Source organism: Ictalurus punctatus, chromosome 10, assembly GCF_001660625.3.
Source record: "Ictalurus punctatus breed USDA103 chromosome 10, Coco_2.0, whole genome shotgun sequence".
In the NCBI taxonomy this organism is placed as follows: domain Eukaryota; kingdom Metazoa; phylum Chordata; class Actinopteri; order Siluriformes; family Ictaluridae; genus Ictalurus; species Ictalurus punctatus.
Genome location: NC_030425.2, coordinates 25,781,111 through 25,898,298, shown reverse-complemented (window position 1 = coordinate 25,898,298; position 117,188 = coordinate 25,781,111). Strand labels below are relative to the sequence as shown.

Here is a 117,188-nt window from a genome sequence, read left to right as displayed (position 1 = left end):
TATTAGTAGTAATAGTAGTAGTAATAGTAATAGTAGGCTATTATTATTATTATTATTATTAGTAGTAGTAGTAGTAGTAGGTTAGTATTAGTAGTAGTATTAGTAGGCTAGTATTTATTATTATTATTATTATTATTAGTAGTAGTAGTAGTAGTAATAGTAGTAGTAGTAGTAGTATTAAAAAGAACGTATTGAAAATTGCTGGATCAGGAAGCTGTCGCAAGGTTACAATGGACTTTAACAGGAAACATGGCGAGCACATCACATTAACAAATTCCGAAAGACTGGAAGTGTTGTGGAGCAACCAAGAAGAAGTGGATGTCCACGAGCATCCACTATGTATGGAGACTTTTGGGACATCCTGTAGTATTCTAGTATTCTTGCACCTGTTTTTATTTATTTATTTATTTATTTATTTATTTAAATATGTAATATTTAGAAAAAGCCAAAATTCCTTTGAAGTGCAATTGAAAAATAACAAAAAACTATAGATATGTTTCTAAGTAATTTATGTATAAATGAGTTAAAATGCAGCTCACAGTGTGAAGAGGTCTCTGTGTCCAGACCTGCTTTCATCCTGGACCTTCTCAGACGCAGTTACAAAGGCAAAGAGTACGCTTACAGAATATTTATTATTCATATTCATAAATGGGGGATCTAAACATTTGAACAGATGAGTATTTTTCTTCACTATTCCTATCATAAATGACATTTTTTGAGCAATTTTGTTTAAAAAAAAAAAAAGAAGAAAGAAACCTAACACTATAAACATCTTCTTGTACATTTCTTTGTATTGTCATAAGGATGTGCAAACTTTTGCATCCTGTAATTACTAACTAAGTATTTTATAAAATGATTGTTCTACATAAATGTATATATGGTTCTGTTTCCTGAATCTCATTATAAATAACATACTTTTACACCATGTGACAATTGTACTACTATAATAATGTGTGTGTGTGTGTGTGTGTGTGTGTGTGTGTGTGTGTGTGTGTGTGTGTGTTCTGCAGGTGATATTCTTTAGAGATAAGAAAAGGGCCTGTAGGGTCACGCTCTAACCTATAATCCCAGACATATGGAGCTTCCAGATGGTGTTCTTCCTCTAACAGAGAAAAACAGAACCTCATCAACTCCTCAGCGTGCCACGTGTGCGATTTTTACACCTCGTACAGCAATCAGGAACACGCTGTGTGTAAAACTGACTCAGACATGCTTGTCCTTCATGGCCTTTATACAGTGAATTTGATTTGATAACTTCACAATCAGTATCTGGTGTTTATGTAACATACACCATTAGTGCTGAGCTCTTTACATATGATTCGTTTAGAAAAATATCTCAAAAATCTTTTTATAGATTAATGTGCTGCATCTATAAATTGTCTTCTTGTGATGCCCTCATGTATGCTACATTTGACAGGAGGTCATAACTCGTGACCTCCAACCAGGAAAAACCAAAGAAAGCACCCTCCCCCGACTCAGGATTCCTACTCAGGACTTCGGGATGGTCTCTTTGACTCCGATTTCAAGCAAGTGACGTCAAATCTGCGTACAGTTTTATAAGTAAACAAAAAAGTGGCACTTTTTAAAAAATTTTCATGAGTTACACTGTATATACAAGTATTTGCTTTAGATCAATCAACATTCAGACATATTTGCTTGGTAAATCTGTAACAGACTATAGAGTTTGCCGTTTTGAGGAGGAAAGTATACACCGATCAGCCATAACATTAAAAACCACCTGCCTAATATTGTGTAAGTCCCCCTTGTGCCACCAAAATAGCTCTGATCCTTCGAGGCCACAAGACCTCTGAAGGTGTGCTGTGGTATCTGGCACCAATACGTTAGCAGCAGATCCTTTAAGTCCTGTAAGTTGTGAGGTGGGGCCTCCATGGATCGGACTTGTTTGTCAAGGACATCCAACAGACGCTCGCTCGGATTGAGATCTGGGGAATTTGGCGGCTGAGTCAACACCTTGAATGCTTTGTCATGTTCATCAAATGATTCCTGAACAAGGAACACATTATCCTGCTGAAAGAGACTGCTGACATTAGGGAATACTGTTGCCATAAAAAGGTGTACTTGGTCTGCAACAATGTTTAGGTAGGTGGTACGTAAAAGTAACATCCACATGAATGCCAGGACCTAAGGTTTCCCAGCAGAACATTACCCAGAGCATCACACTGCCACTACCGGCTTTCTTTCTTCCCATAGTGCATCCTGGTTCCATCTCTTCCCCAAGTAAGTGACGCACACACATGCACCCGGCTGTCCCCATGATGTAAAAGAAAACATGATTCATCAGACCAGGCCACCTTCTTCCATTGCTCCAAGGTTCAGTTCTGATGCTCATTTGCACATTGTAAGTGCTTTCCGTGGTGCACAGGAGTCAGCATGGGCGCTCTGACCGGTCTACAGCTACACAGCCCCATACACAGTAAGCTGTGATGCACTGTGTGTTCTGACACGTTTCTATCAGAACCAGCGTGAACTTTTTCTGCAATTTGCACAGACGGGCTAGCCTTCTCTACCCATGCACATCAACGAGCCTTAGGCGCCCATAACCCTGTTGCCGGTTCACCAGTTGTCCTTCCTTGGACCACTTTTGGTAGGTACTAACCACTGCATACAAAAGGTCCAGATGGCATCATTTTCGAACGCATGAAAGTCGAAAACGACGCCAATTTGATCTACAACTTCCCGCTTCTGAGGAACGGTGAATGCAGCAATACCAGTATTAAAGTGGTATTGCTATAGCTGCTGGAAATATATCAATATTGTGATACTTTACAATCATGATACACATTTCTTTGTAGTATTGTAGGACATTGTAGGACAGTGCCTTTACAACTCCATTATTACTCACTATAACAAATAAACTTTGAGGCTAAAATCAGTTTTTGTACTAATTGTACTGTCTAAGTCTCAAATTGAATTTTCTGAAACGTTAGCTCTGACAATAGTGCTGGCTGTAAGTTTTATATTAATGCACTTGTTCTAATACATTATTCCTTTCTATAGTAACAGGTCATTCATTGCGACTTGTATAATGGACGCTTCACATCACCTAAGATTAATAATAAACAGATTGAAAAAAAAAAATTGTGTTAGACATCTAAGCAGTGACATGGTGATGTTTTGTGTAAGGAGATGTTTCTTTAACGTTTATGGAAGGAGTCTCCAGTGTCAGTGCTTTGTAACACTAAGAGCTAAAGCTGTAAATTTAAATGTTACATTTTCTGACATGGGAGTCTGCAGGACAGAGAGTAATGTGGTTTCTCTGTAACATGCTACAATTTTTCCTGTTATCAGTTAAGTTGTAGTAGTGGCAGTCACTAACTTGTTTTGTTGATGTTCTTCAGCATTAAATGTAACTTTAAATGGACAAAAAAAATACAGCATGTTCTAGTATTTTTACTACTACTACTACTACTACTACAATTACTACTAATACCTACTATTACTACTACTAATACTAACACTGCTACTATTACAATTACTACTAATAATACTAATACTACTACTAATACTAATACTGCTACTACTACAATTACTACTACTACTACACTACTACAACAATTAATACTAATAATACTAATACTACAATTACTACTACTAATACTAACACTGCTACTACTACAATTACTACTACTACTACACTACTACAACAATTACTACTAATAATACTAATACTACTACTATTACTACTACAATTAATACTAATAATACTAATACTACAATTACTACTACTAATACTAACACTGCTACTATTACAATTACTACTAATAATACTAATACTACTACTAATACTAATACTGCTACTACTACAATTACTACTACTACACTACTACAATTAATACTAATAATACTAATACTACAATTACTAATAATACTAATACTACTACTAATAATACTAATACTGCTACTACTACAATTACTACTACTACTACTATTACTACTACTTCTACTAAAATTACTACTAATAATACTAATACTGCTACTACTACAATTACTACTACTAATACTAACACTGCTACTACTACAATTACTAATAATACTAATACTACTACTAATAATACTAATACTGCTACTACTACAATTACTATTACTACACTACTACAATTACTACTACTACTATTACTACTACTTCTACTAAAATTACTACTAATAATACTAATACTGCTACTACTACAATTACTACTAATAATACTAATACTACTACTATTACTATTACTACAACAATTAATACTAATAATACTAATACTACAATTACTACTACTACTATTACTACTACTACTACTACTACTACAATTACTACTAATAATAATAATAAATAAAACTATACTGTAGGTGAATAGGAAAATAAACAACTTCGCGTTGGGCCACATCACAGCACTCTGTCTTCGATTATTTTCCCTTAACAGCATACCCCTAAGTGTTCTATACATTTTAATCCTTACACATTACCATTCCCTAATTTCTTCATCTAGGGACTAATAAAGTATTATCTTATCTTTCAGATTTCCTTTCCACGGCACGCCATGATGTCAAAATGTCTCCATTTTTAAAACCGAGACATCGGACAAATCTTTAAACGGAGCAAAAACTGAGAAAATTACACTATAGATATAAATAGAAAAAACCCCAGTAAAAACATTGACACAGGACTCAGTAGAAGGCGGTAATGTTTAAAAGCATTTTAATGACATCGCACATATTTAACAGAGAGGGGTAAAAGGTCTACAGGTGCAGTTTCATACAGTCGGACTATAATGAGGTTACTATACGCCCTCACCAGCCCTGATGCTGCGAAAGGATTTCATTCCTATTAACGTTATTTCTGATTGTGCAGTAGATGATTTTCTTTTTTCTTTTTTTGTTTCTTCATTACATTACATACAGTGACAGAGAAATGCACACTATGTATCAAACAGCTGTATAATGTAGCCAAAAAAAAAGAGAAAGAAAATCATTATAATGAGTAGTGCTATAGCCAACAAGCAAGCGACCGTTTTATTTATTTTTTTGAGTAACTTTACCGTTATTTTATTCCAGTAAATGCTCGAGCTCCACTTTCCACTTAACATCGATGCTATAGTGTTTATAATACAGCTAGTTTTTCAATACTCTGTACTAGAATTATTTGAAACATATATTATGATGCAACTCAACAGAAGTGACCAAAAAAAAAAAAAAACCCTAAATAAGGAAAGGAAGGAAAATGTAAAAAATAAAAAATAAAAAGGAGTACTTTTCATATAGCATATAACATTCTTACATGTCAAAAAAAAAAGAAGTGGTTTTAATAAAGGACACATGACAAGGAAATGTTAATCGACCTTCATATTAGCGAGGAGTTCTACGGCTTTACAGCCTGGAATTGTTAAAAGGCAGGTTGGGCCATCATGGCGACTATAGAAGCGAATGGAATTTTCTTGAAGGTTCCTTCATATGGAAATGTCAGATTCAGGTTCAGAATCGCACAGTGGAATCGATTTCGTCAAAGCGTCACCGTCTTGCTCCCCGACAGCACAGAAAGAACGCAGCGCATCCCTCTGAGATAGCCTCACAAAATTGAGGAAAGCGGGGGGGTTTTGTTTTTTTGTTTTTTTAAATAACCAACCCATCCGAAACAACACAGTTACGTAAAAGAGTGATATTCATAATCAATAATTCAAATCATAGCTTTAAAATCGAAAGACAATAGAAATCGAACGGAGTAGAAAGACACATCTGGTCCTCGGAATTTCCAAACCTGACCCACGACACACCCTAGCTAAAAATCTTTCTTTTTACTTTTTTTTGAGAATTTTTTTTTTTATCATATTTTTTTTCTATGTAACTTTGGAACCCGATCAGAGGGACTTCAGGCACAGAGTGTGGCGTATTCGCTCTTCGGCTTGCATGCTGGAATATCACATGAGGTGAACAGATAGGAATGAGAGAGAGAGAGAGAGAGAGACAGAGGAAGAGATAAAAAGACAAATTTGATGAAAGCGAGGAAACGGGATGTCTCTGCTGCTAGGGGAACTGGTCTCTACTGCTTCTTCTTGCTGAAGAGACTGAAACGCTTCTCTTTGTCTTTCTCCTTGTCTTTCTCCCGCTTGCCCGGGCTCGACTCGGTCGTCAAGGTGACGGTTGCCGGGAGTGTGTGGGCACGGCTGGAGGCAGGAGTGCTCTGGTTGCTAGGCGTAACGTCAGACTTGTCCGAAGGGGAGGAGCCGCTGACTGCGTTCTGAATAGCCTGCATCCATGTGTTCATCTCCTCCTGAGAAAAGGTCACATGGGGAACAAGGGTGAGAGATCACACACACACACACACACACACACACACACACAGGGTATGTGCTGAACATTTCAAAGATGTCCAAATATCACAGTTTCCTCAAACCTGTGCTTTGCTTTCTTTCCTCGAATGGTTTCTCGAAGGGTTCTTTGGACAATTAATTGGTTTTACCTTCACAATTGGAACCCTCAAGAGTTCCCTTAGGATAAAAAAATGAAAGAATACTAGCTATGCTACATGGAACTTTTTTTTTTTTTAAGAAGTGTTTATCGAAAGCATTTTCTCAGTAGGAAAAAACAAAAACGGTTTGAATGTGAATGTGCGGTGAAAGTGGCTGATTAGTGTAAAAATGTTAAACAAATTTAGTGTGGAAATGTTAAACTACAAAAGTTGGAAACATGGCTCGGACATTAAGTAACCAAAATGGACAATACGGCTTTACGATGAGACGAAGAACTGGGAACCAGCAGGGAGCCAACAGACAAACTCATTAAGCACCAAAACACAATACAGGTGCCCACTATCAGGTAACACACCACTGATAGGACAGGGGAAGAGACAGAACTAGAACGGAAACAAAGCACATGACAATGTAAAAATGACATGAAAGCAACGCTTGTTGTGCTTAGAACCATGTCATGCGCTCAGGTGAGGAATTTGTGACAATTTGTTAGAGGGTTTTAACTTATTATACAAAAAAAAACTCTTTCTAAAAAAATTTTTTGTAGGATTTTACATAAAAACTTTAAGGTTTCTCCAGAGAAATAAATTGAGGAATGCCAAACAATTTCAGATTGAACTGTATAATACAATATACTACAAACAACAGATTTAATTGACTAATAATTCACACTGTAACCATAACAATGCTCTTACCAGTTCTAGCTAATATCAGCTAACTATATTAAAATTAAGTTTCCAAGCTTCCAACACTGCAGATCGTGGATATTTTGAGATGATGTGGGTTTTAATTTTTTTTTTTCACTGTCTGCCACAAGGAGGCACTGCTGAGCGATTTTTACATGTTTAACCTTTGATCTGAGAATTCAAAACGGTGCCTTACGTCATCTTTGGCTTGGAAGAGATACTCGTTTCCGTTTGTCACTCTGTAAAGAAGGAAAAAAAGAATCATGACAAGAAGTCACAACAAATTGCTCATTTTTTATTGTAATTTCTTTTTAATCACTTCAGATTAGCGCAGGTTTGGCTCACCTCAGTTTGAAGACGTGCTTCTTCTTCTTGTAGTCGATGGCGACCTCGCAGACGGCGTCTTTCAGGCTGACGGGGATCTCGTTGTGGTACGGGATGCCCTGCCCGGCGTTCTTGTTGTCTTTGTAGAAGCCCATCTCTTGGTTGTTGATAACGCAGTACACGTTATGCCAGGACCTGGGAGAGATTTTTCAAACGGCATTTTTGAAATCAGCAAAACGTTCGCCTCAGTTCTTGAGCGAACTCCTACAATCCTCGTTATACTGTACAACAGCTCTGTCGAATTCTCCAGTCTGATTGGTCAGAAGGTGTTCTAACAATAGTTCTAATAAAAGATGTTCTTTCTGTATTAACAACTTGCAGAGAAACTATTATAGCGGACGCACCACATAAACAGATTAAAATACGTGTGTACTTGTTGATATGGTGAAGATTTATATAAGGAGATAACTTTTATTAAAGGAGTCTCCAGTGTCAGAGATGGAGACTGTAAGATTGTAACAGTCGGTGAGTACGTTTACATGGACAACAATAATCCGATATGAACCCGATTAAGACGATACTCTGATTGAGAAACTAGCGTGTAAACAGTGATTTCTGATGACCTTAATCCGACTAAAGTCATACTCGAAGTAAACACAAATTGAATTAAGACGTGTGGAGTATTCCTGTTTTAGTCGCATTATGGAAGTGCGTTACAGACATGTACACACCTTCATCACACGATTAACGTCGTGTGGGAGTTTTCACCGCATTTAGCGACAGGACACGTACACACACGGCAGTGCTCAACCGTTTGACGGCAAACAAGAGAGCACGGCTGCGTCCGTAACCGCGTACTTACCTGCTATATAGTAGGAGAAATACATGTATCTCTATATACTATACAGTAGGTGAAATACACGCATCTCTATATACTATGTAGTAGGAGAAATACATGTATCTCTATATACTATGTAGTATGAGAAATACATGTATCTCTATATACTATGTAGTATGAGAAATACATGTATCTCTATATACTATACAGTAGGAGAAATACATGTATCTCTATATACTATACAGTAGGAGAAATACATGTATCTCTATATACTATATAGTAGGAGAAATACATGTATCTCTATATACTATGTAGTATGAGAAATACATGTATCTCTATATACTATACAGTAGCAGAAATACATGCATCGCTATATACTATATGGTAGGTGAGTACACGGTTTGGGACGCAGCCCATGGTTTCAAGCGGTCGTCTATTTGCACGTACAGCATGACAAATAATTAACTGCGCTTGAAGCTTTCGTAAAATTAGAAATGAAACACCCAAAACTGTACACGGTTCCATAACGAAGAGGAACTGTAAGTGGATACGTGAAATTCTGGAGGGAACGTCGGCCGGCGTGGCGCGGGGACTTAATGACGTGTGCCTTTAATCGATCTGTGTTCTATAACATGTAAAACGGGGACAAAGGAATATTCTAAAATCCACTCATGTAAACATGAGTGAATCAATCAGAATATTGTCTTGTTCAGAATAAGGTCAATAATTACATTACTGCTCTCCATGTAAACGTAGTCAGAGGTAAAGCAGCATAACATGACTTAAGAGAGGAGAGGCTAGGGAGAGGGAATGACAGTTTACAGCTGCTATAATGTAACCGATATCAGGAAGTAACTTATTTCATGGACGTTCCACAACATTAAATGTAACTATAAATGGATAAAAAAGGTCTTCTTTTTTTTTATTAATAAAAAAAATAAATGTTAGGGCTGGCAAATTGCTGTGGTATAAGAGCAATAAAATACTTCATGCTGTCATTAAATATATCAGTAATTAACATTGGGGTGCTTCATCACAACATACCATCGTTGATTGTTTTCCAATATAACAATATGCACATGATTTTTTCCCTTGCAGAAGACATGATGCAAATTTCAGGAGCTGTAACTAACTACACAACCATTACTATGAGTTTCATTACTAGTTACTGAATAGTTAATACTACAGGTTTAAGTGGCTAAATTTCCATCCGTGAAGAAGGTGGAGTTACCTGTTGGATGCCTTCTTGTTGTGGCCCTCAAACTCATGCTTGCGGTGTAGGAAGCCCTCCAATTGGGCGGAGGGAGACTCTTGACTTTTGGCCGGCAGGGTGGACGATTGGCTGCCCTTACCGCGTCTGCCTGAGCTCGGGGATGGGATGGGACTCGGCTCCTTAGAGCTCCGCTCGGGCACGCCGTTCACGATTTCTCCGTCCACTCCGTCCTGAGATAAGACAGAGACGCAGAGAGAGAAGAGCAGAGAAAAGTTTACACACTGCTGAGGGGGGCGTGTCTGAAGTCACACAGCTCTGACATGACTGCTACTTAATGCTAAGAAGCTTCTCCGTTTTTATGGACCACACAGACCTCAAGAGTCCCAGCTACTTGTTCTCCTCTGGCTCACAAAACCAAGCCTCATGAATTCACAGCTCAGTTCTTGAGTAAGAGCTGAACTTAACCCCACCCCATGTGAGTGACCACACCCTAAACTTTGCAGATGTCTTAAGAATCTTGTCCAAAACATGCATAATTTCGTGTGAATCCCTGCAACCAATCATGAGTTAAAGCTGTTTGAGTACTTGAGCCAAGATTGCTAGGCTGAGTGTGTGTGTGTGTGTGTGTGTGTGTGTGTGTGTGTGTGTGTGTGTGTGTGTGTGTGTGTGCGTGTTTAGGATGTAAGATAATTCACCCGTGGGGATTCCTGGTCTGACGGCAGTCCGTTCTGAGCAATCTGCTCTCCTTCTCTGTGGAAAGACGAGGAACTTTTATGCAGAATTAAAAACAAACAGAACTACTGAACGTCTCACAAGGTAAAAAAATAAATAAAATAAATTCTTCTACAGTGAGTTTGTGAGCATGATTACCTCTGCTGTGCCTCGATCTCCTGCTCCGGCTCTGGCGTCGGGGGTTTTCTTCTTCTCTCCTCTTCTTCTTGCCTTCTTCTCACTTCCAGTAACTCCAGCTGAGAGAGGAAGAAGAACAGGTCAAACCGATTTGACAAGCAAACACACTTTGCTCATTTCCCCATCTCCTTTGTACGAAGAGGAAATTCACTTCCCCTTATGAAAGAAATCGTTTCTTTCTGAAATTGTAGCTGATGATACATATGATGTACATATTGAAAAGGAAGGCTAGAAGGAGAAACGCTGTGACCGTAACTCTACAATCGTGCAAGTAAATCTGATTATTATAGAAGAGGAAGTACTGGCTATGAGGAAGAGCGTGTATTGCACTCATTTCAGTCACAGGTCACGTTACTTCTGCTTTCGAGAAAACATTCCTCACAAGAGCGTTCCTTTCCGATAACGGCGGCTCCGACAATACGACGCAAGTCAAATTCTAACACGCTATCGTTTCTACAGTAACGGATCCTTCACTGGGACTTGTACGCCCGATTCTCCATATAAACTACGCTTAATAAGCGTAAAACGTGTCGTTATTTAACAAAGACAAATGTATTATTTTTAATAATACTAAATATGGTGAAGTTTTTCATGAGGAGATGTTTATTTAACATTTATGGAAGGAGTCTCCAGTGTCAGCACTTTGTAACAGGCTTTAGGACGTCTTCGGTTTTCCAGTTTCTCAGCAACATTCTAAGTAACTACAGTATAAACTGATCAAAAGTATCATGTATCGTTCTTTAATTAAAAGATGTGAATATTTGGCGAATTGCAGTGGTATAAGAGGGGAAAAAACACTTCAGGAGATGCTGTTATAGAAAAATAATCAACTTCAGGCATCACACAAGACCGTTTTTGAGTATTCTCCTATTAAAGCACAGTACTAAATAAATAATAATAATAATACCAAAGATGAAAATGATTTTTCTTTTAAATATAAAAGAATATAAAAACTAATTAAAAAATACAACTGATTCTACTCCTTATTATTATTATTAATTATTAGGATATTAGATATTATTATTAAGAAAGTGTTGTACATGGAAAAAATGGCACAAGAAATAAAACAGCATAAGACTTGTACAAAAATAAAACAATAAAGCAGCATAAAAATAAAACATCCAGACAAACAAATTGTGACACAAAATTAAAAGTACAGGAAATACCCCAGACTGTCACCTTTCAACTCTGCTCAAATGCCAGCATGTACAAGTAGGTTATAATTCGTCATAATTAATAATGAAATCAATATTATTATTATTAATAATAACAATAATAATAACAATAATAATAATTAGGATGATTTTCAATGAAAAATAATAGAAAAAATAACCTAGTTCGAGCAAACGAATCTCTATTCTGACTGAAAGCTAAGCGGGTAACGTAATAATGAATGATCTCCTATGGCTTTAATCCCTTCATGAACACAGTCTGGTATCTCTGGTAAAGATGTGAAAATGTATAAGATGCATACATGATACACCATTTCACGCACACACACACATTTACGATTGCTGTGGGAAAAAAAGTGCGCTAAAGTGACTAAAAGTAATGGAGTGTGTATCTCACCGTAGTCAGCCTCTCCAGCGCAGAGAAGCGTTCCTCCCAGGTAGCAGCTGACTTCTCGAATGCCTCGTGCCTCTTGATCAACTTCTCCACCTCGTCCACACTCTGACCCACCTCCTTACTGGACAGGTACGGCTCCTGACCCAGCAACCACGCCTCGGCTACCCCCGCGTCCCTTGAAAACTGGTGCACTTCCAAAACTACACACACACACACACACACAGAATAAAGGGAAGTGAGTGCCAGGATGAGTAAAAGAGAACATACCTACACACACACACACACACACACACACACACACACACTTCTGCAAACTTCTGCGTTTCATATCATATTGGAGTGAGGAACATGACACTGAGCTAATAATAATAAAAGTGAAAGAGAATGCGAAACTTGATTTTTTTTTAAAAATGGTTTGTTCCACAATATGATTTCTGACTTAAACAGCACATCTGGATGGGTGGGTGGGACGACGGTTCTATCAATTTAATCAGGTCAATAGGAACACGCCCACTTTTCCAGCAGCCACGGTTCTGGAAGTGAATTTTCCCTTTCGTGATGTCACAGTGTTATTTTCGATGATTATTACTATATCAGAGTTATTACGTTTCACGAAGCGATCTGTTTTTAATCCCACGATGCAAGAGGGTCTGGTGTCAATTCACACGTCACATATCTCCATGGAAACCACGGGTGGGTTTACCTTCGGGATTCTGGGTAATGTAGTACTGAAGTGTTATGCTAATTCTGAATTAAACGCTATTTTGAAAAAAGTTACAATCAGACTTGTGGGTTCTATGAGAGTGTATACTACTATTTATATCATAATGTCATAGCTCATGGTCTAATCAGGTATTTTAAAAAAAAGAAAGCGCTAAAAATCAAATGATTTATGGAAAAAATAATGGCATATCTACTTCCTGAACCTCACTTTTGAGTTTGATTGGATTATAAAATATGGGCGTGTCTTTGCTGACTGGTTATTATTATTTTTTTGTGAAAGTCACTGCACTTTAGTGGAAGATTACAGGAAAAAAATAATTTTCTTAATTATGAATTATGAATCTAAGCACTTTGGTGGTTCTGATTTCAGGTTATCATTAAAAACAATGAGGCTTAAAATGACAGATATATCTATCTATCTATATATATATATATAAACTTATGCATATGTAATATTTTATACATAAACCTATGATTCAATGAAATGTTTAATCAGTCGAATTTTCCAGATATTATGAAGATATTATGTTTTCATGTCAAGTTTCTTGGAGCTCTTACAAAATTGCTCGGAAGGTTGTGTGAGCAACGTTCTATTAACATTAGTGAATTCTTCGAATCTGCTGAACATTCTCTGTTAGCTATAGGTAAGGGTTAATCCACAGACAACTGGGTGTGCGTTACGTGATTTTAATGCACGACACGGAGCCACAGAACCGCCCGATGCCAAGCGGAGTGCATTAAAATAGCGTAATGCACAACCAGCCGTGGATTATTAATTTTTGTTAGTTATTTTATATACGGGTCGTCAGATCTGTAAGTCATACTTAGAGATAAAGTAGTGCGATAAGCTTACATTTATGCGAATGAATTATAATAAATAGTTATTAGAGAGAGAGAGAGAGAGAGAGAGAGAGAGACTATGTTACTATGGTTACAATTGTTTATACGCAGCACGTTAATTTACCACCTGTGCACCTGTGTTTGAACACACACCTTCCAGCCAATCAGAATCGAGTATTCTGACATACCATGGTATATACTGAAAATATCTAATGCTTAACACAAGTTGTGCTTTTTTCCAATGACAAATGAGCACGTCATGTTGGAGGAAACGAGTACGTGGGACTTACTCAGTCTTAGCCACTCCCATCTGTCCTCCCATTTGTCAATCATTTCTTTCCTCTTGTCCGTCAACTGTAGCAACTTTTCTTTAATCTGTGCACAAGATGCAAGTGAAAAACGATTATTAAGTGTACTTGCAATCGCAAGTGTAAGAACGGAAACACCACAGTGGACTGTACAGTACAGTGCTCCATTTTATTTCCATATTTAGAGTGCGCAGGCTTGTCCCTCACCTCATCTGATGCGTAGTGTTTGCGTGCCAGTAGAGACTTGCCCAGCTCGATGCAGGCGGTGAAACTGTCGTTGCGCGCATCGATCTCGGCCTTGATGCCCTGGTGGTTGTTCATAAGTAGCTCCACAGAGGAGACGTCCCTGCAGCAACCCAGTGAGCAGACACACGGTCAAGCGAAATTTAATTTGACCCATGAACCCAAACAACACACGTTGTATATGTCGTGACATTTCAGGACGTACATCCAAGGATTATCAGGATTATACATACAAGTAATGTATACACTGTAGGTAGATTTACCAAGAATTTTCTACACCTAATAATAAAATAAAAGAAGCACACAGCTTTTCCTACAACCCCAATTCCAAAAAAAAGTTACTTATAAAAAGGTACACTTTTTTTTTTACACCCAAGCATCTTACTGACCTGTTGCCAATGAACCTCAATTAGTTACAAAATGTTCCACCAGCTGTTTCTCTTCAGTGACACTTTACTTTTCCAGCCTTTTGCTGTCCCCGTCCCAACTTTTTTGAGACGTGCTGTGGCCATCGAATTCGAAACGACCTTATTTGTTTCTTAAAATGCTACATTTTCCTCAGTTTAAACGTTTGATATGTTTTCTATGTTCTACTGTGAATAACACATGGGTTTATGAGATTCGCAAACCGTTGCATTCTGTTTTTATGTACATTTCACGTGGCATCCCAACTTTTTTGTGCAGAGTCAGCACAATTCAGTCCTCACACTCACCTGGGATTCTCCTGAGCCTCGATGAGACGGATGACGTCCTCCATCCAGAGCATGAGGTCACGCACCATATTGAAGAAGCGGAACTTGTCTCCGGTGTCGAGGAGACGCGCCCTCCGTCCTTCACAGGCTTCCAGAAGGTTCCGCCACGCGTCCAGGACTTCGCTCTCCCTCCGTTGGATATCGTCAGCCTTATCGCCGGCATACGCCGACTGCAAACGTGTCGCGTCGTCCTGCAGCTGCCTGACCTACACACACACACACACACAGAGAGAGAAAGAGAGAGAGGAAATGTGACATCTGAATAAGTAGTGTCATAATCACAGCAGTAGGTTCAAGCTAATTCATTCTATTAAAGCCTTATGAACCTGCGTCCCCAGTGCTTGAATGTCGTGTTCAAAGGTGGTGTGCATCCTCTGGAGCGCCTCCACCGTGTTCTGGTCTCGTCCGAGCTCTTCCGGAAGCTTCTTGTGCTTGTCCAGGATGCGGCTCAGGATCTCCTTGACGTCGTGGTAGAACTTATGCAGCTCGTAGGAAGCCGCCAGGATCTGCGTGCGAGTGTCGATCAGCTCCAGAAGATCCGCCCAGGCCTCGTTAAGCCCGTCCTTCCACTCGGCGACGGTCGCAGCGTCAGCGTGGCCGGCGTTGATGAGCTCGTCGGCCATCCGGTTTACACCGTCCACACGTTCCTGACCGATGTTCCCGGTGTCGCGGGCGAACTCACGGAAACGTTCCTGCAGCATCTGAGAGAAAGAGAACAGATCAACTCCGGCATTACAAAAAATGTGTTGTTATTTAACAAAGGATAAAAAAACGTAAAATAATCGTCGATAGGGTGAAGCTTTCGTTCGGTGCAATTATTTTAAGTAAGCATAATAAAAATGAAACACGGCCGTCCTGGACATCCAGACAGACAGATGGAAAGGGGAAAAAAAGTTAAAGGTGGAGCGCAAATCATTGATTCTCCTGCAGGCTTACAGTGACATGCTCGTAGTCCTGGCCCAGCTCGTGAGATCCTGCCACCACTTCTCTCTCAGCGATCCACTGCTCCAGATCGTCCACCTCGCGGTTCAGCTGGAAAAGACGGAACCTCTCGTCCAGTTTTCCTCTCCTCTCCTCCGACAGGTCCTTCAGTCCTGCGTACAGCTTATCCACCTGCGACTGCCGCATGCCTATTCTCTCACTGCAGAGCCAACAGACACACACAGGAAGCATCAGATACATTCAAACGAATCCAAATCAATCAGGTAAAAATGACTCATCTTTGAACGGGTGAGAATCAGAGTATCTGTGTCAGATCCCAATTCCGATTCGACTCCTTCGAGTCCTTCGTTAGGGTGCAATACTGGAGTATTGGCAATAAAATGAAATAAAGTTGTAAATCTTATACTCACTCACTAACCTTTGATGCCCATGTTCATGAATCATGATTACGTTTTTGTAATATAATATTTTTGTCATTATTTTTTTACCGACACTCAGCTGCGACCTGATTGGCTGGAACATAAAAACGCGCTTGACATCACTCTACACTTTAAAAAAACCTAAATATACTCTATATCCTTTGTAGCTTGGAAGCCGGCGGCTGCTACTCATAGTATCGACGTTAAACGTGCACGCTTCTGAAAAACGAATTCTGAATATGGAAATGAGTGCCTTTAAATTCCAAACTTTTCCAAACCTGTTCAGGAAACCTGCGTTAAAACTCTAGGGATTGTTAAAAAAAAAACCTCAGTCCTCCATCCAAGTCCAAGATCAGTAAAATATGAATTATTAGGCTTTGTAAAATGACCGATTGCTATAATAAATCAGGATGTGGGGATTGAGATGAGGGAGGCTGGTGTACCTTTCGGGGTGATTGTCAGCCACCAGACCACGGCTGGTCTTGGAGAGCTGATGAACGGTGTCGGCGTAGTCCTCCATCGCCTGCTCTAGGATCTGGTGTTTCTTCAGCATGGCTACGGAGCTCTGTTCATCCTGACAGAGAAACAAAACACGAGCGATCAAACAGCAGCTTAACCAGCTAATAGCTTTAGGATCATTTCGTCTGGATGGGATTATAATAAATTACAGAAAAACCTGCTTGATGTTTAACCACACGGTCACACCAGGAGATGTTTCCCACAAATTTGCTCTGCATCATACGCTCATCGTGTGCATTTCTATCATGAGCTTACTGGTTGCCGTGGTTTCATTGGTAGTACTTACTTCTGCGATATGCAGCTAGTTACACAATGCTTGGAAAACCATCCAATTCAGCCACCAATCATGTCGTTCCATGTGAAATGATATTCCTTGCTTTTATTTTTTTTTTTAGGGAGGAAAATCACTTGTGTACTAATTCCATAGCATGCATTGTGCTCTAGATGCCAGTACCAAATCTCCCTGCAATTCTCACCTGGTGTCCCACTGAAGCTAAGCAGGGTTGAGCCTGGCCAGTACCTGGATGGAAGACCTCCTGGGGAAAACTAAGGTTGATGCTGGAAGTGCTGGAAGTATTAGTGAGGCCAGCAGGGGGCACTCACCTTATGGTCTATGTGGATCCTAATGGGTCCCAGTATAGGGACAGGGACACTATACTGTAAAAACAATACGGTCTTTCGGATGAGGCGTTAAACCGATGTCCTGACTGTCTGTGGTCATTAAACATCCCAGGACACTTCTCATAAAGAGTAGGGATATAACCCGGTGTCGTTCTCTATCATGGCCTCTGAATAATCCCCATCTCTGACTTGGCTACATCATTCTCTCCTCTCCACTAATAGCTGGTGCGTGGTGGACGTTCTGGCGCAATATGGCTGCCGTCGCATCATCCAGGTGGACTCTACACACTAGTCGTGGTTGAGGAGACCCACCGTCATACTTTGAGTGTCTAGAAAAGCGCTATATATAAATGTAAGGAATTATTATTATAATTATTATTATTATTATTATTATTAGATGTGGATTTGAGTATTTTAGCAAACCGGACTGGAAAAAATACTGTGACTGAGCAGTTTAATACAAATTTATATATAAAAGTATATTTCAGTTTTCTATACATGCCATAACCAGCACACTTGTCACTTTCCCCGCCTACTTTACACTTCCAGCAGTTGCTTCAAACTGTACACACCTTAGCTTTCTCCTCTGACATCATGTAAAGCTCCTGTTCGCTCATCCAGGCCTCCGCCTCGGCCGCGTCGAAGTAGTACTGCTGCGCCTGATGGGCCTCCTCCAGCCGCTCGTGCCGCTTCGCTGTCTCCTGGATGAGGAGGTTCCAGAGGTCCTGTAGCTCAGCGAGACGTGCTCTGATAGCCTCCACGCTCGGGGTGTCCTCCGTCACGATGCTCTCGCTGCGCTCGAAGATGTCATCGCAGCGTGGCTGGTGTCCCTGGATCTCCTTCTGCAGGGTCTGAATGAAAAAAAAAAGCACGATGTGGTGGAAGTGTGTGTCACACAGGAAGAGTAGCAGTGATGGTGGGTCTGGAAGGAAGGTCTGAGCGATATCACGAGGAAAACCGAACGCAAAGGTTTGATTGTTCAGCAGATTCTAACGTGTGTGTTTCGGTACAGCTTAACGGCTCACCTGGTTCTTCTTGATGAGCATCTGAACGGTCTGTAAGTTGTGCCCATGGTCTGTTGAAGTAGCCAGAGGCATCCTCTCCTCAACCCAGAGCTGTGAAATGAAGGAAATGATGTCATTAATGTCTCACACACTTACTCAAACACTCGGTCGTTAGACCGTCAACCGACGAAGGTTTGACTCACAATTTCGTCCTCGACGTCACGGTTGAACTGGTGAATCTCCCTGGAAGCCATGAGAAAGTTCTTCCTCTTCTGAAGAGGATCGAGCAGCTCTTGGAGCTTCTTCTCCACCACCTCGCGCCGCCCGTCCACCTCGTCCGTGTCCTTGCCCTCCTGCTGCAGCACGTGAGCCTGCGACTGAAGTTCCTCCACCTCCCTCTTACGCACCTCCACCTGCTTCTCCAGCATCTGTGCAAGACAACAAGCTTGCTTTACATTTCCGAAAGCAGTCACCGAATTCCGTAAATCTGGTGAGATGATTTGGATTATTGATACTCTCATGTCTTATATTGCCAGTTAAAAGTTTGTACACCTTGACTCAATATGGACTTTTCATTATCTAACTGAACATAGGGAAATATATCTATAATTTTGCTTATATTAAGAAATACCTTATTCTTAAAAGAAGTAAAAAGATCCACAAGTGCAGTAAATCAGAGTACTGTAAATTAAAAAAATACATCTGGATATATTTTGTATAATCATAGATAATTGATACTAGATCGATTTTTCCGTTTCTATTTTTCACTGTTTTTATTTTCGTTTTATTGAATTTCAATACTTTCCCCAGGACTGGAAATAAGGACGTATCATTAAATTCCATGATTTTGTACTTCTAAAGTAGATTTAAAAGAAAAAAAATTGTTTGATTAATTACAAATATAGTTGGATTAATTTGAATCCTTTAAATGCCTGGAATCTACTTTCTGTAAATTGTAAACATTTTTTAAAAAACTGATTCATGCACAAACGATTCAAATGATTCAAGTCTTGTTTCAACTTTGATTCAAATGATTCAAGTCTTGTTTCAAAAATATCATCTCCGCGTCCTGCTGCTCTGCACCGTGCGATGTTTTCTCTAATGACGGCAAATCCGAGCCAACTCACGAAGCTGATCAGTAGGTAAAAACTCAAACTGTGCAGCGCAGTGGGTTTCCAAGACCGGCGATAATAAGAAGCTTGAGGAAGTAGAAATCTTACACAAAAACATTTCAAATGCATTTCAAGCACTTTATATTTCTTTTATAACAATTATTGTACAGGGATGCAGAGACTTATTTGCGTTTAAACTTATTTCACCTCATGTTTATCCATATCTATATATTTGATATATTGCTACAGTATATGCTCATATGCTGTCACTTCATGCGTTATGGTCACATGACCTTTTCACAGGCGGTATACTCTCTGTGCACCCTTAGCAACCCATGGCGTTCTACATACAGTAGCTATCAATTTTAAATTAGCTCGAACTGCAGACTTGAAACAATGTCCCCTCTGCTCGTACCTGTTGTTTCTTCAACAGGATGTTGACACTGGTTAGATCTTTGCCGTAGTCGTCTGATTGGATCTGACCCTCCAGACCCGCCAGCCATTTGTCGAGATCGGCGCAGCTCTGCGTGAACAGCTCGGCCTTGTTGGCGTCGAACAGGCACTGCGCTTTGGTCTGCGTGGTGGACTCCAGCTCCTGCCACTGCGTCTGCAGTACCGTCAGCTTCTCCTTGACCACGGCCTCTGTCTCAGGCTTCTCTGAGACCAGCTGCATCCCTTCCTACAGAGGCGGAGAGATGGAGGGAAAGGGGTTTAGGCAAGATGCTACATTTTTATTATGTATTACGTAACAAGTCGATTTTTTTTTGTAAATACTAAAGTAAATGAACTACCTCAGCTAACTAAATCCAACTGATTTGATTATTTTGTCCTCAGCAGTTTAAAAAAAAAAAAAAGAAAAAAAAAAAGGTTCTGGATGGATTCTGCAGGTTGGTCCTGGATTTCAATTATAATAAAAATAATAAACTTACGATCCAAAACATTTAACGATAATAACTGTTAGAAAATATAAATAAATGAATTAGAAACATAAATAAATGAGACAAAAAAAACTAAAATAAACCAAAAAAAATTTTTTTTTAATTCCAAAAACAAACAAATAATTAATTTAATAATGTTCGTGCATGTATTGTTTTGTCATGGTACTTAGATCACAAGACATAATCTGTTACTATACATCGTTGTTACACGTCTTTATTATACACGATCATGTACCTGTATTAATAAAAGTATTACTCAATAATAATAATATTATAATAAAAGTATTAAGAACTGAAATGTAGATAATGTGCCGTTGAAATTAGTCAGCACGTCCATTAACACACTCGACCACTAGGGGGCACTTGCTTTCCTCCAGCTACCCTGGAATGAACGCATAAAGGCCAAAAAAATGAATAAAATAAAGATGAAGGATGAAGGGAGAGATAACTGTGGAGCGGTACTTGGCTATCTCAAACCTCAAACCATTAAAGATTCATCTTAATTTCTGTAAATCTCTAAAAGAGGACATCGCTGCTGTTCCACTGATGTTTGTGTTTGAAGTCTGTGTTCCTTAGCGTTACTCATCCACTTTGGCTTTGTCTACCACTGACCTCACACACTCATCTGAGGCATGTCAGCTAGCCAAAAAAGTAAAGCAATTAAACCAATTAGACTAACCTTCTCAATCTTTTCCAGCCACTCTTTGTTGGACTGGAGCTCGGCCATGAAGGCTTGGTGCTTGAGCCACTTGCTGTGCAGGTTTCTGGCCTCGTCGTACGACATGTCCTGAGCCGTCAGCATCTTCTCGTTTATCCACAGAGACAGCTGCGGACACACACAACAGAAAGGAGAAAGCTTAAGCAACAGGAGGCGCATCGATGCTCGCAGATGTTCATCAAAAGCGTGTGAAAGACTTTTAAAGATACAGCAGCTGGTATACAAACACATGAAAAGTCCAAACTGTGTTCCCATAGCGTCTGCGTATCAATATGTGCTGGAGTCCTCCTTAACCTCGAAATTTAGCCGATTAGCCAAGACATGTCTGGCTAACTGTTTAGCATTGTACAAACTACATGTCTAAATCATTAGACGTGCATGAACAAACACGAAGCGCTATTTCTAAAGTAGCACTATTTCTACATAAATGTATTTGGATGATATTATAGTTCCAATTTAATTAATTTCTTTACTATTTTATAGAAACTGTTTAACGTATAATTCCGACGTCAAACTTTGGGCCACGCCTCCTACCCGACTCTAATAAAAACGATTTGGCTTCAAGATGGACCTATAAGTGTTCTTAGCTCTGTGACATCCTTTTGTTCAGTTTTATATAGACAAGTTTGTCAAAAACCACATCAGAAAACACTAAAATATTGAACAACTTAAAAGCACTTGAAGCATAAAGAAAAAATAACGTAAAGTAAAGTTCATACATCAAACATGTCTTGGCTGAATGATTTGGCTGATGTCACGTAAATGGGAAGAATTGTTGAAATTTCAATATGCAATATGCAGTATGTGGATCTGTACCTCCTGGCAGTCCTGCAGGAACTTCTGTAGGTCTCGGTTATCTTTAAGTCTCATCAGGAGCTCCACAGCCGCCTCACGGTTCTTCTTATGTCTGCAGGGTAAAGGTTTCAAAGTCACGAATTCGTTCAGTCACAACCGAGTCATCGTTAGAGTACGCCGTAATTTATCATTGGGAATTTAACGGTGCATTAGGTAATATTAGCCTTTTTTTTTTTCAAGACTAGGTCTCTAACGGTTAGGTGGGTTCAAAATTTAAATGATTCCCGCCCATGTTAATGAAGCTCCGCCCCCGGGATCTAGAGTAGAGTGACTGACTAAAAAATAAAATGACTGACAGCAGGCGCATCCAAACAAGTTTCCGCAGCGACTTTATACACTTATCCATTCGACTACACCTTTAAATCCAAAAGTTACTTGAAAATGTATGCAGGGAAAGTTAGGCATATTCAGAAACGGGTTACGCACATGCTGAAGTTGAATTTCTGGGCTCCCTTTTAAGAATATGCAAATCACCTGTGTGTTGTTGACGCATAAAAATATGGACTGAAGGAATGTAATAAAAAAAGAATCACTTCATCTATAAACAAACCAGTCGTTTATTTATAGACATTGGACATTACAGGGACTGTTAATTAATCATGTCATATTCATATGTTTAATATTGGCCTCAAATGGCAGTCTATATTTTCTGAGTGTATTTACAGCATAAAACATACATTTCAGTGTGACGTAATCGTGTCAGACAGTGGTACTGTGTCTCACTCGAGCAATTCTGCATTCGAAAAAAAAATCCAGTGTTAACTCTCGCATAATTTCTGAGTTTCTTTCACTGAGCTCTGAATACAGCCCAAACTGTGTAAAGCTCAGGTGAATGAAGAGACAAATTCAAATACATTTTAGTTACTCGTCAAAAGCCATTACACGAATTCTAAGAGAAAATGAATATGTGTGTATTTCTATAACCTGTCATCAATGGAAGTTGCTCTCTCCTGAATCTTCTCAGCGTTGATGTTTCCGTCACTGGCCAGTCTGCGTCCGGCCTCCACCACGCCGTTGATCTTCTCCTCATTGGCGTCCATAGTGGTCATGAAGTCCTCTTGCTTCTTAATAGCAGCTTCTGCTCCTTCTAGAGTGGTGGGCATCTCAGTGTGGGCCAACACATACTCCTGCAGAAAGAAAACATGAGATTAGGAATAAAAATGTTTTTCTTAGCATTTTAAGAAACGTGAATAATATTTTATATGAAAGGTGTCTATGGAACACACATAACGTCTTAGAGAACTGTACATAAGGTATTTATAAAGCTTTTCATATTTTACTCAAATGTGCAAACATCAAAACATTACCTGATTGTTGAGGAAGGTCTCGGCCTGCTTAGTGTCCCTGAGGAACAGTTGGTAGGCGTGAGACTGGGACAGGAGGTTCTGACGGTTCTCCCACATCTTATGCAGCTCGTTCCAACCGGTGTCCAGCGCCTGCAGCCGCTGCCTCAGGAACATGTGCTGGGCGTCCGTCTGGCCTTGGGTCACCATCTCGCCCATGTCCCGCATCTTCTGGTAGTCCTCTTCGTAATTGTCGATCTCGTGCTTGATGCCTTCGTGTTGGGCGAGAAGCTTCTCAGCCTCGGCTAGGGTGTTGGGCATGTCCTCAGAGGCGATGGCCGTTTGCGTGCGAGACAGCCATGACTGGAAGTCATCCAGCTGGCGGAGGAACTGTTGCAGCTTGCTTGCTTCACCCAGAGAGGCCTCGCGGTTTTGCAGAGTGTCCTTCAGCTCTTCCCAGACACCGCCGATGTCCGCCAGCCTGCCCGTGATAGCCTTGGCTTGTTCAGGATGCTCAGCTGCCAGACGCTCTGCCTCTCCACGCAGGTCACCCAGTTTGGCCTCGATGGCGGCCAGGTCCCGCTCCATCCCCGTCAGCTTGCGCTGCAGTGCCATGACTCCTGTCAGGTCATTACCCAGGTCCTGAGTGGACTCGATCACTTTGGTCTTCTCACGGATCCACGACTTGGTCTCGTTGCAGTCCAGGTGATAGTTCTGGACACCCAACGCTGAGTGCAGCGACTCCTTCTTCTGGTCCACCAAGTCTCTGAACTGGCTCCACCTACAGAGGAGTATTTGTGGATATTTACATACTCAGTAAATGAACTGTGAACTGTTATGTTATGATACCAATAGTTTGTTGGTTCTGCCTTTTACACAGAAAAGGCATTAATAATATAGGCATTTTTTTTTAACAATATATACCTTTTTTTGTCAACTCATCTTCATTTAAATCTTTCAACCGTGTACTGCCGCTTTAATTCAGCGCAAGTAGCATGGCAAATTTTTTTTTAATTTGACTCAATGCCGAAACTCCCGCTTCACTGCTGCGGCGTCCGGTGTAAAAGCACTCGTTCATTAACATGCGGTACGGAGATTACAAACTGCAGTTTTGTCATCATTGTCACCCAATTCAAAGTAATTCAACACAAGAGACATCTTCTTTACACACAGCACGAATTCGATGTGTTTTCCCGCCCTCTTTTGATCGACAGGATACAATCGGCCCTGATCGTCGGATGTTTTTAAACTATCGGTAGCCGATAGCGTGAAAAATTGCCTTTATCGGGCGATACCGATTATCGGCCAATACATGGGTGCATCTCTAGAAACTACCAACTTCGGTGTGCTAACATTAACTCTGCCTCGGTTGGTTATTTTTTCTATAACAGCACACCACCAAGTTTTATTCCTTACATCTTGACACCGCACACAGGGGTCGAAGAGGACAAAGCTGTCATTAAAAAAAAACAAAAAACTTCAATGAAATATATTTCAAAACACATTTAGTCAAATCTCGTTTTAGAAATGCCGATTTCAGGCACATGGATATATAAGAAATCATTAGAGGATCATCTAAAATGGACCGGTTTGTACGATTTAGATTTACCACAGAAGACAGACTGAGCTGTGGGAATTTTTTTCATTCTAAGTATTTTGATGTGTTCAGCCTATTTTGACTCGTAGCACGTTGACATTTTTTTACATTCCCGAGCAATTCCTTTTACTACGATTACTATTCTGAAGCACTACCTTCAGCAGAATTGATTTAATTTAAATATGCTGTTGGCTGTAGATTGTGTGTCTTCTCTACATTTCTATATCTCTGCTTTGTGATGATGTCACTCATTAAAGCATATTGAATCGCACTGAACTGAACTGAAGGTGTATATTTGATCACACTGTTTAAGTTTAATGTGCACGTATGTTCGTGTGCAGTACGGACCTTCGGTTTGGCCAATGTGTTTTAAAAAAAAACAACAACATTCTTTTGAATTCTGAATCCTCGAGATAAATGTTGAAACCTGCCTGGTGTTCAGTTTGTCCTGCTGAGCCTTGATGTCCTTCTCGCTGGGGTGTCCACTGTGTATCAGCTGCCGGGCGATCTGATTGACCACAGCGACACGGGACGCCTGGTTATTCATCTCAGGCTCCAGACTCTCGAACCTGGAACACATCATTCATTTACTTGGCACCGAAGATAAAACTGAGAATGGAGCTTGACAAGTGCATATTGGATTCATTGTTGAACTGAAATGAAACTGTCTTAGTTGCGGAGCCGCAAAGGAGCCGAAGAGCCTCGGTTCTGGCTTTCTCGTGACTCTGTGTGACTCAGCAGGGACATCTGGTGCAATAAATGCTCCTAATGTGTGATTTCTGTTGCACACTGTATAGACATGTGAGGCTTTTCCACAGTATGCTACCATGACTTCATTGTTGTTTCATATAACCTTCGCTGGAGATGAAGGAACACTTCATAGTGCCTGTTCGCTACATTCCGGTACAAAGCTATAGAATCAAACACCAGACACCAAACCAGGCATGGGTCAGGCATTAAAAATCAAATACAAACAATTTTACATCAGTCTGTACTTTTGCTTTTTTAAACAATATAATAAAATTATATCCACAATATCTCAGGCAAGTATACGGTGACATTATTGATCACAATATCCATCTTAAATCATCAAATCCTCAAGCGCAGGCCTGATGAATAGCTATTCTACCAAGTAAATCATGTTCAGTTTCAACCTCCAACCTTTAACTCCTCACCTGTGCTGAATAACTTCCAGGTCCTCCAGCTTCTCTGGAATCTCCATGCTGTTGAGCCACTGCTCCTTCTCGTCGATCCAGACCTCGCAGGCATCAGCCTCACTGAACATCTTATAGAGAGCCAGTGCATCCTGCAGAGCCTGCTTCCTCAGCCGGGTGATCTCTGCCAGCTCCTTATAGCGCTCCTCGATTCCCGCCAGGCGTTCGCTGATGTCGGTTGACTGGGCCAGCTCATCGGGCAGTGCCTGAGCCTGCTCGTGGAGTGAATCGATCACGGGCCTGTAGCTGGCCACGTCGGCTACAGCGTCCTTGTGCTTCTTAACCAGCGCCTGCGTGGAGAACTCATCGTGGCCGACGTCGTCACTCGAGACGATGCGCAGCGCGTCCAGCATCCAGGCGTCCACATCGTCAGCATCAGCTTGGAACTGGTGCAAGCTGCACGCCTGCTCTAGACGTGCCTTCCGGACTGCAGCGAGTCGCTCCAGCGCCGTCCACTGAGCCTGCACATCGGCCACACGCTCGCGGATCTTGGCCTCGCCAAAGTGTCCGGCGTCAGCCATCGCCTGACCCTCACGCACCGTGTGCTGCAGGTGCCCGGCTCGGCCACTCATCTCGTCCTCAAGCGCCCGGTGCTTACTCAGCAAACGCACGGCACCCGTCAGGTCCTTGCCGACGTCGTCTGATGACAGGATCTGCTCCTTCTCACGGATCCAACCCTCCTCCTCAGCCATTTCCCAGAAGAACTTCCAGAGTCGCCGAGACTCCTCCAGACGTGCGCGTCGCTCAGCCGCCAGCTGCGTCAACTCCTGGTAGCAGAACTCCAGGTGAGCCACGCGATCACGGATCACCTGCGGATCACACGGCTTGTAACCTGCAGGAAGTGGCAGACACAGGAGAACCATAAGAGACTGAGATAAACAGGAAGACAAGGAGAGAAGAAGAAAATGCGATAAGAGAAAGTGGCTTTTAAAGCGAAATAATAAAAGAAAATTCAGAGAGGTGTTGAACTCCTAATACACTTTCACAAATTCTTCAGCCAATAATGTTTGTAAATAATAATTTGTGTAATAATAATAATAATTATTATAATAATAATGGCTCGTTTCAGACATTCAGCACTTTTCCAGTGCTGTAATGGTGCATGGTAAACAAAATGAGGTCAAAATACTGGTATCGGTACAGCAGTAAATTGTGTTTTTATCCATATTTCTCCTCACCTTCATCATCAACAGCGAATTTCTGTGCGTTGGCGTTGACGGCCCGCACTCGGTCGGCCTGGATGGCGATATCAGCCTCCACCAGAGCGTGTTTCTGGAGCAGATCTTCCACTCCCAGCAAGTGCTTCCCGTAGTCCTGAGACAGCAGTAGCATCTGTGGAGAGAAGCGAGTAATCACGACATAACGGTTTACATTTCATTATTATTTGGTTAATAAAATGCATTAGAACAGGATTTTAGTGCTGAAGACAACATTTTAAGAGTTTTTTTTTATTTTAATTTCTTCGCTACTTCTCTCAGTTTTACTTCTCTTGCTTTTACTGCACTCCCACCACCCACTCTCTCTCTCCCTCTTTCCCTCCTGCCTCCCTCGCTTCTTCACCTTCATCTCATCCATCCAGTCCATGATGTAGAGCATTTCCTGGAAGACACGCTGCACACCCAGGTTCATCTCCAGCCTCTGCCTTCTTGCCTTCAGCAGCTCCAGTAGGTAGTCCCAGAGCCGCAGCACGTTATCCTTACGTGCCGCAATACGCTTGATGTCGTGGTAGTTCTCCGCTTCCAGCTCTTTAGCCACGGCCACCACGGCTTGCACACGCTCCTCGTAGGCTGCGATGTCTGTCTCGATGGCTTCGTGCTTCTTGGTGGCCGCCTCCACTGCCTGGAGGTCGAAGCCGAAGTTGTCCTGCAACAGGAGTGATGAGGTATTTCTTTCATTACAAGCAATGGTGATTAAACATATTTACTCCCATTGAAAGATCAGACTTGTAGGACCAAAGTAACAGTTCCCTTATTATTACAAACCAGGGGTGCAAAAACTTCTTCATCATGTACAGTTATACCAGCTGGTATAACTGTTAAACTGGTGAAAAAAAAAGGCTAATGATTGGTCACCTGTGACACCAGCCGTTGGTTCTCGCTGAGCCAGGTTTCTCTCATGGCCGCCTTGCGGTCGAAGCGGCGTGCCAGCTGCTCCAGCTTCTCCTGACGAATCAGCTCATTCCTCAGGGCCAGCTCACGCTCATGCTCCGCCTTCTCCAGACGCTCCCAGGCCTGAGTGCGCACACACACACACACACACTATGACTAACACTATCACTGTATCTATCATCCATTTACAGCAGATCCAAACTGTCTCCAAGATCATAGCTTTTGAGCGCTGAATTCTCTGTTCTGATTGGTCAAAATGGTGTTTATTAATTTTGTAAAACAGTAGCTCTGAAAGTAGTGCTGACTGCAAGCCAAATCACAGATTTATAAATGAATTAATACGCTCATTCGAATACGTATTATTCCATAATGACACCTTAATCACATCGACCTAGACGATTTTTCCTTCGAGGAGCTGTTTATCGAGCCTTTTTGGAAGGAGTCTCCAGTCCCAGTGCTTTGTAACAGTACTCTGTAAGAGTAACGTAGTGTACTGTTACAGTAATTATAGCTGCAGTTTCTTGGTAACACAGTAATCTGCATTTTTTTTTTGTCTTCATAAATGAGAATAACGAGAACTCTTTATAGCTGTTATAAAATACGAACTTATATGATTCCTCATGCAAACATTATGTTCCAAAAGATCAAATGTAACAGTATATGGATAAAAATAAAAAATAAAAAAAAAGATCGGTCATTATAAAAAAAAAAAAAAAAAAGATGTAATTGTTGGCAGATGGCTGTGGTATAAAGGGAAAAGGAATAAAACGCTTCAGGATGTGCTGAAATAGGAAATGAATCAACTCCGCTCCATAACACAACCCTGCCATTGATTACTGTTCTAAAACTGCACATCCAACAACTGTTTTATTTCTGAAGAGCAGTAAAAGAGCTGAGATTCGTTCCAAAACCACGTCTCACCTTGTTGATGTCGGAGATGAGCTTGCCCTCCCTCGGCATGTAGACTTTCTGGTTGTTGGCTCTCATTTTGCTCTGGATCGTGAACAGAAGGACTTCCAGGTTACCTTTCTCTGTGAACCTGACATCAAACGGCAAAAACAACAAGCCATCAACAAATTCAATTTTGCTTTGGTATTCAAGTCTACTTCACTGAATCAATTCGAATAATCTCGATTCCATTTGATTCGATGATCGAATTTCTATACAAACTTCCAAAGAACTTTCGTTCCATGCGTCCTTAAGAGAATGAAAATGGCGTAACGCTCACTTGGGAGGCTTCTCTACAGTACGGTACGTGTTGAAGGCCTGGAGCTGCTGCTGGACTCCTACTAGAGAATTAGCAAACTTGCGGTTGTTCAGGATGATGATGGTCTGCTCGATCCACTCCAGAAGGTCCGACGCAAGAGACTCGTATTTCTCGATCATCTTCTCTGTTTCGATGGCGTTATCCAGAACCTTGGGAGGGACAAGGCACAGGTTTTTGATTCTGCAAAGTATCGGCATTTCAATACGCCAGTAAATAATAAAAACAGTGTATGAACTCACTTTGCCAATACGTTTGCCCTCCACCTTCAGAGCCTTCATTTTGGAGAAGTAGTGGTAGTATGTGACGACGTAGGTGATGACTGACTTCTCATCAGGATGGTCTACGCTGATATCTAAAGAAAGTAACATACTATATTGTGATTTTCTATAACAGCAGCTCTGACAGTAGTGCGGACTGAAAGAAAAATCATTATTTATTATTAATTATGTTCACGTTCTTGCTCGAATATGTCATCGCTTCTACAGTAACAACCCGCACAATGATTTGTATTGTAGTAGTTTTCTGCGAGGAGAGGTTTGTTTTATGCACATTTATGGAAGGAGTCTCCAGTGTCAGAGCTTTGTATCAGTCAGAGGTAAAGCTATAACACTCTGCCTACGTTTGACATTTTTTCCTTTTGAATGTCTATGGAATAAAATAAAATATCAGATGGCACGAGTGAACCTTCTGCCATCATTTACACATTTGAATGATCCATGTAGGCTAATATGAAGCAATGTGATAACATTTTAATATATTAAAAATTACCTTATATGGTCGTGGGCATTGTTTCGACTCAGGACAGCTGGCATTTGCTGCTATTGTCAAGCAATTGTTTGACGCCGTACACAACAGCGCTTCACCTTCATGCTTTCGTTGAGAGCAGGCTAACGGTTGAGAGGCAGGAATTTGGCCAATAGTTGCTGCAAGCCTTTTATAATCGACCAATCGGTGTGTGAGAAGGCGGGAATTACAGAGAGGGGTTAAAGCAGTGCAAATATGCGCACACATGATGCAGTATTAGACCATAAGCACATCATAATGAAACTAAAGCTGAATCCTGGACATTTTCTCAAATTTAGAAATCCCGTCCGGACACTCTTTTAATGTCCGACAAAGAGGACGTACGGTCACCCTGACGAAAGCATTTCAGAGAACAATTTATGTTCATTTCTACCAAATTAACGTTTTGCACAACATTTATTTGTTCATGCACCAGGAGGTTGTTCATGTTCGCCACGATTGGCGAGGGAGAACCAGAACTATACTCAAGCAGCTGTCTATATTGTGTCAGATCAAAAGATTCATTTCTTTTTTTTTTGAAAAAAAAAATCGCAATCCTGTCAGTATTCCCATTTTTTACTAAATGTTCCTGTGATCTGATTACTTTGTTTTTTGACGTAAATGTAACGGATTACGGTGATTAGTAACGCCGTTACATGTATTCCATTACTCCCCAAGCCTGTTAAAAGATATCATTTCTGAGGCTTCTGAGGAAAATGAAGCAGTTGGTAAAACGAAATGTATTTTAATGTTTATTGTGAGTATTATTTTTCATTATCGATGTTTTCGAAGCAAAAAATCATGATTTAGAAATCAAGAACTGATTTATACTGGCACGGCGGAAATATGAACGCCAATCGAATTCGATCTAATAATCTGCTATTTTTCCCAATCGGATCATAATGATGTTATAACCCTGCGTGTAAAATGCAGCTCATCGGAAGCCAGCTCTCGATAGAAATGGCGAGAGGAGCTTCTTACCCTCAGGGTCGAGCAGTTTAGTGAGGCCCAGGTGCTGCTCGGCCAAGTTGAAGGCATTCTGAAGGTTGTAGTGAGCGTTGGACTTCTTCAGCTTGTCAAAATCAATAAGATCCGGCCTGTGAGCAAAGGAAGACACGGGTTTCATGGAGCGTCAAATAACACAGGCTGGGGCCAAATAGTGCACAAGCTGAGCCAAGCACTGAAACTGGAATCTTGATGCCAGGGATTCTACCTGTGTTTGTGGATGAGGGCGTTGAACGCCATTCCGTCGCGCCAGCTGGTGGTGAAGTTGTGGATGTTGACATTTGAATAGCTGTAGGAGAAACACAGAAAATGCTCAGCTCGTATACACGACCATTTCCTCGATAACGCAAACGGCCGTTGCTGGACGAACACACAACTCACCCTGCCGTCTTCATCTGACACCACAGGAGCAGAGCGTCTTTAGCCGAACGCTTCTCTTTATTGTCTTCCGTTACAACGCTGATGTCTTGGATCTGTTCCACACAATAACACACACACACAAACACACACACACACACACATTTGACTTAAAGGTTCCTAACATATATAGATAGAATTGTAGTTAAAACAGAGGATTATTATTTGTAGGTGACCTGGAAGCGGAGGATGATGGTCCAGATGAGGCCGAGCGTGAGGCGATGGTTGCCATCGACGATGTCATGGGAGCCCATGTTCTCCAGGTGGACACGTTGCTCCTTTAGGAACTGCAGGGCTTTATCCACATTCTCCAGACAGTGGATTCTCATTCGGCCCTTCGTGGGTTTGGGCTGCAAAGAGGAAATGACAAATGAGTATTAATGTTCCCTTTGAAACAATTCCTAATGCCTCAAAGCTGAAGAAACGAGCTGGTGTACATCTGGGTGTTGTGGGGGAAAAAAGAAGATTTGAACCATTTTTTCTTGTAACAAAATGCATTTCCTGTTCTCAAGATTGAAATCTGATAGCTATATCATGCGCGATATGTAAATCAGCTCCTAACACGTGACAACCAGCATGTTTTCCAAATGTTCTACGTAAAGACAGCTGCCACATCAGAAATTTAACCTGATTATCCTGTTTAATTTGTGTGTGAGAACAGGGTAAACATCGCTGAATGTGAATAATGCTGAGGCTCTTCGGCGATGTGGACTAGCTGGCTAATATTTCAGTGTGATATGCAAGAAATATAACACTTTGTGATGTGCAGTTACAGGAAAATAATCAACGGCAAGTTACTCTTACCACCCTGACATTCTCAGCAAGCGTTTTATTCCTCTTAGTCCACAGCAATTTGATAATGATTTTAATTTTATTAATTATTATACAGAACTATAACGTTTTTTTTATCCATTTATAGTTGCATTTAATGTTGTGGAACATCCACATGGCCGCCGTGGACTAAAGCTGCGTGTCGTAATCACAATAATTACAAGATTCGGACACAACGTGTAAACTAAAAAGCTCCGACTTGTACCACCGGACCCCTGCGGAAAACGCCCAAAATGGCGGCGGCTTCAGCGGTAAAATGTAGTTAAGTAGTTATCTCGTAATATTTCTGTGTAATAATTCCTATAATTGACTATTATAAATGTCTTAATAATGCAAGATTAATCTGTAAATAAATGAAAGACATACAATACAGTTGAACGTAATTAAACGCATAATTCCGAGGACGTAAACATGGCGCGAATGCAGCCTACACCATGTCATGCTCCAACTCACCTAATTATTCATTGTTAATTTGTTAATTATTTAATTTTTAATTTGTTTATTATTAGTCTTATATTATGTGGCGTGTTCACCAGGCAAGTCCCAGTCAGGATGTTGAACTGTTACTATAGAAATGAGCGGCTGTGGCTCAGGTGGTAGAGCGGGTTGTGCTCTAATCGTAGGGTCGGTGGTCCGATTCCCGGCCCACGTGACTCCGCATGCCGAAGTGTCCTTGGGCAAGACACTGAACCCCGAGTTGCTCCCGATGGCAAGTTAGCGCCTTGCATGGCAGCTCTGCTACCACTGGTGTGTGTGTGAATGGGTGAATGAAACACAGTGTAAAGCGCTTTGGAACCGCTAAGGTTAAAAAAAAAGCGTTATATAAGTGCAGACCAAATGCCTTCTGACCAATCAGAATCTAGAATTCAATAGCGCTGTGGTATAATTCCTGAAAAAAAACACAGATGTTGTCCGAAAGCAGCATCTCTGACCTGGTCCAGTATCAGATCTGGTTTTGGCTGATAATCTGAAATCCGAGCTCTGAAATCATTATTATATCAAAAAAGTGAACTGGCTCATCCCCATTTATTATCCATTCTGTCCAAGAGAAACATTTCGAGTGTTGCTTCTGTAAGTGGTCTGCAGTTCATTTTGGACAGTGTTATCTGTCCAAAATCACTAATAAGCAGATTTGTGTTTTTCTATGATTACTGTATGGACGTCATGGAGATCGTGGCGCACTTGTGTTACATTTTGGACGTTAACTGTAGCTTAGAAACTCAGTTATATTTTTATTTGTGTAACATTTGGCCAAAATGTTTCTCAGATCTCCAGAAATTGTTGCACGACAGTTCGATTATCATCCAGATAGTTGACAATTTAAAGGAAAAACAACGTAAAGTTAGTTAGCGTTAATAAGGCGATGGGCCACCAGAACAGCTTTGGTAAAGATTCTACACATCTCTGAAACATTACTGGAGTGATGATCAATATTCTTTCAAAAGATATTCCTTTAATTGGTGCTTTGATGATGGAGGTGGAGAGAGCTGTCTAAAAGCTGTCTATCGCTCCAAAATCTCCCAGAGGTGTTCAATTGGGTTGGTGAAAGTGAAGCCACACCATGTGATTTACATCATCATCATCATCATCACACCACTCAGTGAGCCTTCATGCGTGATGTGTGGGGGCGGAGAAATCGCAGAAGACACCAACGCCCATCGGGATAGAAAGGTGATCAGTCAAACCAACTTTGTACTGATTTGCAGTAATGGATGTCTCTAAGAGGAAACGTGAGTGGACTCAAAAATAAATAAATGCACCCACAGAGAATAACGGAGCCACTGTTTTATTCTCCCCTTTAATTTGTCACCTGACTGTATGTTATGAAAGGAACTATGTAGAAATGCTTTAAGAAAGAAACAATGTCCAGGTCATAAAGTTCAGCACTGCTATGAAATCAATCTTCAGTTACATTAGCTTGGTCTTAAAAACCAAAATAAAGTTCCCTAGTGACATATTTCGGTCCACACACAGGTGCACTGCTGACAGAGCTGTACAGGCTAGCATGACAGCATGACAGGCTGCAGTATCCCACTCCAACTCCTTTCCTGCAGGAACACAGGCTCGAGTTAATAATGTACTGTGGCCTTGAGGACAGAATGGGCAAACTGTTTCTATTCTGACATGCACAATGGACGAGAGCGGCTCTCGCAGGAAAAGCAAAGTGTCAAAGCGCAAGACAGATTGAGACACTTTTGGACGGAATGTCCCGCTCTAAATAGGGATTATATTGTACGTGTCCTTTGTGAAGCATGTTTTTCTTTTTCTCTCTCTCCACTCTGTCGTTAGATTTATCGTGTAAGAATTCGGGAAATGTCGCATGCGCCATTTCTCGGGAGATAAAAATATGCTTGAGTTTGTAAACGACTCTATCAGCGTGTGCGAGTGAATGAGTAACCGGGCGGCGTCAGAGGCGTCTGCGCTGGGATATGATGTACGGGAGGAGACTTTGTACTGAGGCGTGGTCGCTGCGTCTGGAGAGAGAGAGAGGGAATGAAATAACGGTGGCTTGATGTGGGGGATGGTGTGTGTGTGTGTGGGGGGGGGGGGGGGGGGGGGGGTCGTGGCTGCTACAAGTCCCTTAAGGACGGATCCTGACGAGTATTTCAAACGGCACGTGATCCACAAGGAGAGAGTTAGATGAGGTGGCGGAAATATGCTAGGATGCTACACAGAGAGAACGGACAGCGTTTTGCTTTCTATACCCCTACTTCAGAGGTGTGGGTGGTATCGTCCTTGTCTGTGCTGAGTTGGTAAGGAGGCCTCCTACAGACAATCACTCACACACACATACTGCTGTGGCATTGTGTCTTTTTGAAATGCACATGGCTTACAGACACACAGCAGGTAGATAGCAGTGCAGTATGGCGGCTCTACGATGACATCAGCACTTTTCAGTAGAGCCACTAAAGACGCTGGAAGCGATAGCCAATAACATTAAATTACAATTAGATAACAGATAACAGACTGTTAGCTAAAATGATGATGGTTGACATTTATAGGAGGAGGGTCTAGATAAAGATCTCATCAAAGTTCTTATACCACTAAGCAGCCATCTTGGATTAATTATTTCCAGTCATGCATGATCAGGCTAGTACGCACCTCAGATTCCAAAACTGGGTAATGTTTTAAACAAGGTTAAATGTTTAAGAATGTTCTGACTGCTACACTCATGCACCACCAGATAGCAAGGACGCCAGTTGGTTGATGACAACCAACTACTTTTAGTTTGTTTCTATGGTAGGGGTGATCTTTAGTCCGGAGAATAGGCTGTATCCCAAATGGATTTCTGCTCTCTATATATAGTTTGAGTAATACAGAGGGTAAAATAATAATGCCTTCTACACTCTAATGCACTATATGACCTGTATCATGGGGTTGTAAGATGGCGAACCAAGACCCAAGGGTTGTGGACCTAGCGAAGTATTTCAACAATTTTAAAAAAAAAACAATAACAATAAACATCGATAATTTAGCTGAAGCCATCTCATTGGACCAGATACTAGCTACACATCTGAAGACATTAGATCATAAACGGGTATGTTTTCGCAGATTTATTTTTTTATTGATACCTTCTCTGGTCCAATTAGTGAGCTGACTTCTGAGAGATTATATAGCTAGCTAAATGCATGCAAGCCGCCATGTTGAATTCAATTTTTTAAATGGAATAGATGTTGTAGACGGTGTTTTAGCACTTTTTTTCGGTTCTGTCTTGAAAAACTGGACACTAATGCAGACTTTATTTATGAATAAAAAAATAGATATAGTAAAGAATAAAAAAAGCCCGTCACTATGAGCAACTCAATGTTGGTTCTTTAGTATATCAGAAACTCAAGTACACAAAAGGACTCTGTGTTTAAGTTGTAGGAAGTGCGGCAATGTAAACTAGTCCGTTACAGGTGAGCGAACCTGCTTCATGGTCATATTAAATATCAACACTACAAAGTCTTCAGAGTGCTACAGCAGGATGTAATGTAGGTGCTTTCCGAGAGTCATCTTCCTCATCACGCCAGTGTGTAAACTGATCCTGCCCTCATGGGTGAAGCGACACCTCGCTCGGCTTGGCAGCTTCCTGTTCAGCATTAATTACTTTCTTCTTTTACTGCTATCCACTCTATGAGTAATTACGGTTCATCGACTTGAACAAAGTGTTCATGAAAGACCTTTTCTTTTTATGACAAACACCCAATGATAACCTAATTATACTTCTGCTCAAAACATTTGACAAAATGGTAAAAGCGGACACTCCAATATAACGTTTTTTTTTATTTAACAAAGAAAGCGTATAATCCAATAATATAGGGGTGATACGGTGAAGATTTCAGTAAACAGAAGTTTACTGTCTTTAACATTTATTGGAAGGAGCTTCATAAGCCATGACCCTTGTTTTGTAGATGTTCCACAGCATTATATGTAACTATAAATGGATAAAAAAAAAAATACCATGACGTTCTTTAATTAATTAAATTAATTAATTCAAAATTATGTTTAATTTGCTGTGGTATAGGAAAATGATCAGTAACTGTACAGCACTATTAACATCTATAACAACAGGCATACAAGTATTTTATTTCTTTTTTAGCTAACACGGGAAACCTGGAAACCTGACAGCCATGTGAGTACTATATCACTATAAACGGCAACATCTATTTACCAACCTTTATTTTCTTACGACTAAAAACCGACTGCTGAGGAAGGAAACTGTAAAAAAACAAACAAACATTATCAGAATATATTTAAGGTCCAGCTGCGAGCCTCTCGGACATGCTGAGCGTAGCCTTGAGTTTGTGGATACAGTGTTTCCTCGGCAGTTCGCCTAAGAGAGGAGATATCTAATCAATAACCTTGAGGACGATGTGAACGATGTACGCTACGGTTACACGCAGCTGTGCCGCACTCACGTCTGCTATTACTCAACATGTGACTTATATGAGGGTTGTAGCTTCATCACTCTCTGTTGTACTTAGAGAGAATATAGCGCTTCGGTTAAACCGGTGACGATGCAGATGAGATCATACAAGTGGTGTAAGTTTCGTTTCAACTGTTGGTGGGGATGAAGGACTGATTGCACCCAATCCATCGTATCATTAAAGTTTATTAAAAAGTACTCGATATTAACAATAAAGTTTACATTTATGGCATCTGGCAGACGCGCTTATCAAGAGCGACTTATATTTATCTTTCATACAACTGAGCCATTGAGGGGATTTGAACTCACAACCATCTGATCAGTAGTCCAATGTCTAAACCACTGAGCAGGGAACCAGTAAAGTTATTTTTTGCTTAGGATAGTGTATATTACACTAAAGAATGTGCCGGTAATTCAGTACGCAAAATATTAGCAATTTAACTCTCACTAGTAGGGGATGCATCAATACCATTCGGTTTTTTTTTCAGAAAGAGTGCAAGTACATGTGTTTTGGTACTCAATGTAACCTGAGCGTGCAGAATATTATCAGTGAGCCATGAATCTCAACAACTCAAGTGTAGATCTTAGCGAGTGAAAAGGAAGGAAGCTCGCGTACTCAGTGAGTACTCAGTGCTCGCACGACTGAAGTGCTCTCACACACGACGATTAAGATGCTTTATCAGGTTTTTTGTATTCCAGAAATATGTACAGATCGCTGTAATTTCATGTCATTAGGAACTTGTGAACTCAACAGGAACTTATTTAACCTTAGCATAAGGAAACATTAAAGACTGAGTCCAAGATTGTAATATTGAATAAACTGCATCCAATTCATTTGTAATTGTTATTAAAAAATACTGACGATTTTCTGATATAAATAAGAAAATTGTATTGTGTAATTTATCATGATATAGATATTATATACTTATAATACTCAGCCCTATTCATAGCTACTAAATAATTAGCCATGCTAGCATCCATCCTTCCATTTTACAAACCGCTTATCCTACACGGGGTCACGGGGGAGCCTGGAGCCTATCCCAGGGCACAAGGTGGGGGACACCCTGGATGGGGTGCCAATCCTACACACATTCACACACTACGGACAATTCGGAAATGCCAATGAGCCTACAATGCATGTCTCTGGACCGGGGGAAGAGTACCCAGAGGAAACCCCAGAAGCACAGGGAGAACATGCAAGAACTGCGCACACAGGGTGGAGGTGGGATTCGAATCCACAACCCCGGAGGTGCGAGGCAAACGTGCTATCATTCACAGACATTTGCTAGAAAATGTAGCTAGAAAACATGATTACTTTTTAAAACTTCCTTTTTTCCTCATGCAATTTTATAGGTGAGAATGAACGCCAAACGGTGACGTGGGATTATTTACTAACTTCCAGGAACATACAGTGAGTTTTTGAACTCTCGCCCTTGTTCTCTCATTTCAAAACAGAAAGTTTTACACGGACGTAACAGATTAACTACAAGTGTCAAATTTCAAGGCCAACACCTAACAACAGACAATGTGAAATCTATGATGGAGAACATCTCCATCTAAATAAAATGACTGCGCATCTGTGCTAACCATAATGAAGATTATAGCATTACCATAATCATCTTTGTTGTAACAGTGACGTCAAGTGTTTTATTCATTACATAATGTAGTTCGAATCTGATGTATTCGGCAGTTTAACAAAATTGTGTATTGAAATACGCACATGTTTTGCGGCTTTTAGTATGAATATGTTAGCCTTAAGGTTATCTATAATCTAGTGCGTTCCAAAACAATGACAAAATTCCCATTTAGAAGATAAACCATTTCATTCCATTTCCATTTATGGCATTTGGTAGACGCCCTTATCCAGAGCGGCTTACGTGTATCTCATTTATACAACTGAGCAGTTGAAGGTTAAGAGCCTTGCTCAAGGGCCCAACAGTGGTAGCTTGGCAGTGCTGGGGCTTGAACTCCTGACCTTCTGATCAGTAACGCAGAGCCTTTAGACACTGAGACATCACTGCCCATGGTCAATATACGCATTCAAAATTTACAGTCTCATACTACCACCGTTAAGGATCAACAGTTTTGATGACATCAATCTGCACTTCAGTTTCTCAGCAGATTTTCTGTCCAATCAAATGCTCTCTAGAATCTGAAGTGTCCCGCCCTCGACATTATAAAAATCACCTTGCCGAATCCAATGCATCGTTATTGCTCAGGCTTGGGTCCATGGTACTAATGTCAAAAATGGCTTATCCTGGGCTTTGAGGTAAGCCAAACGCTATTGGCTATTTATAAAGAGGGAGGAGCTACTCGCTATGTCCCACTCTGACTTCCTGTTTCAGAGGAAACTACGTCAACACATCAAATAATGCTGTGCGTTTCAAGACACTTCACAGGGACTTTAAGACCCACCTTGGATCTGGATTCAAGGTAGACCTGAGGATACTGATTTCACGTAGCGCTCACTACAAAACATCTTCTTTGACGACTATTCTAGCTCATTGTTCATAACCATTCTGAATAGCTATTCTATCTGTGCCAAAAGGCAGGATATTATGCTGTGTATAATTAGATGACACATGTAGTTAATCATCTGGGGTGAAAGTGAAGGCACCAGACTTTTTCCTCGCCAAACTGCTAACGGATGCCTTTCCTTTCATGACGCCACTTATTTAGAAGCCCAGAACTTAACTCTCTATGAGCAGGTTGTCAGTGTGTGTCAAAAGCCGAACAAATCAGATCAAACTAGATCAAAACCACATCAGTACTTTCTAACCGCTTTGTCCTGCTCTTGCCCTGGAGCTCAGTTTTAAATCCATCAGTGATTTTGGTATTATTGTAATCAGGTCATGTTCCAGCGAGATGACATCATCAGGTGTTGGAGTTCAAGGGAAACTCACCAGCTTCTCTCCGGAGAGCACCTCCAGGAGCTTGATGAGCATGCGTCCATCCCGTAGGTCCATGTACAGGTCTGTGATGCGGCAGGAGACCCGTGCCAGGTGTGAGTTGACCCATTTTGTGAAGGTCTTCTTCTGCACCGCCTCACGCTCATCTACAGGAATGGGGGGAAAAGGAGAATGTTAGAAATAGAGGTCTGGTGTTTGTCATCTTGTAAATGCGTCCAAACATTTGAACTGGATTTGGACTAACTGGCAAGGTTTTCTTCCAATCACTGCTTAGCAACCGTTGCTATCCAACATTTCCTTAAGGTTTTAAGCACCTTATGTAAGTATTTGCCACAGTCACGAATTCCCCCTTGTGCCATGTGCTTTTGTTTCGGTTTCTGTTTTGGTCCAGATTCTTCCCTGATTGTTTTCTCCTGTTCTCTTTGGTTTCGCATTAGCTCCAGAATAGTTTGTTTATTTACACTCTGAAGTTTCTGTCTTGTCGCGAACCATCACTGTTGCTTTTAGTATCGTTATATCTGAATTTTCAGAGTTTTCCATGTTATGTCTATACGTACGTATAGTAAAAGTAAAAAAAAAAAATTCATTAGGTATTTAGTTAGTAATACGAGTGATTTTTTCACTGAACTACCTTAACCCACAGTAACGTAACACTGGATCATTTTCCTCAATAAATAAATGACGAAGTATAATATTTTTGTCTCATTTGTTTAACTGGGTTCCTTTTGTCTACTTTTAGGACTTGTGTGACAATCTGATGATGTTTTAGGTCATATTTATGCAGAAATATAGAACAACGTTGCATGACTAAGGGAATTTTTATTTGTTTGTAACACGTTAGCATACACGTCCGAGTACGCTAGCTAAAACCTGAAAGCACCATCACTGGACCTCAGTATTTCTTTTGGATACATAATTTATGCGTCATCCTTCTAAACTGCACTGTTGGATCCTGGAAACTGATCTATTATGTCTTCTAGCCTGCAGTTTTCAGATGCCAGATAGTAATAACTAAACAGCTACATATCTAAGCAAATAAATGAGCACTAATTAAAACCAATATCTTTGACTTTTTGTTGCTGTCAACTTGTTGTATGAACTCCTCTGTAACTTGATGCTATTCTTATGTTTCTGAAGGAGAGTACAAAGCATTTCTGTTAATGACTCTGGATAAGGACGTCTACCAAATGCTATAAATATTAATGTATGAGTAGGTGTGGATTGTGATGGGTTTATTTCTATTTTAGAAAAAAAAAAACATGTTTGCTGCAGAATTTTACCACAAAACCGCTTGTGTATATTGGTGCACCGGACAGCCTACCAACCAGAGAGCCCAGAATCCTGCAAATTCGGTTTCTATTGGCTCAAAAGACAAAGGTCTGTGAATTCAAAGGTTAAAGTTCACCTAGATGAAGTCATTGTGAAGCAAAAGTAACCACTACGTGCCTGTTTCACATCCTAGGTCTTTTCTTTTTCAATGAATAGCTTTTACACCAGGCAAATTTTATTTGTGTTTGCTTGACCTGTTTCATCTCCTGTATCATCAATGAGTCAAAAATTGTAAATGGCTTAACTGTAAGTGTTGGCACCCTGTATTTAGGTTTAGGTTTGGTCTGTTTTTCTGTTGTTGTCCCCAGTCTAAAAGTAGGTCTAACCAGCCAGATGCAAAACCAAATCAGTGTCTTTTCTCATGCCTCTGCTCTCCAATAAACAGCGCTTTCACTACCTTATATACAGCATTTGTCACATAAAACCAGAGGACAGCTGTCCCGCCACACCTCTGGCCCTGGACATGAACATTCAAAGAAGAGTTTATTTATAATCCACCCAATTTTCCTGTTATTGCATTCCTTGTCCCTGCACACACGTAAGCATCTCGTTTGATTGTTCTCCCCCCTTCAGAGTCTTTCCTGATGAGACCCCCTGCACTCGAAAGAAGACAGGATGACTACAGCTCTCCTTGACTGAGAACGAGAAACCGAACAGAGACAGGGTGACAGGGGTCATCGTAACCGACAGCCCGGCCCCAAACAATAGAAAAGTGGCAAACACAGGAAGAGCACATCTGCCAGAGAGAGTGGACAGAGAGCACGGAGCCAAATGGAGAGATGACAGCTGAGAATAAAATAAGCCTCTCAAAAAAAAAAGAAAGAAAGAAAACAAATTACATAATAATAAATAATAAAAAAAATAGTTTTAATTCTTTTTGTTTTTACAAATATAACAAATATTCTCATTCAAATACACAGAATGGCTTTTAAACATTTGAAACATTCTTCTTCTCCTTTGTCTTATTATTATTATTATTATTATTATTATTACAACTTTACTATTATATAAATAAAAATGATAACTGTGAACTAATATACACAGTTAATATATCCCCCATTCAACTACAATGAGTACAAAATATATATAACATAGAGTAATAATAAAGCTCTTTTATAATAATTAAGGAATTGGCCTTTTATTAAGGATTTATTTGATATTGTATATAAAATGTGAAATATGCATTTTTAAACATTACAAACGAAACATTAATAAAGTTATTATGCAACAATTATTTTTACATGAATAATAACTATCTTACATGAATAATGAATAGTCATGATAAAAATAGAAATATGTCATAATGCTTATGGTTAATACTGTTACGGTTAATACTGTGTGTGTGTGTGTGTGTGTGTGTGTGTGTGTGTGTGTGTGTGTGTGTGTGTGTATATACATTACAGTTATAGATGACTGGCTTTCACACACACAAGCAGTGAAGCACATATAGAATGTGGAGTGATCGATATATGAGGGCCAGAGATATGCTATAGGGAAACTGTAAACTGAGACCCACATACACACTCACACACATACACACACACAGTTCTGTTTTCTGTACACACGCACACACATACACACACACACACACACACACACAAAGTTCTGTTTTCTGTACACACACACACACAATTCTGTTTTCTGTACACACACACACACACACACACACACACACACACACACAAGGTGCAAAGTGCTGACCATGCGTCTCACTTTTCCATGTCTATATGTTCCATATGTTCTAACGCCCTCCAGGAGGACCTGTATTACAAACCAGACAAACACCATGAAATAATGAACTGCCACTAATATTAACATAGTAATAATAATAATAATAATAATAATAATTTTGGCAAAGTACTGATGTGCTACACTACAAGCAAAGTAGAGCTCGTAAATCTAGGTACCAGCATATTATACTGTTTTATTGTTGAAAACCACAACCTTAAAGATGGTGCTGGTGTCCTGTTCTGCATCACACTCAGAATACGGCATCAGACATACACCAGGTCTCTTATCCTGCTGCTGCCAAGCTAAACAGCATTGACATCTACAGCAGGTACATGACAAGGGGTGGGCGATGTGGCCGAAATGGAAATATCACTGCGCTTTTTCAGACTACACAATGTGTGTCATGAGATTGAGGTTTTCCTGATATTTGATAACAAGATGCGGAGTAGACCAAACAGCAAAACAGTTAAAAGCCTGTTCGAGTATTTAAAAAATAACATCTCACTGAGCTGAAAGCCAACGCTCGCTGTAATACATCTTTAGTTGCTTAATGTTGTTTATACCACAGCACTCGAATTCTCAAAGCTGATTGGTCACAAGTTGATTCATTTTCTATGACGAGCTCTGGCTGTAGTAGTTCTGGCTGTAAGGCAAATCATAGGTTTATGTTAATTCTAATACAATATAATAATTCTATAGTAACAACTATAAAAGGGACTTGTATAGTTGTTATTTAACAAAGACAAATGTATAATCGTTGATATGCTGACGTTATCCTCAGGTTTAATGGAAGGAGTCTCCAGTGTCGGCATTGTAACAGTCAGAGGTATAATCTCTAGACTTTGCGTTTTCCAGTTTCTCTGCAACATGACAAGCGAAATCTTTTTGTCTTATTAACTTCGGGAGATAAAAGAGATTTTGGTAAAGGAATGACTGGTTATAGCTACTATAATAAGTGATAACAGGAACTAACTTGTTCTATGGACGTTTCACAACATTTATTGTAATTATAAACGTGTATATATATATTAGAGCTGCGACAATTAATCAATAAAATCGATAATAATCGATTATGAAAATTTTTGTCAACGAATGTCATTATCATTTAGTCACTCTGCGTGTGGCACGGGGTACATTTACTCACTACGTTACTTCTGTTCCGGAAACATGCTTCGGAGATTAAATATTAAAGTTGCGCCCCGAATGACATACTATACACTTACACTATGCACTGTGTACACTACCGTCTAGTGTATGAATTTTACAAAGGTAACATCATCTAAAAAAGAAAACTAGCTGGTTTTTTTACTAACCGGAAGTATAAGCCGCTTCCTAGTCGACGGCGCATGACGTCATACGCACGTAATGTGACGCAGCTAGCTTCAGCAGCCACCCAGAGTCACTGACAATTACTTTCTTCAGTTTACTGATTATATACTTAGTTACATACTTAGTTTATATCTAAGTATTTATGCATAATTTTTTATGGATGCACAAAAAGCACTGAATTAAACTACAGTCCTAAATGAATAATATATATTCTGGTGTGTGTGTGTGTGTGTGTGTCTATTGGGTTCTTTTCAGTCATATATAATTGGACAAACAGTTGTGTAAAGTTTAGACTGAAGTTTATATTTGTAACACTCAATTTGTGGATTTTATTTTAAATAAATGAAAAAACGGAAGGTTTGCCCCCATCCGATTATTCGGAATATATATATAAAAATGACATTTCAGGGTGTACTGTTATTGGTAAATAATCAACTCTGAGATGGTAACAGTAAGTCGTTTTCACCCCACCACCCCACTGTTGATTGTTTTTCAATATAATTTATCACCATAATGACAACATTTCATAATCGCCCACCCTTCCCTTACCTTAGATCTCACACAGTTACCTAGTTTCAGTGTGATCGCTCTACACTGTGGCTTTACTGTAAACCGATAACACCCGTGCTGATGCTTGCAGAGCCCCCTTGGGATTGTGGGTAAGGGAACAATGGCGGCAGTGTTCCTCCCCTCAGCCCCCGTCCCCAACCCCAGGGAAGGCCACAGGAATGCGCCAGCATCTGGTCCTACCCTTAGGTAAACACATCCCTCTCTTTCTCCAACGCTCCACCATTAAAATCCGCCCCGCTGAGACGTTAGGACCCTTTCACAATAAACATGACTTTGTTCTTTTAAACTCCTCCCACGTGGTAAATATTACTTTATGTCTAAAGAGAGCACCAGTGGTTGAAATGCTCTGGAATTAGATATGGTTTCTGAAGAAAAATATAAAAACGATGGAACATGGAGTTATGAAATTACTGAAGTTTGGGAGAAAAAAAAGACGCCTTCTTCCTGGTTAACGTCCTATAAATTCCCATCTCTTTTTCTACTTGTGACAAAAGTTTACACACCCACCACCTCCCCACCGCTTCCCTACTCTTCAGCAACTCCTATTTGAGACATTTTTTTGTGTGAGATTGAGGTTCTCATAGTTCTCTTCCAATTTTTTTACAGTCAATCTCGCAATCACTCTTTGCGTTATTAAGTCGAAACATGTCGTATTATCTGGATTCACCAACCTATTTTTAGCAGTGTCAAGTGAATGACATATTTAACCGGCAGTCAATTTGGAAGCAAAAAAATCAGTAGCAAGCCATCTGGATTCTTGATAAAGTTGATAACTAGACGATATACAATGATGGGTGTCTATGGTAGTACGGTGCTCATTTTCCATTGTATTCCATTTGTGTTTTTGTTTAAATACGCTAAAAATGGAATCGGGAAAACGTGTAAGTGAATTGAGAAATGTTTTTGGTTAAATGTTTAATGAAGTAAGAAATGTTAGAATTCTTTTTTCATTGGAACCATCTAGATCTAATCTAATTGGAAAAGGCCAACAACTTTATCACTCTAATTAGGCACCGTTTTACAGTTAATACTAATGCTGTCTAGGAGTTTATAATCTATAGGCACAACAGATTTAAATAAAGCACTCATTTAGACTTTGAGAGCAAGCAGTTAATAAGACTTAGTTTCCTCTATTTAATTCTGTATCATTTTGTTTGGTCTGTGGGTCTGTAATAAAACATAAGGAACTCCAGGGGTTCAAAATGTTTTGAGTAGCAGCGTATGTACCTGATAAAAGAGCTCATTGAAAAAAAAAAACTTTATCATAAAAATCCAATATTAAAAATCCTTGTGTAATTATTACATGAAACCCAAAATTTTCACCATGATGACCTTTCATGAACATTTTGGGTCACCTTGTGCTCAGTGTACTGACGCTGAGAACAAAAGGTTAGTCTCTAGGCAGATTGGACAGCGGTGTCTCAGCATGGCTATAATGATTACAAAGCGTATTGATTTATTGACTATAGCCAAACAAACCACACCCATACACAGAAAAATCCCTGGATGGACTCAATGCTAAAAAAAAAAAAAAAAAGGAAGACCATGCAAATTGAAATGCAAGGCAGATTAAAGGAGGAGTGTGTGTTTGTGCTTGTGTATGTGTGTGTGCAGTCCAGAAATGACTTCCTTTCCCTCTCTTTCTCTGGGATGTATCCGCATCCTGAGACTCGGCAGAACGAAATTCCTTAGACGTCATGTGTGTTAAATACGTGATGAGGGCCAATGAGGTCACAGCATCGTGTTCAGGAGCGGTCTCCTTTTCAACTTCTGTGCGTAGGTCCAAAATGAATTGAAAAAAGCGAAACAAAAAGAGGACTCGTCTATGCGTTTGGAACAAAAGATCCGACTCGACAGACAGAATAATACATGCATATCATCTAAAATGATCCCTTTTCTCTAAAATACTAGACCAAATATGTACACGCTCGTGTTTTCCACGAGTCACTAGATTATGTTAACATTGTACTGTACTGTATATTTGCCTTCCATATTAAACATGACAAACCGGCAGCTCTTGCAGCGAGAAACATTGGCACTCACTTCTCAAAGAATATAAATGAGGGAAGGAAGACGTCTCAGTGGGAAAACGGCAGTCTTGTGAGGAACACGGCGCTGCTGGTCAGGTTCCTGGATTACGATGTGTCACTGCACGTTCAGCTGCGATTAATTAGGCCAAAATTTGTTTGAAAAGGTATTCCACTAGGCTGGGCTGACATGCAGGAACAAGTAAGAGAGTTAAATGGTATTATACCATGGTGCTGTTGAATGCTGGATTCTGATTGGTCAAAAGGTGTTGATTCATTTTCTGTAATAGCAGCTCTGACAGTAGTTCTGGCTGCAAGTCTTCGAGTAATGCTCTTGTTCTCTTCTAATACGTTATCGTTTGTCCTAATCGTATAGCAGGAGTCGTATAGCGGGCGGCATGCGTTTTTCTGTAAGGAGATGTTTATTTAACATCTCCAGTGTCAGCGCTTTGTAAAACTCAGAGGTAAAGTTTTCCTTACATGAAGGACTTCAGGACAGAGACGTTTACGTTTACCTTTCGCACTTTCTTGATAACCAGTGAGGCTTTTTGCCTTAGTAACTTCAAAGAGGAATGTTTATAGCTGCTATAACGTAAGTGACAAGGGCAAATTGTCTATAAGATTCAACATTACCATGAAAAAACGAAAACATGCTGTTCTAGGAAAATGATCAACTTCAGGGTGGTAACTGAAACGATTTGCATTGGGCTGCATTACCGCTGTTATTGAGTATGAATTGCATCATTGTTTTGGTTGACCCAATGATCCAAGACTAAAAGCGAATTCCATGTTGAATGTATGCTGGTACTAAGGTTGCACGGTATTGTTATTTCAATACTGGTTTCTGCACCACTGTCATCAGCAGGGAAAACCGCATGGGTGTTTTGACGTTTAATTGTAGCATACGGAAATAAAACTTCAGGTGAGACGTGTAGAATCACAATCACGGTATAGCGATAGACACATGGAGCGGCTTGAATTTCACTCTTAGCTGCACTTTACTACACCAAGTGTGGACATGATATAGTGTTCTTGTGCACGGTCCGTTAAGTGGTGAGTTGTGCTCTTATGTGGTGGAGAAAATTTTTCCTGGTATGTCTGTGCAATGCCACTTAATAGAAATAGAAATAATATTTCACACTGTTAAGAAAGCAGAACACTTCGGTATAGTTTTCATGCTCTGCTGCTCTGGAGAGTTCAGCAAACACGATGTTCTGTTAATGCATGCTTCAGCGAAAGCAAAATGAAAGTTCTGCTCACTCTTGTCTCTCCACAATGGAGCAAATGGAGCGCTGATTCCGCCTGGCGTCTCCATTCGTTTTTCGTTTGGGTTCGTTCTCACTTTCTTTCACACACAAAGCAGATTTTCACCTCGCCATTTTCCCACTCATGCTGCTTCACAGCCAAGGCTCAAACAGCTCCATTCTGTTTCTTTGAGTCACTTCCACCGGTGACACTAACAACTCCATTCAACTGTTTCTCCATTGCTGGAGCAAAGGGTCAGACTGCACAGACAGGCCATGACACCCACTGAGTAAATCATGCTGGGAAAAAGGCTGGGAACTCGGCACACACATAACATGCCTTAGGCTGACAGAGAATCTTCTAGAGTTCTGTGTCTGTGCTCGGAGACCATGGCCCCGCCAACAGCTGAACAGACGGCCATGGACTGAGCCAGGCTGCAAGAAGTGGCGGACTGGCAGGGCTGCATGTGGAGGGCTTCAACATGGATCCTGGAAGATCCCCCACAGCATGCTCGCAGAAGAACAGCTGAGGCATCTCCAGGAGGCTCTAAAAGTCCTAGTCCGCTAACAAGGACTGTTGATTCACATTATCATGAAAACTAAAATATATGCACTGGAAAGGGTACTTTGGTTCATCCCTTGAGGTTCTATGGGGTTCGTACCGTTTCTTTGTGAAATATAATTTATTTTTAAATCTACCAGAATTTATTTTTTCATCTGAAAGATAAAGAAGTTTAAAGATAACTATAGAACCGTCTTGATAGGGTCTTCCTCCAGTAAAAGAATGTCATTTTTTTCCCTAAAAAGGTTGTGTAAATTTCCATAGTGGATCTCAGTGACTTTAAATGTCATATATTACAGACATTTCAGACATGTAGATGATGTAGAACCCTACACCAGAGAGTTTTCAGAAAAGGTTCCAAGCAGAAATCGTTTAGAAAGAAATCTATTAACCATAGAAAGAAACCTTGATGAATCCTTTGTTCTATATACTGTATATAAACACCCAGTCACTGACCTGTCACACTTTTTTTACCCCCAAATCAGGATTTTGGCCAATTCGCTCCCACTAGCTAGCTCGCATTCTATGTCACAGGAAACTGAGCACTTGTAGGAAAATACTAACTGCCCTCTTCTGCATACACAAGCTCACAGATGCACACAGCTGTCACTCTGATTGACAGGGGAGACAGTAATTCCATGGTTTGCAGTTCTCTCTCTTGGACTTCCGGCCATGAAATTGTCATCTCTCAATGATAGGAACACTTTTCTGTTGCGCCACTTGAATAGAGTTCTGCAAAAATGAGTCCTAAAACCCGGAAATGAGTTAGCATTTTAGCACTAAAATAATTGATGGAAACATCCTACTGGATTTTTGTCGAGGGAACCAAGGTGATGCTAACTTCTGGGTTGGCCTACAAAAATGCATCATTTTTGTAGCACTCTATTGTCTAGCGATTGGCAGTATAAGCAACAATTTGCATTTCTTTTCCATAATAGAAGCGTTTTTGGTAGTTTATCTTTTTTAAACTGTTCCAGTAAAGAGTTAATTGGACACACCCATCGTCCAAGTGGAGCCATCCAAGAAATATTCATAATTCAATTTTGTTATGAAGTTGTTATGGTTGCACACATATCCAGAATAATCCGGATTTTCCCTTGTGCGACCTGTAAGCTGTAGGCCAGCCGTGTGCATTATACACTGTCTGGGATGCTCTGGTTTGTTTCTACATGTTGGCAATAGAAGTAGATATGGCCCATTTGTCTTGGCTGATATATACTGTCCTGAGAGTCTGGGGAAAGTGTTAGCGAAGCTTAGGATCTTTTCTAACTGTGTAGTAATATTCAGCGCACCAAGTCAAGGGTAAATTTTAATATATTTATGCATGATTAAACAAATCAGTATATCTTTCCTGAGAATATACGTTTGTATGACTGAGTATAAAGGGCCAACACACTAGAGTGCTCTCAAAGAGGTACAGTATGTCAGAGATGAAAGGTCAAGTCGTCGTCTTTCAGTCTTTAAGTTTCCTGTCGTTAAGTGCTTTATGATTTGGGACAGGGCGAGTGCATGGTTTACTGATTACCAAGAGAGAGTCATCTGTCCAGCTCTTTCCTGGTGTGATCTTTAGCTCTGAAAGTAGACCGGACACAGTTCTTGAGCTTGCACAATTCGGATCCCTCCTCTAAACTGAGCTCAGTACTAATAAATACATTTCCAACTAAAGGATCAGATTTATTTAAAAAAAATAATAATAATTGTATCTCAGATGGACTTTGTACACAGACTCAGTTAATGTGTCTATTCAATAGAAAATGCTGATTTTAAAAAAACAAAACAAAACAAAAAAAAACAATAATGGTAGTGCTCCAGTTTCGGTGAAGTTATACATAGACGTAAAAGACAAACCAATTCAAGGACAAAGTCGTGAAAAGCAAAAAGCCAAAAAAAAAAAGTGTGTGTATGAGTGTGTCAGACTGACTGGAGCACTCCCACTGTTCAGTCCAGCTTGGCTGCATCATAATCATCGTACCATTATCATAAGGGATCTACTTGTCTAGATATGACAAAATGATACAATTATTTAAATTTCCTTCCACTCTGACTGACCTTTTTGACACATTAAATTCAGCTCTTAAGCTTTTATGACTACCAAACATAGTCACTGCTGCTGCCATTTCATCACTCAGTGACAACAAAAGGACAGTAGCACTAAAAAAAAGTAGCTCTTTTGTTTCTTTCCTGTGTCTTGTTGAATAGAATGTTGTTCAAGAGTAAAGCCATATATATCGCATATGGTTAAGGACACCACTGGTACCATGAACCACAAATACTACAGGCAGGCTGAACAAAAACAACCGCTCCCACCATCCTCGGCTTGCCATTGTTGTGCATGACGGACCCATTCAGACTACCCTGTGTATTTGCTTTTGCTTTAGGGAGGAGGGGGAGTCCAACGTAGTCTTGGAACGTTTGTAATGAAACTCGTACATACACGGAAGACAATTTTTTTTTTTCTGTCTTGGCTTTCTTACTAATCCTGTCTGAAACTCATCCTCTCCTAGACTGATCCAAGGAAAGCATCAGACAAATCTACCTCACCCCTCAACCCCTCCTTCCTTCTAGGATTATGAGCCAGCAGAGATAGAAAAACAGCAAGACATGTTCCAAGGTTGCTCCTTTCGATCCCATGTCTTAAATTAGAAAACAGTACCTCAGTAAGACCATGTTCACTTAAGTCATTTGAGCACGAACACATGGCAACGGCTGTAAACAACCGAGCCCGACCTGCAAGAGCAGTCTTACCTTGCAGCTGTTTGAAACGTCCCTCTAGCTGGTTGTAGTTGAAGGGCATCTGAGACGAATAGCCAGATCCATGATAGAGATCCTCGGCCCCCCCAGACCCCCAGTCTGTCTCCATGTTCCCTTACTCAAACGGGATCCAGAACTCCCAAACTCCTGGCAAACCACGGAAAAGCAAGAGTGCCAAAAATGGAGGGAAGCAAGAAAACAAAGAAAAGATTCACCAGGATTTCTTCCCTCCTTCAAACTCAGGTTTGTTCCCTTTCCCAGAAGTGAACAATAAAGAAATCCAGACGACTTGGGAACTGGTCCGTTGGAGCTTTATTCCAGTCTAATACTTGAGAAATAGTCAACACAGCAGGATCTGTTCCAGAGAGGAGAAGGAGGAGGAGGAGAAGGAGGAGGAGGGAAGCATGCGTCTCCTCTGATTGTTCTCAATCTGTCTTCCCTCCCTGACCATTCAAATGTGGCCTCTCCCCCCACGGTTAAGCACGCACACACCCACCATCCGTCCCTTACTCGGCTCTTCCTCAGTCAAGCCTCTCTCCGAGGAAAAGTGGGCTACAATGTGAGGACCACAAAATCATTTCGGCGTTAGAGAGGACGTGAACAGAAGCAGGCCAATGAAAGGGCTTCCCTCCAGCACAGCGCACCTTTGTTGGGCCAGACTAGGCGGAGGTGGTGGGTGGGAGGAGGACTCGGGGTTGTAATTTCACCAGAGGCCCTGCCGTTGCCTGAGTGTTTAGCAGTGATCTCACTGCCCTCATTACCATAAAGGCGGGCAGTAGGTGGAGCGAACAAGGAGAAGGAGAATGAGGAGGAGGACTGTACCAAGCCTCCAGTGAAGAGAAGGGGTAGAAATGGAACAGGATAACATTCAGTTTCCCTGCATTGTTGTTTCGGAAGCTTGATGAATGGATGTGTTGCCACAAGAAATGCTAAAAGCCCTTTTTGGGATGGCAGGGCAACCAATGTCCCGTCTAAAAGCTCATTTGCAAACATCCTGCTCGAGCAGTCAACCGTCACCCCCCCCCCCCCCCCCCCACCACCACCTTTCCTGTCGCACTTCCGTTTGCACAAATGCAAAGGGAAAGGCTCCACCTCTGCATACATGTGTGTGGACTTCCAAGTGAGTCTGTCGAGTAAGTAAATATGTAGCACACTTCCTCTGAGAGCACTAGCTCTTGTGTCTTAGGCCTGTAGTCTGGGGGCTACTCCAGGCCTTGGCTGTTCTCACTAGAATAAATCACAGAAGGAAAATTTCCTTATGATTGATGAGCTGATGATGAATGTCTCCCTAAGCATCCTGTCTGCTCTCTGTCCCCTAATGGGACCTAACTTGGACCTCGACACAGAGCACAGTCGGGTCTTGTTACGCACTAGTGGATGAAGAGAGCGATCGTAGAAAAAAAAAGGGCTGAGATTTATTCTGGGGCATAACTTCGTTGGACTTATTTGAACATTTAACAGGAATACCACATGAAACCTTGACTCATATCAATCTCCTCGTTAGAGTTATACCGTTGAGCGGGTCTCATCCTTTAATATTGATAAGAATTCCTCGGGATATAGAGGACATGTAGCAGGAATAATATGTGGTACAAAAATGACCCCCCGTGAGCATATTTCATTTTTCCCATAACACAATACGCACCATAGTTTATGGACCATGGGATTTCAGCCGCAAGATCTGGCCTGACTCAATGGCTTTGAGGAATATTATAGAGAAATACTTGTGGTTGTGTCAGCGGGCAGTCACAAGTTACCCACGTGTTCTCCACACCCCTGCAGGCATCACTGATCTTTTTTGACCTCCCTGTGCCCTTCTGTTTTCTGTTGCATCTGACTATTAGCTGTGGAATGATTTCTCATAGGGCTTTGAGAAGTAACAGTCAGAGATGTGTTTTTATGTTCTTCTCCTTTCACTTTGAGTAGAGAAGGGAGGGGACGTTTCCTGGAACATGAGATAGACACTCAGTGCAGCTGTTCGCTTCATTTAAAAAGGCAAAATTGCTATTGAAGGGGAGTTCTCATTAAAAATAGCAATAACTGTCTATACTCATTTTTGCAGTGAAGCTTGAAGAAACAATTGAAGAAAGTTAAACAGAGTTGTATCATACAATGGAGTTTAAAGAACAAGCTGCATTTAAATAAAATTAAAAAAAAAAAAAAACATGGCATGATGTATGTAATATTGCTCCTTTCAACGTCACATTGGAAGTGGGAATTTAGAACTGGGAGTTACGTCATTTTTGACCTCCACGTTTTCAAGTTACACAACGGGGAATAGAAACTGGCTCCTTGAATGCTTGTCTTTTGTTTGCTCTGTCCAAGCACCAAAAATCCACAATCTAGCCAGCTAACATTATATAAAAAAATCAGTGATAACTTACATATTTTTTTTCAAACATTTTACAAAACAAAACCATGTGTACTCATTGCTGTAGTGACATGTTCTGTGAGTCTATGCTTATTTAATATTGATGGAAGGAATCTCCAGTATCAGGCCCTGTTTACACTAACGCGTTTTCGCTTTAAAACGCATAACTGTTGCTACAGTTACGCCTGTTGTCTACACTACTCCGCCGTTTTCCACCCTCGAAAACGGAGACTTTTGGAAACACCGAAGACCCTGTTTTAGTTTGAAATCTCCGGGCATGCATTTCAGTGTAAACGGATCAAAACGAAGACTTTTGAAAACGTAGGCGTGGCTTCGCCCACATTCGCCCCGATTGGGTCTTCTGGATCACTGAATATCCTTCACTGAGTCGTCAAGCCCCTACCATATGACCATTACGCTACCTTGATCGTATACACAACAACACGGAGACTGAACCGCAAGCTTTGCTGGCTTTGTGGTCATTCTTAGCAGCCATTGTACAGTTAAATTCTGTATTTTATAATACTGCAGCTGCCTACGTGCGCAAGAGGCGAGCTAGGATTAAAGAAATCGGCGTAAGCCCTACATGGAACACCAGTTTGTTGTGTTTGCCGGTGACTAGCAACCAACTTCCTGTTTACACTTGTATGTGCATGCCCAGTGTGCATGAATGGTCATGTGACATGCGTATTTGCTCGTGTAGTGTGGACAGAGATCGTTTCTGAAACACAGCGGAAACGCCAGTGCGACCGAGGATCGTTTTTATTTTAAAACAAAAACGCACTAGTGTAAACAGGGCCTCAGTGCTTTGTTACCCTCTGTGGTAAAGTTTTCTGACAGAGGTTTGAGGAGTTTATAGCTTCAGGGTTGAGGTGACCTTCCCAGCTTTCCAACTAGGAATTCTAAGTTGAGAAGGTGTTTTCTTTGTTTTTTTCCCTAGCCTGAGGTCAGAAATTCAGAATGACGAGCTTTAGCTGACCGCATCTTACCAGCACTTTAACAACACAATGCCCAATATATAAAACTAATATTGCATTACAAACCAATAGAAACAAGAACAATATCACCTGTATGCATCTCGAATTCTCCAGCACAAGATAAATGTGTGTTTTCAAGATTGTTTGATTCTGAACTCAGACAACAGGCCCTTCAGGACACATATCTCATGCTTAACCTTTCACATGATGTTGCAATGTGATCCTGAAGAGAATGGGCCCATGAAACCGCACAGTTCCAACGAGAGCAACTCATGCCAATGAGTACATCACTAACAGTGACATTTTATTGCCTGTGAGCTCATTATATTTGCTGATTTCAGCAGAGCGAATGAATCCGAGGTGTCTGGACAGGAAAGGTGAAGGGTAAGAGAGTTCACGGATGCAGAAACATGATGCAATACGAGAGGCATGCTGTAAGCATGGAGTGGTTTTTACTAGCATCTGGGCGACAAATGCAGGGAAGGAAGCCATGAGGAAGGAAAGAAAAATTCATGGGCGTTTCCTCTGTAAGCAGCCATTAGGAAGACAAGCTCTAAAGGCTTGAATTGGCATAAAGCACGTAATAGATTTAGCAGCTTTGCCTCTTTAGACACATTTTTTCGAAATGGTTGGTTTAAAAATGACCCTTGGTGAAAAACATTTATCATTTCAACGTGTAGCACTGCTATGGTTTGAGCGATTGACTTCATGTAAATATCATAAGGTATTTCCTTATCTGAGGCATTTCTAAAAGTTATGCTCAGAGGAGCAAAGCTAATAAATCTAACCCATGCTCATGTTTGAAGACTTTTCCTTGGAGCAACCTTTTTAATGCTGCTTCACTTTTTTCCTATACATTTTCCCTATACTATACTGTCTGTTTCTGCTCAATCTGGCAACCGTTAATTGAGGCATGCTGAAAAAAGTGGTGGAGGGGGCTGTATGTCATTGTATGGGCTTCGCTCATGGCAGGCCACATGGTCTACATTAGTGGGGTATGCTGAATGCTAGTGGGGGGGATTCCTGCCTTAAAGACCCTCTGGGACTAGAAAGTGTGCTAACGTTACATCCTGTCAGTTGCCCAGAGTCAGCTCAGAAATGCAAGAGAAAAGAACTGCAGTGTTGTATTTTCAAGGAAATATAATAAATTTCAAGTGGTGCGTATAATATATTAATGATAACAAAGGATTAGACTAGAGTTGTGCATCAGGATACAACAGAAACAAAAAGCCACAGGTGTGGGCAGGTTTTACTTTCATGCAGAGGGAACAGTCAGGTATGAATCAGGCGAAGGAATGATTGGACAAACTTTCTGCAGAACTTGGCAGAATTGGCCAAACTTTCTGTAGGAGTGGGCGTGATTGGGCAGAATTTCTTCGGGGGGGTGAGGGGATAGTGTAAAGAATTCCTTTGTGAGTGGGTGAATTAGTCAGAATTCCTTTCAGAGTGTGTAGGATTAATCAAAATTCCTTTGAGAGTGTGTAGGATTAATCAGAATTCCTTTGGGAATGGGGGATTGGTCACACTTCCTTCAGGAGTGGATGCAGTCAAAATTTCTGCAGGAACTGTTGGGAGTGGTCAAAATTTCTGCAGGAACTGGAGGGAGTGGTCAAAATTTCTGCAGGAACTGGAGGGAGTGGTCAAAATTTCTGCAGGAACTGGAGGGAGTGGTCAAAATTTCTGCAGGAACTGGAGGGATTGGTCAAAATTTCTACAGGAACTAGAGGGAGTTGTCAAAATTTCTGCAAAATTGGGGGGATTGGTCAGAATTCCTTTGAGAGTTTGTAGGATTAATCAGAATTCCTTTGGTAATGGGGGATTGGTCACACTTCCTTTGGGAGTGGATGCAGTCAAAATTTCTGCAGGAACTGGAGGGATTGGTCAAAATTTCTGCAGGAACTGGAGGGAGTGGTCAAAATTTCTGCAGGAACTGGAGGGAGTGGTCAAAATTTCTGCAGGAACTGGAGGGAGTGGTCAAAATTTCTGCAGGAACTGGAGGGATTGGTCAAAATTTCTGCAGGAACTAGAGGGAGTTGTCAAAATTTCTGCAAAATTGGGGGGATTGGTCAGAATTCCTTTGAGAGTTTGTAGGATTAATCAGAATTCCTTTGGTAATGGGGGATTGGTCACACTTCTTTCGGGAGTGGGTGCGACTGGTCAAAATTTCTGCAGGACCTGGAGGGATTGGTCAAAATTTCTGCAAACGTGGGGGGATTGGTCAGAATTCCTTCTGGAGAGGGGGGACTGGTAAGAAATCTTTCAGTAGTGAAGGATTAGTCATAAGTAATTGGGAGTGGGAGGACTGGTCAGAATTCTTTTGGGATGAGTAGAATTGGTCATTATTCTTTTGGAAGCAGGAAGGATTGGTTATAGCTCCTTCAGGAACAGGTGCGATTAGTCATAATTCCTTCAGGAGCATGTGTGGGATTGGTCAGCATTCCTTTGTGAGCTAAAAAACATTCCTATGCATATGTCCAGGTTAGACTGCGTGATGAAAAGTCATGGATCTTGCCTCCACATTGGCAAGCTCCTTTTAAGTCACTGGTTGCAGGACACAGTGAGGTCAATCACAGAAAGACCTTTTCCCTAGAATACCTCCTTGTCCGGATGCACGTATTGTCATTTTCACAACCTGAGCTCTTGATAGAGAAAATGAACAAGTATTTTTTACAGGCTCCTTCGTGTCAAAGTACTTGATGATTTATACAGCTTGCTGTGTTCGTGCCCTTGACCAAATTCAACAGCAGCAAGTCTTAAGCAACTTTTATTCTGTAGTACATTGCATGTCTCTGTTATAAACTTTGTTTAGTTCGTTTTTAAATCAGTTAGTACCAATACTGCGGTCCTTAATGTGGTATCTGTATGAAAAAATTGATATTGTGACAACACTACAATGTTTAGCTTATTCCAATCTTCTCTCTTCCCTTACAATTGGGTGGAGTAAGAATGAGAGAGAGAGAGAGAGAGAGAGAGAGAGACGCATACGCTCTGTGTGCTCAGGAATGCAGGAAAACAGAATCATGTGAAAAGCAGGATGCTCACTGGAATTCTAGGGGGCCTTTTTCCAACACTCCTAAAACTGGATTGCGGTCTCGGGCAAACGAAGGAGACAGAAGAAAGGCCATATTATATTTTACGTTCTAACTTTTTTGAGTTTTTACAGGAATATCTGAAGTACTCTCTGAGCTGTGTGGGGGCAGTAAACAAGAGGTTTGGAGGTTTAAAGCCAGGCCTGTTTAAGCTCCACTGCCCTCTGGCAATAACAAGTCTCACTCTTCTGGTGCTTTTAAGAGTGCCCTCTCGCCCAATGCTCTCTCTCTCTCTCTCTCTCTTGTCTCCCGTACCATCTTCCAGCCCTTCACTAGAGAGCCATCATAAACAACATCATGTCTCTGTAAACAGTGCACTTATGGGCACTTTAAAAACGACCGCTGCTGGGAGAAAGTAGCTGAAAACAGACACAGTAAATGCGCTACTGTCCGGATATCCCTGCCATTTCTTTATGCATAAACACAATCGGCGAGGAATGTGAAATAACATACTCAAATCCGATTGCAGGAGTTGGAAACGTTTCTAGCGTCCTCTGAGCACTACTGAGCCATGTAACTGAGACCAGCCTAATTACAGGATCCCTGTAGTGCAGCAACCAAAACCTAAAGATGGTCTTTCACTTGAATAATAATAATGCATCAGGATTCTTAAGTATTTATTTTTTCTGTACCCTGAGCCATTTACATGATACACAAAAGCATGTATCGTATTACATCCTAATCTGGATATCTTTTGAAGAATACTTAGTAGAGAGAGAAAGACCAAATGGAAAGGCATGAGAGTACCAGAAGAAGGTCAGTTAGTAATAAATAAATAAATAAATAAACTTTTTGTGTGCCTCTAATCTAGTAATGACATACCCACTGTGTACTTTAAAATACTACTCATTACTGTTCAAATATCTACAACGTAATTATCCATATGGAATACAATTGGGCATGGAACCCAACACAAAGGACATCTCACGATGGAAAAATTCCATGTTGGCCATTCTAAACAGGATATTTAGGCTGCTTTCACATTTGTCATCTTTGTCTCAACAACCAGCGCACATTTTAGTACAGAAAACTGAGCAGAATGTGGACGTTTATAAAAAGCACTGTTGTCTGCTTTTAAAAAAAAATAAAAATTTACAGTGGAGCTTCCCAAGTTGAAAAAATGTCAACTTTTCTCAAAAAAACACTGGGTGACATCAGGCACATTTTAATCTCCAGACCAATCCGGTTGCCAGTTGGTTGGGGAAATTGAAAAGACTTAATTCCAACATTGCAATTTAACTAAAAATAGCAACTATTTTGGGGGCATTTACCAGTATGTGATGTGATGTCCCACTTTAACTGTAGCTGCAAGCTGTCAAGTCATACCGGCAGCTCAAAAGCTACAGCAAAGACATCGCCACTTACCCCGAAAAAGGACAAGCAGGAAAGCACCCTTATTACACACACAAATCTGACACAAGGAATTCCTCAGGGTCCCAGCGTAACCCCTCACCTGCTAAGGCCTTGATGCGTGAGCGCTCGAACAGGCGGGCCGAGCTGTTCTCGTTGTCCCACTCCTCATCCCAGCGGTTGTTGACAGTATCCTGGTACTGCTGCTGGATGTCCATGTGGTCATATTCGGCGGCTACTGTCGTCATCCTGACCTCTCACCTTTTGGCCTTTTCACTGATCACACTTCCTCATGGGTGGCTTCCTCTGAAGCCCTGCAAAAACGGAAGGAAGGAAAACGTTTTATATCGAGATACCAATAGCATCAGCATCACACAAATCCAAACACTTTAAGCAAGCAGGAATGAAATCCAACCAGTTTGGACTTATGGGTAAAAAGTTCTAGTTTCCAACTATTACGTACACAACAACATAAAAAGACACAATACTGGGTTTTAAGGTCCAGTTACGAACGTTAAATAAATGAGTTCCCAGGTTCACTCTAAAGGTAAAAAAAAATTAAAATACATATAAGAGGCTACCACCCCAGTGATTAAGTGTTTAATGCCTAAATGCACAATCGATATTATATTTAAGTTCTCTGTTTCCTCAACCCTGTCCAAGAATTCGCAAATACTGAAGATGAATGGATGGTACAACGTCCAGTGTGAATTTACACTCAAAGATAAAATAGTAGGGCTCAAGGAAGTAAAAATGCTACATTCACTTTCCCTGGTTAAAAAAAAAAGTATGCTTAAGGGGGTTTCCGTTGACAAGTACTTGGCCTACATACATAGAGTGTTCCATATTATATATCCCAAGTTCATCTGTTTTCTTTTTCACAACTTTACTAACAAAAATATTACTGGTTGGGGAAAGGCTGGGCCCTCCTATGGATAAAGCTATGTATGAGGATCTGTGTCATGAAAATCAGAGTGAACTCTAGAATAAACCACACCTTCAAGGTCCTTCTGTATTATCTTTCGGAGACATACCGCCCTCCGCTGGTCAATCTCTAGAACTGCACTCAATCCTCTTCTATGGTGAATCCTCGGAGGAGTGCAGTAATTAGTGTGTCTCATCTATTTAAGTGACAACATGCTGAGTTTTTGGGCAAAAGCTGCTTGCTAACCATAACCCCTTCTTCCTGTCAATCCTTTCTCTGTTAACTGAAATCAGTACTCTCCCGTCTGCACGCATGAGTGCGGATTAGTCTGGCGAGCTCAGCGAATACCTCTTGTGTGTATTGTGTGTTTGTGTGAAGGCCTGTTGTCAGCACTATGCCGACCGAGAGAGTCGGAAACCTATGAACCCAGCATGTGTGTGAGGCCTTGCTGCAAAAGTGCCAGACACAGCAAACACACAAAACAAACAAAATAGGCGTCTTTTCATGGTGGGAATGCAGGCCTTCCCTCAATGCCTGGCTTGTGGCACTGTTGGCTTCAAACTCCATTTAAAACGTAATTGCTACCATAAGGCTTGAGTTGTGCAAAAAATAACGCGTTTCAGTCCTGTGGGATCCCCCCCCCTTCCCTTTTCTTTCAGTACGAACCTCCCACACACCATTAGGATCAGTGCTCGGCGGTCTGACTAGTTCTGCATGTGAAACGCTTGATTAGCATCTCACTGCAGGTTGTGCACAACACAGCAATTAGGCTGAAGGAGCCTATCGTCGACACCCTCCTGTCTGCATTTCTCCATACCGACCCCTTCTGCGTATGACTAAGAGCGTTTGCTGCGTCTCTGAGTCTCCGAAGGCGGTGAAGTTGGCTAAATATAACCACGCCGCTGGGCCTGGTTTTTAACATGTATAGACTGCAGTGGTTGAAGTGGGCACAGGCACAAAAGCACACACTCTGGCAGCAGAACGGATAAACACACAGGTGGCATGTGAACCCAAACACGCCGTTTATACACTGAAGCAGCAGTCTGAAAAGACCACACGTACACCCACATTCGACAGCAGCCATATGCACGCAGTCGGCTTTCGGGAACCGGCTGATATTTAATCTTCGAGGCACGGTTTTCAGTATACTCCCAGTTGCACAAAATAACTCGGTAACTCGACAAAAAGTCAACACAAACGGAGAAAAGCACAGCAAACGCAATGACGTAACTACAAACAATAGTTAATGCGACGCTGCAAACAAACAGCTCCAAAATAAATCGAAGGTGGAAAATGTCTCAATTCCATGTTTTTGTTTGCAATATAGAAATGTTTTTGGGGTTTTTTGTATCAGAGTGAGCAAATCACTAGCTAAGAAACTAACACTACGGAAAGTGCTATACTTCCTGGTCAGGTCAAGGTTTGTTAACAAGCCTGGCAATAAAGTTTTGGCAGTTCACTTGTATGGGAAAACACAGCAAAAGCAAAAAAAAAAAAGAAAAAAGGAATTAGCTTGCAGTAGTAGCTATTTTTGTTTTGCATGAATCAAGTTCATCCAGAAGGCACGGCTGTGTTCTTTTCCTGGCTAACAACATGATGTCCTCTGAACTAGTGATTTGTCTCCGCATACCAATGAGTCCCCAATCAACTCCCAAATGGCCCTTTGTCACTGTTTCCCACACCAGACAAACTTCTGATTTTACAACCATTGATTGTTTTGAATTGCCTGACTAAGACTAGAGTAAAACGATTCATAAAATGTTACTCTACCTTTAGTGAACGAAAAAACATTTCATTGCGCTTCAAACACCATTTCACCGTTCTCAATAACGAACGGCTCAGACGTTGAAATGTTTTCCATGGAAGTAAAGTACACTGAAATACTGAAGAGTCAGCTCTCAACATTCATCTAAAAGAGTCGACTCGTTTGCAAACGACTCTGAATTTCTTTCAAAGGCTTTTCCGAGGTCCTTAGAATGCTTCAAAATGTCTTCCTGTCAAAACATACAAGACCAATACAGGACCAGCAGGTGTGTATGTCTCTGAATGTCCTCTCAATGTCATAACTGCAACATCATTTTAAAACATATAGGACCGGAATGTTCTTCTAACATTTGCATATAACAAGCATTTGTGTGAAACTGAAAACTGGACATCTCCAAACATTACATGGAGATCGTTTGCAGATATTGGGTTATATATTAGGTTATATTTACCTTATGTTTTGTTAATTCTGCTTGTCATCAAAATTAATTGCAAAACACAAACTACCTAGATAATGTTTACTAGCTGTTTACTGAACCACAGTGTTGAATCCCACCACACCAGGATCACATGATTTGAACTGTACTGTGATGAAGAAATTAGAACGGCGAAAAGTCTTAACTACACCCATTCTAGAGAATTCTCATGCAGAAATTTGACACGAAGGAGCCGGTAAACAATAGCTCGAAAGCTATAAGAGGCAGAGGTTTGGTGCTCAGGGTGGAGACTTGCAGGATATCAATAAGCTCATAAGCTGAGGAAATCTACCCTCCGTCCACAAGAATATCATCGTATCGATTTTGTTTTTCCTTCCAGATACTGTAAGTCATGCGGACGCTTGACAGCCAGCCGAGCGCACTGCTCTGTCTCATGTATTGACTGATGTAGTCTTACTGCATCCTCAATCAGGAAACGCACCCTCGTGAATCCTGATACGTGAATACATAAATATGGTTTGCAAAACAGCAATTAAGATGCACTCTGATGAACATGGACAAGTGCATTTCTGTTAGCGATCAGCATACGATCAGTAAGCAACAACGTGAGTAATGTATCCCACATAAGGGAGACTGGATACGACTGGTAATGCGTTTGCATTAGCCGGTTTCCTGTTACAGGATATGAGACTTGGATTATTCTGTGTGTGCATGCGAGCTAGTTAGCGTTTTTCTCCTCTGTCTCAGGATGGTGTGCAGCCAAGAAAAAATGTCAAACGGCGCTAAAATTATCCTCACTTTATCACACGTTCTTCTACCTATTCTCGGCTCATCATCATCATCACCATCATCATCATTATTGCGCCCCCCCCCCCCCCCCCCCCCCACCCCCATCCTCTCTTTCTCTCGCTCCATCTCTTAAAGACCATTACCGGCTCCTCCTTTCTGTGCTCCTCCACCACTAATTCCATTAGCTCTAAAAGAAAAGACAAAAGGATTTTGTATTATGATAGGGATCGATAATTATTCCACCGCCGAATCAGTTCTGTAGGCCGAGCACTGTGATTAAACGCCATTGAACATCCGCAAGCCTTACGAAACAAGCTTTATTTTTGGTCTGACACCACATTTTATTTTTTGGCGGTTTAATGGCGCAGCTTTAGGAGCTCTTTTGGTTTTAAGCCGAGTTCCTGTCTGGGAGAAACACTAATGTGGGTGTGAGACGCGGCCGTGCTTTTAGCGAATGGCCCCCTACTGATCAATTTAAGGAAGCACGACTCTTAACGCGTGATGGACCGATTCTGTTTCACTAACTCCAATAAGGTTGGCATATATATATATATATCTTCACCAGCCTCTCTTTTTTTGTCTTTCTAAAAAACCAAACAAAGCAAAATGCAGATTATTATCTTCTGGAGAAACCAGAAAGTGAAGACTCTCTTATTGTGACACCAGACTCCTTACATTAAACATTAATAAACCTATGATTTGACGTATAGCTGCTGTTATAGAAAATTCATCAACACTTTCTGACCAATGAGATATTGTGGTGTAAGAGTAAAATAGATATTGTTGTTTAGTGGTTAGTAAGTGAACTCTGAAAGGTGGAATATTGACATTGATTTGTTTGTGTACACATTTACAATAACATCATAAAGCTCCTGTATATATTCAGAGCCGGGTCGAGAAAGCATTAACCATCATCTTGCTGATATGATGGATCGATTTATGGAGAGGCAGAAAGAAAGGACCAGCAAAGATCTTGTAGATAAGCAGTTCGCGCATTAGCTAGAGATCATCACTGTTTACAGGCACTATAGCAGATCTCTGAATATTTCCTCTCTGTCAGACTCCTGCCTCTCCCTCTCATCCTGAAAGAAAACCTAGCTAATGCTATTACTCCAACAAATGGCCACTGGTGGGGTTTTTTTTTCTCCTTCTCAAGAAGAAAAACAAACCTGAAGATCTGGAGCAGAGTGGCCATTATGAAACAGGAAACCCAAGCCTCTGATTTCATGTAAACTTGGCAGGATCACAACCCCCTGATTGGACCAGAGCAAAGTCAAATACCAGCTATAACTGATCATATCTTAGATAGCATGCGGTTTTAACCTCAGACTGATTAAATAAAAGAAGACTTAAAATTTGCCTTAAGAAATTTTTAGACGTTTCATTTTGTCTTGTTTCCTGAAAACATCCAGGTCATGAGTTTGTTCGCCAAAAGGGGGCGGTCTTGTGTGTTTTTACTTCATCGAATAGCATTTGGAACAACTTAAACATTTTGTGCTCATAACTGAGAGTTGTATCTAGGATGTGATGTTTATATTGTTCTCAGGATTTACTGGATTTTTTTTTTTTTTAATGATGAAACGTTTCCAAAGCACCAACACCCTTTACTGAGGACTCCACCAATCCATCCACAGCTGTCTCAGTATAATATAACATGTCTCTCACTGAACTCAGATGTTGGGTCCACCCTACTGGCTCAATCACACACATGCACACACACACACACACACACACACACACACACACACACACACACACACACACACACACACACACACACACAAATACTCGGACCAAATGTCTATACACCAAGTCAAATATATATTCAGTTTAACATCTCATGATGACTTGTGGGAGTTTCACTTACGCAAAGCTACTAATAATGACTTATAACTAGTTATGTGGGGAAGCCAATAAAATACAGAGGTGTGAAAATGTAATGTTAAATAAATCTGTTAAAAAAGGTCCCGCTGACGCTTTTTTTTTTTAGAACGAGATTGTAAATAGTTTTTGAACATGAGTGAAAAAAAGTACTCATGAGCTAAACTTAACAAAAAATATACATTCATTCCTTCATTCATCTACAGTAACTGCTTTATCCTGGTCAGGTTTGCAGCGGAGCCAGAGCTTATCCCGAGAACACTGAGTTCAACGCGAGAGAATTCACAGCCAATGGGATGGCAATCCATCACAAGGCTCCATACACATGCACACACACACACACATTCATTCACACCTAGGGGTAATCAATCCACCTATCTGCATCTATTTAGGAGATGGGAGTAAACCAAAAAACCTGGAGGAAACCCATACCAACATGAGGAGAACATGGGAAAGTCCACATAGGCAGTAATCCGAACTCAGGATATAGGATACTCAGCTGTGAGGTTCCACTATACCCGAAAGTATAGATAATGTACCTATAAATGATTAATTTAAAGTAGAAGTATCCACCCACCAACGGACAAGTATGCTACTTTTACATTTATGGCAATTGGCAGACACCATTATCCAGAGTGACTTACATTTATCTCACTTACACAACTGAGGGTTAAAGGCCTAGCAAGTGGCATCCTGGTAGTGCTGGGATTAGAACTCATAACTGTATGATCAGCAGTCCAACGTCTTAACCACTGCTCCGCTTTTAATGTACACGAGTATTAAAAAGCAAATGATGAAACAAATGGTGTATTCGAGCTTCTAGTTCTCAACTACACCATGGTAACAACAATATCCTGATAATGACTATTTGGAAAAACTTCCAAGACAGTGATAACTGGTTCCTCAACTGACATCAGAGCAATTTGAGATTTGCCCATAGATTTAAATATGTTTGGCTGTTGGTAAAATGCAAATCTCCATTTGTTTGTTTGTTTGTTTTTTGTATAGACTACTTGTAACGTTGCTAGCCAAATCAACTTGCTAATTGCAATAACGCTAGCTGATTATTTTAGGCTACAAGCTCCTTATAGCTTGACTATAATTAAACACTTAATGTTCGTTAAATTGTAGTTTACGTTGTTCTATTTTGTACCGTTACTCATTAATAACATACTATAAGCGTAACATACTAAAGTGCACTATTAACAATTGCATTGTTAGAATAGTTTTGTGTAACATAATTCTTTAAGAAAAAGCTTGATTTTGCGGCGGCTTTTTTTTGTAAATTTGCGAAATTGTTTTGCACAGTCTTTTGCAGTAATGTTTGTTGGCAAATGAGAGCTTTTCACTGTACTCGTGTTCGACACACGTGAATCAAAGAGGGCTTTGGCTGAATGCAAGTCGTGATGACGTCACATGACACATCTCGGCCAAAATTAACGGTAATTTTAAAAAATCGCAAGCTCCTCCAAATATTGCGACGTTTGCTTGATTTTGCGTTCATTTCTGCGATCTTTAAGACACAACAACGGTCTAACTTGAGTCGGAGAATTTTATGGATGGATGGAAGGAAGGAAGAATATAATGGAGATTATAATTTAGCAATGAAGAAATGCATAATGGATGAATGGAGGAAAATTCCGCTTGCTAACCTTAACCAACTGGAGTCTTCACTCAGCGCCCAAACGCTTAATAAGTGTCATTTAAAGAAAAGCTGACGTTACACAGTGCTAAACAGTCGACTGTCCCAACTTTTTTTGGAGTGTGTTGCAGTCATCAGCTTTGAAATGAGTGTATATTTCCAAAAACAAAAGTAAAACATCAAATAATGTCTTAATAACGTGTTTTCAATATAATACAGGGTGAATTGAACTTTCAAAAGACTCTTTTTGTTTGTTCTTTTGCATTTTCCATTCTGTCCCAACTTTTTCGGACTTGGCTTCGTAATTAAACACCAGTTTTCAGTTTGAGTTTTTAAAGTTGTTATTTCATTAACACTCAAGTAAAGTATAAAAACCCTGAAATAATACTTACGTATAGTAACGAAATGCAATTACTCAAGTATTTTCCATCCATGAGCTTAAGTATGTGAAACTCCCTTAACAAGCAGACATGATTTAGTGCCCTAAAACTATACACTAAGAGGATTTGTTGTATTTATTGTGCTGCGTTTAATATGTGACCCTTTATATCACACTGTAGTGCCGCTATTCCTCTCACTTGCTCCTTGCTAACAGCTTGCGCACGGAACTGTGGTGTCACCATGACACTCGGCATCCATGGAAACCTTTTCAGACCTTAACAGAGAAAGACACTGAAGCAGTGGATGAAAAATGGGCTTCACTTTGTGTACAGCATTGTGTCTTTTTTGACTCTGCGATAAAACTGTCCGAGTCTGTGCCATGGCCTCGTCAACTGTCAGTCTGACTAAAGAGGCGTCGCTGTCAGTCACAGTGAAATTAGCGTGGACTTTACGTACAACTACCAATCAAACGTTTGGACACACTAGATTGAAATTATACAGCGATCAACTCCAATCGAAGCTGGATGAATAGGGAAAAGAGCGTAAATCGGGAATACTGCAAAAAAATTGAAAATCTAAAATAGTTTTCATTTGCATCTTGGTCACTCTGTAACTCCACGTGTAATTTCATAGGGTTCATGTCTTGGGGGCGTGCTGTTACAGGAAAATAATAAACAAAGTTCCTGTTATCACTTACATTACAGTCGCTATAAACAATTGTTCCTTCAGCCGCCTTTTTTTTCTCTCTCCTTAAGTTAATAAGGCACAAAAACACCTATTTTGATCGGTTTATTAATAGTTTTCATGCGGCGGTCCACCGTACAAAACCCAGTGAATAAGTTGTTACTACAGAAATTATAACATATTAGAACAAACACACTAATACGATCGATTCGAATTACAGCCAGAACTACTGCCAGAGCTGAAAATAGTAAAAATAAGGAAAACTGTTCTATAAGCAGGGGTGTACAAACATTTCCTGGTAGTGTATAGAAAACCTAGTGAAGAAAGCAAGGCCTGGGCGACTATCGGGTCCGGGTTAAGAGGCATGGCGTCCCATTTCCCGAATCTAACTGTTAGTACATGTTATATGAAATGGCCGGCTGATTTAAATGTGTCTTCCAGGGACCTTGTGCGCAGTCAGGAACACCGCAACATATTTTCCATCATCAGCGCTCGTTCATGATGCTTCACAGTAGCAGCACAATTTAAGTCCCTCTGCATTGGAACATACATTAAGCTCCATTGAAGTGAGCATATTTAATAAGAATACAGCTACTGAGCTATAAATGATTTATTCTGTAAAATATATTCTTCTGAGCTTTGCTTGCTGCCAGAGCATTTTGAGAAAATCTAACAGCATGTTTGTGTGTGTGTGTGTGTGTGTGTGTGTGTGTGTGTGTGTCAGTGGGAGGTTCTGGTTACAGTGATCCATGTGGATTATGTTGACACTCTCTGCCCTAGTGGAGGAGTGTGACAGGGGATCATCAGGGACACATCCTTCAACCAGATGCAGCCAGACACACACACACACACACACACACACACACACACACACACACTTAGGCTGTTTGTCGTACTATCCTTGTGAGTAGCTTCCACTGACATAACTATTAATGCATATAATATAATCAATAATGCTATGTCATACCTAAATCTTACCCTAACCTTAACCCCAGTAACCAAATGAAACCTTTCAGCTTTTATTTTAAAGATAGTTATTTTTATTTATTTATTTTTAATTTGGTGGGGACATTTGGTCCCCACCAAGATATAAAAACATGCTCCAAGCTCCCTCTCTGTCTAACGCTACCAATCTCAGCTGTGTCTGCACACCACACACCCACGCAAATGCTATATAAGCTCACTCGTTATAGAATGCCAACTGTTCCTAACCAGCCGTTGAAGCAATGGCTTCAGTGTGAGATATGCCCTGTTTCTTACAACTCAGATATGCCTGCTATCTCTGGCATGTATGCAGCTCAGTACTCCCTTACTTCATACACTCGCCCCTTAGAAAACAAGCCGGGTGTGTCTGGTGCTAATCCATCCATCAGAATGTGTCTGGTCTGCTTCACTTTTCCGAAACATGGACCCAAACCAGCCGGATCGAGTCCAAAATAGCTTTCTCAGACACACGCAAATACGCACACACACACACAAATAGTACGTATATTGTAGCACACACTTGCTGCATGTGTGCTGAAATTCTGAGACAATGCTTCCCATGCAGTTGCTAAGTAACAAACCCAGCCAGCTTTGGTGTGGAATAAGACGCTCCATCTGATGCTGATACTCAGCAGCCTGAGGATCTCAGACGATTATAAACGTGCGGGAAAATGGAGGATGATTACCGCTTGACCACAAGCTGATCGCTAAATAGCAAGAATACATTCGCTAAGCACTTAAGAAACCTCTTTACAAAGGAAGTGCTTATGCAGCAAAGTGCGCCGGTTCGATTTGATCAAATTATGAAGCACGCAGGCGAATATGCTAGCCAGCATCAAAGGAAGGAGTCTAATGGGCAAAACAACAAGAATAAAGATAAGTATCACAGTAAAAAATAAATCTTGAATCATTGTTTTTCAATTTTATGATATATTATCATGTTACCGTGTACATAAAAGGAATAAAAAATCATGCAAAGGTCAACCTTCTATTCTTCATACCCCCTGCTATCATCAAGGGAAAACGCTAAGCCTTTTTTTTTAAAACAGAAATACAGCCCTTTCTTGTTGTCTACAAATAAAATTAATCCCTCCTGTAGATGTATCTTGAAACAAGACAACAATCCAAAATCGATGGCAAAATCAGCAGGAAATCATCTGAAAACAACCAAAATCAGAAACTCACTCTTTTTGTTCATTTAGGTCAGAACTGTGCATTACAGGTCCTGTGGTAGATCATATAATCAGAAACGGTTGGTCGTAATATTAGACGGGAGGCTAAATAAATCGAATATCTGTGCTCGAAAGAATTCAGCCCTAGCCTCGTCTGTTGCGTTTTCACACCACTGGTGGTGCTGTTGCGCTCGATTCCTCAAAATTCCAAAACAATCCTGTTAACAGGAAGTAATTCGGTATGTGGTTGTCAAAATAAAATCTTTGATATCTTTTTATCTTCGAAAGACAGGGAAGCTTAGTCCTGCATACGATCATTAGTTGAGGTTTAGTTCGACATCACGTACTTGAGCCGTCATGCTTGTGTGAACTCGCCTTTGTTAGACTGTCACACGATTTCCATTCTGTTTAACTTTGAACTGAGCCTTTGCATTGTCTCGTATGTTAGATCATTACCCTGGAGACACCGTGTTTAGTCCCAGTGCATTCGTCCATGAAAGAACCATGTCAACATGCTGGAGGGACAGGAAATGCTGTGGGAAAGTTGGGACCCAGATGACGTGAGGGCACTAGGGCTGCTCTAACCCTGATCTAGGTCACTCTACGGCTGAAATTCTCTTTCACGGTTTTGAGTTCTCTGTCTGCATTTGTGCCACATGAGTCGATACCATACGCTTGTATATGCCATTTTTATGGGGCTGTTTGCATATACTGACTTAAATAATGAGTTCATGGCTTTACCATGACTTATTTTTCCATATTAAATGGAATACACCCAATTTAAAAGGCGAATACCCATTTAGTCATTATTAATGAATACTATATGGTCTAATAATCCATCCATCCATCCATCTTCTATCGCTTACTCCTTTTCAGGGTCACGGGGAACCTGGAGCCTATCCCAGGGAGCATTTGGCACAAGGCGGGGTACACCCTGGACAGGGTGCCAGTCCATCGCAAGGCACAATTACATACACACTCACACATATGGTCTGATAATAATAATATTATTTATCCATCCATCTATCCATACATTTTTCATACTGATTATCCTACACAGGGTTGCAGAGGAGCCTGAAGCCTATCCCAGGGAACTCGGGGCACAAGGCAGGGGACAGCCAGGACGGGGGGCCAACCAATCACAGGGCACATTCACACACCCCGGACAATTTGGAAATACCAATCAGCCTGCAAGACATGTCTTTGGACTGAGGGAGGAAACTAGAGTACCTTGAGGAAACCCCCAAAGCACGGGGAGAACATGCAAACTCCATGCACACAGGGCGGAGGCAGGATTCGAACCCCCAACCCCGGAGATGCAAGGCAAACATGCTAAGTGCTGAGCTTATATTATTTATTCTTATTAAAGGATATATCTCCATAGATCCTGTCTTAATATATGACTCTTAATTCTACTTTTTCAGCCTCCGTGAAGTATTCTACCAGAAGAAATGTGGCTTTAATTAATCACGTGAACGATTTCCACTGTTAAAAAAACACCAGCAGGAGTTGTGCAAGCCTACACCAGCTGTTATCACATCAGCTAACCAGCGGTCTGTTTGGTTTCAGGAAAAAATCCAAAAAAAGTGAGTAACTAATGCCAAAATAAAAAATAATAAATGTTAGATGAATCCTTGGCGCTCAAAAATGAGTCACACAGTGATAGGCTCTACAATATGTTTGTCTATCTGAGATTTGATCTTATAACCTCCTGGTGACTAGCACAGAACCTCAATATGCTACAAAGTTCCAGAGGCAGACAAATCAAATGCTGTGAAGGTTCAGCTACATCTACATACCTTTCTTGATTACAAAGATCCAGATAAGTCACTAGCATGACTAAATGGTGATCACCCTTTAACGCTTAACCACAAATGCCGCTTCACGTTAACACCATCGACTAGTGATCGTGGTCCACTGATTGACGGCTCCGTTTTATTTTTTTCATTTCACTGAGTTCACCACATACTTTCCTCATACACACAGAGGCAGCTTATTGTGAATCGCTTGCGAAAAAACAACCCTAATGGAGACAAATGTTCCCATCATTCGTCTGCCTTTTGTTATCCGGAGTGAACGTGTCATGCGCTGTGAATGTCACGCTGGTGAGAGAATGAGCTGCATTATGACCTCACTTCCTGAGTGTCTGGAAAATGTTAGGCGTTTTCCCCTTCACCCCCCCCCCCCCCCCCCCACACACACACACACACATACGCCCCTTTGTCAAAGCCTCTCTGGAGAGTATGTTCATCCAAAAAGAGCAGCAGAGCTACGACCATTCCGAAACAGTGAACAAATCACCCGTAACAGTTATCACCAGCATGTCTTCTTGCATTGTCAACTCAAATCCCTGGAGAAACAGTGCTTTAATTAATCGAGCTTCTGTACCCTGAGATCAAGGTTGTTGTTTTTTTTTTTTATAACTCTGCGCAGTCCGACTGTGGAATGCAGTAAAATTAGATCCACTTAAGCTGAGATCAGGGCCAGCAAGGCTTGCAGTGTGGGAAACATCTCGTCGTGATAACTTGAGCTCTGTTAGTGAGTAGATGGCATTCCGGTGAGATGACTACAGCATAATGGGTTCAAAAAATAATAAAGACAACATAAATACATTATTCTGCATTAACCAGTGTAAAATGACATATAGTATAAAGATATCTGGACTATTCCTACCCTTAAGACGGGAAAAGAGAAAAAGAGGGAAAGGAAATGAAACAGATATGGGGGGGGGCTTAAATTAAATAGAAGAAAATATTTTAATATTATAGAAAGTGTGCCACGTGCATATCGACAAATAAAAAAAATAATTGACAGCAAAACATGAACGCATACATGGGAGGGAAAAAATTAAAAGAAGAGAAAAAATACAAAGATACAAGTAATAAAAATGGTCAAATGTTATACAGTATGATAATATATTATACTATTAGTGAAAATATTACCGAAAAAAGAAGAGTTCAAAGTGTCCTTATAACCTGCTTCAATGTGTTTCATTAGATTTCTTCCATTTTTGGTTCTTTTCAAAGTATTTTTCTGTTCATGTTTACAGTCACATTTCTAACTTCCTGGTATTCTTCTGTATGTAGATCAATTGTTAAATAGATGTACTTTCAACCATAAAGCATGGGGAGGCATATGCAAATATATAAATGTATGCAAATATTTTACCCAGGTAAAAATTTAACTAATCATTTAAATAAATCCTCTGGTAAAAAAAACAAAACAAAACAAAACAAAAAAACTGAAGTATGGCTTCGAATTCCTCCCCCAAGTTCATGTAGGACAGTAGAAACTGTAAATGTACCTCAAGTATGAAAGTAAAAACATTCACGAAAAAAAAAGAAAGAAATAAAAACATCTGCAAACTGATTTTAGTTCCTGGTGGCAAATTAATTAGAAAACATTAGCAAAAGGCTAAACAACAACAGCTTCATTCTAGCAGTGTTAGCTAGCATGATAATAACTCTGACCAAACAAACTAGCTGAACGCTAAATAACTAGCTGTCACAAGTGTACATGACAGCAGACAGATTATAGTGATGGGTATTAGGTCTCATTATCGCTGTCATCTGTTGACCTTTAGATTTGTTAGGAATGTAGGTCAACTGCTTGAAGCCGTCGAATGCTAAAAAGTTGCCTTATGGATTTACAAATACATGATCTGATGTTAGATAGCAGTGTTTTTGAAGATCTGTGAAGAACGTATTCTTCCTACATTTCTGGTTAAACGCAGTTTTTGGATTTATTTTCACTGTAGGATTCCTGTAAGCCGAGTAAGCTATTATATATGTAAAGAATATTATTAACCATACTTTTATTTTGTTCTATCTGATTCACATCTAAAGAGGTGGTCAAGGAACACTGGAGCAGGAATGTTTCTGTTCGTAACGAACCAAATTCCCCGTGAGAAAGCAGATTTTCTTCTGAAATGTAGTGAGTCTATAGATCAAGCCTAGTTTCAAAGACAGCTAAACCGCTTTGGCGTTTATCTAGGTGTTTATACTTTAATATTAACGTTCTATCATCGTACATATGCCACCAGGATGACAGTTCTGATTTACATTTCAGTCTAATGCTACTGGCTTCATCCATGAGCTCTTGGAAAAAACCAAGAGGCACAGCTTTTTTAATAAAGCTTAACATAGCTTTAACAGCCTGCATATTTTCACGACAGCGTTTTCTTTAACCCCCCTTTTATTCACTCTGTAGCCCCTGAATGTGCAATCTCATAAACCTGTCTCGCCACACCCTGATCTCTGGCAGCCAGCGAGACGCAGAGCTGGAATTGAATGTATCCCATTTGGACCTGGCCTCCATACGCTGAAAAACACGCAGCTCCGCAGCCAGGTCTGGATGTCATTATACTCCCACTCGCACTCCTACTCTCCCCTCTCCTCCTGGCTGGCTCGCTTTATCTCAAAAACACTTTTTTCCCAGTCCTCATACCTTTGCTCCTCCTCTTTTTTCCGCATACTTCCTATACATTCTTTTAGGAACATACATTCCTAAAAGAAAGAAGACGCTCTGGTTCCTGATCAGACCTTACAGGGATCAGTATCTCTGTCATTGGGATCAGCCTCTCTGTCATTGGCCTGCAGGACATGACACTGTGCTGCAGTAGTGCACATTAATCAGATGCTAAAAAGGGCAGAATGGCCACAGTGGATGAGAAACCAGCAGAGGAAAAACGAGCGCTAGAGGAAGTCATTTTATACATTTATACGCTTATTTATTCAACAGAAAGCAATCCAAGCAGGGAGCTGCGAGTCAGGGGCCCAACAGTGGCTCAGTAAAATGTACCACCATCATACACGCGTCTAAATGGTTTTCAGAAGAGGCTAACATGACAAACGTGACGAGTTGCAGAGCAAACCCACTGGCAAACAGACAGTCTAGCAGTTTATTATCCATGCTGCAGCTGATACACACTGATGATGATGATGATGATGTAAGGCAGATATTAGGAATGAGCTAACAGGTTTTTTCATTTTTATTTTGCTCATTTCAGAAAATCTAATTGTATATTAGTCCTTTAACTATTAATTAAATTTTTTTCAATGTAAGAACTAAAAATGTAAGAATCACTTTAATAAAGGTAGATGTAGCTAAAAAAAAAAAAACTGCTCTAACCAACAACAACAAAAAAATAAAAAAGAACCCAACAAATTTTTTATGTGTTTTGAGACTCATCTCTGACCATGAGGGTTCTCAATTTCCAGATTTTGATAAACCTTGGATTGCACTTAACGATTAATCTTGCTCAAACCAACACAGGCCAATCTTTAACCGCGACAAATCCTAGCTTCACCAGTTTGTTTAAATATAAAAGGTGTATTGCAATTTGCAGTATAATCACAATATGTTATGGTTATACAGCGCTTATATCCAAAGCGCTTTACACTGGTTCTCATTCACCCATTCACACATTCACACACCAATGGTAGAGCTGCCATGCAAAGCGCTAACTTGCCATCGGGAGCAACTTGGGGTTCAGTGTCTTGCCCAAGGACACTTCGGTATGTAGAGTCACGTCAACCCTACGATTAGTGGACAACCCGCTCTACCCCCTGAACCACAGCCGCCCATTATGTTATTTTTATCCATATCATACAGCACTATTCCATGCTTATCCATCAAGCACTAGAATTTCTTTTTTAGGGACAGAACTTCCTGCTTCACTCGTGCAGAATGATTATGGGGAAAAGAAGAGATAAGCTGAGTGAAGTCAGTGACCTGGGAAGTTGTGTGTCACTTCGAGAAGACCTTATCTTTTCCAGCACTGGTCCCGTTTAACCACATATGTGAGACAATACAGGTAAATATATGCAGAGCTTTAAAATACAGAGCTTTATTACCTTTATTATCAGCTACTGCTGAAGAATTGGGCATGCTGTTATAGGAAAATAATCAAGGACAGCATGGACTGATGAAGCTGAGTTACAGTTACCATACCGAAGTTCATTATTTTCTTATGACAAGACACCCCAAGGTGTTCTATTCCTCTTATACCACAGCAATTGCGCGTTTTTATTTATTAAAGAATGTCATCGTTTCTGCTGGTTCGTTTTAACATTACTTACACTAATTCACATTCTCACTTGCGTCAACAGCATCTTTTTTTTCCTCAGTCCCAAGGAAAGTTACAGCTTTATCTCTAACTATTGCATAGTGTTGACACTGGAGACTTCTTCTGAAAACGTTTACAAATGTCTCCTCACAGAAAACGTCACCAGAAGAACAACTGTATGTTTTTCTTTTGTTAAATAACAACATTTTTTAAAAAGTTTTTTTAAAAATCCATTCAGTATTAGTCTTAAATGATGTGGAATGTCCACTATTCAAGTTACTATAGAAACGATAATGTATTCAATACAAACACATAAATATAAACCTGCGATTTGTCCTACAGCTGGTACAACTCTGACAGCTGCTGTTACAGAAAGTACATCAATATTTTCTAGCGAATCAGGATTGAGAATTCAGCAGCGCTGCGGTTTATATAAAGCGAGTTAACGCTGCTCACGTCTGCACTTATCTGTGAGATACGAGCCTATCCTTCAGGATCCTCAGGGAAACTGGAAAGCACTTAAGATTACACAGAAACTCTGCTATGATACACTGTGGACAGGGTGCAACTGTAAAAACAGCACTAGCATTGAGGCCAACAGGGAAGGTCACCGTGATGAGAAAAACAACTGGGAATGTGATGGGGAAAGACAGAGAATGAGAGAGAGACACACACACACACACACACAGAAAGAGAGAGAGAGAGAGAGAGAGAGAGAGAGAGAGAGAGAGAGAGAGAGAGAGAGATTGCTTTCTCAAATCAGTATTACAGACACAGACTGCAGGCCAGACCTTAAATCCTGTCCTTGAAGGACTTTGTGGAAATTTTTTTTTATTATTTCTGTATGTTGTTTTATTGGCTTAACAGACTAAACGAAGGCAGACGAATACTAGCAACCATAACCGCTCAAACATGTGTTCCATCATAATCAAATTTATGAAAGATAATTACATTGACAAGCTCAACAGTCCTCATGTAATGTACTGTCTTGAGAACAATGTGATGTGTAAGGAATAAAACTCTTGGGGACATGTTATTATTGGACAATAATGAATGCTGGGGTGTTACCGTTCTGTTTTATTCCTCTTCCACCTCAGAAATTTGCCAGTGGTTACATTTCTTTATTTATTAGAGAATGACACACCATGTTTTGGTGTGTTGGAAAATTTTGTTACGGCTTTGACACTGGAGACTCCTTACAAAAATCTTGAACAAATATCTCCTTACAGAAAACTTCACCTTTGATTATTCGACAGTGCTGTGTTTTTGTTGTTGTTGTTTTTGTTGTTGTTGTTGTTTTTTACCTGGACACTCTTGCAAAAGAGATCTTGCTCATCTCGAGACTTCCTGGTTAAATAAACGTTACATAAAAAAAAAAAACAATAAATAAAATAATAATAATAAATCAAATAAGTTATATGTAATGATTATTAATCATAAAATGGTAATCCAGTTTACTTTGAAATCCACCATCAAGTGCAAAAGTACAGTGAAATGTACCTTAGTGCAAAGGTTTTTATATAAAGATTTTGTTAAAGATCTTTTCATTTTAATTTTTGCACAAAAAAACCCCCAAAAAACAAAGAAACCATGCGCATGTGTGTGGGTTTTTTTTTCTTTTTGACAAATTACAAGACAACTATGAGCCAGAGAGATATTTTCCATCCCAACATAACCCAGAATTAGTTCAGTTGAAAGAGACTCTACTTAATCCGGCAACGCTATGAAAGTTTTGGCACTGTTTGAAAGTGTCCGGGCTGAGCAGCTTTATAACCTTTTCTAATTCCCCTCATTATTAAGATGACTTATATAGAGATATTTAGACGTTATATACTGTACGTACTATAATAAATTGCTATAATTATTTACTCTCGCATAAAGCCTTTTCTGAGCAAAATCTTCAGCATTGTGACTTTCTATAGAAAAGGCTTTGAAGATGAGATCACTATTGAGTGCGAGAGAAAGCGGGTGGAACAAAGAAATCAGAAATGAATTCCGTGCCTAGAGTGTGTTTTCCAGATTCGTAGAGAAGGCTTGGCTCACATGCACACGCTCAATCAAGCACAGATACACTGACGTATCCAAATATGGTGATCCAGATCCCGTGTTTTCCTGAAACTGATCTGTATCAGTGTTGCAAAATGAGATTACGATCCCAAGACTGATAGGGGTAGTGATTTGAATTTGTATCTTTCTACATTAATTAATGTTTATTATTATATGTATATAAAAGGTATCAAATATACAATATGTATTATGGACAGATGTGGTTGAATTATTGTTTTATTAAAGAGTAACATGTCTATAATCTATAATCAATCTATAATCTATATCTAAATCTATATCTCACATTGGTATTATACTCAAACATGCATCGTTATAACCGTACCTCCACGGCACTGTTAAATTCTCGATTCTGATTGTTTAAAAGGTGTTGATTCATTTTTCTGTAAGAACAATTCTGACAGTAGTTCTGGCTGCAAACCAACACGCTCGTACTAATACGTTATCGTTTCCACAGTAACAATGAATTCACAGGGTCTTGTACGGTGGACGTTCCACATAGGCTAAATAAATTTAAAAACGAATAATTATTGATATGTTTAAGTTTATTTTTTTATAAAGAGACATTCACTTTGCATTCATGGAAGGAGTCTCCAGTGTCATCACTTTGTAACAGTCAGAAGTAAAGCTCTTCAGGATGGAAGGCTTGTGGTTTCTTGCTAACATGACTAGCTGCTTTTTTCAGGATCAAACTGTACCATTTATTTCAGAATATAGCTATGAAAAACATTTCTCCTGAAAGTACAGAATTACAGGGTTCAGGGTTCAAAATACAGGTTTCCCAATGAAAACACTGGGTCAAAATCACAATGCATCCTTAAAATTATATTAAAATTAAAATTAAACTCCTACATTAATTGATGTAGTTGCATTATTTCTGTAAGAAACAGGTTATGGTTTCATTGCTTCTGTTATAACCAAATGTTAAGTACTTCAGGAAAAGAGACATGTTATCTACAAGAAGACTTCTTTTCAAGAGCTTCCAAGATGGGGCCATTAGCGTAGAATTGCAAGTATAGCGCAGTGCCTCAAAATAAAAAAGCGTTTGGCTAAAGATCCTAACTCAGAAACTCTGATTTGGAAAAAAAAACAAAACCCAATGATTATGCCTACTCAATTTGGAATTCCTGCTCAGAAATGCAGATAAATATCCTCAAACCCAAGTTTAGCATACCGACAATTCAAGATGGCTGCTCACACCATCATCTGTAAATAAAGCACCGCTTCTCAAGTTCTGAATTAGATTATAGCAGTATTTATTTATCAGTTTGTTGAACATCACAAATGTTCAAGTTGTTATTCATGTTAATAATGTTAGCTAGCTAACTTTTTTTTGCTAGCTCATTAGTTTTCTAGCCTTCACAGAGGTATTGTTTTTTGAAAAGGACATAATTCCAAGAGCCCTGAACTTCTGTCTGCAGGCACTTCCATGGCTAATGGCTAGCCTCCTTTCTGAACCTAATGACACCTCTGGGCTGTGATGATAATACCATTCTTTATTGTGAATTAGAAGCGTGATGTCCTGTCGGCTCTGGCGGCCATGTGTCCTTCAGACTGGGATTTGGATGAATTACAAGGTCCAGGGTCGAGGTTTGCATCATGACACAGCTGTACATTTGAGCTAAAGCGTCCAGCTGGAGGAGTGGGTGGACGGACGGACGGATGTGTGGATAACACGCCATTTTAAAACTGATTAAACAGATTGGTGGAATACAGCTGGGATTGGGGGCGAGTTGAGTTTATTAGAAAAATAAAATGGCTGGAAAATATAGTAAGCGGTACATCAGCAACTAGTTGAGTGTGCCTTATCAAAAAAAAAAAAAAAAAACAGTAACCATTAACAAAGAGAAGAAATTGCAAATGAGAGATGAGGAGAGAGATGAAACATGAGAAGGCTGTCGAGGCAAGGAGAAGAGAGGAGAAGTCTGGGGCAGTAGACCTCGCCCATTCCCTCAGGGTCTCTCTCATTTCCTCTAATTCGCTTTGGGCTCAGACTACAGCGAGTTCGTCAGTTATGGCTCTGCTCCATGATTTCTATGTAATAGGCTTGTTAATGCTGGAAAAAAACAGTGCCGCTAATATGAGTCTGAGCTGCTTTAATCAGTCCCTCCAGGATTTCACGATCACAGTAATTAACGCAAAATCAAGCAAACTCTGCAATATTCGGATATTCAAATATTCAAAATTACCTCAGATTTTCCACAGATTTGGGCCAAGACGCGTCATGTGACGTCATCACGACGCGCATTCAGCCAAAGCCCTCTTCGATTAACGTACATGAGTACAGCTAAAAGGTCTCATTTACTAACAAACATCACTGAGAAAGACAATTTCGTGCGGTTGCAATTTCGCCAGGTCAAGTAGTTTTCCGCAAAAAAGCACGAAAAACTCTGCAAGTTGCAAATACTGAAAAAAGACTCAGCAAAATCAAGAATTTTTGGCGGCATCACTCACGGAGAAATCCTGCACGGACTGTTTAACACCTCAGAATACACTCAGTGAAGATATCTATAAATACGGGAATGTGTTTAGCTGGAATTTTGAAGTATTCCAGCTAAAGATGTTTTAATCAGAGTGTTATGACAACCCCAATTCCGAAAAAGTTGGGACAGTATGGAAAATGTTAAAAAAAAAAAAAAAAAAAAAAAAAAAAGAGTAATTTGAATTCAATTCACCCTGTACTATATTGAAAACACGTTATTTGATGTTTTATTTTGAAAATATACACTCATTTCAAATCTGATGACTGCAACACACTCCAAAAACGTTTGGACAGTCGACGGTTTACCACTGTGTAACATCACCTTCTCCTTTAATAACACTTATTAAGTGTTTGGGCGCTGAGTGAAGACTCCAGTTGGTTAAGCTTAGCAAGCGGAATTTTCCCCCATTCACCCATTATGCATTAATTTGCTGCGCAACTGTACGGGGACTTTTTTTGCCTTATTTTGCGCCCCACATTCTCAATCGGAGACAGATCAGGACTGCGGGCCATGCTAGCACCCGCACTCTCTGCTTACGCAACCATGCGCTTGTAATCCGGGCAGAATGTGGTTTGGCGTTGTCCTGCTCTGGATGGCAGCATATGTTGCTCCAAAATGTGTACATATCTTTCTACATTAATGATGCCCTGACAGATGTGCAAGTTACCCATAACACACCCAATACCATGACAGACGCTGGCTTTTGGACCTGACACTGATAACAGCTTGGATGGTCCTTTTCCTCTTTGGCCCGGAGAACACGACGACTGTTTTGTCCAAAAACTCTTTGAAATGACTCGTCGGACCACAAAAAACGCTGATGCATCTGTTGACAGATTAGCGTGCCTCGACCCATCCTTGCTCTTGAAGGAGTATGTGTTTTTTGGAGGCTCCTTATATACTATGATGAGACGATTGCCTCACCTGTTTCACATCACCTTTTTATTTCAACTTGTCACATCGCTATTAGTCCTAAACTGCCCCTGTCCCAACTTTTTTGGAACGTGTTGCATGCATCAATTTCAAAATAAACATTTATCTTCAAAACACTATGCAGTTGATTAGGTAAAACATCAAATACCTTGTCTTTATATGTTTTTTTCTTGTTTAAATACAAGTCAAAGTACATTTACACGTCAGTCCTCTTTGTTTTTATTAACACTTTCCATACTGTCTCAACTTTTTAGTGGACGATCCACAACATTAAACATAACTACAAATGGATAAACACTACAACATGCCATTTTTAACATAAGTATAACACGGTGTTAGCAAATTGCTCTGGTACAAGGGGAATGTGCTTTTATAGGAAGGTAAACAACTTTGGCGCACCCTATAACCACACACCGCTGTGTTTTATTCCTTACAAATTCTAAAGACGTCAGCATAGCAATGCTGACAAATTCGTCCTCATAGCTCAAATTCTACTCCTTCTGTCCAAACTCAGACTCAAGGCCACCAAATAAAAGATATAATTAGTTTTATTTCCTTTGAGGCCACATGAGGACTGAGACAGTTCCCAAACAGAAAACATAAATAAAGCAGAACACACCAAATGGCCCTCAGATCTGTTTAAAACTCTGTAGACCCAAAAATAAAAGCTAAAAATTCCAGGCAGTCTCAAGAGAGGCAGCTGGAGAAACATGGCCAAGACAGGCAGGATGCAGACTATGGATTATGCCATAAACACAGCCCAAGCATGCCTTTATCTCCTCCCCTTTCTGTGTGACTGGGCCGCTTGTGGGCACCATGTGTCCCTCACCTGTCGTCAGCGTCTTGTGACAGCTGGTCGTTCGCTGATCAACTCCACACCCTCCCAAAGACCTGCTTTTCTTTCTCCTTTTTGTCACAGTAAACAAGTGAACGATACCACCTGTCCCACTCTAACACCATATCTGCTGTGAAGCTAATTAAGTTATCCAACAGGTAGCTAGTAATAAAAACACGACCTCCTGGAACCCTGAGACGAGGCAGCATTTTGAATTCAATAGCTGCTGATATCCAGGGAAAGAAAACACGATGTCTTTGCGCATTAACAAGAATAAAACCAGAATGGAAATGACAAATATGTTAGCTAAATTGGTAGCATTTGTAAAAAAAAAGAAAAGAAAGAAAGACGTGCAAGACTTGCAACAAATGTGCTGATACGAGCATAAACATTTTGTGCTGTATGCTAATAAGGACACATACATATTTAAAAAAATCCCCCAGACACATATTCACCTCCTGGGTATGCGAAAATACCCGACTGTCTCATCACACACACACACACACTTCTCACAGTGATTCTCCATGGCAAAGTGAACCCACCCTTAGAGAGAAGAGACTCCTCCATACGCAAACTCTATGTATCTATCTACAAAGCAAAAGAAGTGCACTTGAAGGGATACTCGGGTGGGGTTTTCAACTTAATCTCTATCCACTGCGTCTTTAGCGTATCATAGACTAGAATTTCACTTTTAACACTCTTGACCTGTAATGAGAAAGAACACAAGAAGACCGTTAACTGAAACACACTGGAAACTGAAGCCTAAGGACAGTTGTTTTAAAAGTAAAAGTCTGACAATATAATGGAAATTCAAGTCAATTCAGTGACAGTTAAAGTATTAGGATGCGACTTTCATTAGGAATTCAAATTAGTTCAGGTTGTCTACGCTTTCTGAAGGTTTCGTTGTATCACAGAGTCACACACTACAACGCTGGTAATAATGGCATAACCATGTTAATTCCTCCCGTCAAAATGGTGTTTAGGAGAACGATTCGGAGTTTTATTTGCGAATGTTTTTGAGTGGAAAAGTCGTGAAAGTGGACGATTTTTAATGCTTTTTTTTTTTTTTTACAGAATACGACAAGCGCCCCGCAGATTTCTGTTATATAAATAAGGTCGGGGCAAATATTTTGATGCCATCTTCTTCAATACTGAGAAATGTGTTGAAAGGATTACCCGTAGTTAGTCACACATACACAACAGATGAAAAGTACCCCGGTGTATTGATTTAAGTGCTAAAATGCTAAATGCCACTCTGTGAAAAGATCAAAACCTTCAGAGTGACCTGTGAAGTTTCATTTACATTTAATTATTCGGGTTGGTGCTTTCATCTGAAGCGATTCACAAAAAAAAAAAAAAAAAAAAAGGGTGAGGGAGAATAGGGTACAAGTGTAAAAGTGTGCTGTCGAGGATTAAGGGCCTTTTCTAAGAGTCCGATAGTGGCAGATCAGGGATTTGCACTCATAACCTTCAGGTCACTAGTACAGAACTTTCACTGATACAATGAAAACACCAATCAAAACAAAAACATTTAACATGAAAGCAGAAAAATGTTAAGCTCTTTAGTCTGTATCAAGATTGCAAACTTAAACACAATTATACACTATAATCTAAGGCCCTGTTTACACTCGTGCGTTTTCGTTTTAAAACGCATAACTGTTGCTACGGTTACACCTGTCGTCTGCACTACTCCGGCGTTTTCCACCCTCGAAAACGGAGACTTTTGGAAACGCCGAAGACCCCGTTTTAATCTGAAATCTCCGGGCTCCCGTTTCAGTGTACGGACCAAAACGAAGACTTTTGAAAATGAAGGCGTGTCTACGCCCACATTCGCGCTCTGATTGGGTCTTCTGGATCATTGCGTATCCTTCCCTGATTCGTCAAGCTCCTACCATATGTGTTGTTGTGTATATGCTACCTTCATCGTATACGTATTTAGCAGCCACTGTGCAGTTAAATTCTGTATTTTATAATACTGCAGCTGCCTACATGCGCAAGAGGCGAGCTATAATTAGAGAAATTGGCAACAAATCTCGTTTCTACATGGAACACCGGTTTGTTGTGCCGGCCGGTGACTACCAACCAACTTCCTGTTTACACTTGTATGCGCATGCCCAGTGTGCATGAATGGTCATGTGACATGCGTATTCGGTCGTGTAGTGTGGACGGAGATCGTTTCTGAAACACAGCAGAAACGCCAGTGTGGACGAGGATCGTTTTCATTTTAAAACGCCATTTTAAAACCAAAACGCACCAGTGTAAACAGGGCCAGAAGCAAACACAAATGAAAAGAGAGTCATTTATTGAAATGAATGCTCTATGAGGGGAAAAAAACCCCAGCACAATTCCATGCGAACACCATAAAGTGCATAGTATTTGATGTCGTGACAAAACGCATACGTATGATGTGCTCAGTAGAGGACAAATCCCTGAGCAATAAACGTTTCTCTAGAATAAAACTGATATTTGATACCTAAATCTGAATTCAAAGTCAAATCAAACCGACTATCACAAGTAATCATATGTGAATGCAATGCTGAGTTCATGATATTACGAATTATGAAGCAAGGCCTTGCGCTTGAAATTGACACGCAACAATAGTTTCATGTACTTCCTTATGAATTGTGATTGTGTTACATTAATTGACTTAAATTTGTGTGTTTAATCAAACAAATCATTACACACTGTTGAGTCTTTAAATTGCTATTACGAATATGTTACTGTAGCCTGATATGTATACTGTAGATCTGGCCTTTACCAGGTCCTACATCAGCTTTCATCACGTGGGGGTGCCTGACTTCACACTTGTTGGTGCAATTAGCCATTTGGATCTGTTTGAAATTCCAGTGACTCACACATTTCAGTGTCTTCCTTAGCACCTCCCCATTCCACCTTTAAAAAATTCCTGCCAAATGATCTCAAAACGTTGTGTTAGTTGAAATATTATTGAATACTAAAAGGTTTCGAATCCATGTACCTGAATGTAAGGTTTGTGATACTATTATACAAAGCAGGCTAGCATCATTACCATGCTAATGTCATGAATCGCCATTTTCGATGCTGAAACGCACGCGTTCGGCTTAACTGGGAAGTTGGAGCTTGGAGTTACTTCATTTTGAGCTTTATGAAAAACATGGACGCCTCCATGAAACCTTGTGCTTTGTTTACTTGGACCAAGCATCAAAAAGTCATGAACTAGCATTGTTGCTAGCCAGCTAACATTAGTGATATTTATGATAACAATAACTTTTCCAAAACTCTTTGGTTAATGTTGTAGATTTAACCAATTAAAGTGTCTGTAAAGAGAATACTACTATAATCTCATTTCGATGTAGAGAAGTGCTACATGGTGCTGGTGCTGAACTCACAGGTTAAGGACACCTTTTTGAGTAGAAATTCTAAGTTGTTGAAGGTTGGAAATTCCAACATGCTTTAGCAATACTACCCGAATGCTTTAAGTTGAAAACATCTCTACTGTAACATTTTAAGGTATTGGGTTTCTTGTATAAGGTTGCCAAATGCAAACACGTACCTTACCGGAACAGCCTCTACAGTATCAACAGACTATTTTAAAACCCAAACAATATGTCCAGTCAAAAATATTTCCCTTATCTATGGTGTTCTTGCTTGCTTGGTGTGTCACCAAGTAACAAAAAAAAAACAAAACAAAACAAAAAACGTGTTGTTCTCTGCTATCTGATGACCCTTCCCTATATGTGTGTTTATGTACAGCATCCTAAAACTGCTGAGTGAAAAAAGCATCCATATTTCACTTAACTGGTTTAAGTACATCATCTGGGTGTACATAATAATGATTCTCTATTGGTCATATATACAGTAGAGCACAGCAAAATTATTTTCTTCATATACCCCAGCCTGTCAGAAAGTTGGGGTCAGAGCACAGGGTCAACCATGATACAGCACCCCCTGGAGCAGAGAGGGTTAAGGGCCTTGCTCAAGGGCCCAACAGTGGCAGCTTGGCAGTGTTGGGGCTTGAACCCCCCAACCTTCCGATCAGTAACCCAGAGCCTTAACCGCTAAGCCAATGGAGTACTACTTTCTTATGGTGAACACATTACACATGCTAAAGTAAAAATTTAGGTGGTGGTTATTCATCATTCCACACACGTTGTTTACTCCTGTGTGGAGTTTTGCATGTTCTCGCTGTGTCCATGTGGGTTTCCTCCAACCTCTCAAAAAACGCTTGTTGATTGATGACTCTATATTGCACCTAGGTGTGAACCAGTGTGTGAAATTGTCTGTGTGGTGGACTAGTGCTGGACTGGCGCTAGTATATCAAGGGTGTATTCCTGCCTCACACCCGGTGTTAGTGGGATAGGCTCCGGACCCACCGCCATTCTAGTTTCAAGTGCTGTATTTCTAAAAATAATTAAAAAAAAAGTGAAATAATTTGATTAGCCTAGAGAAAAACTACACAAAGTCTTATTATGCAACACTAACCACCGAGGAAGAGGCTAAAGAGAAGATAGCTGAAGATAGCACGCGCTCTCTCCGGTTAGTGCGCGTGAATATAAAGGGAGCAGGAAGCCATTTGAGATGAGGCCCGGGATCACTATGGCGACTGGGCTGTTCCGTTGCTTAGCGAGCTGCACTGGGAGGGATGTGCGTGGCAGGATGACATCATGGCGGGACTGTTTTGCTCATGCAAAAAATAAAAAATAAATAAATAACGTTCTCGTGAAAATGAAAGAATTAGGATGCGTAAAAAAAGGCTGCAGCGCAGGACGCTTTCATGGCCACAACTCTCCTCAAAACCTCAAAGAGGAGCAGGGAGGGGGTAAAAAAGCACCGAATCTCCAACATGCCTCCAGTGCTGTAGTTTCACTCGCTCACACGAGCGCGAAATCGGGTTATTTTAGTGTGCACACACGGCTGCAGGTGTGAACATCACGTGCAATCGGTAAGCAGAAACGACCATCAGGGCTGAACCATGACTGCTAGATAGAGAGATAGATAGATGCGATGAAGATGGGACCGCAATTAGTAAACACACTAATAATAACATTGAAAGAATGAAATACGCTCGTGCGGCGCAACATAAACATCAACCTTGAGCGAGTGCGCGCGCGCGTGTGTGTGTGTGCGTCCCCTTGCATTCCAGATCTTAAAGCAATAACAGTGGCACTGAAGGTTTTTGGTGGTTAGTACGCAACAGAGGTGATCGGGTATTAAACTGGCAAATGCATTAAAACAAAAACAACAACAACACACCATGAAACCCTCCCAGTAACCAAACTACAGCAGAGCCACGCCTGTTCCCATCCGACCTACTGTACCCTTCCCGTTATCCCATGCATCTCATCAACACGTCGGAGGAATTAATGAGCCATGCACACGATCAGTTACAATCAACCAGAGTCAGTGGTGACACGTTAATTTGATAGACGCACAGTAGTTGTTGGAAATGTCCGATTTTCTCTCTCCTCTATCCATCCATCCATCCGTCCGTCCATCTCCATCTGCGCCTACTCGCGTCACCAAATATAAACCTTTTCTCTTCACTTGGCTCAAACAAAACACCAGTGCACCGGTGTTACTACACCTCCACGCATGTCCTCTCATCCAGTTAGCAACAAATACTTATACGCACTTACCTATGGAAGAGTACGTGACGGACTTCACCACCTTTCCGAGTCCGCAGTGCGTGCGCGCGCGCGTGTGCCCGTGCCTGTGTGTGTGTGTATGAGTGTTAGAGAGAGAGAGAGAGAGAGAGAGAGAGAGAGATTGAGTGAGTGAAGCGCTGGGAGTGACCGCTCCGATCCGCACTGCCTCCTTATTACACTACAGCGAGTGAACGACTCTTTTACATGAATCGAGTGAATCGACTCACCAATACTTCGATTCAGTTTAAACACCCGAGTCTAAGAGTAGTATGACAAAGAAATGTGTCTATACTTGTATTTTGGGTTTCATAAAGCCATGAATATGTGTTGCTGTTACAGAATGGAAGTCTCGGCAATATTTTTGGAAGGTGCTTTGAGGGTGAAATCAAACGATTCTGTTGTGAGTTGTTCGAGAGAATCGACTCCGTGAAGTGATTCGATAGGAACATCGCCACTGCTTTTCTTAAATCTGTGTTAGTGTCCTGGCCCACTGCTGCACTGAGCTACGGGGCGGGGTGAAACGCGCGCGCGCACACACACACACACACAGATTCAAACCACAGCCCAGATTCAGATTCAAAACACAAGGAGCATCTTTTTGAGAGAGAGAGAGAGAGAGAGAGAGAGAGAGAGAAACCTTTTTAATGATATCATTTTTAAAAATATTATTAAATATCTCAACACATGGCAAATTTTTGTCTTTTTCATTTTGTCTTAAGGGGATGCAAACTTTTACAATCAACATACATGTTTCCTCACAAACTGACATTTCAGACATTTGAACACAAATCCTAAACCAGATGTGTATATATAGTATATACACATACACACATAGATACAGATGTTTAATTGATCTGGAATTACAATTGTGTGGGAAAGATAAAATGCACAAGACAAAAACTGCACATGCCTTTTTTTGGACATAATGTTTAGGGTCAAAGTCAAGTGCATCACGGCTTAAACAAACAACCCGATTGCTCCACTTCTGTGTTATGAGAATACAGCCTGTGTGGGTGGACTCAGCCTCTCCATTAAGCATTTAAACCTCAGGACTGCAATTTGTTTTCCATATAGTGCACCCCTAATGCATTCATATTTGATGAGGCATTACTGTAATGCATGGAACAGCAAGAGGCTCTTAGTGGGTGGGTCAAGGAACAAGCGCTATATCACATTTAGTTTGTTTTGTGCCACAGATTAAGTATTTGGGTGATGAAATAATCATTTAAGGTGAGTACGTTGCTAAAATATACAGAAATATAAGGAGCAGTACCAAAATATTAATAATTCACTACTGATGTGAAAAAAATCATTTCAGCCAGCGAACTTGTTTTCAAAAGTACAATGCACAACACAGCTGTGAAAATAAATGGAGCTGTATTATATCTCTTTATTATAAGTTACAGTTTGTAACAGAACTGATATAAGACACCCGGAGATGGCAGGGACGATTCATTTCCCAAACCCACGTGCAGCATGGTTCTCTCCAGTGTCTCTTTGATCCTCACCGGACTAAGCGGGGATCCCTGCCATCTTGTCATTCCTGCTGTAGGAGTTCCCCTTGGTCAGGGGTTGACTGGGTGGAGAAGGTCCCAGTGGACACATCCATCTGCAGAGAGGACAGAAGGGCATGCTGGGAAGAGTTCATATTGTATGTTTTCCCCTCTGAGTCCGAACGAAGCCCCTCCGAGCCTTGGAATGCACTGGGCCCCATCGCCTCCCTCTTGCTCCACACAAAGGCTCCGTGACGCTTGAGAGAGAGAGAGAGAGAGAGAGAGAGAGAGAGAAGAAGAAGAAGAAGAAGAAGAAGAAGAAGAAGGGAAGCAAACGTAAAACAGATTTAAAACAGACCAGGGAAGTCCAGTGTAAAAGGGTTGGGTTTGGACAAGAAATGATGCAGCTGTGGTGAACAGATCACAGTCACGTAGCTGCCAAAAGTCGTTCCAGATCAAATCTCCTCCCCACTGCCAGAACAGTACAATGAAAGTAAGTGTGTGTGTGTGTGTGTGTGTGTGTGTGTGTGTGTGTGTGTGTGTGTGTGTGTGTGTGTGTGTGTGAGTGTGTGTGTGTGTGTGTGTGTGTGTGTGTGTGTGTGTGTGTGTGTGTACGGGGCAGGGTTAGGACAGATAACACATGTGGTTTCAAGACAACCTCAGGCACTGATTTAATGCCTGAAACCAGCACACACGTTATCACATTGTGTACTAACTGTAATCCAGGGTTCTATCTTTAAAGTTTTTTACAGAAATGGTTCAACAACAATCGTATTTGCACAATTTTGCACTTATCACCAAAACAAAACAAACAAATATCAAGCATTAATCTGATACTGCATTTGAGTGCCAATCATCTTTCTTTTTAAAGGATCATTAAAGCTGATCATATGCCAGTCCATACAGGATTTCGCAGAGTTTTTTGTGATTGTTGCGGCCAGAAATGCTTGATTTTGCTGCAGCTTTTTTTTCTTCAAAATTTGCGGTTGCAATTTGCAGAGTTTTTTGTGCTTTTTTTTGAGGAAAACTACTCGGATTGGCTGAATTGCAATCGCACTAAATAGTTTTGCACAGTCTTTCGCAGTGATGATTATTGGTAAATGAAACATTTTAGCTGTCCTCATGTTCGACGCACGTGACTCGAAGACGGTTTTGGCTGAATGCACGTTGTGATGACATCATATGGTGTATTGCGATGACATGACGCGTCTCAGCCCAAATGTGAGGAAAATCCATGGCAATTTTTAACAATTGCATGTTCCTCAGAATATTACAGAGTTTCCTTGATTTTGCATTCTTTTCTGTGATCACAAAATAGCTAAGTCCTGGAGGGACTGATATGACGTCCATATAGGACTGCAGAACTTGACTGCAGTCTTGGACTTGAGTTTCAGTCTTGGGCCTGTCTTGGTCTTTGGCATTGGTCTCAATATAGTCTTGGTCTGGACCAAAAGTTTGTAAAAAATAATGTTCATGTTATCTTTTTTCCGCATACAAAAAGACGTAATACCGTCCTCTTCAAAACAGCCTAATCATTGGGGCAGTGTTCTTGGATTTGTCTTGGATTTGATAATGGTGGTCTCGACCATAGCCAGAATGTAGCAGTCTTGACTATAGCATACAAATTCATTTGCAAGCCTGTGTGATCAACCTAAGCCGAAGGCACTCTACACCACTTTCAAAATCACTGACACCGGGTGTACGGGTGAAAAATCAGGCTAAAATTGTGTAGTGTACACTGGGCTCTAGACATATTGTCTGAGACCAATCTCACCCAAAATCTTTTTCCATGACTAAATCTTCAGATACTTGCTCCAAAAACTTACCACAATTTTGTAAACTAGCAAAGCTTATCTATATTAACAATAATAATAACAACAAAAATAATAACAACAAAAATAATGGCGCGTGGAGGCTTAATGGTTAGCACATTCGCCTCACACCACCAGGGTTGGGGGTTTGATTCCCGCCGCCGCTGGGGGTTTCCTCTGGGTACTCTGGTTTCCTCCCCCAGACCAAAGACATACATGGCAGGCTGATTGGTATGTCCAAAGTGTCCGTAGTGTATGAATGGGTATCTGAATGTGATTGTGCCCTGTGATGGATTGACATCCTGACTAGGATGTACCCCGCCTTATGCCCGATGCTCCCTGGGATAGGCTCCAGGTTTCCCCGTGACCCTGAAGGATATGCGGTCTAGAAAATGGATGCAATAGCGGAACAATATAATAACAATAGAGGAACTACATTGTTCAGATTATATTACATTAGGCTCCTCCAAAACAGTTTGAGCTCAGGTGGAGCTCTAGTACCAGAGTATCAGAAAATATATTTTTATTTAATACACCACAGCACTACTGAATACTCAAATGGGATTGGTTAAAATGTGTTGATTATTTTTTTTCTGTAACAGCAGCTCTGACAGTAATGGAACAGCAATTCACAGGTTTATATTGTATCAATGCTCTCGTTGTAATATGTTATCATTTCTATAGCAACAACTTACATAGGGAATTGCATGGAGGATGCTCCACATAAACAGGTTAAAAATATACGTAATCGTTGATGTGTTGACGTTTTCTGTGAGGACACATTTATTGGACATTTTTGGAAGAAGTCTCCAGTGTCATTGTTATATAATGGTCAGAGGTAGAGCTGTAACCTTGAGTATTCTTCAGGACAGAGGAGATTACAGTGTCTTGATCAAAATGACCAGTTGGGATTAGAGAAACCTAATTTCAACATTTTTAAGTGTGTCATGCTTGGTTTGTGCGTATTATTATGAATTAATCATCCCAACTTTGTGATAAAAAGTTAATTGTTGGCTGGACTGGTACGTTAACTAACATTTCCTGATCCTGCTGGAAAAGACAAGCAAGCAGTGAAAGTGTGGTGTTTGAATGACCGGAAAATATTTTTCCTCCATGTTTTTCCTTTGGACTTTTGGGATTTATCGAATAGACGGAGCAAACTGACCCTGTAGAGACGACCGGTTTTTCTCATGCTAGCAAAATTCCCGTGTGTGAGTCTGAAAGTGAAATAAAGGATTTGCAACATAGTGATAAACCTGTCATAGCTAAAATTATTTGAGAATAACGTTTCTCTCTTTAATAAATTGTGATATTAGTAATAAAGTGCAAAATCCTCTGCCATGAAGACTCTCCTGTGTTGGTAAACATAAGTTAGAGTTTTACACCTGACCATTACATAGCACTGACACTAGAGACTCCTTCCATAAATGCTTGCATTACTGTATAAACAATTACACCGATTTTTTTTGTCTATTTATGTAAAGCAATTGCCAGATAAGTCTCTGTGTATGTTGTTTTTAGAGAAATTACACCATATTAGAACAAGTGTATTAATATAAAGCTGCAATTTGAAGATGAACAACTGTCAGAGATGCTGTTCATCACGTTCTGAACTTTCAGAATTGAGAATTTTTAACAGCCTTGTGGCATCATGACTATTAAAAAGAGTTCAAATGAATTCTATATGATTTAGACATTTGGATGTTTCTTAACATGACTGACTTCCTAGGAAAACCATTAGTAAGTACACAGACATATCAATCTTACTCTTCCTTGATAGGGTTGGTCGTGAATTCTCCTGGAGTCATACTGGTGAATGAAGGACATGTGCTCCACTAGTTCTTCAGGCTGGCCAAGAGGACCCAAAGTTGGAACTGCAAAGATCAGGAACAATCAACTACAACAACAAACTGTAATCTTACAAACAGTCTCCGAAAATACTGGTACCTTTCAAGAAAACTGTCAGAAAATGGGACAATTGATGGCATCATTAACCAGGAAATTGAAGCACAAAAGCTGGTTGCTTCCTGGTTGCCAGGATGGTTAAAACTAAGCCTTGGTGAAGCGTTCAAAAGAAAAATGACCCCATACATACAGCCAAATCGAGACAGGAATAGTTCAAGGAACACACAAATTAATCTTTTGCAATTACTATCCATCTCAGTGTCTGGATTTGTGTTTAACATCGGTGAGGACGCCCACGTACCTACACAAAGCAAAAAACATGAAGGATTCTGAAATGGTCAGCTACAAGGACTGTTCAAGAGTCAACCCTGTTTGACATTAAAAGAAGTGCCATTAGAAATCATGAGCTACTTGACAAAAGCTGCTTGTTATACAGAATCATCATAAGTTTAAACTCAAAATATTGCAATGTTGATGTATTGTTTGTTTTAACGTTGCTTTTTACCAGCAGCAGCTAATGACCAAGGAATCTGGTAAGGCAGGACAATATTAATAACAACAAATAAAATTAAGTCGAGAGGCTATCACACTTGGCTTGTGCTACAGGATACGTAGTGAATTTTTAGAGTAATCCTGTAAGGCAGTTGAGAGTAGACATCATACAGTCATCCATTGTATTAGCTTGTTTGGACCTGTGTTAGACGTGCCTCTGTTCAGCTGTGTTCAGTAAAGCAGGTGTGTTTCCCAGCACCGCTCTCACAGAAGGAATCATTTTATTAACCAGGGTTGCTAGATTTCAGCAAAATGTCCAGCCCAACTACATCTCAAAAACCACACAAAAGATTAAACTAACCCAAAATATTTGGACATTGAAAAAAGGGAGCCACATTTAGACACACTGTAGAAGAAATTGATTGCATTTCATTCTGATATAGTTCATTCTGACTCTTACACATGAATTTTGCCTAATCTTGCAAGCCATTAACTGTTCTGTGTGCTGCCCCTCCTCTGAACATGGGGCACCGTGATTCTTTCCCCAATGGACCTCTATTAGTGCTTGTTGCAGTTACCATTTTTGACCACTAGGTGCAATAATATGCATCAGGAAAAGTGAACAAATCAAAGAAACATCAGGTTTTATCTGTCAAAAATATCATTTAAAAAATCGTTAGCCACTCAAAATAGGTAATTAGATTTTAAAATGAATTTAAAAAATAACATATGGAGTAGTGCATGAGATTAACCTTAGCTTAACGGCTAATATACGAATATGGCGGGGTTCTGCCCCACCTGCCCCTTTGGTCAATTTTCATGGAGGATGCCAATACTTTTTTTGACTGTAAATCCAACCTTGGATAAGGGTTTTAGTGATTTCTACATTCTCAGGGGTTTGAAAGATTAATAATCATATACCATAACACACACACACACATACACACACACACACACACACACACACACACACACACACACACACACACACACACTGCTCACTTATTCCTGTAGCTGGAGTCTTATTTCTCGCCTCTCGAACCCTGGTCACTGGAATGTGCGTGATCGGTTGGTAATCACGTCTCTGAGTGCTCTCCTTACTGTATGCTGTTTTTCTAGGATCTTTCTTGTCTGGTGTATTTAGCCACCATTTAGACTATTAGAATGATAAAAGAAAAAAAATCATTATCATTTTAATAGCAAAGCTAATAATTACACAGACACCATGGAATGTTGTTTCTTATGTCTAAGGTAATTGGAACCTGTTCGTCCTTCGTGTTCTCAGTTTCCATATGAACAATGGGCTCATTGAGGAACCTCACGTTGGTCCTGATGAACTTGACGTTGTAAGGTTGTGGGATATTGTGTGTCTTTAGCGCCTCTGTCGCTTCTGGGTCTCGGGATGCATATTTGTGGTCCTTATACACCTCGTCTGGATTTAATCGCTCTGGGATGTTTTCATCAAATATCCTGTAGGTGTTTGAGCTGAGAGCAGAGAGCATATGTGAGGAGGAAACACTAGTTCTACATAACTTTCTTCCTTGTGTGCTATTATAGGAAAATAATCAATAACAGAGTGGTTACTCTTTACCACCATGAAGATTATTTTCCAAAAAAGTGAAATGTTTTATTACTCTTATGGTCTACTGCAGACATTTGCCAATGATTACCATTTTTAATAAAATAAAGAATGACACATTTATAGTTACATTCAATGTTGGGGAATGTCTTCAAAACAGGTCAGCTCCTGTTATCACTTATAAGACAAACGAACAGAGCTTGTCATGTTACCAAGAAACCACAAAAAGGCTTTGGCTGAACGCGCGTTGCAATGACGTCTCGTGATGTGTCTTGGCCCAAATCTGTGGTAATTTTTTTAAATTGCAAGCTCCTTCAAATATTGCGGTGTTTTTTTTCTTCTTCTTTATTTTGCACTCATTTCTGCGATCGCAAAATCTCAAAATCTTGGAAAGACTGTTTAATGCAATTAGGGTGTTACTAAGCTCTTTTGAAACGTTCCTTAGCTTTTAGTGGTTGTTTTCTACTTTCTACTGTTCGTATGGAATTTTAGGAAGGGTTCCCTTCTGAGTCTGGTTCCTCGCAAGGTTTCTTCCTCTTAACATCTTAGGGAGTTTTTCCTTGCCACCGTCGCCACCGGCTTGGTCAATTGGCAATAATTCGCACATTTAAAATCTATATACAGTGTTTATATGTTTCTGTAAAGTTGCTTTGAGACAATGTCTATTGTAAAAAGCGCTATACACATAAAATTGAATTGAATTGGATATGAATAGCAAAAATACTGAAGATTTTATCAACCCTGTTATTGTTGTTATTGCTGTAAGAAATGAAATACATACTTTTACTCAGTCTACTTAACGTGTTCATGCAATATTACAACACGCTGATGAATTTGGAGATGGTTCTGTTGCTGAAATCTTGATTTATTGATGTCATGAATAAATGAAATGAGCAAATAAATAACGCTTTAAACGTGTCACTGAGGATGAAATTAAAGACTTAAGCCAATTGAAATATGTCATTAACATGTCATTATGAATGGTTTTCAATCAGTCTTGATTAAAAACATATTTTATACACGTGTAGACAGTGAATACCTTAAGGGTGTCAGAAATGCATCACGTGTTTCACCCTTTCACCCATCACCCTTTCTACGCTACTACAGGTGTAGTTTCTGTGGTACATACCGGAATGCTTCTCGTACCTTCTTCTTTCGGGGCAGGTGTATCTCCGCGCGCTGATACATGTTTACCTCTGTCGAGTGCACTTGCCCCCTTACTTTCGAATACCCTTTATTATTTGGAGGTTGCTAGGCAACCGGTACAGGCAGTAATGTGACACTTGACTTCACGACCACACTTTTTATGCCCTATACTGATATAAACAGACAAAAGAAAACGTATTAACATTAAATATAACATTTCAAAATAAAAAAAAATTGTTTGGTGTTTTTGTCATTTTTATTCACTTATAATTAAATGTATGAATAAAGGTGGATTAGCCATAGGATGAGCAGGCTAATAGTGTAGCTTGATACCCTATAGCCTAGCCTTCACTGAATTACTGAAGAAAACAAACACTGTTAATCCTGTGCTAACATGGATAAACAGTACCTGTTTACAACCTAAAATCTTTAGAATACCCAATCAAAGAAAAGTATAATAGCTTTTTACAAGACGTTATTTTTGTTTGCACGGAAAATAACGCTATATTTATAAACGGGAATCTTTTCAGTGAGTCATTTGATCATTTGGTTCAGCTGACCCACAATACTCGACTCTTTCAGCTCCTTTTCCTAAACCATTCAAAGTTTGCGATATTTTGGTCAGTGGTTGTTCTTCATTGCTTGACTAAATTGTTTTTATGAAATGTCACTCTACTATTCTACCTTCTAGTTAGCTAAAAAATTTTTTTAATAAATTAATAAATAAATTTAAAAAGTAAATAAATAAATAAATAGATTCAAAGATTCGGCTCGTTAGCGAACGACACACCAGTAGTGGCATTACAAGGATCTCCGAGTGTACTAAAACAACTACAGGAATTTTTTTTTTATTTTAAGGTTTATGAAAGCACAGACTAAATGGAAAAGTATTTTAGGATTAACAGTATTACAGGTGAATGATTTATGCTTACATGTTGTATGCTAGTCAGTGATTTTGTTTTGCTTGAGCCACGCACAATATTTAAAAGAAAGAAAATGTGATGGCGCAGACAGTTTTCACTGGTATGCCTACTGGAAATGAGTTTCAAGACAACTGGTGGAGGTTATTGGAAATCTAAAAACAACCCAATTTGCTGCCTGTTTTGTTCTGATTTGCCTTCCTGATTTTTTCCCAAGCTGACATGTAAGTTGATTAGAGCTCATTAGCGTGGAAATGATACAGGGAATGCATCGTTCTGCTATAAGAAAACATCATTTAATCACACCCACTTTCACCTAATCTGGGAGATAAGTGACAGGAAGGTACAACTTGATGGAGGAGAACGTTGATTATATAAGGCTTGCTGTTGATCATGGTGTGAATGGTGGTGACAATTCGGGTGGTGGGGGTGGGGCAAAACAGTATGTCTGAATAATTATTTGATGAATACAAAACACACAAAATGTCAAAGTTTTGTGGCTCAGAGTAATATTAGCAATATTCTTGCACAGCTTCCAGAATTCCTAGCTGTGCTCATGTATGTGCTAGTTATGCTAGTGTTAACTGCTTTGGCGATTAGAGGAAGTAGGTCAACATTTAACCCAAGTAAAAACCTTCTTGCTAAGAACTCATGGAGAAGCCCCTGATCCTATCATCTGGCTTTCAGGAATCCATTACAGCAAAAGATGACATTTTTACAATTTATCCTTTCATTTTTAAAACATGAGACTACATAATGTAAATTTATACACTGGATCAATAAAGGCTGTCCAAAGAGACAGGCAAGAGAGAAAGTTTTACCAAAACTGATCTAACTAGGAAGAACGCTATAGACGTATTTTGAGCATAAAAAGTCCATTGACTGAAGAATTCATAAAGGTTTGGCTGAAAAACACTAGAGTTTAAGAACACCATTGCACCTCTTTACATTTATGAACAGCTTTAGCAACCATTTTTTTTTTGTTTGAAAGTGACTTGACAATGTCTTGTGAATGCGTTTTTTTGTCCTAAGGATACCACAGGAATAATCTAACAACCGTTACTTGAGCTAATAACACCGGATCATTACAGGTATTGGGAAATCAATACCAATTGGGAAATACCTGTAATGGGACTGGGTATTTTGGAGGAAAACACAAAAAAGTGTGTTAGGTATGTTATATAAATGAGTTTGTACTGTTCAGGGTGCTTATATTTGGTCTTTGTCTTTTTGTATTTGTTGCCGTGTCCCATGAATTTTTCACTGTCAAACTGTGTCTTATTTTTGATTTTTTTTTTTATGTGCACATAACATTTTTTTGCATTGTTCTCCTTTAGAAAATCACATTTTATTTATTTTTAATATATTTTTCTATTCCTTTTCATTCCTTCTCTATTTTTTTCTCTCACAAAAATGAAGAGCAAAGCACATTCCAGTGTGGTTTCGGCTACTTTACAACACATCCAGCTGATGGCACCAACCTCTGTTTTGTCCTGATCTGGGACCAGATTTGTGTTTTCTCACTCCATGCACAGGTCCTGGATCGGTAGAAAACTGCAAGCTCTCTTTCTCTTTCGTCCCTTGATAAGCCTCTTTCCTAATCTCGGCACTGTCCGCTAAGAGGATTGCAACCGTCCTGTATGCAGATTTGCAGAAGAAGAGCATGCTGGGAAAAAAAAAACAAAAAAAAAAAACGAGGCCTTGAGAAGATTATGTGTGTTTGTTTCCACTGTTGTAAAGCTGACTGCACTGGTGGTATTCTATGCACAAGAGGCTTCTCATAAGAAAACAATACCTAGATCAGTTTTATCGTGTATCATAACAGAAGAGGCAGGTTAGATGTGCCATGGCAACAGAGCAAAGCATGCTCATGATTGGTGGGTTTTTCACAAGCTGAAAGATGATCTGAAAGAGATCTGTTTCCTAAAAGCATCATAAAATTAGAAATAATCTTAAATCAGAGAGAGAGAGAGAGATGTGAAGATATAATTTTAGCAATGCTCTTGGTGCTGTGATGTCAAAATGTGCAACATATATGCAACATACATGAAAGGATTTGACCAGAGATGCACCTCATTCTAATTTGCAACAGTATTAGTCATCCACTTTGCTGTAATCTGTAATCAGATAGAAAGGAAAGAGCATGGCTCATGCTATAGTGTTTTCATTAGAACTCGTATGCCTGAGGAAACCTTTAACATGGTCACATTTTGACATTTTGTACTAGACTATACACCAATCAGCCATAACATTAAAACAACCTGCCTAATATTGTGCCACCAAAACAGCTCTGACCCGTCGAGGCATGGATTCCACAGGACCTCTGAAGGTGTGCTGTGGGATCTGGCACCAAGACGTTGACAGTAGATCCTTTAAGTCCTGTAAGTTCCGAGGTGGGGCTCCGTGGATCGGACTTGTTTGTCCGGCACATCCCACAGACGCTCGATCGGATTGAGATCTGTGGAATTTGGAGGCCGAATCAACACGATGAACTATTTGTCATGTTCCTCAAACCGTTCCTGAACAATTTTTGCAGTGTGACAGGGAGCATTATCCTGCTGAAAGAGGCCGCTGGCATTAGGGAATACCGTTGCTATGAATGGTGTACTTGGTCTGCAGCAATGTTTAGGTAGGTGGTCCACATGAATGCCAGGACCCAAGGTTTCCCAGCAGAACATTGCCCAGAGCTTCACACTGCCTCCTCCGGTAAAAGAAAATGTGATTCATTCATCATCCATTCATTCATCAATGTGATTCATTTCCCCTGGTGTATACTGTAAAGCCTGGTTATTAGTGTGTATGACTTTGAACATAATATGTACATGTTCTGCTTCGTTTCACCATCAAAATGACAAAATGTGTGCGGGGAAATGAGAGCGCTGTTGACCAGAATGTGGGTTTCAGTGTAATGATTTTATTTTGGAGTGGGTTGTTAAAAGACAATTCTGTAACATTCTGTAACAAATTTGGAGAAGTAAAAAATTCGGCACAAGTAAATAAATAATGAAATAAACATATAGTTTCTCTCATTTGTAAATATAATGAATGGTTTTATACCTACATAAAATGTCCTAATAAATATAAATGCATTAATAATGCAATAGTTAAGGCTTTGGTTACAGTTTGAGAAATGCTTTGTTCGTTTAGGTTTAAATAAAACAGTCTGGTAATGAAGGTGACTCAGCAGGGAAGATGGTATGACCGAATTTTTTACGGACACGTTCTGAAAAGGTTAAGGAGCCGTTGTCTGGTAGGCGGAATTCAGTAACGAGTGCCGAAGCCACGGATTTCCAGTTTAGAAATGTCCCTCTCGTTAGTGAACTCAGCACGGTCGATGCGAGAGCTGGGACTGCCGACGTACCTCAGCCAGTGCTTCCTACAGCGAAGGACACACACACATATACACACACACACACACACACACACACAGATTAATTGTATTAAAGGGCTTTTTACACTGTAGGGGTGGAACAGTAGGGAAAATTATTATAACATTATTGTAACCAATTAACCCTGGAAAGGGGGGATGCAAACTTTTGCAATGAATGGCATTTTATGAAGTTCCAAAGTAGAATAGCAGATGAGGCAAAGCTAACAACATCAACTAAATCAGTAAATGCATCAGAGGAGTCTGAGAAATCAGATTACACATGAAAGCATCTCTCTCTCTCTCTCTCTCTCTCTCTCTCTCTCTCTCTCTCTCTCTCTCTCTGTTTCGATCTGTCTCTCTTTCAGAGTAGGAACAGCTCATGCAGTTATTCCTCTGAGGACCTCTAAATGCATTATCCTCATGGTAGGCCATAGAGGCAGGCTCTTATTGGATCTGTGTGTGTCTGTGTGTGTGTGTGTGTGTGTGTGTGTGTGTGTGTGTGTGTGGTTGTGCATGACTACATCTGATTCACTCAGCGTACAAGACTACCTAAAACGAGTTACAGTCAGACAGAAGGCAGGAGAAATTCAGGATATTTTCAGTACAGGAAGAAATGTCCTGATTAAAGATTCAGTTTGGCAAAAAAAAAAAAAAAAAAAAATCACATTTACTGTATTTTGTTCACCCTATATATAGTCAATAAATATGTTGCTATAGATATGTTTTTGTTTCTTTAGTTTTGTACGGAAACATTTCAACAGTGCCATTCATCCATCCATCCATCATACCCTCTACATGGATACTTATCTATCTTCTAAACTGGAAAATACAAATCACGTGTTGTTATTTAACAAAGAAAAACATGTAATCATCGATATGGTAATGAAAGGAGTCTCCAGTGTCAGAAAGCCTTCAGGACAGATGAGTTTACATTTTCTGGTTTTTCAGTAACTTGACAAACTGCTTTTTTTTTTTTTTTTTGCCTTATTAACTTCAAGAGAGATAAACGGCCATTCTCTTACCAGCCTCAATTTTTCTATCTGCTATAACTTAAGTGACAACAGGAATTAGCTTGTTTTTCGCAGATGTTCCACAACATTATATGGAAATATGGCTAAAAAGTATGATGTGTCACTCATTGTTCTGACATCTTTCTATCATAGCCAGCATTCACCTTTTCAGAAATTTGTGCTACAATAGCTCTGCTGTGGGATCAGACCTCAGACCTTGTCCTTCCTTGGACCACTTTTTGTAGGTACTAACCATTGAATACCAGGAACACTCCACAAGACCTGCCGTTTTGGAGATGCTCTGACCCAGTCGTCTAGCCATCACAATTTGGCCCTTGTCAAAGTCGCTCTGATCCGTAGGCTTGCCCAAATTTCCTGCTTCCAACACATCGACTATGAGAACTGACTGTTCACTGTACACATACTGCCTAATATATCCCACCCCTTGACAGGTGCCACTGTAACGAGATAATCAATGTTATTCATGTCATGTCAGATGCTCCACATAATTCAGTGGTTTTAATGTTATCGTGTAATGTTAGTTCTGAATACTATACGTTTTCCTGAGCAAAATATTTCTCATTTGCATGTTTCTAAACCACGAGTAAAGCATTTAAAAATCTTGTTATATCCATTTCCCCTTAAAGACATCTCACCTTGGCTTTCCATGCTTACCAGGAAAGAGGAGCCCAAAGGCTAAATCGTTTAAAAAGCACAACTGAAACAAATGTATGCCGAAACTTGGACTATGAGGAGCAGATCTTTTTTTTTTTTTTTAACAGATGCATTTAATGAAGAAAGACTCTCTTTGAAAGAAATCTCTTCAGGATCACTTATTCCGAGTTGCAAAGTGTACGTAGAGGACTACAGACCTTGTTCCTTTCAGATGTCCCCATGTTTTTAGAATAGAAGCCAACTGGAAGACTTAGTTACAAGGTCCAGTTGGACAGAGTTGTGGTTTTAACTCCCTGAAACATGGCGATTTTAAATACTAATAATGAATAAGTGTAGAAAAGAACATCTTATGAAAGAGACCGTAAATAAATAAATAAATACATACATACATACATATCGCCTACACCTACTGTTTATAACCTAATCTACACATGGAAAACACTGCTATATTTGAAATTATATCCGATGAGAAATGAGTTCTCACTTTGAAGATCAGCATCAGTCTATGTCTCGTATTAAAACATGAACCTCATCATCATCCCTTCATTTGACTGGTCTCTGTTCATGCTAACATCAGTGAGCAAATAACTGCTGATTCATTCTTGTTATTCGGTCATTTCAACTTTTTAGAACGTACACGATTATCACACAGAGTACAGATTAGTATGTTGTCATTGTTGGTGTACTTGCTGTTCGTCATTGCATTCACCCAGATTTCCTATCATGTTTTTACTTGTATTGTTTTTTTTTTTTTCTTTGTTTGGTTCCAGCTGAAGTATTACATCAATGATTAGGTGGAGTTCACTGAAAACAGGAAACCCAGCCCTGAGAAAAAAGTTTTGCATGGACGTATGATTTATTGTTGCGTTTGCGTCCGGTTGTAGGAATAGTGCACACAGTCGAGCCAAGAGCTATGAGCTACAAGCTACGCTTGGCTGAACTCTTATTAGCACTCGTGTTTGTTTACACAGCGCCGATGCGCTTCGGTTTTAACTACGAACCACCTAGGACTTTCTGTTACTTTCCCATTGTGAAAAAATCTTCCTCTTTTCCTAGTAGTGCCCATGTTTGTGTGTGTGTGAGTGTGTGTGTGTGGTTTATTGTGCAGTAAAGGAAAGGAGACTTGTCCTTGCCTTGGTGTTGCGGAAGTCTGATAACATTGAAGTACGCTGATAGGAAGGAATTTCCTCCAGCTGGATGATTATCCACAAACAGCATGGGTCAGAAGAACCACCAATCCAACAGAGGCTTGGACAGAGTGTTTGGTTTCTCACGTGGTGAAATCTAAAGCAGATATTATATCAGCCAGCAATGATGACACCAAATGGCACTGTGCCCTTGGTGTGTCACTGAGTAATAAACAATTTTTGTTGAAAGTTGTGCTGCGTCGTGATGCACCACAAGATGTCTCACAGAAATCTACTTGGACGTTATGGTGTGTATTTCACTGAGATGTCTTTTTTTTTTTTTTTTTTAATTATTATTTTTTTTTTACAGTTAAGGATGTTATTCTTGTGTGTGTGTGTGTGTGTGTGTGTGTGTCTATAATGTGTGACTGTAATGTGTGTACGATGACAGTCCGCTGGGACAACTGCTCTAAACATCACACAATGGGACACACAAACACACACACACACACCATAAACGAACAGATTGCTGAATGTAATCTGGAAGACAGAGTAAGAGAAAGAGAAGGCCTGGGTGATTACAATAAATGTAAGAATAAACCACTTCAGGATCTGTAATTATAGGAAAATAATCAACAACGGAGCGGAAGACCAGCACATCCTGAAGTGTTTTATTCCTCTTCTCCTCTGAAACTACAGCAATTATACCAAAGATTACCATTTTTATTTTATTGGGCGGCTGTGGTTCAGGTGGTAGAGCGGGTTTCCACTAATCGTAGGGTTGGCGGTTCAATTCCCGGCCCACGTGACTGCCGAAGTGTCCTTGGGCAAGACACTAAACCCCAAGTTGCTCCCGATGGCAAGTTAGCGCCTTGCATGGCAGCTCTGCTACCATTGGTGTGTGAGTGTCTGTGTAAATGGGTGAATGAGAACCAATGTAAAGTGCTTTGGATAAAAGCGCTATATAAGTCCGCCATTTATTTATTTCTTAAAGAATAACACCATACTTTTTTTTAATCCACTTATAGTTACATTTATTGTTGTGGAACGTAAATCGGCTTATCGGACATTTTCAATCAGTATAAACAAATTAATTATTTTGTCGTTGCAGGTCTGTTATAAGATTAGTCAGGACACTGTTGGGTTACTGTGTGTAGAGTCTGTGTTTAACTGCTGGTGAGCAGGGTGATGGGAAAGGGTGCGGGGGTGAGCCCCCTGCTGGGCGATGACACTGGTGCAGAGATAACACAGACAGCACAACTAAAGCTTTTTTTGACAGTACAAAACAGTATACAACGGCCACAATACATTTATTACATTTAAACCTAGTAGGTTATACTTATGTAAATTCTTAAAGCCCTGAGTGTCTACTTTTATATGAGCCATTAACCACTACTGTGGAGCATGACATCACAAATATATTCAATGCTGAACACGGGCACCGTCAAAACAGGTGATATTAGTTTTGGCATCTTAATGTAAAAACATTGTGGTATGATATTGTTGCCTTTCCCCCTTCCTTAACTGAGAGGCGGGAAAAGAAAACAGTAAAAGGAAGAAGTGAGAAGGGTAAGGCATATTAAAGGATTGTACAGCTGTCTCTGTCTCTGGTTAAATATTTCATGAGCAAACGCATTTCTGCTCTCTCACATGTCCAGTTAAAGCACCGGAACGAAGAAGAGGAGAAAGCAGGTTGATGGAGAAAAGCTTTTTAGTGAGCTTTCAGTACTGTATTGAGGCAAGTCTCTCTCTCTCTCTATCTCTCTCAAACGCACATTAGGAAGTCGTACAAATACAGTGTTATTCGGCAACGGTGGGAATCTTGAAGCCAATTGAGATTTGATTTATTTCTGATTTATGCATCTTAATTTTAGAGCAAGATTTTTCAGTATGACATCATAAAAAGGTGTCATTTATTTAGGACTGTCAGTTTTGGCTGACGATTAGCCTACGGTTGTGATTAATAATTTACATTGCATTAATGATTTACATGTTGTTGTTGTTGAAATTACTCTTAATTATACGTGTTTACCTCTTAGACTCCAGGAAGTGTTGTAGGAAAATCCTCAACGGCAAAATTAGAGTACCGTCACATTGATAATTTCCCAATAACGGCACATCCTGAAGTGTTTTATTCCTCTTATACTGCTTAATTTCATTTCCTCCGTGCTCTCTGGTTCTCTGCCCCATAGGCAGCTTGCCTTTTCTAAATTTCCCATAGTGGGAACGAGTGTGTATATGTGTGTGTGTTCGTGGTGCCTTGTGATCCTTACTAAAGATGAATGAATTAATTATTTCCAAGTAAGAGTGTGTGAACATTCGCACTTAAAGGAAATATTCTCGCTATGAAAATGAATGAATTAATATTTTTTTAAAGCTATTTTTCACCTCAAGTAATGATTTTATGTTTGTAATAATAGTAATAAAATATAAGTCTAATTCTATTTAGTTTGGTATCATGATGATGATCCTAAGTCTATATAAAACTTTATAATTAAAAGAAATTTACATAAATCAATAATCTACTACAATACTTCATAGTTTAAAACCTGTGGCCAAGGAAAATTTGCAGAGTTCTTTTATGCTTTAGTGGGAAACTACTCGAATCGCAATCGCATGAAATTGTTGCGCACTGTCTTTCGCTGTGATGTTTGTTAGTAAATGAAAAACCTTTTAGCTGTACTCATGTTCGACGTAGATGAATCGAAGAGGGCTTTGGCTGAATGTGCGTCGTGATGACGTCACATGACTCTTCTTGGCCCAAATCTGCGGACAATCTTCTGTAATTTTTTAAAAATTGGCAAGCTCTTCCGAATATCACAGAGTTTTCTCGATGTAGCGTTCATTTCTTTGAAATCGCAAAATCCTGGAGGGACTGTATAAACATACTGTATGATTTTTAACTCTAATGTTCAACCAAAAAAAACAAAACTAATAATAATAATAATCATTCCGATCAGCTCAAATATTGCAATTGGGTGAATATTTAATAACTGTGACAGGAGTAAATGTATTCAGTGGCCGTTTGTCATCGCAAATGTTTCCTGCTTTTGACACTTTTCGAGGTGTATGAAATGTAAATGATAATGATATTTTGTGCATCAAAGAGAGAATCAGGATGCATTTATATTTCCCATCCCTAGATAGTTTGGTCATGGGGTCGTGTGCATCTGAACTGAAGAGTCACTTGAGATTAAACCCTAAAAATGCAAAAATGGTGGACAATAGTGGTGGTTTTTCTGCACTCATGATTGAGATGAAACTCAGTTATTTATATATTAAATGAAAGGACAACAAATCGGTTAACTAGGGAGAATGTCTATTTAAAAAAAAACAATAACAATAAACAACAACAAAAAAGCACATTAGCAATTACAACTATATTTGTTTCTTGTAATATGCACAAATCAGTGCATGCATACACACAACATACTGCTGTCCTCACACACAACCACTAGGGACCGGGTGGGTCTCTCTCTCTCTCTCTCTCTCTCTCTCTCTCTCTCTCTCTCTCTCTCTCTCTCTCTCTCTCTCTCTCTCTCTCTTTTACTCTCTCTCATGTCTGGTTTACATTAGGGAACTGTGATGTCATACGTTCCCCAGCCCCGTGAGTCACCCCAGCCCACTCTCATGCTATGACATCATCTCTCCTCGCCCTGCCATGCGCCTGGCCCTATGAACCGGGACACATTCACTATTTTTTTTTTTTTTTTTTTTTTTTTTTTTTAGCAGAGCAATTATATACTTCAGATATGGATCCTAAAATCTGCATCAGGACAAATGACCTCACTCGCTGCTCACAAGGGCATTTTAAATCAAAACCACTGTTTGAAGGAGCATGCTGGACGGGGAAGTGTTTTCCAATTTTCCCCTCCAAGGGATTCAGATGGTGGTGTAGTTTATATTTTGTGATCCAGAAGCATGAAGAGGCTCAAAGAAAAAAACAAAACTGTATTCTAGAGATTTCCATGACACAAAGATCGGTCGAGTTGCACCGCCTGCTGTTTGAAGGAGGTACTGCAGGGTGATGCAAGCATTTTGATGCAAGAATTTTTATTTATTTATTGAGACATATAGGTTGAAATATTTCATGATATAACGTAAAATGGTTTTATTGATGTCTAAATGTCCAGAATACTTCATTTATTCATCAACATAGGTATTGTCATGGCTAAGTTCTTCATAATAAAATGTAAACAAGTAATATATTCAATTACCCAGAAACCATGGGGGATGCAAACTTTTGCACTCATAGGAAATGGTCTGAAAACTCAAGCAATGTTGAGCAGTGAGTGTGGATCAGGAAGAGATCTTCGTACTCACATCTCGCTGACTTTCTCTGGAGGCCCCTGCACCTGGCCGATCACGGTGCCCTGTCTGGTGTTCTTCACCCAGCCATTCACGCCGAGCTTTTTCGCCTGATCCTCTGTGTACTGCACAGTCACATGACCTGACTTACACACTCACAGACTTACACACACTTTCACAAAATGGATTATGTAATCACCAATCTTTACAATTTCTTCATGAAACATGTCATTATAGCAATCGTCTTTATGTCATTTTGCACCACAGTGCTGTTGAATTCTGAATTCTGATTGGTCAGAAAATGTGGAATAATGGTATATGACAGAAGCTCTGACAGTAGTCCTGATGGCAAGGTTTACATTAATGCACTATAACTATATGCTTCTATAATAATAGCTCATTCATAAAATCTTGTATAGCAGACACTTCACATAAATATTTTTTTTTACTATTAAACAAGCAAAAATGACACATCATTAATATGGGGACATTTTCTGTAAGGAGACATTTAAAAAAAAAAAATTATGGAAAGAATCTCCAGTGCCAGGGCTTTGTATCAGTCAGTTTTCCACCATGGGAAACTCTTCGTAATACAAGAGTTTACATGTTCTGGTTATTCAATAACATGACAAGGTGTTTTTTTTGTCATATTAACTCCAAGAGAAAGATAAAATAGACGCTGGTGAGGGAATGAATGTTTATAGCAGCTATAACTGTAAATAACTTGTTTGGTAGACATTTCCACAACAATGAATGTCACAATAAATGGATAAAAAGTACAACATCTGATTTTTTTTTTTGTTGAATTTATTCATAAATTGTACTAATTGGTAAATTACTCTGGTATATATATGAAGAATGAAACACTTTGGCATGTGCTGTTATAAGAAAACAGCTTCAGGATGGAAACAGTAACTTTGTTTCATCACACTGCAGCATTGTTGATCATTTTCCTATAACAACACGTTGTGTTGTATTCTTTACATACATCTTCCTTAATACTAAACTAGTTGTGTAAGATGAATATTTTCTTACCATTCTGAAGCACACACCTGAAATGAGAAAATCTTTGTTTTAGTAAAAAAAAAAAAAAAGGTTACTCATTTGTTGTACATAAATACATCAAGCTGAATGAATAATTCACTGTATAATTCATATTTAAAAAAATCATCTGCTTTTTTTTTTTTTTTAAACATGAGGCTATCTGGGGGCGGAGCCTGTCAGTCCATGCACGTTACGAAATATCTCAAAAACATTTAGGCTGGTAAATAATGTCAATTCTAATTCTGGATCTAAATTTTGATTTAAAAAAAAAACCTTATATATATATATATATATATATATATATATATATATATATATATATATATATATATATATATATATATATATATATATATATATATAAAGACTTCAATGCTCATGACGTTACAACATTAATGATTTAAAACATTAATGAGTTATAAACTGTATTTGTTGCCACCTGGTGGTCATTTGCGTTGATGCATATTTATATGTTAATACATTGCCAAGATATAACGAGTTTGTTTTCTTTTCTTTACATAACAAATCGTATATTAAATATATACATATATATTCGATATGTATATCTATCTATACTTGTATGTAAATAACTAATGTGTAAACAATTTAAAACATCTCGCCTTTTTGAATTCACTTCTTGTTTCTACAGCTGACTGTAGCGGAGCGCAGAGGGTTGTGGGATATCTTGTCCACGCCATACACAGACGCACGCACACACACATACACACTGACTCTGAGCTACCTACCCTGAACATTGCCGAAAATTTCGAAATCTACAGACGCATATTTTGAAGACATGGCGAACTGAGACAGAGGAAAGAGAATGAAATGCGTAAGGAGCCAGAAAACGTTCAAACCGTAGCCAAACATAAACACTGCGTATTTATATCGTCTCGCGAGTCTGCAAATACCACCTTTTATCGCGAGATTTGCAGATTTTTTTTAAAATAGCAACTCCTGATGTATTTATATCTCGTTATATTTATAGCTCTTAAAGACAGCGCAGTGTTGTCAAACACAATCTTATTTCTAATTCACTAAAACATGTTAAATAAACACAAAAACATATTTTAGTCGAAATAATTAGGGTTTAATGAGTAAAATCTGTTTACACTATATACCAGTACGGAAATACCATATATGGAGTTTCCTTTTGGGCATGATATCCCCAAACATGATCGTCCATGTGAGGTAGACCAAATGCAAAATTTTTAATTGGTCATTTTAAAATTACCAATATTAATACTGTATTAAAATACTGTATATATCAACATATAGAGTAATATACTTATATACACCCACTGGTCACTTTATTAGAGACACCTGTACACCTGCAATTATCCATTCAGCCAATCACATGGCATGAAATCATGCAGCTGCATGTCAAGAGCTTCAGTTAATCAGAATGTTAATCAGTCACATCAAACATCAGAATGGTGAAAAATGCGATCTCACACTGTGACTTTGACTATGGTATAGCCCAATGGTTTTCAAAGTGGGGGGCGCGGCCCCCTTGGGGGCCGCCAGGGGGCGCCCGCGGGGCCTCAACAATTTGGTCTGAAAAATAAATAAATACATGATTTTCTCTTTCTCACTCTCAGACAACCACACACACACACACACACACACACACACACACACACACACACACACACACACACACACAATCAATTCCTAATCTAATGTAATGTAAAGATGCAAGATGTAATTATTAATAAAAAAAAGGGGGATATATTCAGAAGTCTGTATTTTTAATGTGTTTTAAAGACATCTTGCAAAAGGGGGGCCTCGGTCAAATGTTAATGCCATTTGGGGGGCCTTGCCCTGGAAAAGTTTGGGAACCACTGGTATAGTCTAGTTGTTGGTGCCAGCTGGACAGGTCTTTGAAGATTTTAGAAATTGCTGATCTGCTGGGAGTTTCATACACAACGTTCTTTAGAGTTGACAGAAAATGGGTGAACAAGCAAAAAGTGAGCTGCAGTTCTGCAGGAGGAAATGCCTTGTTGTTGAGAGATGTAAGATGAGAATGTTTCAGCCAACAGTAACTCAGATAAACACTCTTTACAACTGTGGAGAGCAGAACACACAGCCTGTCGAACTTTGGGGTGGTTGGGCTACAACAGCAGAAGGGTTCCACTCCTAAAGACAATATAAAAGATGTGACATGCTTTGTTACGTTTAAAGCAAACTCCTAGTATGTACATGTTTGGGAATCAACAGCTTTTTGTTTACTTCTGTTTTGATTGGTGGGATTTACTTCATGTCAGCTTTCTTATCAGCTTTTAAGACTGGACTCATTTAGACACAACCAGCAAGGCGAGAGATCCAGAGAGAACATGACAAGATTTGAGAACCGCACAGCTGTGCAGATGATCTCTCCGAGGCGGCAGGTCAAACATCTGCCCACATACACACAAACACACACACACAGACACGCACACACATGAATGTACACACTATTGTTGATTTGCTCTGAGCCTTTAATGCCCAGCCTGCAATATTCACTAATCCTTAAGCACAGAGAGAGAGAGAGAGAGAGAGAGAGAGAGAGAGAGAGAGAGAGAGAGAGAGAGAGAGGCCAGAATCACTACAGTACACACACAAAACAAATACAAAACATACACACAGACTTAATCTCCACACTTAAACCAAACATTAGCAAATACACAGTAGTATACATACAGTAATTACACACATTCAGCTTATTTACAACCACACAACTCAAACATCTGCCAATAACTAGTCAAAATATGACGCAATTCAGTCTACAAATGGTACGAATATATTTATAGAATTGGACAGGTTAGATGATATGGAGCATCCAAAGTATGCATTACTTTGTTCTGTAAACATTTTAGTCATATATATGAAATATATCACGTATGCATGTTTTCTCTTTTTCCAAAGGAAAAAAGTGATAAAATGAATATGTTATAATTAAATGATAAAATAGAGGAGTACACTCATAAAAACAAGTTGCCTGATACATCTGCTTGTTTTGCAATTAGTATGTGTTGTCATTAAAGATGGTGACATCTTGTAAGAAATACTCTTTCTCTGTCTTAATCCCTTTCTCCCTGTCGGCCTGGGCTGACCTTTCCCAGGCACAGAGAGGCGAAAGTAAACAGACGCAGGGGATAACAGCAATGGATAAGATGAGAAAGAGGGAACTGGGGGGAGGAAAAGAAGGAAGACACAGGCCAGGTAATAGTGTTGTGAGAAGTGAGAAGTTCAGTGAGCACACAGTCCTAGTCAGTAAAGACTGTTCATAATTCCTGCAACACCAGTATATAGACATTTCTCTTAACCATTAAGGGGTACTCAAACTTTTTGCAGCTGTAAAAAAATAATAATAATTTAAAAAATACCAAGACCCACACAGTACAAATTTAAATGTGTACAAGAATATTTTGTCTATTCATCATAGAGTCATAGAGCTTTTTAATTCCTGAACCTTCCACAAAATGACCACGTTAGGTCCAAGTTAACGTTATTTACGAGCCTACTTGTTTTTAAACGATTGATGTGTGGATTAAACCCATTAAATCCAACAGGCTAACAACTCAATAATAAATATAACTATTTAGAAAATCTGGATTGTGATTGTCATTTTCAAGCTAAAGTAAAAAAATAAAAAATATCACAGACCCTGTTGCTATGCTTCCTGAGAGAACCTTCAGAACCACGACATTAATGTCATAACTGTGTATCCAGTATTGGAACAGTATGTCTCAGCACAGCCAGGTTGGAAATAGTTTATATGGCTATGCGCACTGATGAATCTTCTAAGGCAGGTGTGTTAGCCTGTATCAGATAGGGCAGAAGGTAAATATGATACCAAGTGATCTACGCTTCTTATGTTTCATTCCAGTTTATACCACAACACTGCTGACTTTTCGATTCTGATTGGTCAGATGTTGATTCATTTTCTCTAATATTTTTTCATATGGTGAACTTTACTCCTTTGTGGTTTCTCTAAGTTTGATGTTTGTTTTGTTAACTTCAAAAGAGAAAAACAGAGGCTGGTGAGGAAATGGCAGTTTACAGCCGCTACAACATAAGTGATAAGAGGAACTGCCTTGTTTCGCAGATGTTTCACAACATTATATGTAACTCTGTTTCTGTAAAGCTGCTTTGTGACAATGCCCATTGTTAAAAGCGCTATACAAATAAAATCGGATTGAAATGAATGAAAAGAAAGGCCAATGACATGTCTTTTTAAATAATTGTTTGAAAATTACTGTTGTACAACATGAATAAAACACTTTGATGCATGTTATCGTTATAGGAAAAGAATCAGTTTCAGGGTAACTCCACTTCACATTGGAATGCATCACACCATCCTGACATTGATTACTTTCCTATAAAAGCACCACCCAAGTATTTTATTCCTTACACATTCACAATGATAGCCACATAATAAGTATTTGGACAGTGACACAAATTTTCGTACTTTTGCCTCTGTACACCACCACAATGGATTGAAATGAAGCACTCAAGATGTGATTGAAGTGTAGACTTTGAGCTTTAATTCAAGGATCCCTCCATTTCCTCAGGATCCAAAAAATTATTGGACAATTGACTCATAAGCAGTTTCAAGGCCAGGTGTGGCCCGTTTCCTCGTTTTTCCTGACAAATTAAGGCGATAAAAGCTCTGGAGATGATTCTAAGCGTGAATTAGCATTTAGTAGCTGTTCATTGTGTGAACTCTCAATATGAGGTCAAAAGAGGTGTCGATGCAAGTGAAGGAAGCCATCATTAGGCTGAAAAAGCAAGACAGACCTATCAGAGAGACAGCAGAATCTTTAGGAGTGCATGAATCAACAATTTGGTACATTCTTAAAAAGAAGGAATGCACTGGCGAGCTCAGTAACACCAAAAGGCCTGGAAGACCATAGAAGATAACTAAAGTGGAAAAATGCAGAATACTTTCCTTGTTAAAGATAAACCCCTTCACAACATCTAGCCAAGTCAAGAACACTCTGGATTAGGTAGGCATATTATTGTCAAAGTCTACAATCAAGAGACACCTTCATGAATATAAATACAAACGGTTTACCTCAAGATGCAAACCACTGGTAATACTCAAGAAAGGCCAGATTTGATTGCTAAAAAACATCTAAAAAAGCCCACCCAGTTCTACAACATGATTCATTGGACAGTTGAAACCAAGATTAACTTGTAGCACAATGATGGGAAGAGAAGAGTATGGAGAAGCAAAGGAAGGGCTCGAGCATACCACATCACCCGTCAAACATGGTGGAGGAAGTGTTACGGCATGGGCAATGTATGGCTGCCAATGGAACTGGATCATACGAGTGCATTGTTGTGGTAAAGCTGTTAAGCCTAAACATAAAATACTCAGAGACACCACTAATATTAACTGTAAAACATAAACATATGGCATCTAATTAGAGTAATAAAGAAGTTGCCATTTTCCGCTTAGATTAGATCTCGATTGTTCCAATGTTTAACATTTTTCAATTCGTTAAACATTTCAGAATGACAATTTCTCCATTCACTTACTGTACACATGTTCCTTTCATTTTTCAAATATTAGCGTATTTAAAAGGTCATTTACAACAAAAAAAATACTAAAATATGGGCTGTTCAACAACTATGTTATGCAAATTTTATTTATCTACTACACTGTCTGAATTGCCCTAAGCCCTTATCTAGGCCCCGTAAAAGAATCTATAAAAGCGGTTTTAGAGATGATTTTGAAACTCAATCACCAACTGTAGAGCTGTTATTACAAGAAGCTGACACATGTATTAACTGTAGAAAATATTTGTTTATAGTAAAGCCTTTGGGCTTAAACTGCCATAAAATAATTTGGCAGAAGCACAGAGTAGACTTGGCATTGAAGACATCAGTGTATGGTTTCTAACAATGCCTTTGGCTGAATGTAAATGTTTGTGTTTGTCTTTGTGTGTGCGTGTGCATGTGTGTGTGCGCGCACATGCTAACATGCTTTTTCATTTAGACCTGTAAGCTCTGTGCTCTATTTTTTAAATCTTACAGTTTATATAAGTTTTGATTTTGTTTTACTGCTAATATCTACATATACATTATTCTAGCATTTTGTTACATTATTCTACCATTTTGTTACACCTAAGCACGGGGCCACTTTAATAATTAAATTAAACCCAAATAAAATGCAACCCAGAAATAAACTCAAATAAAATAAAACAAGGCTGAATTTCACACAAGCATCACAAAGATAAAATCATTTAACAGAGAGAGAAAGAGAGAGAGAGAGAGAGTGAGTGAGAGAGAGAGAGAGCGTTCAATGTTTGGCATCTTTAAATTGCTTTTAGGTGTGAATGTGTGTGTGTGGTGGCCAGCAATGATCTGGTGTTTCCATCTAGTGTGGATTCCCAACTGACGGATAGGGGTGATGGATCCAACACAAACCTAATCATTATAAAGTGCTTACTGGCGATGAATGAATGAGTGAATAAATGAAAAGTTTAAATTAATCTGAAATGAGCCAAAGGTTATTTGATTCATTCAAAGCTAATGATGGGGAAAATGTCATTATCATATTCTCTGGAAATCAAGTGACTTTGCGATTTCAAACATCAGCCTCTGCAGGCACCCTACACAGCAAAACACTACATGTACACCGATCAGCCGAAACATTAAACCCACCTGCTTAATACTGTGCAGGTCCACCTTGTGCCACCAAAACAGCTCCGATCCATAGAGGCATGGACTCCACAAGATCTCTGAAGGTGTGCTGTGGTATTTGGCACCAAGACGTTAGCAGCAGACCTTTACGTCATGTAATTTGTGTAAGTTGCAAGGTGTGGCCTCCGTAGATCGGACTTATTTGTCCAGCACATCCCAGAGATGTTCGATTGGATTGAGATCTGGGGAATTTGGAGGCCAAGTCAACACCTTGTCATGTTCCTCAAACAATTTTTGCAGTGTGGCAGGGAGCATAATCCTCCTGCATACCGTTGCCATGAAGGTGTGTACTTGGTCTGCAACAATGTTTAGGTAGATGGTACGTGTCAAAGTAACAGGACCCAAGTTTTCCCAGCTGAACATTGCCCAGAGCATCACACTTCCTCCACTGACATGCCTTCTTCCCATAGTGCATCCTCTTCCCCAGGTAAGCAACGCACATGGATCAGCATGGGCACTCTGACCGGTCTGTTGCTACACAGCCACATACGCAGTAAGTTGTGATGCACCGCGTGTTCTGACACCATTCTATCAGAGCCAGCATTAACTTTTTCAGCAGTTTGTGCTACAGTAGCTCTTCTGTGGGATCGAACCAAACGGGTTAGTCTTCACTCCCCATGCACATCAGTGAGTCTTGGGCGGCCATGACCCTGTCACCGGTTCACCAGTTGTCCATCCTTGGACCACTTTTGGTAGGTATTAGCCACTGCATACAGGAACACCCCACAAGACCTGATGTTTTGGAGATGCTCTGACCCAGTCGTCTAGCCTTCACAATTTGGCCCATGTCAAAGTCGCTTAAAGCCTTGCGCTTGCCCATTTTTCCTGCTTCTAACACATCAACTTCGAGAACTGACTGTTCACTTACTGTCTAATATATCCCACCCCTTGACAGGTGACATTATATTGAGATAATCAATGTTATTCACGTCACCTGTCAGTGGTTTTAATGGTATGGCTGATTGGTGTATCTTTCATGCATAATCCCTGTTCTTAAAACTTCCTACACTGCAGGGTAACTGGTCTCCTGCTGTGGCACGTCTGGTGGCACGATTCCAAGAAGAGGCCCGGATGTGGCGGAATCCCCTGTATCTGCAATCTGAAACAGCCTAATTAAGCCATTTTTTGTAACTGTGCACATGGGATCGTTCTGGTGGAGCACATGTATCGGACAGGCCATATGGTAACTCTGATACCAAGTGAAGTCTTTTGACATTTCACAAGTTTTACATATATTTTCACGTTTTTATTTTCACAAATTATATTTTTCACGCATTATTAATTTATTTAGACATGTAATTTT

General features: G+C 39.9%; 3 protein-coding genes and 1 long non-coding RNA gene across 10 annotated transcripts; 1 reads left to right on the top strand and 3 right to left on the bottom strand.

The window, feature by feature from the left end:
- Positions 1-4,679: 4,679 nt before the first annotated feature.
- sptbn1 (spectrin, beta, non-erythrocytic 1) lies at positions 4,680-88,461 on the bottom strand. 2 transcript variants are annotated; one of them, XM_017477948.3, is made up of 36 exons: positions 88,304-88,461; positions 59,751-59,961; positions 40,312-40,463; positions 31,845-32,018; positions 31,633-31,724; positions 31,460-31,540; positions 31,228-31,343; positions 29,703-29,815; positions 29,425-29,612; positions 29,118-29,235; positions 28,161-28,319; positions 27,649-27,951; positions 27,267-27,420; positions 26,050-26,920; positions 25,306-25,443; positions 23,302-24,058; positions 22,919-23,121; positions 21,956-22,046; positions 21,101-21,247; positions 19,899-20,162; positions 18,575-18,799; positions 18,393-18,482; positions 17,940-18,218; positions 16,671-16,801; positions 15,803-16,007; positions 15,193-15,567; positions 14,828-15,072; positions 14,079-14,217; positions 13,854-13,938; positions 12,004-12,200; positions 10,396-10,493; positions 10,221-10,275; positions 9,544-9,755; positions 7,496-7,669; positions 7,347-7,389; positions 4,680-6,265 (listed from the first exon to the last, which is right to left on the bottom strand). In XM_017477948.3, the coding sequence occupies exons 2-36, from the start codon at positions 59,893-59,895 to the stop codon at positions 6,035-6,037; spliced, it is 7,050 nt and encodes a 2,349-aa protein (XP_017333437.1). In that variant the 5' UTR covers positions 59,896-59,961; positions 88,304-88,461; the 3' UTR covers positions 4,680-6,034. The 2 variants fall into 2 exon arrangements, with proteins under 2 accessions (XP_017333437.1, XP_017333438.1); XM_017477949.3 differs by lacking the exons at positions 59,751-59,961; positions 88,304-88,461 and adding an exon at positions 51,855-52,492.
- Positions 35,035-51,846, top strand: LOC108270929 (uncharacterized). Its single transcript, XR_006983129.2, has 4 exons — positions 35,035-35,252; positions 37,082-38,657; positions 38,762-38,819; positions 42,220-51,846. It is a non-coding gene; the product is annotated as an uncharacterized LOC108270929 (long non-coding RNA).
- A 540-nt stretch (positions 88,462-89,001) lies between the features above and the next one.
- Positions 89,002-99,339, bottom strand: LOC108270577 (uncharacterized protein C2orf73 homolog). 2 transcript variants are annotated; one of them, XM_017477409.3, is made up of 6 exons: positions 99,140-99,339; positions 96,722-96,908; positions 95,276-95,498; positions 95,016-95,169; positions 93,384-93,490; positions 89,002-90,062 (listed from the first exon to the last, which is right to left on the bottom strand). In XM_017477409.3, the coding sequence occupies exons 2-6, from the start codon at positions 96,778-96,780 to the stop codon at positions 89,850-89,852; spliced, it is 756 nt and encodes a 251-aa protein (XP_017332898.1). In that variant the 5' UTR covers positions 96,781-96,908; positions 99,140-99,339; the 3' UTR covers positions 89,002-89,849. The 2 variants fall into 2 exon arrangements, with proteins under 2 accessions (XP_017332898.1, XP_017332897.1); XM_017477408.3 differs by lacking the exon at positions 99,140-99,339 and adding an exon at positions 97,148-97,229.
- A 1,213-nt stretch (positions 99,340-100,552) lies between these two features.
- On the bottom strand, positions 100,553-110,193 carry acyp2 (acylphosphatase 2, muscle type). Of its 5 annotated transcripts, none has more exons than XM_047157909.1 (4): positions 109,939-110,118; positions 109,184-109,200; positions 108,164-108,294; positions 100,553-101,034 (listed from the first exon to the last, which is right to left on the bottom strand). In XM_047157909.1, exons 1-4 carry the CDS (start codon positions 110,060-110,062, stop codon positions 100,920-100,922), a joined length of 387 nt encoding a protein of 128 aa, XP_047013865.1. In that variant the 5' UTR covers positions 110,063-110,118; the 3' UTR covers positions 100,553-100,919.
- Positions 110,194-117,188: the final 6,995 nt, after the last annotated feature.

Excerpts from the sequence above, each read along its gene's own strand:
- sptbn1 (XM_017477948.3), bottom strand. The coding sequence starts at position 59,895 with ATGACGACAGTAGCCGCCGAATATGACCACATGGACATCCAGCAGCAG. Across the intron at positions 40,464-59,750 it reads ACGCATCAAGGCCTTAGCAG|ATGAGCGTGAGGCGGTGCAG; the intron begins GTGAGGGGTTAC and ends CCATTCCTGTAG. Across the intron at positions 31,541-31,632 it reads TGTCAGATGAAGACGGCAGG|CTATTCAAATGTCAACATCC; the intron begins GTGAGTTGTGTG and ends TTTCTCCTACAG.
- LOC108270577 (XM_017477409.3), bottom strand. The coding sequence starts at position 96,780 with ATGTATCAGCGCGCGGAGATACACCTGCCCCGAAAGAAGAAGGTACGA. Across the intron at positions 95,170-95,275 it reads AGAACACGAAGGACGAACAG|TCTAAATGGTGGCTAAATAC; the intron begins GTTCCAATTACC and ends TCATTCTAATAG. Across the intron at positions 93,491-95,015 it reads GACTCCAGCTACAGGAATAA|TTCCAACTTTGGGTCCTCTT; the intron begins GTGAGCAGTGTG and ends TGATCTTTGCAG.
- acyp2 (XM_047157909.1), bottom strand. The coding sequence starts at position 110,062 with ATGTTTGGCTACGGTTTGAACGTTTTCTGGCTCCTTACGCATTTCATT. Across the intron at positions 101,035-108,163 it reads CCAGAGAAAGTCAGCGAGAT|GAAGCACTGGCTGAGGTACG; the intron begins GTGAGTACGAAG and ends CCTTCGCTGTAG.